General features: G+C 37.2%; 7 protein-coding genes and 2 long non-coding RNA genes across 10 annotated transcripts; 1 reads left to right on the forward strand and 8 right to left on the reverse strand.

Moving 5' to 3' along the window:
* Positions 1 to 3,697: 3,697 nt before the first annotated feature.
* On the reverse strand, positions 3,698 to 20,975 carry LOC124376524. 2 transcript variants are annotated; one of them, XM_046835650.1, is made up of 4 exons: positions 20,952 to 20,975; positions 5,813 to 6,125; positions 4,482 to 4,693; positions 3,698 to 4,038 (listed from the first exon to the last, which is right to left on the reverse strand). In XM_046835650.1, exons 2-4 carry the CDS (start codon positions 6,066 to 6,068, stop codon positions 3,865 to 3,867), a joined length of 642 nt encoding a protein of 213 aa, XP_046691606.1. In that variant the 5' UTR covers positions 6,069 to 6,125; positions 20,952 to 20,975; the 3' UTR covers positions 3,698 to 3,864. The 2 variants fall into 2 exon arrangements, with proteins under 2 accessions (XP_046691606.1, XP_046691604.1); XM_046835648.1 differs by lacking the exon at positions 20,952 to 20,975 and having other exon boundaries at positions 5,813 to 6,190.
* Positions 20,976 to 22,623: 1,648 nt separating this feature from the next.
* Positions 22,624 to 26,033, reverse strand: LOC124377284. The gene is made up of 2 exons (XR_006924082.1): positions 25,873 to 26,033; positions 22,624 to 23,023 (listed from the first exon to the last, which is right to left on the reverse strand). It is a non-coding gene; the product is annotated as an uncharacterized LOC124377284 (long non-coding RNA).
* Positions 26,034 to 31,462: 5,429 nt separating this feature from the next.
* LOC124376506 lies at positions 31,463 to 32,370 on the reverse strand. The gene is made up of 2 exons (XR_006923846.1): positions 32,202 to 32,370; positions 31,463 to 31,762 (listed from the first exon to the last, which is right to left on the reverse strand). It is a non-coding gene; the product is annotated as an uncharacterized LOC124376506 (long non-coding RNA).
* A 2,776-nt stretch (positions 32,371 to 35,146) lies between these two features.
* On the reverse strand, positions 35,147 to 41,368 carry ccdc25 (coiled-coil domain containing 25). The gene is made up of 9 exons (XM_046835627.1): positions 41,207 to 41,368; positions 39,414 to 39,461; positions 39,285 to 39,324; positions 38,626 to 38,677; positions 38,129 to 38,204; positions 37,549 to 37,652; positions 36,998 to 37,200; positions 36,837 to 36,882; positions 35,147 to 35,766 (listed from the first exon to the last, which is right to left on the reverse strand). Exons 1-9 carry the CDS (start codon positions 41,229 to 41,231, stop codon positions 35,737 to 35,739), a joined length of 624 nt encoding a protein of 207 aa, XP_046691583.1. The 5' UTR covers positions 41,232 to 41,368; the 3' UTR covers positions 35,147 to 35,736.
* A 1,845-nt stretch (positions 41,369 to 43,213) lies between these two features.
* esco2 (establishment of sister chromatid cohesion N-acetyltransferase 2) lies at positions 43,214 to 49,860 on the forward strand. Its single transcript, XM_046836727.1, is given in 12 exon segments — positions 43,214 to 43,342; positions 44,726 to 44,789; positions 44,901 to 45,765; positions 45,962 to 46,049; positions 46,146 to 46,182; positions 46,283 to 46,400; positions 46,403 to 46,423; positions 46,505 to 46,636; positions 46,924 to 47,013; positions 47,297 to 47,440; positions 47,809 to 47,993; positions 49,249 to 49,860. Coding segments are annotated over 11 exon segments (1,872 nt in total). The 5' UTR covers positions 43,214 to 43,342; positions 44,726 to 44,730; the 3' UTR covers positions 49,382 to 49,860.
* Positions 49,861 to 50,637: 777 nt separating this feature from the next.
* Positions 50,638 to 56,594, reverse strand: pbk (PDZ binding kinase). The gene is made up of 8 exons (XM_046836728.1): positions 56,508 to 56,594; positions 56,276 to 56,349; positions 54,725 to 54,818; positions 54,504 to 54,643; positions 54,230 to 54,399; positions 52,561 to 52,690; positions 52,301 to 52,480; positions 50,638 to 51,084 (listed from the first exon to the last, which is right to left on the reverse strand). The coding sequence occupies exons 2-8, from the start codon at positions 56,343 to 56,345 to the stop codon at positions 50,849 to 50,851; spliced, it is 1,020 nt and encodes a 339-aa protein (XP_046692684.1). The 5' UTR covers positions 56,346 to 56,349; positions 56,508 to 56,594; the 3' UTR covers positions 50,638 to 50,848.
* A 2,972-nt stretch (positions 56,595 to 59,566) lies between these two features.
* LOC124377171 (solute carrier family 35 member D3) lies at positions 59,567 to 65,110 on the reverse strand. The gene is given in 3 exon segments (XM_046836539.1): positions 59,567 to 62,236; positions 62,239 to 62,823; positions 64,323 to 65,110. Coding segments are annotated over 3 exon segments (1,248 nt in total). The 5' UTR covers positions 64,759 to 65,110; the 3' UTR covers positions 59,567 to 62,009.
* A 1,145-nt stretch (positions 65,111 to 66,255) lies between these two features.
* Positions 66,256 to 106,256, reverse strand: pex7 (peroxisomal biogenesis factor 7). The gene is made up of 10 exons (XM_046836822.1): positions 105,965 to 106,256; positions 105,097 to 105,154; positions 104,852 to 105,002; positions 104,182 to 104,259; positions 103,192 to 103,300; positions 89,188 to 89,294; positions 88,751 to 88,864; positions 86,106 to 86,161; positions 77,158 to 77,257; positions 66,256 to 67,281 (listed from the first exon to the last, which is right to left on the reverse strand). Exons 1-10 carry the CDS (start codon positions 106,068 to 106,070, stop codon positions 67,201 to 67,203), a joined length of 960 nt encoding a protein of 319 aa, XP_046692778.1. The 5' UTR covers positions 106,071 to 106,256; the 3' UTR covers positions 66,256 to 67,200.
* Positions 106,257 to 110,180: 3,924 nt separating this feature from the next.
* hey2 (hes-related family bHLH transcription factor with YRPW motif 2) lies at positions 110,181 to 116,225 on the reverse strand. Its single transcript, XM_046836968.1, has 5 exons — positions 115,988 to 116,225; positions 114,426 to 114,504; positions 114,249 to 114,332; positions 114,077 to 114,158; positions 110,181 to 112,276 (listed from the first exon to the last, which is right to left on the reverse strand). The coding sequence occupies exons 1-5, from the start codon at positions 116,068 to 116,070 to the stop codon at positions 111,735 to 111,737; spliced, it is 870 nt and encodes a 289-aa protein (XP_046692924.1). The 5' UTR covers positions 116,071 to 116,225; the 3' UTR covers positions 110,181 to 111,734.
* Positions 116,226 to 144,179: the final 27,954 nt, after the last annotated feature.

The following is a 144,179-nucleotide window of genomic DNA, read 5'->3' on the forward strand; positions in this document are numbered from 1 at the left end:
GTCCAGACTGAAAAAGTTGCTGAATAAAATAGCATCTATACAAACTACACAAAGAATGAGTAAGTCTGCATTGTTTCACAATGAATAGCAATAAAAAGGCTTCCTATCCAGCCCGGGAATGACTTCCATACTACGGAAACAAAATTGTTGCTTCTTTCTGACTTTCCCCAAAAACCACACTGAGTTCCGACTCTTATGCAACCCGCATACTGCCTCTTGCTTTAGTACTTTCCAAGTGATTTACATCAGTGGAAGAGATCAGGCGAAACTTCAGCCTTACACACAGTATAATAAAACCTGACTATTGGGGCTTGTTATGAACAATGAGGGGCCTAAATGAGTTTGTTTTGAAAAATCTCAAAGTACTACCAGCTGACAAACATGTAAAGAACGATGTTTATCTGAGTTGCACAAATGGTTCTTGCTTATGAAAAACGAGATCCAAAGTCAAATCCAAAAGCAACATTGCCAAGCAAATGTTCAGTGATTTAGTCAGAGCCAAGAGCTTCTGGATAGCAGGAAGCTATCACATGACTGAAGCTGTGCTTCCAGATTTCAACTGACAGCTAACCTGTTTCCCTCATGCCACATGCTCAGCAGGAAAGAAATTCTTGTGTTATGAACTGTAAAGTTTGAGCTGATCTAGTTCAATCAGAGTACATTTCATATGGTTAGCATGCTTTGTCTCGGGTACGATTCTGTATCCTGAACATTCAGATGGCACAGCATCATCATTTAAGAAGGACATTTTAGAACAAATTAGAGTGAGGGAAGAAACATAAATATTGTTCCAGTGAATATGACATGCCAATGGAGAAAAGCTGCTCGTCTGTGCACCAACTGGAGAAGCTTACTTAACTTCTGCTGTTTTACAGGCCTCTGGTGTGAATCGGCGGGAGGAAGTATGCTAAATAAAGTGTGGAAAGGGTACGAAATGCATTTGGAAATCATAAAATTTAGCTTTCATATGGGAAAGGAATTTTTTTTTATTGTAGCAGGTCAACACGATTAAAATGGTCAAATATTTTTATATTTCCACTGTCATCTGTGGAGCTATATTGATCTCTCATGAACCACAGATCTCCATATGTTCACCAAAAGCTTATCACAACTGCAGATGTTCAATGACTAATTGGTAAAACATTGATTATACCAAGTACAGATCATCTTAATTTGCTATCAATAGATATTTTACAGCCCTAGAGTTATTTAGAGTACATGTAAAGAATACATAAAAAAATCTTATAATTGTAAAATGGAATAAATATAACTTGCAAAATAATTTCAAATAACAACTCTTGTGAATGCAGAAGTATTCAGTCTTGCTGCTGATACCACTAAATGGCATCAGGAAGATTCTTGGAGATCCATACTAATGTCCAGTAGCTGTTTGTGTGGATGGCCTCCTCTATGCAGTGTCAGGGTTGTGCTATATTTTAATAATTGATTTTAATGATGCTTGACAGGATGTTCAAAGCTTGGGATAGTCTCAGGATGATACATTAGATCTTTGTCTCAGGCTTTTCGGCGGCATTTTGGTCTTCATGATGTTGCTACTTAAGTACAGTGTGAGACCTTGAAGGAACCAGTTTATTTATATGGAGTTCACATGATCCTTTAATTGCACACTGGTGAACTGTATTTAATTTTATTATGTGAACTCTGGTGGAGATGAGACATTTGAATGCATACAGTAGGCAATCACACCTTTTTCCATTTTAACTATAAATATTTGGTTATTCCTCTGGGGAAAACTTTAAATTTCTATATAAAAACCATAAAACAGTTTGCCTTATTAAAGATTCTAAGTATAACCCTGTCAGGAAGCCATGTATCCTTAACTATTCGGTATGGGTGTATTGTATAGTATTTACATCGTGTCTTTTTTATGTCAAACTAACCGAGTCAATGAGAGTGCTATCTAGAGCGTGTTACTCCATGTTCATAACCCTTTAACTGTTGTTTTTAATGGCATCCATTGCAATTCCTTGCTGTCTCTGTGACCCTCCACCCCCTGGTGCATGAACTGGTCAATCAGCCCCATGTGTGCACCATATTTTTCCTTGCATCACAGCAGCTCATCTCCAAAGTGGTTCTCCTCCGCCTGCATTTTATGGCCTTGTTTGCTTTTGTAGGAGTCAATGCCAGCACGAGGGAGCGTGGTTGAAGGGTACATCCATTTATATTTGTGTGGCACTCCACACCACCCACCAGCTATAGTTTCCTTACTCTTTTTAATTTTGGGTGTGTGTGTGGTCCTTACAGAGTTTTTGGCTCAAACTATATTTTAAAGTGAAGCTGTAGCTGACCGGAGTTGGTGTGTGTAGCCAGAACTATGGAGAAGTTGTTTATATTTTGTTTAAACATGAAACTAATGGACCATTATGGTTTTGTGGAGCCATACATAACCTCAATTTCCCCCCACAAAGCTCACCATATGACTGAGCATGTGGTATATTTTGGGCAAAATGTGATGCTCATAATGTATTTATTTACTAAAAAAACCTTTACATGTATATTGCTTATAATCATTTTGTGTGGTGTAACTCAACAATGATTATAATCACCAACTTTCTTGGCAGCTAACTTGTTTAAGCTATAAACCCCTAGTCAGTATTAGGTAATGCCAAGGCCATGTCATATACTTTGCAGTGACTAAATCTTCCTGTAAAAGTAAACTGGAGCAACCATCCAACTAAGTCTATAGTCAGTAAAGGTTGCAGTATCCAGGCTGGCCTTGAGCTCTATCAGTGTCGAAATGCCTCCTTCGGAAAAAGACTCCTTTCCTTTGTGACTTCCTCAGAACTCAAGTTGCTTGATGGAAATTTCATAAATCTGAGTCTCAGAGCTAAAACGTAAATAAATCAAATCCAAACCATTAACATGCGTGTTTGAATGAGTGTCCTGTGAAAAACTGAGGTCCCATCCGGTGTGAATGGTTGTAGATACACCCTGAGACTCGGACAATAAGGCTATTGAAGATGAATAAATGTTACTTTGTAAAGTCAGTGTTTATTCACTTATCTTTAGTAACCACACAATAACTCTATTGTACAGAAAAACAAAACAAATACAACATAGTCAACTGAGCCATGATTCACATCCGTGAATCAGCAGATTGTTCAAATCTTAACACAGAAACTACAGAATTTCTCAACTTCCAAATGAAAGATAACCAGCAAAGGATTTGATATAGCTTATGTCTAGAGTATGTCTGAGTAAAAGATCACAATGCAGGTTTTTACCACTACTACTATAATGGTGTTTAAAGTTTGTATGAGCATTAACTGCAGCCTTGCAGTGTGAAATCTGACCTCGGTGTGATTTTCGTTTAGCACACACACAAAACATGAATTGACATTTGGTTATACAGTTTAGCATTTTTATTGGAATGTTCTTTTTATACAATGTTATAACCAGTTTTACTGAACAAAAATAACATTTCCCTTGAAAAATTTGCAGTAATTAGATTACATGCTTGTTCTAGACTGCAGCTGAGAGAGAGAGAGAGAGAGAGAGAGTCCTTTGTCTAGGCAAAAAATTCTCTAAGAAATAATACTTCATTTTATTTTAATTGTACAGTATATGGTTTGTGAACTCTTACCAGGACATGGGTAGTAACTACATGCTGACACCTAGTGGCTTGAAAGGAAGCAATGTTTTCTACATTATTTCTCAAGAAGAGCAAAGTCACACCCACGTTTTAGCACGTTTTTATTTACAGTATGTCCAGTCAGCAAAGCAGAAATACAGGACACAAATAACAATTATTCAGAGACCATACACCATATATGTGACTGCAACTAATGTTAGACTTTTGGATACTAATACATTGTTGTTTGAGAGTGCTTATCTAAATCCTATCTAAAACTCATCTGAATCAGTACTTTCACGCCAAGAGAACATGTTGAAATGCCGCATCCATTTAAAATATAAGTAGAGATAGATTATCTTTTTTTGCAATTTGTCACGTTTTTTCAAAGCAAATACACTAGCTGAAACAATTACACCAGCAGATATAACAGCAAGCATATTTACCTGCAACAAATGAGACATTCATTAATTCAATATCTATTCATAAATATTTTATTTTATATTTTATATGAACATTTCTCAAATTTGATTAATCAGAAGCTATTGATTGATTTTCTATAACAGCATATAGCTGTTTCTATACTAATAGCTAATTCGCTGCACCCTGCAAACATGGAAATAAACTAACTAAAACATGTGTTTTCATATAAAAGGTTTTCTTGTAAAGGGAAATACAATATATTTAACATTTAAGGGGAAAAGCTCTAATGTCAGAAATTATTAAACAGTCAGGGGTATTATTGAGGTATTTGTTAAGTCCTCAGTAATAAGCTATGTGATAACAGGAGCTAGCAAACATGGATCTATAGATGGATTTAAAAAGATTTTCTGAATTAATTGTAACAATAATTACAACAAATTGTTACAACACTCAATACAATACTTACAACACGCTGAGGTTGGGAGATTTTCTGTAGGTAGTGTTCGGCTCTTTCTATTGCTTTATTATTATTTGAACATTTCAGCAGTCCTGAGTCCTCATGAAACAAGACGTCCACCATCATCATCACATTTTCGATATCCCAGCTGCTGCTGCTTGGTGCAATGTGCTCTGGGTCAAAAGTGTGGTGAAGTACAATCATAATAGTGGGCTTCTCACCTAAAAATAGTCAAATAAAAGAATTACAAGTGAATAATATACTTTCACTGTCAAAATGTCAACTGAGAATTAAAAAAATGGGTTTGGCTCATTTATATTACATTTAATTTACCCAAATTGACTTAATTATTTTTACATTTTCCAGAAACACTGGGGAAAAAAATGATTTTCGTTTGGTGTAAAATTGCTATTTATTGCTATTTGGTTAAAAGTGCCTCTCATTGTTCCTCAGTATACTAATCATCAGTATTTAATACTATTAACAATTACCTATTAGCAATTCTAATACGATCAGCTTTATCCTACAGTATGTAACAGTTAGTGGAATTATAATAATCTAACATTATGTACATTTAAAAGTGGTTATATCATAATTGTGATTTACGTCAGTTTAATCACCATTGTAAATAAATGCACTGCTTTAAATTAATTATTAATTAACAAATAATTGTGCCAAAATGTCCTCATTTACTTCATTTATAAGATAAATGGGTTATTTAACTTATATGGTGAATATGGCAATTTGATAAATGAGCTGAGGAACAAGATGAATTGAATGAAATAGAGAGGAGAATGTTGAATGATAAAAATAGAAATAAAAAAAGCACAAGGAAATAACATCAACAGCTTTCATATTACATATGAAAACATATGATCTCTTATAAAGCTATTAAAATCCTTATTATGTATCATATGTGTTCATATTACATATGAAAAAATATGAGCTCTTATAAAGCTAATAAATCCATGCAAAAACTGATCTTATCACATTGTCTCTAATTTGATTTGCACAGGATTGTTTCGTGTTTTTTTATTCTTTCTTTTGCTTGTTTTTGTTGGGTTTTGTTGGGTTTTGTGAGTGGAGAGTAAACAGGCATCTGGGCATTTGGCCATCTGGAAGTGTCTATAAAAATGACTGATAATTACACAATATACTTACGAGACAATGACTGAACCCTTTGCTACATCACTTTCTGCCTGTTTTCCAGATAAATTTGTGCATGAATGAAAAAGATTACTGACTGCACCTGCACACATTTTCAGGAATTAGACCAGATACTATAACTGCATGCTCCATGTCCTTCTGTACCACATTACAATAGTATTATTTGAACTCACGTGTAAGGCGATACAGAGCCGCGTCAATGTCGGTTCCAGCGCGCGAGACGATCGGACAGAAGACCACTTTGACATCACACTCCTCCTCATTACTTTCTACTACATTCACTTTGTTATTAATCTTCAGATGTGAAATGATTTCCCTACAGAGTTTCTCGACATTAGCGTGAGGCTCAAAATAAACTCTGGTCACAAATATGGTCTTGAAGAATGGCTTAAAAATCCGAGTTTGAAATGGCTGCAAATGAAATGCCATTGTAGTTGTATTGAGGAATAAAGTTCCCTTATTAAACACGTTATAGAAACGCTAGATGTCCTTTAAAGATCTCCTGTAACCCTGTCCTGCGCAAAACCGACGTCTATTTTCGCTTTTCTCTTTCGTTCAGGCTTAAAAGTGAAAGTGAAGATCTGATTGGTTGTTACAGCGAATGCGGAAAAAATACTCTTTTCTGATTGGCTGATTTATAATGTATTATTATATATATTGTATTTATTGTTTTATTATTCTTACAGTCTCCTAAAGAATTTTGTACAATAAAAAAACGTGAACTTGTCTCTGGGGTGTCCAGTGTACCTCTAGTATGAATCTTTCTGCCTTAGAAATACAAACCCGTTTCCAAAAAAGTTGGGACACTGTACAAATTGTGAATAAAAACAGAATGCAATGATTTGGAAGTCTCAAATTTCAATATTTTATTCAGAATACAACACAGATGACATATCAAATGTTTAAACTGAGAAAATGTATCATTTTAGGGGAAAAATAAGTTGATTTTAAATTTCATGGCATCAACACATCTCAAAAAAGTTGGGACAAGGCCACTTCTGAGAGACACTGCCACTCTGAGAGTTTTTTTTTAATACCCAATCATGCCAATGTGTTCAACTGACCTAATAAGTTGCAAATTGGTCCTCCAGCTGTTCCTTATATGTACATTTAACTTTTCCAGCCCTTTATTGCTACCTGTCCCAACTTTTTTGGATTGTGTAGCTCTCATGAAATCAAAATGAGCCAATATTTGGCATGATATTTCAAAATGTCTCATTTTCAACATTTGATATGTTATCTATATTCTATTGTGAAAAAAATATACGTAAATGAGATTTGTAAATTATTGCATTCCTTTTTTTTTCACAATTTGTACAGTGTCCCAACTTTTTTGGAATCGGGTTTTTAATTTTATATACAGAAATGGTGTTTGCATTGGGAATTATAGCAATTTAAAGGAAATGATTTATAAACAGTCATTGTCTTTGTGGATTCAAAACCCATCCCAATAATACTGGGTGTGAAGCAGAACCCTACAATGATACACAACATGCACTCTCTAGAACACAATACATGTTCTCTTGGAGTTACTGCCTCAGAAACAAAGAATGGCAGTGTGGACAATTTATACCTGAGAGTGTACCTTGAAGTGAGGTTGTACTTTGTCTTAGAGACATGAAATCAAACCACAATCCATATTTGACTTGGATCATGTAAAGTAGAACTAGACAACAATTTATCACAGTGGTTAAGATGTTGGACGGTGATGAATTTAAATCCCAGGAACCATTACGAAGCCACTGCTGCGTTCTTTGAGAAAGAACCTGAACCCTCGACTGCTCAGTTGTATAGGGCAAATAATTGTAAGTCACTCTGGATAAGGGCATCTGCCAAATGCTGTATATTCACTGCAGGGGGAACTTTAACCTGTAACATGAACATAATGAACAATATTACCCGAAATAAATGAGAAAATGTTATTCATAAGCTCACATACAAGTAATTGTTAACAATTGTTTTAAAATACTGACATAGTCAACTGGGAATGCAAACCTATTCAAATGAGTGATATTGCTCTAAATTTCCTATATCTGGTATGCATCTTATGCAAATATTACAAATGAGAAGAGACAATATAGCTTTGATTGACCACTGACTATTTTCTTTTTAGCCATTTATCACTTTGAATTTTACACTTTCAATCTTACAGCGTAACAGTAAAATGTGTACCGATGTTTAAAACATTGATTTCTTCCATCCAGGTTGCTGATGTTCTAGATATATTAACATATCAAAGGAATTAGAGCAATGAAACAAACAAAATATGCAAAATGCAGGTATATGATGTCTGACAAAAGATTTCAGGAAAGTAGACACAGATTTTGGTGTCTTGTAGGTTACAATATAAAGTACATTTGCATAATATTTATGTCATTTGATAACATTTGACCCATGATACAATACAGATCTTAAAAAAAAGGAATATTAGCCTGTATTAACTTCCCAGATAACATTGACCCAATTCTGAAATTGTGAAATAAAGTCACTCGAATCAACCAGGGGCGTAGATTACGCGGGGGATGCGGGGGACATGTCCCCCTCACTTTTTATAAAAAGTAAATTCGTCCCCCTCACTTTTTTAGTGGAGAGTTGTGTTCACGACATGTTGAGGTTTTAATGGAGCAATGCATATTAAAGCAGAGTGATTTAAAATTCAAAGAGACAAGATAGTCTATACATGACGTTCACATATCCATGGCAATCAGTCACTCACTTGTCACGCGCCCTAGTACTGTAGCTTTTTATACACAAAAACCGCTTCACTCCTTTTTTACAAAAAAGTCTCTTGTTGAATAATTAGCAAGTTTTAAAGGTTTTAAAGGATTATAAGAAAAAATAGCTGCTTGGACAAACTTTCACTTTTTTCTGTGTATTTTCCTTAAAATCTTTTATAACGTTTTTTGTTTTAACAAATGTGTTATCAAAACCCTTCAAATAAGAATAAAGATAATGTTGAAGTGAGATTTGACAGCATGTTTAACTCTGTGTCACGGTATGTACACGGAGAGACGAGGACGACGAATAGTAACATTAAAGATGTAATTTTAATAATAAGGAGCGGGTAAATCACACATACATACAACGTAGTAAAGACGATAACCGACAAAGAGTGAAGACAGTGGTGATGAGTATAAATAGAGTCCCGGTGAACAGACAGGTGAAGACATGGTGGATGATGGGTAATGTAGTCCGGTGAATGAAGGTAGATGACAGGGGAGAGGTTACAGTATGCTGATAGGAACGATCTTTATTTTATGGGGTGCTCTTTCATTATTGCACTAATTTGACATTTTTATGTGTTGTCAAGAATGACCCTAGGTTTGTCAGGGCAGATTCAGTATGTTACACAAGAAACTTTAAAGGTGAGAACAGATGTGGCTTTTAACACCTGGCTGCTATTGCAGGTTTTTTTTTTTTTTTACATTTTATAATGTATAATCTATTTATACACAAGTGTTTGTAGGATTATTTATGGGCCAATCATAAAAAAATTTATTAGTAAAATATAGAAAAAAATATGTAACACATTAGTATGATGAACAACTGCACATTGGCTGTTTATTAGTAGGCTACTTAGAAAGCACATATTAATTCTTTATTCTTTATGACCATGTTCTGCATCCTATAATCCTACCTAATACCTAAACTTAACTACAACGACTACCTTAAAAGCTAATAAGCAGTAAATTAAGAGTTTGAGGCGAATGTCAAAGTTAATAGTGAATACGTGTTCCCCATACTAAAGTGTTAATAAACAATTCAGGATACAAAAAGATGGGAAGAACGTCGCAGAAACACTTTTGGCAGTTTTAAGTAGCTTTATATTCAATTTCAATTCAATTCATTTTTTTTGTATAGCGCTTTTAACAATGAACATTGTTTTAAAGCAGCTTTACACAGATAATCTGGTGATTAAAAGTAAATATGTTCTTTGTAAGTAAGTTTGTCCCTAATGAGCAACTGTGGCAAGGAAAAACTCCCCAAGATGGCATAAGGAAGAAACCTTGAGAGGAACCAGACTCAAGAGGGAACCCATCCTCATCTGGGTTGCATCAAATGTCCATTTGAAGCAGATATACGATGTTGCGGGGTACAGTGATGATGATCAGAAGCGAACTGTATTCCTGAGTCAGTGTAGGAGACTGTGATTTGATTGGGAGCCAGTGTAGACTGATTAAAACAGGGGTGATGTGGTCATATATTCTAGATCTAATGAGGACTCTTGCTGCTGCATTCTGAACTAACTGAAGCTTATTTATGCACCCTATTTTCACACCCAGACAGTAAAGCTTTACAGTAGTCTAATCTAGAAGTAACAAAAGCATGAACTAGTATTTCTGCATCCTGTAACGACATCATATTTCTAATTTTAGCAACATTTCTAAGATGAAAGAAGGCGATCCTGGTGATATTATTCACGTGAGCCTCAAAGGAAAGACTCGGGTCAATAATCACACCAAGGTCTTTGACAGCCGTAAATGCTGAAACAGAAACACCATCCAGAGATGCTACGTAATCAGAAAGTTTATTTCTAGCCGCATATGGTCCTAGTTAAAGTACTTCCGTCTTATCTGAGTTAAGTTAAGTTATAGCTGAAGAAAGTTATCAAGCATCCACTGTCTAATGTCCTTTACACACTTCTCAACATTGTTAAGCTGATCTCTCTCATCAGGCTTTGCTGAAATATACAGCTGTGTATCATCAGCATAGCAATGGAAGCGAATCCCATGTTTATGAATAATTTCACCAAGAGGCAGCATATATAAAGAGAAAAGCAGAGGGCCTAAGACAGATCCTTGAGGAACACCAAACTTTACCTCAGAGAGTGTGGAGAACTCACCATTTACATCAACAAACTGATAGCGATCAGTCAAATAAGACCTGAGCCAAGAGAGAGCTGTTCCCTTTAATCCAACAACGTTCTCAAGTCTAGCAAATAGTATAGTGTGATCAATGGTGTCAAAAGCTGAACTAAGGCCGAGCAAAACAAGTAAGGAGACAAAACCCTGATCAGAGGCCAATAACAGGTCATTTACCACCTTAACTAGTGCCGTCTCTGTGCTATGATGAGGCCGAAATCCTGACTGATACATTTTAAAAATGTTATTCATAAGTAGGTGTGAGCAAAACTGCTGTGCTACAACCTTTTCTAAAATTTTGGATATAAAGGAGAGATATGATATTGGTCTTTAGTTGGACAGCTGACATGGGTCAAGGTCAGGTTTCTTAATAAGGGGTGGATAACTGACAGTTTGAAGGATTTTGGTACATAACCAGTCCTAATGGAAGAGTTTATTATTTTTAAAACAGGTTCAATTACCTCTGGAGTTATCTGTTTAAAGAAAATTGTAGGCAAGGGATCGAGAATGCAGGTTGATGATTTTGTTGAGGAAATTAATGAAATTAAGTCATTCTCATGAATAGGAGTGAAGCTTTGTAGTTGATTGTCTGCTATAATTACGCTGCTGTCTACAGGGTTACTTGTAAAATAATTTGGATTTATATTAACGTCTGGATTTCTTGCCTGATGTTTCAATTTTATTATTAAAAATTTCATGAGATCATTACTACCTAATGATGGTTTGCATGTGAGTGCAGTGCTTTTATTCCCTGTTAATTTTGCTACCGTGCTGAATAAAAGTCTAGGATTATGCTTGTTATTTTCTATGAGGGTGGAGAAATACAGTATGCTGATTTAGCAGCACTAAGAGATTTTCTATAATTTAGGAGGCTCTCCTTCCATGCTATTTGAAATACTGTTAATTTTGTTTGACGCCATTTACGTTCTAATTTTCAAGTGGTCTGTTTTAAGGTGTGTGTATGATCATTATACCACTGTGCTAATTTTTTTGCCCTGATCATTTTGGTCTTAAGGGGAGCTACATCATCTAGAGTATAACATAACGTTGATTCTAGGTATTCAGTGGCCCAGTCGAGCTCTGCGGGGTCAGATGGAGATCTATCTAATATCGTAATTTCTGGATTATTGATAAAACGTGCTGCTGTAGCTGACATGAAAGTACGCTTAACACGGTAACGTGGTGAGGTAGTAATGCAATGACTGAGGCAGATTTTAAAAGAGATGAGATAATGGTCTGGAATAGCTTCAGACTGTGGAATTATGACTAAATTTTTTATTTTTAATCCAAATGTTAACAACAAATCGAGAGTGTGTCCACCACTATGAGTGGGTCTGATAACATTCTGATCAATTCCAACTGACTCTAGAATGGATACAACTGCTGCTCTTAAGGAGTCTCCCTGATTATCAAAATGAATATTAAAGTCACCAATAATTAATGCTTTGATATGTTTTATATTCTGAGATATATGTTAGCTTTAACACTGTGTAAAAAGCTACTACTTTTAAACAAACCAGCAAGGAAGATTAAAAGAAGTGACACTAAATGTTTATTTCATCTCATTGTATAATTGATATCGGGTCTTGACATGTTTGTCAGTTGAGTTCAATACATATTTTCTTTCAATAGTTTGTTTTGAATTACTTGTTTTATTCCTGAAACATGGACTGTAGAATAGAACAAAATGAAGTATTAATTACTTGTGCAAGTATCCATTACTGTGTGCCATGTACTGTGCATACACACAATACAATTTGAAATATGTATTTTGTGTATGCACAGTACATGGCACACAGTAATGGATACTTGCACATTCAAATAATACTTCATTTTACATTAAGGTACAACTATAAATTTTAGGGGTAAATAAGGTACAAAGATCTCCTTTTAAGGGTACTGCCCCAGTGGCAAGCTGTTGTATTCTATTTTTGAGTAGTATAGATTGATAAAAAAAAAATACTTAAATGTGTATACATTTAGGTGCATGCATAAGGAACATGTGGGCAAAAAATTAAGGGGTCTGAATGCTTTCTGAATGCACTGTAGCACATTCCATTTAAGTATGCTTTATTATGGCAAGAAATCAATAAATCCTGATTTTCTGATCTCCAACAGAAAAATGGCACAATACTTCACAGATATGTAAGTATTATAGCACCAAACTAAAAGAAATGTAAAATATACCCCACACACACACAGACACAGACACACACACACACACACACACACACAGACACACACACCTTTATACACACACACACACACACACACACACACACACACACACAGGCAGGTTACAGACGACATCTGCATGTTTTGCAAACACACGTACACGCCTTTACACTGGGACCAACAACATGGTCCCAATTTACCTCTGCATGTCCTTCCATGATTACATATCATATTGTACATTTATAATACACTATATATACAATATATTTAAACTTATTTATATTATATATGCACACAATTCATAACTTTTTTTTGTCCTTTTTGTCCTTATGTCCTAGAATTTCATTGTATGGTGCAGTGGTTCTCAAAATGTTGGGTGTGCGCCTCTAGTGCACGATGAACTGCAGGATCAATATTTTTAGTGTGTTCTTTATTAATCTCCATTTATTATTATCTGTTATAAAAAAAAAATTCAAACAAGCACACTGGGTCATTAATGCAAGTAAATTAAAGCATCAGTTAGGGTACCCAAAAACTACACTATAATTTGTTGTTGTTGTTGTTTTTTTAAACTTGATGCCATTTGATGTTAATGATTTAGAACTTGATATTTCAATAAATTAGACATTGAACCAAATATTTCATTAGTATTTTAGGGGGTGGTGGAGGACAGGTGGGGCTTAAAAATCCACCACCTTTAAAGTGTGCAAATGGGGAACAATGTGTAACCGACTGTTTCCTGTATATAAGACAAACTCTGGATTTACACATACAAGTTAGAAGAAATAACATTCATGTTGGAATTTCATTGTGAATGAGGCAAAGTCTAAAAGTGCAGTCATTTTCGTCTAGGACTTATTTAGAGTATGTTTTTCTACATTACGACTAATAGCAACAAAGCAAATGTATTATATATATATATATATATATATATATATATATATATATATATATATATATATATATATATATACGGGTGTGACCGTTGAAATGGCTGAGTATTGAGAAAATCGAGACTCGTCACAACACGTTAGTCTGTCAATGTTCGCAGGGTAGTTAGCTCTCCGAAGGCTTCGCCTTAACGTGTGAAGCCTTTAGTTAGCTTAACGCTACTAAGTCCCTACCGTGAAATGTTATACTCGGCAAGTCAGAAAAGGAATAGCACGCCTCGACGCGGTGACTTTACCGGGTTTTTTTGATCACGCCCACTCCCATAGTGAAACACTAAGCGAAGCAAGAAAAAGAACTTTAAGTTTCTATATAAAAAACATAAAACAGTTTGCCTTATTAAAGATTCTAAGTAGAACCCTGTCAGGAAGCCATGTATCCTTAACTATTCAGTATGGATGAATTGTATAGTATTTATATTGTGTCTTATTTATGTTAAACTAACCGAGTCAATAAGAGTGCTATCTAGAGCGTGTTACTCCATGTTCATAACCCTTTAACTGTTGTTTTTCATGCCATCCATTGCAATTCCTTGCTGTCTCTCTGACCCTCCACCCCCCTGGTGCATGAACTGGTCAATGAGCCCCATGTGTGCACCATATTTTTCCTTGCATCACAGCAGCTCATCTTCAAAGTCGTTCTCCTCCGCCTGCATTTTATGCACTTGTTTGCTTTTGTAGGAGTCAATGCCAGCACGAGGGAGCGTGGTTGAAGGGTACATTCATTTATATTTGTGTGGCACTCCACACCACTCTGCAGCTATAGTCTTTTTACTCATTTTAGGTTTGTGTGTGTTTGTGTGTGTGTGTGTGTGTGTGTGTGTGTGTATAGTTCTTACAGAATTTTTGGCTCAAGCAATATTTTAAGTGAAGCTATAGCTGAGTTGGTGTGTCTAGCCAGATGTCAGGGATTCCCTTGCCACGCCCACTCCACGGCTCTCTCTTAGCTGCTCCCTGTTCCCTCCTGTTTTTAGCTTCAGACCAAGGCTTCATCTCGTTGTTGGTTTTACTAGATCTTAGTGCTGCATTCGACACTATAGACCATGATCTCCTCCTAGATCGCTTACAAAATTACATCGGCATTCAGGGACAGGCATTAAGCTGGTTTAAATCCTACCTGTCCGATCGTTACCATTTCGTAGATTTAAATGGAGAGTTATCCAGGCTAATGCAAGTAAATTATGGCGTGCAGCAAGGTTCAGTTCTAGGACCCCTGCTCTTCACAATATACATGCTTCCGTTAGGAAATATTATTAGAAGGCATGGAATTAGCTTCCATTGTTATGCTAATGATACTCAGCTATATATATCATCTAAACCAGGCGATACAGCTCAATTAACTCGAATAACTGAGTGTGTTAAGGAAATAAGAGATAGGATGACCCATAACTTTCTACTTTTAAATTCTGATAAGACTGAGATTTTGCTCATCGCCCAAAACTAGTATACAGACGCTCCAGCATCTCAACCTGCATTTAGACGGATGTTCTGTAACCACTAGTTCAACGGTAAAAGACCTGGGAGTTATTTTAGACAGCGACTTGTCTTTCAAAAACCATATCAACCAAGTTACAAAAACAGCCTTCTTTCACCTTAGAAATATTTCTAAGTTAAGAAACATGTCTATATCCGATGCAGAGAAGCTCGTCCATGCGTTCATGACCTCCAGAATAGACTACTGTAATGCATTACTAGGTGGATGTCCTGCGTCATTAATAAACAAGCTTCAGTTAGTCCAGAATGCAGCAGCCAGAGTTCTTACAAGGTCAAGAAAATATGATCACATAACCCCAATCCTATCGTCCCTACATTGGCTTCCGGTTAAGTTTTGAATAGACTACAAAATATTACTTCTCAATTATAAAGCACTAAATGGTTTGGCTCCCATGTATCTATCCAGTCTTTTAACACGCTACAATCCGCCATGCTCCCTGAGATCTCAAAACTCTGGGCTTCTAGTTGTTCGTAGAATAGCAAAGTCCACTAAAGGTGGTAGAACATTTTCACATTTAGCTCCTAAACTCTGGAATAGTCTTCCTGACAGTGTTCGGGGCTCAGACACACTCTCCCAGTTTAAGTGTAGATTAAAAACATATCTTTTTAGCAAAGCCTACACATAACACACATCACATATCATACCCTTGTGCTCCAGAACATCTGATCACATGCACATTATCAACTTGTGCTGTGAATATCATGAACAGCAGCTACGCTAATTCCTCTCCACTGCTTCTCTCTCTTTACCCATCCCGAGACACCCTGAGCTTTAGCCAGCTCCAGTCACCTCCCACCTCGTGATGATTACGGACCTTTGAAGAAGTAGATGCCGAACTCGCAAACATCCCGAACCATCTAGAGACGTTCCAGTGCCATTTGGATACCGCTACATGTGTGGAGTTTTGACATTGGACCTCCTGGAGTGTTTAAAGGCTCTGGCATGGAGAAGCTGATGCTGGATCTGTGGTGATCACAAATGCTGAGCTCATAAAACTCGGAGCTACTAACCATATAGACTGTATAAGACTGCAGAAAGAACATCACTTATAATCTTATACTCCAGTAATCCTGTTAGTTCCCACTCTCCAGTGTTCTGTATTGTTGAAAGATTTATGATCAAACTTTTGATGTCACCCAGATGAGGATGGGTTCCCCTTTTGAGTCTGGTTCCTCTCAAGGTTTCTTCCTCATAACATCTAAGAGAGTTTTTCCTTGCCACAGTCGCCATGGCTGCTCATCAGGGACAAATTCACACCATTCACCATCACTGTTGATTTGTGTAAAGCTGCTTTGAGACAATGTCTGTTGTGAAAAGCGCTATACAAATAAACCTGACTTGACTTGACTTGACTTGCTCCCAGTGCTGATTGCCGACACCTGTTCCGCATTACATGGATCCCCTTTATAAGCCCATGCTCCGCCACCACTCACTGTCGAATCTCTTAGATGGCTATAGTGACTTACTGGATTCCTGACCGCCAGCATTTCCCGCTGGTTCATGCTCCTGGCTCCTTGTTTGAGGATTATACGCGGTACAGATTATGCCCGCTTTACGGATTATATTCTGGATCCTACCCGCTTTACGGATTATACCCATATTACCTTTATTGATCATACCCGTATTACTTCCTATACCTGCATTACGGATATTACCTGTATTATGGACTATACCGGCGTTACGGTTCGTGATTCTCCCAGACTTGTGTTTGTGTTCATACTTTAAATAATAACTATGATTGAGTTATTTCTGCTTCCTACTCGTGGTCACTACCCTGACACCAGAACGATAAAGAACTTGTTTATATTTTTTTTCAACATGAAACTAATGGACCATTATGGTTTAGTGGAGCCATAATGGTCCATTAGTTTCATGTTGAAAAAAATGGACCATTATGGTGGAGCCATACATAACCTCAATTTCCCCACACAAAGCTCACCATATGACTCAGTTTGTAGCATATTTTGCGCAACATTTGATGCTCATCATGTATTTATTTACTATAAAAACTAAACACTTAAAAAACCTTTATATTTATATTGCTTATAATAATTTTTTGTGGTGTAACCCAACAATGATTATAATCACCAACTTTCTTGGCAGCTAACTTGTTTAAGCTATAAACCCCTAGTCAGTATTAGGTAATGCCAAGGCCAAGTCATATGCTTTGCAATGAGTAAATCTTCCTATAAATGTAAACTGGAGCAACCATCCAGCTAAGTCTATAGTCAGTAAAGGTTGTAGTATCCAGGCTGGCCTTGAGCTCAATGCAGGTTTTTTACACTACTACTATAATGGTGTTTAAAGTTTGTTCTAGCATTAACTGCAGCCTTTCAGTGTGAAATCTAACCTCGATGTGATTTTCATTTATCAAAGCTAAATACTCCGCACAACAAAACATGAATTGACATTTGGTTATACAGTTTAGTATTTTTAATGGAATGTTCTTTTTATACAATGTTAGAACTAGGTTCATTAATCAAAAATAAAATTTCCTAAAATTTGGAGTAATTTGAATACATGCTTGTTCTAGACTGCAGCTATGAGAGCTATGAGAGAGGAAGAGAGAGAGAGAGAGAGAGAGAGAGAGAGAGAGAGAGAGAGAGAGAGAGAGAGAGTGAGTGAGTGAGTGAGTGAGTGAGTGTGTGTCCATTGTCTAGGCAAAATATTCTCTAAGAAATAATATTTTAGTTTATTTTAATTATACAGTATATGGTTTGTGAACTCTTACCAGGACATGGGTAGTAACTACATGCTGACACCTAGTGGCTTGAAAGGAAGCAATGTTTTCTTTATTAGTTCTCAAGAAGAGCAAAGTCACACCCACGTTTTTAGCATTTTATTTACAGTATTTCCAGTCAGCAAAGCAGAAATACAGCACACAAATAACAATTATCCAGAGACAATACACCATATATGTGACTGCAACTAATGTTAGGCATTTGGATACTAATACATTGTTGTTTAAGAGTGCTTATCTAAATCCTATCTAAAACTCATCTGAATCAGAATTTTTAGACAAAAAGAAAATGATGGAAGGCAGCATCGTCCAAGAAAATAAACCCAAGGAAACAACAAATAGACCAGCACGTATTACTGGATTTACCTGCAACAAATGAAATGTTCATTAATTCAATATACATTCATAAATATTTTATTTTCAAATTTGTATTATTTCATAGGAACATTTCTCAAATTTGATTAATCAGAAGCTATTGATTGATTTTCTATAACAGCATATAGCTGCTATAACAGTTTCTATACTAATAGCTAATTCGCTGCACCCTGCAAACATGGAAATAAACTAATTAAAATATTGTTTTGTAACTTGACATCTAAAACATGTGTTTGTTCATATAATAAGTTTTCTTGTAAAGGGAAATACAATATATTTAACATTTGAGGGAAAAGCTCTAATGTCAGAAATGTTGAAACAGTATTATTGAGGTATTTATTAAGTCCTCAGTAATAAGCGATGTGATAACAGGAGCTAGCAAACATGGATCTATAGATGGATTTAAAAAGATTTTCTGAATTAATTGTAACAATAATTACAAAAACATTAATACTTACAACACGCTGAGGGTTGAAGAATTTCTGTAGGAAGTTTTTGGCTCTTTCTATTGCTTTATTATTATTTGAACATTTCAGCAGTCCTGAGTCCTCATAAAACAAGACGTCCACCATCATCATCACATTTTCGATATCCCTGCTGCTGCTGCTTGGTGCAATGTGCTCTGGGTCAAAAGTGTGGTGAAGTACAATCATAATAGTGGGCTTCTCATCTAAAAATAGCCAAATAAAAGAATTACAAGTCAATAATATACTTTCACTGTCAAATTTTTGACTGAGAATTAAAAAAGAATTGGGCTCGGCTCATTTATATTAAATTTAATTTACCCAAATTGACTTAATTATTTTTACATTTTACAGAAGCACTGGGAAAAAAGTTAATACTATTAACAATTACCTATTAGCAATTTTAGTACAATCAGTGTTATTCTACAGTATGTAACAGTTAGTGAAATTATAATAATCTAACATTATGTACATTTAAAAGTGGTTATATAATCGTGACTGACTGAAAGGTGTAACTTCAAAGTGTGAAACACACAGATACTTTCAGGTCAGTTAAATCACCATTGTAAATAAATGCACTGGTTTAAATTAATTATTAATTAACAGATAATTCTGCCAAAATTTCCTGATTTACTTTATTTATGAGATAAATAGGTCATTTAACTTATATGGTGAATGTGGCAATTTGATAAATGAGCTAAGGAACAAGGTGAATTTGATGAAATAGAGAGGAGAATGTTGAATGATAAAAATGGAAATAAAAAAAAGGCACAAGGAAATAACACCAACAGCTTTCATATTACATATGACATGCTTTCTCTTATAAAGCTATCAAAATCCATGCAAAAAATTATCTTATCACATTGTGTCTAATATGATTTGCACAGGATTGGTTCATGTTTTTTTATTCTTGCTTTTGCTTGTTTTTGTTGGGTTTTGTGGGTGGAGAGTAAACAGGCATCTGGGCATTTGGCCATCTGGGAGTGTCTATAAAAATGACTGATAATTACACAATATATATATATATGAGACAATGACTGAACCCTTTGCTACATCACTTTCTGCCTATTTTACAGATAAATTTGTGCATGAAAGAAAAAGATTACTGACTGCACCTGCACACATTTTCAGGAATTAGACCAGATGCTATAACTGCATGCTCCATGTCCTTCTGTACCACATTACAATAGTATTATTTGAACTCACGTGTAAGGCGTGACAGAGCCACGTCAATGTCGGTTCCAGCGCGCGAGACGATCGGACAGAAGACCACTTTGACATCACACTCCTCCTCATTACTTTCTACTACTTTCACTTTGTTATTAATCTTTAGATGTGAAATGATTTCACTACGGAGTTTCTTGACATAAGCGTGAGGCTCAAAATAAACTCTGGTCACAAATATGGTCTTGAAGAATGGGTTAAAATCCCAACTTTTAAATCGCTTCCAATACAATGCCATTGTAGTTGTGTTGAAGAATAAAGTTCCCTTATTAAACACGTTATAGAAACGCTAGATGTCCTTATTATATCTCCTGTAACCCTGTCCTGCGCAAAACCAGCGTCTACTTTCGCTTTTCAGTTTCGTTCAGGCTTAAAAGTGAAAGTGAAGATCTGATTGGTTTTAACAACGAATGCGGAAAAATACTCCTCTCTGATTGGCTGGTGTATAATGTATTATTATATATATTGTGTTTACTGTTTTATTATTCTTACAGTCTCCTAAAGAATTTTGTACAATTAAAAAACTTGGCCTTGTCTATGGGGTGTCCAGTGTACCTCTAGTATGCATCTTTCTGCCTATTTTACAGATAAATTTGTGCATGAAAGAAAAAGATTACTGACTGCACCTGCACACATTTTCAGGAATTAGACCAGATGCTATAACTGCATGCTCCATGTCCTTCTGTACCACATTACAATAGTATTATTTGAACTCACGTGTAAGGCGTGACAGAGCCACGTCAATGTCGGTTCCAGCGCGCGAGACGATCGGACAGAAGACCACTTTGACATCACACTCCTCCTCATTACTTTCTACTACTTTCACTTTGTTATTAATCTTTAGATGTGAAATGATTTCACTACGGAGTTTCTTGACATAAGCGTGAGGCTCAAAATAAACTCTGGTCACAAATATGGTCTTGAAGAATGGGTTAAAATCCCAAGTGATAAATCGCTGCCAATACAATGCCATTGTAGTTGTGTTGAAGAATAAAGTTCCCTTATTAAACACGTTATAGAAACGCTAGATGTCCTTATTATAGCTCCTTGAACCCTGTCCTGCGCAAAACCAGCGTCTACTTTCGCTTTTCTCTTTCGTTCAGGCTTAAAAGTGAAAGTGAAGATCTGATTGGTTTTAACGAATGCGGAAAAATACTCCTTTCTGATTGGCTGGTGTATAATGTATTATTTAGATATATTGTGTTTACTGTTTTATTATTCTTACAGTCTCCTAAAGAATTTTGTACAATTAAAAAACTTGGCCTTGTCTATGGGGTGTCCAGTGTACCTCTAGTATGCATCTTTCTGCCTTAGAAATAATTTTATATACAAAAAGTAGCATTTGCATTGGGTTTTAATGCCATTTAAAGCTATTCAATCTCAGGAAATTAGTTATAACCAGTCATTGTCTTTGTGGATTCAGAGCCCATCCCAAGAATACTGGGTGTGAAGCAGGACCCTACAATGATACACAACATGCACCTTCCCATGGAGAGGAAACTCTCTATAACACAATACATGTTTTCTTGGAGTTACTGCCTCAGAAACAAGGAATGGCAGTGTGGCTCCTTTATACCTGAAAGTGTACCTTGAAGTGAGGTTGTACTTTTTCTTAGAAACATGAAATCGAAGCACAATCCCTATTTGGATCATGTAACTAGACAACAATTTATCACAGTGGTTAAGATGTTGGACATCTGCTCATAAGGTGATGAATTAAAATCCCGGGAACCATTACAATGCCACTGCTGCGTTCTTTGAGAACGAACCTGAACCCTCAACTGGTCAGTTGTATAGGGTAAATAATTATAAGTCACTCTGGATGAGGGCGTCTGCCAAATGCTGTATATTCACTGCAGGGGGAACTTTAACCTGTAACATGAACATAATGAACAATATTACCAGAAATAAATCAGAAAACGTTATTCATAAGCTCACATACAAGGAAATGCTAACAATTGTTGTAAAAATACTGACATAGTCAACTGGGAATGCAAACCTATTCAAATGAGTGCTCTAAATTTCCTATATCTGGATATGCATCTTATGCAAATATAACACATCACAAGAGAAAATATAGCTCTGATTGACCACTGACTCTTTTCTTTTTAGCCATTAATCACTTTCAATCTTACAGCGTAACAGTAAAATGTGTACCAATGTTTAAAACATTGATTTCTTCCATCCAGGTTGCTGATGTTCTATATATATTAATATATCAAAGGAATTTGAGCAATGAAACAAAATATGCAAAATGCAGGTATATGATGTCTGACAACAGTTTTCAGGAATGTAGACACAGATTTTGGCGTCTTGTAGGTTACAATATAAAGTACATTTTCATAAAATTGATGTCATTTGATAGCATTTGACCCACGATAAAATACAGATCTTAAAAAAATATATATAATAATAGCCTGTATTAACTTCCCAGATAAAATTGACCCAATTCTGACGTAATGTAAAAATATTACAGCATCTGTGAAATAAAATCCCTAGAATCAACCATGAGCCTGTAAAAGGTTTATTGGTATTGTTAATGTATTGTTTTGCATCCATTAGACATTAAACAGGAAATGAACCAGGGCTAGAATACACTGCCATGCATCACACAATCATTATGCTTGCATTAGCATCTGGCTCTCATCATTGAAAAAATAAAGAAGAATTGCACCGAGATGTACAACAATGAATCTACACAATCAGTGAAAAAAACAGCATCCAAACCCTGATCTGTAAAAATCTGGAAAGAAAACATGTCACTGCTGCATTATCAGTTAGGGAATAATTACACCATGCGATTCCAATCCTCCAAAGCACAATATCAAATTTTGTACAGGAGAAAATCCTGTCATATGAGTTGTTGCTTTTTCCTTGTCTGTTATATATTTTTTTAAAGAAGCCATTGGTGAATTTGCTCCATGATTTTATTTGGCACATGTTTATATTTAAGATGCACAACAAGCAAGTTCTTCCATTACAGTGCACACTGTGGCACATTGTTCCTCTGCGCATGCGCATAGGTTACAGATGTCTGGCCTGCTTCACAGATCGTTTTCCTTTTTCCTCCAGTTACATAAAATCGTCAGAATCGTTACCACCCTGAAAAAAAAATTTATAGTAAAGTTTAAAGATGCACACAAGTGTGTGTACATTTGCACATATATGTTTGCACAAATCAGATTTTTGAGTAGTATATATTGATAAGAAAAAATACTTAAAGGTGTTTACATTTAGGTGCATGCATAAGGAACATGTGGGCAAACAATTACAGTTGTGTTCAAAATTATTCAACCCCCACTGAAATTGATTGTTTTGGTCGGTTTGACATTGATTATGATCATTCAGTCATCCTGCTTACAATTAAATCAAAGAGGCACGTGTAGGTCAGACAAATATAACATACCATTTATAATGAAATAACCACAAATGTCTTTTCTGAGCTCACATCATTATCAGTTTTATTCAACCCCCAAGTGACATTCAATCTTAGTACTTAGTACAACATCCTTTTACAGTTATAACAGCTTTTAAACGTGAAGCATAGCTTGACACAAGTGTCTTGCAGCGATCTACGGGTATCTTCGCCCATTCATCATGGGCAAAAGCCTCCAGTTCAGTCACATTCTTAGGCTTGCGCACTGCAACTGCTTTCTTTAAGTCCCACCAGAGGTTCTCAATCGGATTTAAGTCTGGTGACTGCGATGGCCACTTCAGAATCTTCCAGCCTTTAATCTGCAACCATGCTCTAGTGGACTTGGAGGTATGCTTGGGATCATTGTCCTGTTGAAAGGTCCAACGTCTTCCAAGCCTCAGGTTTGTGACGGACTGCATCACATTGTCATCCAATATCTCCTGGTACTGAAGAGAATTCATGGTACCTTGCACACGCTGAAGCTTCCCAGTACCTGCAGAAGCAAAACAGCCCCAAAGCATGATTGACCCCCCGCCATGCTTCACAGTAGGCAAGGTGTTCTTTTCTTCATAGGCCTTGTTCTTCCTCCTCCAAACATAGCGTTGATCCATGGGCCCAAACAGTTCTAATTTTGTTTCATCAGTCCACAGAACACTATCCCAAAACTTCTGTGGTTTGTCCACATGACTTTTGGCATACTGCAGTCGACTCTTCTTATTCTTTGGGGACAGCAAGGGGGTGCGCCTGGGAGTTCTGGCATGGAGGCCTTCATTACGCAGGGTGCGCCGTATTGTCTGAGCAGAAACTTCAGTACCCACATCTGACAAATCTTTTCTCAGTTACTCAGCAGTCACACGGGGACTTTTCTCCACTCTACGCTTCAGGTAGCGCACAGCAGTCGAAGTCAGCATCTTCTTTCTGCCACGACCAGGTAGCGTTTCAACAGTGCCCTTTGCCTTGAATTTGCAAATGATGCTTCCTATGGTGTCTCTTGGTATGTTTAACATCTTTGCAATCTTCTTATAGCCATTGCCCTTCCTGTGAAGATTAATCACCTGTTCTCTTGTCTTCCTGGACCATTCTCTTGACCTCACCATGTTTGTAACCACACCAGTAAATGTCTAGAAGGAGCTGAGTATCACAGTCATTTTAAAGCTGCCTAATTGGTGCTTATTAGGCTTTATTGCTGCTCCCTGATATCCACAGGTGTTTTTAATACCTGATTGAAAACACTTCATTGAACCTCTGTTCTTCAGAGTGGTAGTCTTTAAGGGGTTGAATAATTATGTCAATGAAGAATTCACAAAAGAAACATTTACTACTGTATTACAAAACTAATTGATGTCATTTTAGTTGCATATGGTTCTTAAGAAGTCCTTGTAGGATTTCATTCTGAATACAATTACAAATGTACACTAAATTCCCTAAAACCATTTACAGCATTGGGGGTTGAATAATTTTGAACACAACTGTAAGGGGTCTGAATGCTTTCTGAACGCACTGTAGCACATTTCATTAAAGTATTCTTTATTATGGCAAGAAATCAATAAACCCTGATTTTCTGATCTCCAGTAGAAGAAATGGCACAATACTTCACAGATATGTAAGTCTTATAGCACCAAACTAAAAGAATTGTAAAACATACCACACACACACACACACACACACACACACACACACACACACACACACACACACACACAGGCAGGTTACAGACGACATCTGCATGTTTTGCAAACACACGTAGACGCCTTTACAACCAACAACATGGTCCCAATCTACCTCTGCATGTCCTTCCATGATTACATATCATATTGTACATTTATAATACACTATATATACACTATATTTAAACTTATTTATATTATATATCGGACACTTCATAACTTTTTTTTGTCCTTTATGTCTACAATTTCATTGTATGGTGCAGTGGTTCTTAAAATGTTGGTTGTGCGCCTCTAGTGGAGAATAAAGACATGACAGGTGGGGCAGGATGAACTGCAGGATTTCAATATTTTTGTGTTCTTTATTAATCTCCATTTATTATTTTCTGTTATAAATCAAAATATAAATATGCACATTGGGTCAAGTAAATTAAATTTAGTGTCCCCGACAACTACACTATAATTTGTTGTTGTTTTTTTTTAACTTGATGCCATTTGATATTATTGATTTAGAACTTGATATTTAAATAAATTAGACGTTTAACCAAGTATTTCATTACTATTTGTGGGGGTGATGAAGGACAGGTGCGGAAATCCACCCCCTTTAAAGTGTGGTAATGGGGAATATTAATCATGTAACCGAATGTTTCCTGTATATAAGACAAACTCCGGAATTACACATTTATGTTGGAATTTCATTGTGAATGAGGCAAAGTTTTAAAGTGCAGTCATTTTGGTCTAGGACTTATTTAGAGTATGTTTTTCTACATCACGACTAATAGCAACGAAGCTATTTTTATAAATATATAACAATACAGATAGATTAGAACAAAAAGGGGTGCAAACAGGAAAGAAGAAAATGAAGGTTCTACCTCGTTTGTGGTCATTTTCTCGCTCTTCATAAGTGATGAATAATTCCTGTAAAAGACACGCATTTAATCTGCACGCTTAATTATGCAGAAATAAAATGAAACAATGATGTCATTTCTATTAGCTTTTAGTTTCACGATTTACTGAATGTTACTGGAGCGGAGCGGTGCCCTCGGCAGAACACTGGAGAACCTCTGCCTCTAGTGGAGAATAAAGACATGACAGGTGGGGCACGATGAACTGCAGAATTTTAATATTGTTTTCTGTGTGTTCTTTATTAATCTCCATTTATTATTTTCTGTTATAAATAAAAATTCAAACAAGCACTTTGGGTCATTAATGCAAGTAAATTAAAGCATCTACACTATAATTTGTTTTGGTTTTTTTTACTTGATGCCATTTGATGTTATGGATTTAGAACTTAATATTTCAATAAATTAGACATTGAACCAAATATTTTATTAATATTGTCGGGGGTGATGGAGGACATGTGGTGCTTAAAAATCAACCCCCTCTAAAGTTTGGGAATGGTGAATAATAACCGTGTAACTGACTGTTTGTGGAAATGGTATGAAATACATTTGGAAATCATAAAAATTTAGCTTTCATATGGCAAAGGATTTTTTTTTGTAGCATGTCAACACAGTTGACACACATCCGCTGCATTCACAACGGCTTCCCCTTGTGAGGTGCAGCCCAAGACACAAACAGCTGGTCATTCCTCCTGAAGCCTGCCGTTCTCCTGACATACGTATGGAGAGCCTGCACTGGGCATAAGGAATCAATCTCTCCTCCTCCCTAGAAGAGAACAGAGGAGGGTGAAAAGCTGAAAGTTCTGTAATGGGACATCTATAAGAAGAATCTAACACTTTAGGTACAAATGCCAGGTTAGGGCGAAAGGAAACTTTCCTGAGCCCAGGGGCAAACTGTAAACAGGATGGACTGACAGACAGGGCTTGCAGCTCGCTCACACGCTTAGCTGTCACCAGAGCTACAAGCATTGCGCAGAGCTCTGAGAGACAAGCAGGGAGAGAAGAGAGAGAAATTTCAGCTTCGTGCCATCCACCAGCTCGAAAGGGTGTTGATAAAGAGCCTCCAAGACCATAGACAGATCCCACTGAGGCACCATCTGCCTAGACACCAGCTTCTTATCTTTCATACAACGACTAATTAAGGGGTGCCGACCTGCAGGTTTGTTACCAATCCCGACATAACACGCAGAAATAGCCGCCAGATATACTTTTAAAGTAGAAAAAGCTTTGACTTTATCCAGCAAATCCTGGAGAAAACACAATATGTCTCCCACAGAACACTGAAAAAAGACAATGTGACAATGGCCACACCACTTCTCAACGACTTGCCATTTATTGTCGTAAAATGTGCGAGTAGATAAGGCTCTGGCACTCTGAATAGTGTGTATAACTGATGGTGGTAAACCTGCCACATTCAAGTTCCACCTCTCACGAGCCTGGCCCAAAGAGCTATCCTGTCTGGGAGGATAAATCTCCCCCCTCGCCTGGGACAGGAGGTCCCCCTGTCGAGGGAGTGGCCAATGCTGATCTGACAGCAGCTGAACTATATTGGAGTCCCAGCGTGAAGCTATGAGAACCAGTAACAAGCCCAGTTCCCTGAACCTGGCTAGGGTGGTGGAAATCAAGCTTAGTGGAGGGAATTCATATAGAAGGACATTTGGCCATGGGTGGGCTAAAGCGTCCACACCCAACAGTGCATCTTTGTCCCTTAGAGTGTCCCATAAAGAGGACACTGAGCGTTTTCTCACTAAGCGAAGAGATCTACGGCAGCTCAGCCCTAACTGCTTCAACACTTGGGTGTGCAGTTTCCATTCCCCGTACAGGGGGTTTTCCTTGGACAACAAATCCGCACCCCTGTTCCATATGCCTGGAACATAAGTCGCTCTGAAAGGCACGCAAAAACCCCAGTGTAAACAACTTTGGTCATGCGTTGATGACGTCACAACCATCACCGCGCTGGGCTCCGCAGTAAGAGCGAGCACGCCCTCCAGCGGTGATACTAGGGGGGTGCTTGGTGATACTGAACAGTTTCCCTTGTTCCTCGAACCCGAGGAGAACTTAGGGAGCAAGCCCTTACGGAACTCAGAACCGCGCTGTGTTCCCTTCTCATTTTCTTTGCAGGTGGAGAAAGGAGGATAGGGGAACATACGCATGGCAGGTTGCACCCTTAGGGTGGGGCGGACGGTTTCTAGCTGCCATGGCCACAAATGAATGCTTCACCCATGGTCCCGAGCCGTCCAATCTTTGAATCGCGAGGCGTCCAATCTTTGAATCGCGCCTCGTGCAGAGCGCAGCATCAGATCATTTACCACACAAATCTTGTCCCAGAGTGCCGGGTTCGGTACTCCCGTGTCGAGCTGTCCCCCCATCTCCTCCAAAACCTATGCCTGGTACGCAAACAGTAAAATCACCGCGTTTAGTGAGCAAACTGACTGTGCCACGTATATGTACATTCTCTGATGGATAAACGCCGTCAGCCTTTCCATTTTGCCTGACAGCAAAATTTAAAAGGAGGTAAAAATAGAGCGCTGATTCGGATGGAGGTGGTAGGCCACCAAAGACTCTACCGCTTGGGGTCTGGTAAACCCCAGCTCTCCCGTCCCTTGAATCTCCAGCTTAGAACACCCTTTCACGGGAAGCTTGAATTGAAGGGGCTAGACCAATAGTGAGACATCTCTTCATGCAAGCCGGCACGGCGGGCAGGAGCTGTCTAGCTGCAGGTTGAGCAAGCGGCAGCCTTTTCCCATCATAAAGGTCTCTTTTAGCTCCCTCCACGTCCTGGCCCACAGTCCAAGCTAGGCCTAGCTTAGCCGCGGTTCGCTTGCATACCTCATGCAGGTTACCGTTCGCCTGCAAGGCTGAGTCCCCTTCGCTCTGGGGTCTTGACCGGCAATTCGGCCTCCATCAAGTCCGCCCATCTCGTGGTAGCTCGTAGCTTTGTGGCAGCACCGGACAGTCATGGGTCTTGTTGGTTAGCCACCAGCACTCTCAGCCGTCTCTCCGAAACTTTCACCGGCATTGACCGCATTGAACGCATGCTTGCGGGTTCGCAAGCTATGTTTAAACATGCTTCAGGCCCATGCACACGATGCACATACGATCCTGTATGACTAGTCTCGCGTTCAGTGGCGGAATCAATGACGGCCCGCACGATGAACAGTTTAGCAAAAACCAGCCAGGAATGATATTATAAGGGGTGGACCTGAGGAATAAAGGTGTGGTGGAGCCTGATCGCCGGTCGACCTGTCTGTCAAGACAGAAGTGGTGTCATAGGAACTTCCGTAGTTGGTCATGCCCTAAGCGATTCCCATAGTAAAACACTGAGCGAAGTTAGAGAAGGAACTTTAAGTTTCTATAAAAAAAAACATATAACAGGTTGCCATATTTAAAAAAATCTAAGTATAACCCTGTCAGGAAGTCATGTATTCTTAACTATTCAGTATGGGTGTATTGTATAGTATTTACATTGAGTCTTATTTATGTTAAACTAACCGAGTCAATGAGAATGCTATCTAAAGCGTGTTACTCTATGTTCATAACCCTTTAACTGTTGTTTTTAATGGCATCCAATGCAATTCCTTGCTGTCTATCTGACTCTCCACCCCCTGGTGCATGAACTGGTCAATCAGCCCCATGTGTGCACCATATTTTTCCTTTTATCACAGCAGCTCATCTCCAAAGTCGTTCTCCTCCGCCTGCATTTTATGGCCTTGTTTGCTTTTGTAGGAGTCAATGCCAGCATGAGGGAGCGTGGTTGAAGGGTACATCCATTTATATTTGTGTGGCACTCCACACCACCCACCAACTATAGTCTTCTTACTAATGTTAAGTTTGTGTGTGTGTGTGTGTGTGTGTGTGTGTGTGTGTGTGTGTGTGTGGTCCTTAGCTGTTGGTGTGTGTAGCCAGATGTCAGGGATTCCCCTGCCACACCCCTCCGTAGCTCTCTTTCAGCTGCTCCCGGTGCTAATTGCCGACACCTGTTCCGCATTACCTGGTACCCCTTTATAAGCCCATGCTCCGACACCACTCGCTGTCGGATCTCTTAGATGGCTATAGTGACTTACCAGATTCCTTATCGCCAGCATTCACCGCTGGTTCATGCTCCTGGCTCCGTGTTTATACTCACGGTCTGGATTATACTCTCTTTACGGATTATCCCCTATACCTGCATTACGGATACTACCTGTATTAGGAACTATACCGGGGTTACGGTTTGTAATTCTTCCAGACTCATGTTAGTTTTCATACTTTAAATTAAGACTATGATTGAGTTGCTTCTGCTTCCTACTCTTGGTCAAAACCCTGACACCAGAACTATGGAGAACTTGTTTATATTTTTTTTAAGCATGAAACTAATGGACCATTGTGGGTTAGTGGAGCCATACATAACCTCAATTTCCCCCCACAAAGCGCACCATATGACTGAGCATGTGGTATATTTTGGGCAAAGTTTTATGCTCATAATGTATTTATTTACTATAAAATCTAAACACTTAAAAAAACCTTTACATGTATATTGCTTATAATAATTTTGTGTGGTGTAACTCAACAATAATTATAATCACCAACTTTCCTGGCAGCTTACTTGTTTAAGCTATAAACTCCTAGTCAGTATTAGGTAATGCCAAGGCCATGTCATATGCTTTGCAATGACTAAATCTTTTCTGTAAAAGTAAACTGGAGCAACCATTCAGCTAAGTCTATGGTCTGTAAAAGTTGCAGTATCCAGGCTGGCCTTGAGCTCTATCAGTGTCAAAATGCCTCCTTTGAAAAAAGACTCCTTTCTTTTGTGACTGCATTAGAAGTCAAGTTGCTTGATGGAAATTTCATAAATGTGAGTCTCAGCACTAAAACATACACTTAGCTTAGACACACTCTCCCATTTTAAGTGCAAATTAAAAACGTATCTTTTTAGCAAAGCCTACATATAACACACATCACATATCATAAACCTGTGCTCCAGAATATCTGATCACATGCACATTATCAACTTGTGCTGTTAATATCATGAACAGCAGCTACGCTAATTCCTCTCCACTGCTTCTCTTTCTCTCCCCATCCTAGCTCCAGTCACGTCCCACCTCATGAAGATTATGGACCTTTAAAGAAATAGATGCGGCCCCCGTAAACTTCCCGTACCACCCAGAGATGTACCAGTCCCCAGCTGGATCCCACGTCATGTGTGGAGTTTTGACATTGGACCTCCTGGAGTGTTTAAAAGCTTTATAATCAAACTCTTGATGTCCCCCAAATGAGGATGGGTTCCTCTTTTGAGTCTGGTTCCTCTCAAGGTTTCTTCCTCATAACATCTAAGGGAGTTTTTCCTTGCCACAGTCGCCATGGCTGCTCATCAGGGATAAACGCACAACATTAACCTTGACTGTTGATTTCTGTAAAGCTGTTTTGAGACAATGTCTGTTGTGAAAAGCGCTATAGAAATAAACTTGACTTGACTTGACTTACCAGGGCATGGGCAATACGAAAGTACATGCTGACACCTAGTGCCTTGAAAAGAAGCCATGTTTTCTACATTATTTCTCAAGAAAAGCAAAGTCACACCCACGTTTTTAGCATTTTATTTACAGTATGTACAGTCAGCAAAGCAGAAATACAGGACACAAATAACAATGATCCAGAGACCATACACCATATATGTGACTGCAACTAATGTAAGGCTTTTGGATACTAATACATTGTTGTTTGAGAGCGCTTATCTAAATCTTATCTAAAACTCATCTGAATCAGTACTTTCCAGTATATGCCATATAGGATCATGTGGAAATGCATCCCAAGGAAAAAAGCGGTAGATGAACATTACACCAGCTGTAACAATTAGACCAGCACATATCCGCTTCCTTACCTGCAACAAATGTTCATTAATTCAATATGCATTCATAAATATTTTATCTTATATTTCATAGGAATGTTTCTCAAATTTGATTAATCAGAAGCTATTGATTGATTTTCTATAGCAGCATATAGCTGATATAACAGTTTCTATACTAATAGCTAATTCGCTGCACCCTGCAGACCTAGAAATAAACAAAAATATTGTTTTGCATTTTGACAATCTAAAACAGATGTTTGTTCATATAATGAGTTTTCCTGTAAAGAGAAATACAATATATTTGACATTTGAGGGAAAAGCTCTAATGTCAGAAATTTGTTGATTTATTAAATTTATTGAGTCTTCAGTAATAAGCTATGTGATAACAGGAGCTAGAAAACATGGATCTATAGATGGATTTAAAAAAAATCTGAATTAATTGTAACAATAATTACAACAAATTGATACTTACAACACGGTGAGGTTTAGAGAATTTCTGTAGGTAGTTTTTGGCACTTTCTATGGCTTTCTTATTCTTCGAAGAATTCAGCAGTCCTGAATTCTCATGAAACAAGACGTCCACCATCATCACATTTTTTATATCCCAGCTGCTGCTGCTTGGTGCAATGTGCTCTGGGTCAAATGTGGTGAAGTACAATCATAATAGTGGGCTTCTCATCTAAAAATAGTAAAATAAAAGAATTTCAAGTGAATAATATACTTTCACCGTCAAATTTTCAAACTAATTGGATTAGAAAAATAAAGAAATATTTAAACAATTGGGCTTGGCTCAATTATATTAGATTTAATTTACCCAAATTGACTTAATTATTTTAACATTTTACAAAAGCACTGAAAAAAATGTTTTTGCTTGAATTCAGGTCAGTTTAATCACTTTTGTAAATAAATGCACTGCTTTAAATTAATTATTAATTAACAGATAATTCTGCCAAAATGTCCTCATTTACTTTTTTCATGGAATAAATAGGTCATTTAACTTATATGGTGAATGTGGCAATTTGATGAATGCGCTGAGGAGCAAGGTGAATTTGATGAAATAGAGAGGAGAATGTTGAATGATAAAAATTGAAATAAAAAAGGCACAAGGAAATAACATATCACATATGACTCGCTTTCTCTTATAAAGCTATTAAAATCCATGCAAAAAATGGTCTTATCACATTGTCTCTAATTTGATTTGCACAGGATTGGTTCATGGTTTTTTTTATTCTTTCTTTTACATGTTTTTGTTGTTTTGTTTTGTTGGGTTTTGTGGGGGTTTGGGGATGGGTAAAGAGTAAACAGGCATCTGGGCATTTGGCTATCTGGGAGTGTCTATAAAAATGACTGACAATTACATAATATATATATATATATATATATATATATATATATATATATATATATATATATATATATATATATATATATATATATGAGATAATCACTGAAACCTTTGCTATAATTCTTTCTGCCTATTTTCCAAATAAATTTGTGCATGAAAGAAACAGATAAACGACTGCACCTGCACACGAATCCATTTTCAGGAATTAGACCAGATGCTATAACTGCATGCTCCATGTCCTTCTGTACCACATTACAATAGTATTATTTGAACTCACGTGTAAGGCGTGACAGAGCTGCTTCAATGTCGGTTCCAGCGCGCGAGACGATCGGACAGAAGACCACTTTGACATCACAATCCTTCTCATTACTTTCTACTACTTTCACTTTGTTATTAATCTTTAGATGTGAAATGATTTCACTACGGAGTTTCTTGACATTTGCATGAGGCTCAAAATAAACTCTGGTCACAAATATGGTCTTGAAGAATGGGTTAGAATCCCAACTTTTAAATCGCTTCCAATACAATGCCATTGTAGTTGTGTTGAAGAATAAAGTTCCCTTATTAAACACGTTATAGAAACGCTAGATGTCCTTATTATATCTCCTGTAACCCTGTCCTGCGCAAAACCAGCGTCTACTTTCGCTTTTCAGTTTCGTTCAGGCTTAAAAGTGAAAGTGAAGATCTGATTGGTTTTAACAACGAATGCGGAAAAATACTCCTCTCTGATTGGCTGGTGTATAATGTATTATTATATATATTGTGTTTACTGTTTTATTATTCTTACAGTCTCCTAAAGAATTGTGTACAATAAAAAAAACTTGGCCTTGTCTATGGGGTGTCCAGTGTACCTCTAGTATGCATCTTTCTGCCTTAGAAATAATTTTATATACAAAAAGTAGCATTTGCATTGGGTTTTAATGCCATTTAAAGCTATTCAATCTCAGGAAATTAGTTATAACCAGTCATTGTCTTTGTGGATTCAGAGCCCATCCCAAGAATACTGGGTGTGAAGCAGGACCCTACAATGATACACAACATGCACCTTCCCATGGAGAGGAAACTCTCTATAACACAATACATGTTTTCTTGGAGTTACTGCCTCAGAAACAAGGAATGGCAGTGTGGCTCCTTTATACCTGAAAGTGTACCTTGAAGTGAGGTTGTACTTTTTCTTAGAAACATGAAATCGAAGCACAATCCCTATTTGGATCATGTAACTAGACAACAATTTATCACAGTGGTTAAGATGTTGGACATCTGCTCATAAGGTGATGAATTAAAATCCCGGGAACCATTACAATGCCACTGCTGCGTTCTTTGAGAACGAACCTGAACCCTCAACTGGTCAGTTGTATAGGGTAAATAATTATAAGTCACTCTGGATGAGGGCGTCTGCCAAATGCTGTATATTCACTGCAGGGGGATCTTTAACCTGTAACATGAACATAATGAACAATATTACCAGAAATAAATCAGAAAACGTTATTCATAAGCTCACATACAAGGAAATGCTAACAATTGTTGTAAAAATACTGACCGTCAACTGGGAATGCAAACCTATTCAAATGAGTGCTCTAAATTTCCTATATCTGGATATGCATCTTATGCAAATATAACACATCACAAGAGAAAATATAGCTCTGATTGACCACTGACTCTTTTCTTTTTAGCCATTAATCACTTTAAATCTTACAGCGTAACAGTAAAATGTGTACCAATGTTTAAAACATTGATTTCTTCCATCCAGGTTGCTGATGTTCTAGATATATTAATATATCAAAGGAATTTGAGCAATGAAACAAACAAAATATGCAAAATGCAGGTATATGATGTCTGACAACAGATTTCAGGAACGTAGACACAGATTTTAGGGTCTTGTAGGTTACAATATAAAGTACATTTTCATAAATTGATGTCATTTGATAGCATTTGACCCACGATAAAATACAGATCATTAAAAAATATATGTAATAATAGCCTGTATTAACTTCCCAGATAAAATTGACCCAATTCTGACGTAATGTAAAAATATTACAGCATCTGTGAAATAAAATCCCTAGAATCAACCATGAGCCTGTAAAAGGTTTATTGGTATTGTTAATGAATTGTTTTGCATCCATTAGACATTAAACAGGAAATGAGCCAGGGCTAGAATACACTGCCATGCATCACACAATCATTATGCTTGCATTAGCATCTGGCTCTCATCACTGAAAAAAGAAAAATAAAGAAAAATTGCGCCGAGATGTACAACAATGAATCTACACAATCAGTGAAAAAAACAGCATCCAAACCCTGATCTGTAAAAATCTGGAAAGAAAACATGTCACTGCTGCATTATCAGGGAATAATTACACCATGCGATTCCAATCCTCCAAAGCACAATATCAAATTTTGTACAGGAGAAAATCAACAGAAATGCTTCATCAACAGCCCTGTCATATCAGTTGTTGCTTTTTCCTTGTCTGTTATATATTTTTTTAAAGAAGCCATTGGTGAATTTGCTCCATGATTTTATTTGGCACATGTTTATGTTTAAGATGCACAACAAGCAAGTTCTTCCATTACAGTGCACACTGTGGCACATTGTTCCTCTGCGCATGCGCATGGTTTACAGATGTCTGGCCTGCTTCGCAGATTGTTTTCCTTTTTCCTCCAGTTACATAAAATCGTCAGAATCGTTACCATCCTAAAAAAAAAATGAATAGTAAAGTTTAAAGATTTTGCACACAAGTGTGTGTGTACATTTGCACATATATGTTTGCACAAATCAGATTTTTGAGTAGTATAGATTAATAAGAAAAAATACTTAAAGGTGTTTACATTTGGGTGCATGCATCAGGAACATGTGGGCAAAAAATTAAGGGGTCTGAATGCTTTCTGAACGCACTGTAGCACATTTCATTAAAGTATGCTTTATTATGACAAGAAATCAATAAACCCTGATTTTCTGATCTCCAACAGAAAAAATGCACAATACTTCACAGATATGTAAGTATTATATCACCAAACTAAAAGAAATGTAAAACATACCACAAACACACACACACACACACACACACACACACACACACACACACACACAGGCAGGTTACAGACGACATCTGCATGTTTTGCAAACACACGTATACGCCTTTAATCTGGGACCAACAACATGGTCCCAATCTACCTCTGCATGTCCTTCCATGATTACAGATCATATTGTACATTTATAATACACTATATATACAATATATTTAAACTTATTTATATTATATATGCACACACTTTTTTTTGTCCTTTATGTCTACAATTTCATTGTATGGTGCAGTGGTTCTCAAAATGTTGGTTGTGCGCCTCTAGTGGAGAATAAAGACATGACAGGTGGGGAAGGATGAACTGCAGGATTTCAATATTTTTGTGTGTTCTTTATTAATCTCCATTTATTATTTTCTGTTATAAATAAGAATTCAAATATGCACATTGGGGCAAGTAAATTAAATTTAGTGTCCCTGACAACTACACTATAATTTGTTGTTTTGTTTTAACTTGATGCCATTTGATGTTATTGATTTAGAACTTGATATTTCAATAAATTAGACATTGAACAGAAGTATTTCATTACTATTTGTGTCATTTTGGTCTAGGACTTATTTAGAGTATGTTTTTCTACATCACGACTAATAGCAATGAAGCTAATTTTTATAAAAATATATAACAATACAGATAGATTAGAACAAAAAGGGGTGCAAACAGGAAAAAAAAAAATGAAGGTTCTACCTCGTTTGTGGTCATTTTCTCGCTCTTCATAAGTGATGAATAATTCCTGTAAAAGACACGCATTTAATCTGCACGCTTAATTATGCAGAAATAAAATGAAACAATGTCATTTCTATAAGCTTTTAGTTTTACGATTTACTGAATGTTGATCCGTGTGTTACCTCAACTCCTCCTGCTCCTTTTTTCTCTTCACTTCTTCCTTTTCTTTTTTCTTAATCTCCTGAATCTGAGCCTTCTTCTCGTTCCGGTCCTCTCTTTCTCGGGACTCTTTCTCAGCTGCCAGATCGGGGTATTTCTCCTCCTTCGTCTTCTCCAACCGATTGACGATTTCGTTGATTTTCTTTTCTACAGACACGGTTCTTACCTGTCGATGGCACAACAGTCATAAATAAATAATGATGCTCATACATCATTAAATGTTTTGATCAGATCTATAGTACACTGGAAGTATTCTGGGTTAAACGTGAGTTTTAGAACAATGATAACACGCAGTCTGAAAAACCCTACTGTCTCTTACACGAAACTTCAACACAAAGACATCACTGAAGAACTATATATAAAGGCATTTTCCAAAAAAAAACTAAAGAATAAATTCCCTTCTTTGTTTTGACTGATGCAACTATACAGTTCAGTGTATGAAAAATAATTTATTACAGAATGGCATCTCTTGGCTGATCAGCTAAACTTGTTCATCGTGTTCTACAACGTGTACCTCTTTCTGGCGATGGAAGCCAATCTGGCCCACGTCCATGTCTCCGGTTTTCTTCAGGTTGCCCCACGGCGTGTAAACGATGTTGACGTTGTTCATTTTACAGCCTGTCAGTGGCAAATCAGTTATGTGTTAGTCCCAGACAAAATACTTACAAAAACAATGGAATCAATTTATTCCCAATTTATAAGCCACATGAAATGTGGTATGAAAATCCAGTTCGTTAAATTCTGTCTTACGAGAAAATTTTCATACTCAGAAAAGTGAACCTTGACCTGTATAAGAGATGATTTATCGGGGAAATCTGGCGAGAAATTGTAAATCACTCTGGGCTACGTAATCATTTGTTTCAAAACAAAACAGTAACATACTTCAAAATATATGAATAATGAATTGGTAGGTTTGTTGGTGCTTTTTATTTATTTTAACACATTTAATGATAATAATGTAACAGTGATATTTGAACTAATTAGTTGAACTGGAATACGTTATTTCGATGCAAATTAATGGCGTTCTAGTGGATATGCGATATACGGCAACAATTAATCTGTACAAAAAAAAAAACATTCCAATACGATTTTACCTTGAATGCTGTTGTTCTTTACGAGTTGCGCACAGTCGATCAGGACCTCTTTGGGTATGTCGTCTATCGTCTTTCCCTTTACACACACACACAAAATAAAAATTACATTATAATTTATCTTCTTTCCGCTGCTTAGGAGTCGCCACAGTGGATCATCCGTCTCCATACCTCCCTGTCCTCTACATCTGCCTCTTTCACACCAACTACCTGCATGTCTCCCTCACCACATCCATAAACCTCCTCCTTGGCCTTCTCTTTTCCTCCTTCCTGGTGGCTCCATCCTCAGCATTCTCCTACTGATATACCCCATGTCCCTTCTCTGCACATGTCTCCCTCACCTTGTCTCCAAAACATGCACTGTCCCTCTAATAAACTTGTTTCTAATCTGTCCATCCTCATCACTACTAATGAACATCTCAGTATCTTCAGCTCTGCTACCTCCAGCTCACTATAATTATAATCAATAGAAGAACTATTAAATAATCAGGGCAATGTACCTTGGGCAATCTCAGGTATACGTGTGCAGAGGACAGTTTATCCACGTGAAACCTGAAACACAAAGGTTTGTAACACACAGATTATAGTATTTTACACTTATCACCATCGAATGTGACAAACTTATGCGCAAGCTTGATCTTAGTTAGTGCCAAATCCAAGATTATGCATGCAATGAGTTAGGATTAGGTTTAAACAAATAGGAACACACAATAGTAACACTTTTTTATTGTTAAAGGGCGGTTTCAAATAGGCACAAACAATTTTCTCCATATACCTCTAACAAACTTGGAGACACGAATAGAAAATTTAAGATTTACGTTCATAGCATTTGGCCGATGCCCTTATCCAGAGAGACTTAAAATGATCTCCTCTATACAACTAAGCAATTCTGGGTTAAGGGCCATGCTCAAGGGCCTACTAGATTGGTGGGGCTGGGATTAAAACTCATGATCTTCCAATCTGAAGTCTTAACAACTAGACTACCACTTCCCCCACCATTAAAAATACACTGGTGAAGTCAACTTTCTATTTCATTCAGATCATAGGTTTTCTTCCAGATGGTCATAAATAAGAAAGTCTTTGCATGAAACATTAATTCTGTGTATGAGCTCATCTTCGTGTTGCAGGTTTTAGTCTCTCTGCACCACGGCTCGCTTACCAAATGTCCTCAGGCCATCCGTATTTTATGAGGTCCTCGTCTGTTAAGGAAAGGAAATCGGTGTCATTAACGTGCAACCATCCGAAAAGAATAGCGCAAAAGTCGTTGTGTGTGAGAACAAGCACTTACTTTCATATTTGTCTTTCCCCATGTAGATGGTGTAGGGCGGCGTGACTGCTGTAATCGAGATTAAAAAAAAAAAAAAGTTCAGAATCTGCCATAAAGTCAGTTTTCATTCAACAGTCTAATGTTCACTATACCAAACTCACACCACCACAGCTCCAGTGAAACCTTAATGTTTTGGTAATGGTAGATTAGGTCTATCTATCTCTCTATCTTTGAAGGAAAATGTTTTGTACTGATTGACAATTCAAGCATCCTAAATGGACACACACACACACACACACACACACACACACACACACACACAAGGTTTAGATGACATGCCTTCTGACTGGGTTATGAGTTTGTTTATGTGTCTTCAACTGCCCATGCACACAGTATTTTAGAAGTCAAGTCAAAAGGCATGTGAGGGAATCTAGAGAGAGTCTAAGCACATAATTCAACTAGAATCAAAGGAGAAACACTGATATTTCCCCAATAGGTGCCGGTCCCAAGCTCGGATAAATGGGGAGGGTTGCGTTAGGAAGGGCATCCAGCGTAAAAACATGTGCCTAATCAAACATGCGGAGGATCCGCTGTGGCGACCCCTAACGGGAGAAGCCGAAAGAAAGTTTTTTAGATGATAAATTGTTATAGAAATATTTATAATCGTCAAATAGGAACAGTAACAGATCTTCCTCAAACACCATGTGTTGATTATTCCTCTATACCTACACACGTGTGTGTATTTCATGTGTGTTCCATGTTGTGTGTTCTATGTTGTGTGTGTTCCATGTTGTGTGTATTTCATGTTGTGTGTATTTCATGTTGTGTGTATTTCATGTTGTGTGTTCTATGTTGTGTGTTCTATGTTGTGTGTATTTCATGTTGTGTGTATTTCATGTTGTGTGTATTTCATGTTGTGTGTATTTCATGTTGTGTGTTCTATGTTGTGTGTATTTCATGTTGTGTGTTCTATGTTGTGTATTTCATGTTGTGTGTATTTCATGTTGTGTGTTTCATGTTGTGTGTGTTCTATGTTGTGTATTTCATGTTGTGTGTATTTCATGTTGTGTGTTCTATGTTGTGTGTATTTCATGTTGTGTGTATTTCATGTTGTGTGTTCTATGCTGTGTGTGTTTCATGCGTATACCATGTTGTGTGTATTTCATGTGTGTGTACTATGTTGTGTGTATTCCGTGTGTGTGTTCTATGTTGTGTGTGTTCTATGTTGTCTGTGTGTGTGTGTGTGTGTGTGTGTGTTCCATGTGTGTGTGTGTGTGTACTTTTTTCTATGCTGTGAGTGTATTTTCATTTTTACTTGTTTATATACATGTATGTATAAACAAGCAAAAAAGATATATATTCTCTACATTAGCTTTAGTTTTCATTTAAAGAAATAAAGACAGTTAGACAGTTAGACAGATAGACAGATAGATAGATAGATAGATAGATAAAGTCGGATATATTTATCCAGACTAAAAACTTTCTAAAGCAACATTTTGTTCCTCTTGTCATTAAACATACACTTTATAATCGTAATTCTTCCTGCAGTTCACTTTACTCCATGTTTTACTCTACGTTATAACGTTATTTCTCCCTATCCATATTCCGACAAAAATCCCGCCTCCTAAACTCTGATTGGCTACCAGTTCACACCTTCGCCGATAAACATCCAATCGCAGCATAGCACCGGCTAGCACCAGCCAATCGTAGCCTGAGAGGCGGGACTTACCCGAATACGAGCGGATAAATAGCATTTTTACGGCTTTATCAGATCGCGCTAAGTTTTTTCGGTTTAGATATAAAACAGTTCTCACCGGCGCTGGTGAAGTAGAACACCATGTTTCCACACTGTTCGGATTAAAGAAAAGCCAGAGGTGAAAACAAACAGTAAATACACGCGTCCAACATTCCCCTGACAACTAGCGCGCTTCCAGGACTGACAAAACTCACACCAGAAGTGAATTAAACGTGTGACGTCATTTCCGCCACAGCACGGGTCACGTTTTATTCTTTATTTTTTTATATTACATTTTAATTTTCCCAGAATTTGAAAAATCCTCCCAAATAAATGTTGATTTTGAGCATTTGTTATTGTTTACTTTCATTGTGTAATGTTTCGTGTCAATATAATTTTATAATCATTTTTTTATTTATAATGGATTTGATTATTTTATTATAAGTAATTAATGATTAAAGTCAACTTGACTGATTTTTTTATTTATTATTTATTTTTATTTAATTTTTGAATAAAAAACAGACAAAATGTGTCAAATAATCTTAATAATAAAGATGATTACTTTTAATAAAGTCATTAGTAAATAAATTCAACTTCTATGTAACTATTATTCGATTCATTAATAATAATGAAACATAAAAGACAAAAAAACAATGATAATGAATAAAGTTAACCTCTATTTAACATATATTTTATGAATTATTACAATAAACTAATAAATACATAAAGCAGAAACATGTGTAAATGAAAAGACGAGTTAATAGACATAAACGTCTTGTTCTAAACTTTATAGTGAACAGCAATCTTTTGACATACACATATATATATATATATATATATATATATATATATATATATATACATATATATATATATATATATATTTTTTATATAGTTTGCAATTTTATTTTCCATTTTGCTTCCTTAAATAGGCCGGGATGAGCAGTATTTATGATATATGTATTAGGGTTTATAAAAATGGCTTCATATTTTTTTTAATCAAAATACTTGTGTTTTGTATTTGTATTGTTTTCAAATGCTGTTAAATACATTGTAAGAAATCTACATGATGACATCATTAAAATGCAGCCTCTGATTGGTCCCTACTCGGTAGTTTGTCCAGACTTGTTGAGATCAGAACAGAAAATGTATCCATATGGAAGAAGGTAGTGAAGGTAACAAATGTACAGGCTGCCAGCTTTCAAATAGGTGTACAATTATTAATAAATAAATATTGTACCCCAATTGAATATCATTGCATGAATGAATGTCAGACACATAATGTATTATATTTATGATTACAGTTATACAATTCATTAGATAGAAACCAGTTGCTATGAATACAGGTGCCATCAGTCTTTTTATAAATGACTTGTTTGTCATTGAGTCGGTGTTGCTGATGTAAAGTAGCCCTCTGGGACATTACACGGATTATGTAGATTAATATTTTGTCTGGTTGCATTTGTCAGGTTTATTGCACGACTGTTGCTGTTTGAAAGCTGTTGCTATCAAACATTGTTTTCTTAATCAGCCGAGTAAATGTAATGGTGAAGGGGTCGTTCAAATAGGAAATTTCACGCTCCCTTTTTTAAATTTTTTTATTATTATTTTAAAAATAAGATAAGATAAGATACAATTTATTTATCCCACAGAGTTTTCTGTTACAGCAGCCAAGAAAAATAAATGTGCAAATATATAATGTAGAGACATAGTACAAATGTATATATCATAGTGTATAAATACAAAAGAAAAAGAAACAAACAATACAGTAATTACATTTTTAAACAAACTGAACACAAATGGTGTAATTACACAGTTGTTATTTATATTAAATAACAGTAGTTTATTTTGATACATGGTGTGTATACTATAGTATATTTTGATACACTTAAAATTAATGTATTTTGTTATATTTTATTGTATCTTTGCCCAACCATATCGATGCTTATTTTTCGCTTTTTATTGAGTGTTCAGGTTTAAACCTTTACTTTGTAATATAGATATGTTTTTTTTTCAGGTATTGGCTAGTGGGACTTTTATTATGAAGATTAACTTCCGTAAACAAAGCCGGAAGTCGTATCGCGCTCTGGTGGCTTGGCGCGCGGTTCAAAAGCCACAACTGCCAGAGCGCGCGCGCAGAGACGGTGTCTGAGAGAGCGGGACCTGCAGATCCACAGGGTTTATAATAAGAGTTTATTCAGCGGAAAACCTTCGTGTAAGTGTTTAATTTTGCTAAAATCAATACTATTTCCTTCTACATTGTTTTTCCGCCGTGTTTTAGACGATTATTAGTTATTTGTTCTTTCATAGTCTGACTGGACTGGTGTCATTGGCGCGCGCGCAACATTTTCCCCACAGCTAGCTAGCTAAACAATTTTCCCTCAGAGGGAATACATACACTTTCCGTGTATAAACACATTCTTACCACTTTTATATCAATATTAACTTGTATAGACTGATATTAGTTTATGATGAGGCACAAAAAACAAAAAGAACGCGGTCAGTTTTGTTGTTGTTATTGTTGTTGTTGTGGTGGTTTGACTAACTAGCATTCAATACTAATGAGGAGAACCGTCTGCTTTATCGCTCTTTATTCTACTAAAATATGCAAATGATTAGATTAAACATCCTCCTTCAACATTTCGCGTTGATCTTCACACGTCCTCCAGGCACCATGAGATAGTTTTAGCTCTTCACACATCTCATATCAGCTTCAGTTCATCTGCAGAAGCATGCATGCTTTTGATTGGATGGACTTGTATGAGGTTTTTTGTATCATCATCTGATCTACTTTCCAAACATCTCATATGGAGATGTTTCCTCAGTCCAAACATCTCATCTTGGACAGCTTTAGTGGTATTAATGCTTATTTATCTGCAGGTTGAACTTCACTGGTGTTTCTAATGACTAACTGCTCTATGATGAGGGAATATAATAATGTTATAATCCTGTAAAGAACAAATCTAACACTCGGATTCTTATAAAGATTTGCAAATAATAAAGATGAGGCTTATATGCCAGATTTTCCTTTTGTAATTTGTTATAAACATGTAAGCAGCTGCACGCACTTCAAATTTCCAAAAGATACACAATATCAACGTTCCAGAATGTCCATACGTTATAAAAAAAATACATGTATGTGTAATGTATCGTTTAAGTGTACAGTGTGAGATCCATAAACATCTATAGAGCCTCTATTATTTATATAAAAAGCACAGAAAAGATTCCTCACATAAAAGCAGGGTTTCACAGCAGACATGTGGCATAGTGGAATCACAAAGATGTTGAGACCGTAGCAGAGATCTGTGTCTTTCTTACCACTATATACACATTACTGTCAATATCGGACGACGACGACAAAATATATTCCATACAATATACTAATAAGTCATCACTTAATTCATACAGTGTCCCAGTTTCTTCCTATAAACCAAACATCGTGTTTTGCATCTAAATACCCATAGGGTCAAATACAAACCTTGCCCTTAGAACTGATGTTTATCTTTCATATATGCAGTTTCTGGTGGAAGTATGTATTCTTCTCAATCTGTACAAACATTTAAAGTGTGTGGTGTTTGACTCGTATCATGTTTTTCAGACGTCATGAAAATGTCAGCCAGAACTTCAAAGAAGAGAAAACCGTGTTCACCGGATGCTGAAAGGTTCGTGTCCTTTTTTTTTCTTCTTTGCATACAATGTTATCCTATGCAATGTCTGGGGCGGGGGAATATTCCCCTGAATATTCCAATAAATCTGTATAATTTTCCTCTTAGTAATCCAGCGAAGAAGAAACCCGTGAGACTGGAGAGCTGCACAAAAAGAACGTCTGCTCGGCTGAAGGAGAACTGCCCATCTGTACTGAATTCCCCTGAAAGGACGCGTTCGTCTTCACTCTCTCCCAGTACACCCAGAAAGAAGTCACGCACCTTCGCGTTGGAGTCTCCTCCGAAAAGAGCATCTCCTTTAAAAGCCACGGTCGGAGCAGTGACATTTTACAGCAAGCAGAAGCCCCTTTACCTCACTCCACTGGAAAGAAAGGTGCTCAAGGAAACCAAGTCCCCTCCGACAAACCAAGACCAGCCGATCGCTCCCGTGTCATCTGGAGTAAACGACATCAAAGTCAAAAAGCCTAAAAAGAAGGAGAAAGTGAGAGCACAGAAATCCAACCTAAAGGGCTACTTTGCACCTAAACCCACAGGGGGCGCTAAAACGCATTTAAACGTGCTGGAAGTGAAGAAGCAAGCATCGATTACATTCAATAGTTTGAAAGCCAAAAACAAACCCAGGATCGTCGTCGGTGCCGCTTTTTTTGGCACCGGGAAAAAGCCAGCTTCCATGTACAAGCCTCACGTGCCAAAACCGAAGCCTAAACAAGCCATCTCTCAGAAACCTGCAGCAAAAGAGAATGCTGTTCCGGCACAGAGAGATCGCTCTCCGGTGCGCCAGGCTGTCTTTATTAACAAAACTAAACTGAATCCTCAGCTGCTTTCTCAGCATGGAGACTGTAATGCACCTGAGGGTGGAGAACACACCCCATGTCCTCAGCCCTTCAGCTCTAACAGTCGCACAGAGGTTAACAAGGACACCAGGAAAACTCATTCTCCAATAAAGTCCTTAATCTTGAATACAGATCACCAGGTGAGCCCTTATATCACTATCCTGGTTGTCATAGTGATGTTTGATCTATAAAAATAACAATGTTAGAATACAAAAAAGTCTTTATTTGTTAATTGTTTATTTTAAGAACTGTTACTGTTTAAAAGCACACACAATGCCAAGCCACAATGTTTATTTAGTTTTATTTTTAATGATTTGGGGAAATTAATCTTTCTAGGACACACCTGCCAGTCCTGGTTCAGACATTGTGATGGACATCGGTAAAATCAGCGCCGCAAATAATGACAGCTGTTCAGATAATAATGGTAAGTTCGACCTGCTTTTGACAACGTTTGTGGGGGATCACGTTTTAATTTTAAAAGTTGTATTATTAAGCACAATGTTGTATTTTGTCTTCTCAGAAACCTCAGCGGTTTACCCCATCTTCGGCTCCAGAAGGTAAATAATAAAAATGTTTTTTGAAAAGTTCTTCATTGTAGGGCTGAACACTACATATGAAAAAAAAATCTTTGTTAATATTTGGTATATTCTGTTTCAGGTCTCAGAAGAAGCCTGGTCTGACCTCACCTCTGAACAGCAGCACTCATTCTGCTGGCGCACAGGCTCTCTTGGCTAAGGAGAGAAGTTCCAGGAGGAAGAAGGAGCTGAAAAAGCAAACGATGATGATCAGCTTGTCATCGTGAGTAAAAGTGGTTAGAAGTAAATGAAAGAAGTAAAAGATTTAGCTGTGTAAGATGAAAGATCCTCTCTCTGCATACAGGACGCCGGCCAGAAGCAGTTTGGTGCCACTACGTGTAATTCATGTGGCATGCTGTACAGCGCAGACAGTCCAGAAGACAACTTTCAACACACACAGTTCCACCAGCGCTTCCTCGACACAATCAGATTTGTGGTGAGGAAACCTATGAAATATAATTGCAATGAATAATTGTTTTGCTTTAATGCTGCTTACAAGTAGGAATATGGTAGAGATATAAGCCACAATAGAAAAGAAAACTCTTCTATATCCACTGAAAATCCAATTCTAACTTTTACCGTACATTTAGAGTTAATGACCATCGGCCATGCAAAAATTGCGCAAAGAGGGTCACTCAGTGTTCCTGGCATTGAACAAATGAAGGAACACAAATGTGTAAAGATTTTGCTGCATGCTGATTTTCTTCTTCTCGTTCCATGAAGGGCTGGAAGAAGGAAAGGGTAGTGGCAGAATTCTGGGATGGCAAAATCATTCTCGTTCTTCCTGAAGACCCCAAGTACGCAACTAAAAAGGTGTGTGTTTGTTTGTACATACAGTGGTGTGGAAAAAGTGTTTGCCCCCTTCTTGATTTCTTATTTTGTTGCATGTTTGTCACACTTCAGGAAGGGGTTAAACACTTTTTCACACCACTGTGTGTATATGTATAAAAAATATATATATTTTTTTATTGCTATTATTATTTATTTATTGTTTGCTGTAGAATAGGTTTGCTGCTGGCCTGAGCAAAATATGACCAACACCATAGTGGGGTTAAATGAGTCTGTATAACCTGTGATGTCATCTGCTTCCTTTCAGGCAGAGGATGTAAGACGTATTGCAGATAGTGAGCTGGGATTTCAGCAGGTCAACCTCAGCAGCCCAAGTGCTGCCAAAACCTACCTGTTCATCAACAGTGACAAGATGGTGGTGGGCTGCCTGGTGGCCGAACCTATAAGACAGGTCTGAGGCTCATTTTCCATATGCCATATTACCACTTTTATTCATTGTAACTGCGCACAAGTATTTATAATAATAGATATATTAGATTGTGTATACTGATATTAAATATTCAATTGATCAACACACCTGATCTTATGTACTTGTATACTGAATATTTTTCGTAAAATGTGTGTACAGCATTATTGCTAATTCATTTTGGTGAGTATTTTTCCAATTACCGTAGTTGCATTTCTATCTTTTGAATGTTAGCTACAACGAACTCATTTTCTCAACAATGGCCTTTTATTCCAGCGATTCATGATTTGAAGTGAAACCGTGCATATTTGCTGTAAAGTTTTCCAACTTGTAAATCACGTTCGTGTTTGCAGGCGTTCCGTGTGCTGGAGCAGCAAGTAAAGCCAAAGGACATGATGAAGGAGGATTTTATGGAGCACCACAGAGCCTGGTGCTGCTCCACCATGCCCGAGAAGGCCATTTGTGGAGTGAGTCGAATTTGGGTGTTCAGCCTGATGAGGAGAAAGGGCATCGCAACACGTCTGCTAGACACAGTCAGGTACACACTCGTACGCTTTTATTCCTCTAGCTGATGCATGAAATCTAAACACAGGAGAATAATCGGTGTGGAATAATGTGAGACTGTTACTACCCCAAAGTTGATTGATTTTTACTTAACAGGAAGGTCCCATAGTGCTTTATTCCTCATGAAGTGAAGTAATTTGACAGCAGTAACAGAACTTTACAATAAATGCAAATTATAAAGACATGCCATTCTTTAATCTCCTGGAACATCTTCAAAACAGTTTAGATTATAGAAGACAAAAAGCTCATTGTTACTGAAAACGTAGTATTATTAAGGGGTACAACTGTAATTGAGTGTTGGTACTGGAGACTCATTTGAAATTCTAATACATCAGAAACCTTCAATCATACACTGTAAAAATAGATTTTTTCAAACCTGTTCATTAAGCTTTGAACAAGTGTTAAGTCCTGATGAGTAAAAGTTCAGATATTTATCAATAAAGATTAACTGATATTTAGTTATTAGTATTATTAGTTTTTTAAAATTGATACTGGATAGAAAAACAAACACTGCATGTAAATCAGTACTGAATCATGTAAATGTAATAAATATGAATATATCAATTCATAATTATATAAATATAATAGTGCTCAAATGGCATGTGGTGTCAGAGATTAGCCTCTAGAGGCCGCTCTGTAATGAGTGCAATGGAGGCAATCCAGAAAAACAAAATAGGTTTTTTTGTTTGTTTTTTTTTTTTAAATATAGTTCCATCAACTATCGGTACAGATTAATCGCAAAACCGATGAATCGGTCAACCTTTGATTATAACACCATGATTGTGAGCGAGATTGCTTTTATGCAGTTGCGCTGTAACCTATAGCTTTTATATAAAGTAAATTACATTTTGGACATATGCTGTTTATTTTTGCTTTATTAGTGGAAATAGATCTTGAAGCCACACTCACTTTGTAGAACATCATCTAGCTAGCTCACACTGATTTGTACATTTCCATTAAGGATGCTTGTATGCCTGAATAGTATCGCTTGCCTGCTAATGAATTTGCTAGTGTTTTATTGTTTCCTTTTACTGTTTTCTACACCTGCCTCTTTCAAACAAACTACCTGCATGTCTTCCCTCACCACATCCATAAACCTCCTCCTATTCACCTATTAATCATAAACTCAAACTCCTAAGTGTGAACAAGACAGTTCAAGATAGTTATGTGTAGATCCACCTGTGAACAATAGAGCTTTATTTTCACCTTTTACCCGTCTACTGTTTCAGAGGATCGTTCATGTATGGAAGCCCACTGACCAAAGCAGAGATCGCCTTCTCCGACCCGACTCCTGACGGCAAACTCTTTGCAACCAAGTACTGTTCAACGCCTGCGTTTCTGGTCTATAACTTCATTGGCTAATATCGTGTTTTATACTTTGTAGCCAGATATGATTTGCTGCTGTTATTTTTTTTTAATATTGTTTAACAGTTTATTTCAGTGCCCGTGTATGTTTTTTGCCAACGTGCATTTATTGGAACGGCTGGTCAGAAAAAAGAAACTGTTGAGAAGTTTGACGCAGCAGTCCAATCTGTATATGCAAGCATTTAAACATGCACACATTATCTACATTGATCACCTCCTCCATTACCAAACAAAGAAGCAAATATTCAGAGTAGTTTAATATTTTAATCTGATAAGAAAACGTTCCCGGTTAGTTTAAAAAGTGTTCACTTCAGGGCGTGTTACACAGGCGAGTTTTTTTATCACCTGTTTTTAAATATAAATTCATTTTCAATACATAAACTGATTCCTGCTCATGTTCTGAGCACAATGTGCCGTTTGATCTGCAGTCTTTATTTGTAAATATTTTAAATAAATGTTGCTGCTAAGCACGGTGATGCATGTGTTTGTACAGGGTTTCATCAGCAGGAGCAATCATGACCTTAATGTCCACTACTTCTAAATACTGACCTACTGTACACTTGTTCCTCATGGGCTCTTCTATACTTCCACATGGTGACGTGTCCCCTGTTCCAAATACCTCTACATGTCCCTTGCCTTGGGTGTGCTTTTAGAGAGGTTTCAAAACTTGGACAGATATACAGCAATCAGGCATAATATTATTACTGGTGAAGTGAATAACACCACTTTATCATGGCATCTGTTAGTGGGTGGATATAATGTATATATTAGGCTGCAAGTGAACATTTTGAAGGACTTGAGAGTGTTTGAAAATTGTGACGACTAGGTGGTCTGCAGTGGTCAGTATATATCAAAAGTGCTCCAAGGAAGAGACTGTGGTGAACTGAAAACAGGGTTACGGGCAGCCGAGACTCATTAATACATGTGGAGAGCGAACGCTGGTCCATGTGGTCCGATCCAGCAGACGAGCTCCTGTAGCTCAAACTGCTGAAGATGTTAAAGCTCAACAGGTCAGGACTGTTTTGGCAGCAAAAGGGGGACCAACACAATATTAGGCAGGTGGTCAATGTTCTACCTGATCAGTGTATTTTTGAATAGGCAAATTTTTCCCAAAGCATGTAGTACAAAAGGATCATGGAATGTCACAATGCATTGCAGCTGTTGAGGTTTTTTTTTTTTTTAAATGTCCTTATAGTTGAAAATGTATAAGTTTAAAATTTCGAAACTTAAAAAAAGCTCCCAAAGTCATGAAAAACCCTCAAACTTTATTTAATTAAACAGTTTAATATGTCAGACGAGTCTAATCTACATACACTTGTATGTGATACCTGTATAGTAACTTCTGTATAGTTCAGAGACGGGTATAGAAACAAAAACAGGAAAGAATAACACAGAAATGAGGACAGACGGAGACAGCACAGTAAGAAAAGATCACTGAAGACCCGTGGTACACGTGAGCAGATGTTAATCTATGATGATCACCTCGCTGTGTTTATCATACAGCTGGCTGTTAGACTCCAGGGCCTGAATGATATGAGCAGCTGAAGGTCTTTTGCTGGGTTCTTCCTCAGTACAGAGGCAGAAAAGCTCCACCATCCTCTGGTAGGCGCCACCCAGAGTGGCTGCATCCAGCGGGGGACGGGTTCCCAGCCTCTCATAATACGCATCCTCGTCAAAGTCGTCCTCGTCGAAGGAGTCGTCTGGAGAGAGAGAATAAAAATTGTCGATATAAGCAGCGTTTTATAATCCTGGTCCTAGTAATGAGCTCTCTGTTGAGCACCTGCACTTCAGTGACCAGGAGGCATCTGGCTGCAGAACAGTTTTTACCAGGTGGATTTTTTAATCAAAAACACAGATTGCATTTGTTTACCAGGGAAACGTCAAACTTTTCATGCTCAATGATACATTTTTTTTTTTTTTATTGTAAACCGAGACGTGTCTCTCATCATCATGCTCCATGCACAACAAAGTCTTTAAAGAGTCACGGGAGTAGAGAAGAGCTGATACAAAAGTTCTGGTAGCAATTAGAAAATTTTTATTAAAAAAAAAAAATTATATAATGAGGAATTTTTATTCCTTAGCGCGCACAGAAAATCACTACACGCATCATGACATTAACTAAAATGATCACACGACTGCCAAGTAATTTCCACAGAGGACGATGGCAGGATCTAGAAAAAGTCTTCCGGTTTCATTTTATGAGCACATCGAAACACAGTCAAACATCTGGAGAGCTTTATTGATGCTGAACATTTTTTTGTTTGAAAAAGACTATGTAGAAGGAAGGAATCCATCCATCTAATTTCCCATTTTACGATCCATCTCTATCCATTTATTTCTCTCTATATATCCATTCATCCTTCTGTTAATCTCTCTATTGATTTATTTACATCTTTATCCATCCATCCACCTATCTAATTTTCCATTTATTTATTTATATCCATCCATCTAATATTCCATTCACCCATCTATCTCGATCCATTTATTTATATCTCTACATCCATTCATCCCTCCATTCATATCTCTATCCATCTCGATTAATTTAAATCTCTAAATCCATCCATCCTTCCATCCATCTACCAGCCTATCTAATTTTCTATCCATCTCCATCAATTTATATTTCTATATCAATCCTTCCATCCGTCCATCCATTTATTTATATCTATATCCATCTGCCCACCTATCTAATTTTCCATCAATCCATCTCTCTATTTCCATTCATCCACCTAGCAAATTTTTTTATCCATCCATTTAATATCCATTGACTCATGTCCATCCATCCATCTCAATCCCTTTATTTATATTTACAGGACTGAATTAAAACATCAGTGACGTTTCACCTTTAAACAGGAACACAGGGAAAACCAGAGCGTTAAAACATTGCTGAGAGTAGATAAATAAATAAATCTATCGTACCATCATCACAGTCACCATCGCTGTCGAGTAGCTCTAGGTGAGGCACAGAGAGGGTCATCATCTCCCACAGGGTGAGTCCATATGCAAAGATATCAGCTTTGTCTGTGATTAATCCTTCCTCCAGTGCTTCTTTGGGTTTCCACGGCTCAGTACCGATGTAGCGCGCCTTCGGGTTGCTCACTACACGCGTGCGAATGAGAAACATCTCAACATCTGCTTTTCTTCAAATCATTACAGATAACCTGTGAAATAATGCTTACCCTGCATGTTTTCGTCTAGTTTGAGGGAAACACCCACGTCGCAGATTTTGATGCTCTCGAAGTCACCTTTAATGACCACGTTGCAGGATTTCATGTCTCCGTGCAGCAGCCTTTTTTCGTTGTGCAGATACTTGGGGAGAAAAAAATTTCATGTTTTGAAAGAAAATATAACAGAATGCACTATAGAACATATAATAGTGATGAGGACCAGCATTTCTCCTCCTTCATACCAGGGGGCCCAGATTATTAATCCAGACCAACACTTTTTACATCATTTCTTAATTTATTCTTTAATGAAGGGACTCAGTGTGCAATTAATGCAGAGTTTATTAACTATAAAACTTGTGCAGTTACGTGTACTTTGTACAATGACATGCAAATGTACACATCAACAAGAGTACAAAAGACCCTATTTCTGATTAGTAGCCAAGAAAAAAAACTACTAAATCTCAAACTACACTAAGAAAACAGTTAAAAGTGCTATTTAAAGCTTATTGAAAGGGATAGTTCATTAAAAATAAATTCATTCTGGCATCATTTACTTCCACTCATGTTGTTCCAAACCTGTACTTCTGTTTGAAAGAAACTAAAAGTCAACTTTGGAAAAAAATTCAGGGTTTCTGCAATATCAGGGTTAATTTTAAAGAACTTTTTGGACCATTAAGAATGAAATGTAAATATCACAACATCAAGAACACACAAATACACTTTTTTCCCTCTCAATCCAAGTATCGCTAAACTCGCACTTCCTCATAGCTGAAAAACTAAATCTGTGGTACAATCCGAGAGAGAAATCTGTAAGAGAAGTACAGATCGCAGTAAGAGAAATCTGATTGGCTGTTGCATGTTGGTCGCGTCAGGATTCGACAAGCGAAGGTAAGTACCACAACACCATGGAAACAAACCAAAAAATAAATAAATAATAAAATACTAAAGTGCTGCAGGAGCATTTAATTGACCCTGAGAAGTAGCGTCATATGGATATCTAAAATTTAAGACTTTTTTTTTTTTATAAGTATTTTATTTCAATTTTAACATTTTAGATTTTTTAAAGCATTTTATTTTTATTTTGAAATTTTAAGTTTTTTTGTTTTTACACTTTTTAAAGTATTTCAATTTTTTAATTGTATCCGTTTTTCTTTTATTAAGACCTTGCTGAGTAAATGATTTTTGGGTGAACTATCCCTCTAGAAAATAAAATTAAATAGTTACAAAATACTGAATTTAAAATCAATTCAGTGCATTAAAAAGAAAAAAAAAGTGTCTTTTCATGCTGGAGCACAATTGAATCACTGTCAAGTGCCCATTTAAACTCTTTAAAAAGTTAATCTGTTTCCCATCTTGCCTGAAAAGCCTGTTTTTCATTGTAAATTTTTCTTTTCTTTTTACTCATTTTGGAGAATGTTCTCAATATTCAAATTTGCTGACCGGCAGAAACTAGCGCCCTCTCCTGCCTGGAAGAGTAACATCCATACAGCCATACACTGACATGGTCCTGCTGATCCCTGATTTATAAAATAACCGAGAATGCCTCGGCCCAGTTGCTCCCATCCGCGATGATCGATTTATTCACGTATCATACCGCCTCAAACTTATTTTTTGATCTAAATCCAGAGATCGACTGTCTGAGTACGATGATGGAAGAATGATGTATATTTGCATTCAGTACCTGCAAACCACGAGCTACATGAAGAGCCACTTTTTCAATAACGGCAACCGGGAAGGCCTGAAAGCCCTCCTCTCTCCTCTTTTCAATCAGATCATTGAGAGACTTCTCCCCTCCGTACTCCATCGCCAAACACTTTGAGCCGTCTTTCGCCGTGGTGAACGCCCGGAAACCTGCCGTTCAAAACATGCAAACAGCAGAATCACAAACACTGATTTCCACATGTCGATTTATAAAGTTCGGTTATTCTCAAAAAAAAAAAAAAAAGTGTTTTTACCAACAATATTTGGGTGTTGCAGGTCCTTTAAGACCTTTGCCTCCTCACACAACCGTTTCTGGTAGACGTTCATCTGAGTCTTTGCACACTTGCTGTTGATCTTCTTAATGGCCCATGGTGACTGAGTCTGTTTTCCATTTCTAAAGGCAAGTTTGACAGTTTGGTGTCAGTGTTCCTGCAATCAATCACCTTTATAAATTCATCATTTTAACCAGTCACACCTGCTCATGAGGTAGACGTTCACACCCGTACCACAGCCGAGCTTCTTCATGAAGGGAGATGCTGGAATCGTTACCGGAGTTCCACATGCACTACCTGCAAGGGGGGTAAATCCATTCATAAATGCACAATTAACTGCTCGGTACACCAGCACAGTTTCTATCAATTCATAAAGCCATTAAAATGAGACATTTTCTGAATCTGATTTCAATGTTTCTGTAAAACACACAACTCTTTTGATTCAGCTAAAAAAAACAAACAGAAAAATAAAAACTATATACAGTATATAGCCTTTAAAGAAAGTGGTAGCTCAATGTGCTCCCTAATGTACATACGATGAGTAAAGTCCCTTTCTCTCTCTTTTTTCCCCCCTATGTTTTTTTCATTTAAATGAGTTAACCACTGGTCTAAATACTGAGAAGTGGTGGAGGTGTTGTGAATGCTGCTGGCCTGAGTAAAGCTCTCAACTGATTAGCTGTCAGTCAACGTGTTGTTGTATATAATACAAACTATCTGGTTTAGGAAAATTCAACAAATAAATAAACAAAAAAAAACAGAGCAGAAGTACCCAGAACTAGTAAAAGTTTAGTGGATGGGTTATGTAGAATTTGAACACATGTTTAAAACTGAGTGTGTTTTCACAAAACTGCGATTTCTTATGATACTTAAGATAATTTGGTACACAGTTTACTGATTTTACGCATATTTATCATAAAATATATATACCAATCAACTGACTATATACAATGATAGATACATAGTGATAGACAGACAGCTATATATGTATGTCAAAAACAGACGGGTGCATAGAGAGAGACAGATAGAGCAAGAGAAAGAGACAAATTTGTGATAGTAGGGTATCTGCAAGAGTGAAAGGGAAAGTTTATAGGACTGTGGTGAGACCTGCGATGTTTTATGGATTAGAGACAGTGTTATTGAGTAAAAGACAGGAGGTGGAGCTGGAGGTAGCAGAGCTGAAGATGTTGAGGTTTTCGTTGGGAGTGATGACGACGGACAGGATTAGAAATGAGTTTATTAGAGGGACAGAGCATGTAGGACGTTTTGGAGACAAGGTGAGATTGAGATGGTTTGGACATGTGCAGAGGAGGGACATGGGGTATATCGGTAGGAGAATGCTGAGGATGGAGCCACCAGGAAGGAGGAAAAAAGGAAGACCAAATAGGAGCTCCATGGATGTGGTGAAGGAAGACATGCAGGTAGTTGATTTGAAGGAGGCAGATGTAGAGGACGCTTTGGCGACCCCTAACGGAAGCAAGCGAAATAATAATAAAAAAAAAGATACAGACAGAAGAATATTTGTATTGGATGTAGTGAAAATTAAATCCCGTTATTTGATGAATATGTAATAAATTAAAACTCCATATAACTGCGTTACTAAAGCCACATTACCAGAAGATATGAAATATAATCTTTACTAAGTAATATAGACGTGTTAGCGAGCTGCAAATAACAAATCCTATTAGTATTAATAAGTAAAAAGTATGTTATAATAAAGAAGAAGATTCGGAGTTTGATGGTGGTGAGGTTTTTACCAGGACTCTTCATCTTGGCCGGTTTACACGGGGTTTTGAAGGCGTCTGGTGACTTGGTCTCGGCCTCCATTTTACTGAAATTAAACAATACACACTGTAACTGCTAAACCAACACCAACCCTGGAGAGGATGTTTACAAATATATACATTTATATATTATATAGACGTAATGTTTAATATTTAATCTTTATTTTAGTCGTTAAAATTGACAGCTAGCAACCGATAATCAAACCTGCTTTTGAAAATCCGCGCCGTCCCTCAAAAAGCCGTTTGGATTTGCTGCTCTTTCGCCCTCACCGCCCACACGCCCGTATGCAAATTACATTGATCTCATTGGCTACAAAGGTACAGCCATCTGCGTTATGATTGGCTATAATTCCAAAAATTCCAGAGTGAACTCTGAGCAAATAGGAGCTGAGAAGGCGGGGTTTACAAATCAAATCGAATGAAAAAAACGCAAAGCTACGGAAAGTACAAAGGACAAATTCTGAATTGAGTTTCGGAAAACGCTCAAAATGTATATATTTTTCTTAATATAATAACAAGGAAAGGAGAAATATACTGGTGCTCGGGATGTTATAGTCCAGCAGTTTTATATTACCTATAAATATTATTATTATTATTATTATTATTATTATTATTATTATCACTATTCATTTTAATTATTGTACATTATAAATTATAAAACATTTATTATTATTATTATCATTATTATTATCATTATTATTATTATTATTATTATTATTATTATCATCACTATTAATATTAATTATTGTATAGTATAAATAATAACACATTTATTATTATTATTATTATTGTTGTTGTTGTTGTTGTTGTTGTTGTTGTTGTTTTCCTACTAAATTAATCGTATTGCTAATTATTTCTATCATTGTTTTTTTTTAAAATGACAACACAATTAATGGACACTAGATGGAGACATATATCAGAAATGACGCTTTTTCTGGAAAACTCCAGAATGTATAATTGCCCCAGCGTTTCCCATTTCCACGTGCAGTTTACGTTTGTTTGTTTGTTTGTTTGTTTGTTTGTTTGTTTGTTTGTTTGTTTGTTTGTTTGTTATTTTAAATCATAGTATGGTTTATTTTGATTACCAGTTAAAATACCAATGATTGGTATTCCTGTGCTTACATTTAACAACAAATAATAAAAATATGGACAACATTATTTAGACATGTTTAGTCTATATATGTTTTTCCCCAGTCATCTTCCATAATTAAGCTGAAGGACCATAATTGTAAAATAATCACTGCAAAATGAAACCATGATATTTCTCCATAATCTGAATTATATTACCTGCTTTGTGTATATAGTTTATTCTGTGGTCTCACAGAGTAATGAAATCAACAGCATTTTCTATTCCAAAAATACTACACCAAAGTCAAAAACCTAACATCAAATTCATCTCCATTTCTCTACATCATCTCTGTTTTCTTCTCTATAAGACATTCTGTGTATTTAGAGTCCAGACTGTATGGAGATGCCATGAGTGAGAGCTCATTTTCCCAACCACATCTCTGAGAACTTTTAGATTGGAGTAAAATGGGACACTGTGAACTCTCTCTTTAGAGTATGTCATTACTTTATGAAGCTTCCGACGAACCAAAATCTTTTGTTACTCTGAAACCAACCTTGCATTCATTAACTTTTCATGTTCACCTACTAGGGTCTTTGTCACAATTGTTTCTACTAAATGATCCACTTATATGCCTTCAAGCCAAAAACTATAATGCATCATATGGTGCTTTTATCCGGGTCTATCTGCACCTGGTAAGACACCTGGTGAAACATGAAATGATGGTTTCAAACATCTGGTTATGCAGTGAACAGAAACCAGTGGTGGACAGTGGTGAGATCTACTTTTACTTAAGTTCACTAAATTTCAAAGTCAAATATATTTACTTAATTAGTGTTTGGCCGATTAATATTATACTATTAATAGATCGGTGTGTTAGGAGTAAATTGTACAAACTGATAACATTAAAGCCATAATGAATCACAGTACCTTGGATACTTAAGAACATTTGAAAGCAAATATTTTTGTACTTTAACTCAAGTGAAAGTTTAAAGGGACACTTTTACTGGAGTCATATTTTTCCCTGAGTGGATCTCTACTTTAACTCAAGTACATGGTTTATGTACTTCATCCATAGCTGTGGAGAAGCTGACATGCTTGTATTGGCATTTTCTCTTCCATGAAAAAAAATGGAAAAAAGGGAAACTTTGGAAGAAAAGATGTACTTTACACACAATTTCTATGTTTATCTTTTTCCTGATTTGTACAACACACTGAGGGCATTAGCAATTCCCAATACATCAGCTCAGCATGTCTAGCATGTCTCTGTTCTCCTCTCTACAGGAATTTATTTATAGTGACAACTTTAGCTTTTTTTTTCCTCATTTGGCTTTTCTAGTCACTTAGTTATACAAAGAACTTACAAGCTGTACATTATACAATCAGTCTGATCAGTGGGAAGTTACTAAAATTCTTTCCTAAACCATGTGTTCAGAGCAGTTGTTAAATCTTCTTCTTTTGGCTGCTCCTGTTATGGGTCACCACAACAGATCATCAGTCTCCATATCACTTTGCCTCTCCCTCTACATCTAATGCTCTCAAACCAACCACCTGATGTCTTCCCTCACAACATCCATATCCCTGATCCTTGGCCTTCATCGTTTTCCTCCTGTATGGTGGCTCCATCCTCAGCATTTTTCTCCTAATATACCCCATGTCCCTCTTATGCACATGACCGAATCATTTCAATCGTGCCTCTAACCTTGTCCCCCCATTAAACTAATTTCTAATCCTGTCCATCCTCACCAGTCCCGATGAAAATCGCAGCATCTTTAACTCCGCCTCCACCCCCTCCACCATGCTAAAATGATGTAAAGGATACAGATTTAGAGCTTAATTTCTAAATATGTTTAATTGAAAAAATGCATGTAATCATTTGTTCATTCATTAATCAATCCATCGCTGCATGCATTCATATATCTCAAGTATCTGCTTTATTTTGGGAAAAGAAATTCATTACTACTACTGTAGTAGCGTGTTTTTCTTGGAAATGTGAGGAAACTGGGGACCCACATGGGCAGAAAAAAGACATATCCTCATACCTATGTAGGAAACCCACATGGACAGAAGAAGGACATGTGAGTCACACAGACTATAACACTAGTAACACATAAGCACAAATCATTTCCTTGGAAAATCAGTAGAAATTATTCAGACAAAAAGGTTTCATTTTTCAATCATTTTAATGGACAAATTGATGCAATTAGTTCCACATTAACATTTACTGACTCTTCAATAACTGCCCTTAGACTTCAGTTATGAGTGCACTTTTAATAAACAGGGTTCTTGTTTTATTTTCAAAGTACCTGGGAATGTGATAATGTGTCATACATACAGTGGATTAGAGCGAGATTGAAATAACTGGAGAATTCCTCTAATCCAGAATGTTAAACACAGAGACAACACGTCTGAAATAAGGTTGGAAATAACTTTTGCCTTTCAGTGTTTGCGTTTAGATTTTTTTTTTTGACACTTTGGGTGAGTGATAAGGGGAAGTGTAACCCCTTTGCTTGCATACATTCACAAACCCTCAAAGACTCATTGTCGACTGCCCCAAAATCCCAATAAGCCAATATTATAAGGGTAAAAAGGTTAAAGAGTGAAACCATCTGTGTTTCATTAAGCGGTTAAAGAGTCTGGGAACTCCCATTCCCATTCATACAATCACCAAGACATCCCTTTAAACAGAGCACACTGGTATGAGTCAGAGATAGTAAAATAATCGCAGTGTTCAGGTGGTCGCATCCCCTCAACCCGAACCCCCCTCAACTATATAAACTGAGGTAATACATTCTCTAATGATACAGACTTCAACATAAAGGATAAAGGAATGTCTTCTTTCCCCCCGAGCAGATCTTTCATAGTGAATCCAGATTGTTTTTATGTTCAGTGACCCCTATCTCAGTCTTCTGTTTGTAATTCAGAACTATTCATCAACATCAGTGTTAGCAGGGCGAGCTGGCAGAGATCTCTGAACAATGTTTAATCATTAGAGGTGACGAGCTTTCCATATAAAATGTGTTTCAGATTATTTTTACACAACACATGCAAATAATGGCCATGGCTTCATTTTTATTCATTTTTTTCCATCACATTTTTTCAACTCGAACAGAATCCAGACCGGGAGAGTCGACACGTGCAGGAAATACAAATAAACGCTTAAAATGGACAGGAAATCAGATTCACAAATTCTGATTTGATTTCCAGAAAAATCTCAATTATTATTTGTGTAATCCTTTTTGATTTCCCGTTTTTTTTTTTTTTTTTATCTTTAACCTTAAACGTAGCCAAGACATGTTTGAGGTGTGCAGTTTGATTTAGTAGAGTTGAGATTTTATATTAATGTTCACATTCAGTATCCTCATTCAGGATTTAATGGAAATCCAGAGTCTATCGCAGGAATAACATCCTGAGTGGGACACCAGTTCATGTTCAAATCAAATTTTTACTTAAAATTTATGATTTTTGATGATTTACTTGCTAAAATTCATCTGTATTTACATTTTTAAATGTAAAATCGCAATGTAAAACTGTACACTTTCAGTTAATTGCTTTAATTCCTCCTTGACAATTTGGGATTTTGAAATGATGGCAAAATGTTATTGATGCACTGAGAAAAAAACAAAAACGATTGTAATAAGTAATCTTGCATAATTGAAAAACGTTTTTAAAATATCTAAACTATCTAAAACTATTCCAAATGGCAAAAGAGCAACTTTTGATAAACCCTAGATTTTGATAAAAACAGTAGAGTTTTGCACAGATGTTCAGTTGTTGTATGAAGTCCTTGGAAGAGAGACAGATGCAGTGACCTTTTGGCTGAAAATGGTCAAAATGGTCAGTTTTTGTATTGGTGAATTGGTGAATTAGTTTCGGTGGGATGATGGTGAAAGTGTATTACATTATTTAAACTGTCTGAAATGAAATGTATGAATATTTCACTGTTTAGAAAATGTAGAAGCTTTTTTTCCCCCTTCGTGTCGCTTTGGAAACCCTTAAAGGTTTCCTTAAAACAGTGTTTAGCTTTTTAGCCTTGTTGAAAGCTATGAATCCTTAATAATCCGGTAAAGTCTTAAAGATCAGTTAAAAAATAAACTTTTCTAAGAGCGAATAAGCAAAATATCAGTGCATCTGAATTTCAATTTAAACAGAAGTTATATGAACGAGAAAAGTGTTTTTTTGGCACAGTTTTTACACCATGGAGCTGAGTCATGCTAATCGATGACAGGATTCACTAGCTAGACGCTAGCTACTAGCATATTAATAGCAACATTTGCCAAACAAACTTTCAGACACCAAACATGTCTTGACTGAACAGTGACGCCTGTTTGAACATCTGGTGTAAAACTAGCGTAAATGTATTCTTCCTTTTTTTTTTTTATGAAACACTCCTTATATGTGAATCAGTCAACTGCCATGTAAGACACTGAGAGAACTGATCACTCATCATGAAACTTCTTAAAAACGGGCAATATATGATTTAGGCAACATACAAACAGATCATATGTGTTCTTTAAAAAAATACTAGCTCTCCATAAATCCAGGTTTAAGATAGTGAATAATAAAAGGCAACATTCCTCTTGCTCACTCGGTCAGTCTGTGAGAACGTCTTAACATAGCATGCATCTCTCTTAACCGTCATCAAGGACTCTGCACCTCCATATTGTCCAGTAAGGTGTCTTTCTTAAGGAACTTTAATGTGCGTACCGATCTCCACACGCCCACAAAATTGTCACTTAAGTTCTGGTTTCCAGGTTCGCTCTCTGGTGCCAGTGCTGATGTTTGCAACTCTATAGACTCTGCAACTTTATTATCACACACATGACCCAGGCCACTGTCCTCCAGCGGTTCCGTCAGGGAGCCGTTTGAAAACTCTCTACATCTCCGTCGGGTTTGGAAGGAGGTTCAATGTATGGTTCTCCGGGTGGTTCCTCGTCCCTCCCGGTTTTGTCCATGTCCTGGTAGTTAAGCTTCTTCTTGATCTCGAAATACTTTACTATACAGTAAGTTATGGAACCGACGGTGTTCACAACCACGCCGGCTATAAACAGGTTGGTGGGCTCGACATCGCTGAAGGCCAGCATGCCCACAGTGATAGTAGCAATGCTCTTTACTACGCCCACAAAGCTGGTGGTTACCGCCGAGTTAATGTACGTGCAGTGCAGCGTGGTAAAGTTCATGGCGCAGCCAATTGCGATGCAGACGCAGAAGATTCCCGTGATGTATGGATTACTCCAGCCCTCGTAGGTCCACATGTCGATAGCGTCCATGCTCACGAGGGAGCAGACGAGCAGCACAGGCGATGCCACCAAGGCGATAGTGTATTGAGCCGTCAGTGGGCCGTACTCGTTGTCCATGCTCGTCTTTTGGATGAGTACTAAGTAAGAGGCGTGGATAATGACCGCTAAAATGCCTGTCACGTAGCCAAAGGGGTCACCGGTGAGATCTCCCGCACCTGCACCAACCAATCAAAAAGAACACCAAATGGGTTACAGGCAGTGTTTTACACCTGATCATCACTCCTGCCATGTATATACTATAAATGGCATCGTATTTCCAATTTCTCGAATTAAACCCTGACGATCCTCATGTGCTGTCAACTATTGGGAGAAAACTTTCAAGACCCAATCAGCAGTGATGACTGGTTCACAAATGACATCAGAGCAGCTTAAGACACATTATAGATTTGCAGATAGACCTAATCGGCATCACTTAACTGTTACACAATATGCGTTTAACTGTGTGTCTTGGATTTGTCAAATGCTAACCTCGATTAAAATTGTACTACTTATAAAACTGCTAGTCAGTTCATTACTCAATCACACTCATCAAAAACTGACACCTGATCTTGATTGAGGCCTGCTTTATATCTACAATAACTGCATTGTAAAACAGTCACTCATCACTTCATCACTACGCAACTGTTACACATCTTATGTGATTCACTTCTATTCACACCCACCATGCACTCTCACACTTTATCTACATCACATCTGCCATATACTCTGTATTAATCTGTATAATCGTGTCTATAAGCTAAATTCAGGGTTCTGTTACGTTTGTATGTACTTTAGAGAGTCACCAACAGCTGCAACCAAATTCCTTGTGCGTGTCAACACCCTTGGTCAATAAACCTGATTCTGATTCGAGATGCGCTTGCTAGTTGCAGAAATGTTAGCTGAGACCGGATAAGACCCATAATACAACACATAAACAGAATGTTAGTTGTACAAAGAACTAACAAACTTACAAAAACGTATTTATCAGATCTTTTTATGTTTTAAAGATTTGTTCGGTATATTCTAAGTATTGTTTTATTCTATAGCGCTGTGTATTTCATTGTACAAATCCACAGGATCCACACACAATCAACCTGAAAAGGCTTTTTGTGGATCTTACAAGAAAATTGTCCACCAAATATTATTTATGACTGATCAGTATAACCATATAGTTCATTTATGCAATGTACTAAGTTTCATTGAGTGTCAGTGAATCTTTTTACATCATGACAATATGACTGGTACCATAAGGTTTCTAAACATGATGCTGCAGGACACTTTTTTCACCCATCTCAGAATGGGGTGTGGGGAACACAGGGGTCATGAGGGCCAACCATAGGAAATACAGCAAATTGCAAGATATAAAATATCCAGAAGGTTATTTTTTAATAGACTTTGCTATAAGTCCTGACTCAAAGAGATGAATCCAGAGCTTATGAGTCCTGAGTAAATGCTAATGTGTTGTGTCATGTAGATGATAGTTAGATGATAGGAAAAGTTTGGAGATGTTCAGGGCTGGTTGTATGCTGGAAATGCTTATTATGATGTTTTGTCACACACAAAAGTCACCATGTATAGCAAAAATATGAATAATTAAAATGATATATAATGATTATTATATATATTTTTTTACTTTGACAGTGCATGTGTGTGCGTGTGTGTGTGTGCGCGTTACCCGCCAGTGCCGCTCCACCGGTGGTGATGAGCACAGCCACGGTGACCCCGACGGACGGCGCGCCGTCGTGCAGCACGCACACGCCGATGGCGAGCGTGACGAGCGGCAGGCAGCGCTTGAACACCACGTACATGGGCAGACTGAGTCCGCGCAGCGACCACAGCGTGAGCGTGGACTGCAGCGTGGAGAGCGCGCACACGCCGGCGAACGCGCGCACCAGGCGCACGCTCGGCGCCGGGATGTCCACGGCGCCCAGGCGGCGCAGGACCTCGAGCGTGAGCGCCGCCGTGAAGCTCGTCAAAAACTGGATGAGGGTCAGGTACGTGAAGTGGTACTTGGTGATGAGGAACTTCAGCAGGATGTTCAGCGAGCCCGAGAAGACCCCATGCGCGATCGCCACCGAGATGCCCAGCAATTTGCCTTTGCACACATCCATCGTGCGCTGCTTCTTCTTCTTCTTCTTCTGGAAAGGTTTTTGGATCTTCTTTAATGTTTTATTAAAAAGAAACCCTCACTTGGGTAATTCGAGTCGCTTTATTATTATTTTTTATATCTCTACTATGATAATTGGAGTCCCTTCCCTGCCCGAGAAGATGTGAGATATTACAAAAAAGACCTGGCAAGTGAAGTTCCTCCGAAATACTGCATCAAACACCAAAGTCCAAATCTACTCATACTTACTCATCCCCCTGACACCAATCCCAGGGATTTCCTGCCGCCCTGTTATCTCATTCTACACTCTCTCCACGCACTGTTAGGGCTTAGAGGGAAAAAACTCAGTGTGTGTGTCCTCCCTCCCCTGAGCATGTATAAGTAAGTGTGTGTGTGTGTGTGTGTGTGTGTGTGTGTGTGTGGAGGTACTGAACTCAATGCGCCACACACTGCGCCTCCTGCAGCTCCACTGGGCTTCCTAACTGCAGGACATGAACTGATTAAGACTGAGACTTACACTTATACACTGCAGCCAATCTTTTAACTTTCACTTACTCATTTATATAAGGGATGCCACATCATTGAATAAAGTGCACAATGATGTGGTATGGGGAAAAAATCTAAAATTGAGGAATCAAAAAAAAAAAAAAAAAAAGAAGTACATTTATTCACAAAGAAATATATCAAATTTGTGCATAATGAATAATAAAGTGTATTTTTTTTTATAAGTGGGATTTACAAAAAAAAGGGGGATTCTGGATATACCCTGCATTTTTGTTCAACTCTATCCCTCATTTTATTACAAACATTTCCAGCAACATTATTTTTTTAATTTAGTGATTTATTTAGCGTACGCAGAGCAACAATCAGCTACGTTTAAAAACCTGTAAATAGATGACGCTGGTAATAAAATAAAGCTAAATAAAGCTAAATCTTATTCTCGTTTCTGATTGGTCAGAATATAGTGAATCATTATCAATAGGAGCATCTCTGACATTAATTGTGACTGCAAGGGAAATCCCAGGTTTATATTAGTTATTATTACTCACTGTAATACATCTCATGAAGGTTTAATTAATTAACATTTTATAGAAGGAGTCTCCAGTGTTAGAACTCTATTACACTCCACTTTGGGAAAACTGAGAGACTGGTAAGGGAATGAGTGTCAAAAAAGCTGCTATAACATAAGTGATAATGTAAATAAATAACAAGCATGTCAAGTGCTAATAATTCTTGTGGTGTAAGTAGAATAAAACACAAGATGCCATAAGAAAATGTAGCTGCTTCAAGTGAGGCCACTTCACACCACCTTGTCTGTGGTGATTTTCCTATAATGGCATCCCCCTTATTTGTTCTTTAAAAAAAATCAAGATGAACACAAGATGTTATAAGACTAACACAAGCTATGTGAGGAGGAGACATCTTTATTATATTACGCACTCTCAGTGTTTTGGAGAGGGACGATAAATAACAGCTCATTTGCAGTAAGAGAAACATTAAATGTATTTATTTATTTATTTTTATTTTCGTTAAAGACCCATAAATTTTCATCTGTTAGAAATAAACCATTTTTTACATTAAAGCCAATACATACATATGATTTATAAGTGCGTGATGGTTGAAGAAAACCTGCTAGACGCCCTGAATTTGAGCAAACAAATTAACCTCCTAATACAGGACCATCGCCCGCATTGTTGCGGTAGACAATTAATGAAAATGTGCTCTAGTCTAGGTTTCCAATGTAAAAAATTCGAGTTCTATGTGTTCTTCCTGTTAAGGGCTCATACTAACTCTGTTTTGTGAACTTCTACATGGAAACCTGTGGTAAAAACATCTTGCCAGATGTATAAACCTTTGCGATTTTCTCACATAGTGAGAAGATACGTACCACAGCGCAAACAGACATGAGCTTATCTAGCATGATTCGTACTCAGACAGAAGCTGTCAAAATCTCCGCCATGCTCCAAAATGCTATAAATTTACTTATGACTGAGGAAAAAGAAACAGTTCAAGAAAATCTGTAGGTTTTGTAAGTATGTGTAATAGAAAAATGTCCAAATTTAAAAGGTACATTAGTATAATGAATATCCACTATATTTACAAAAATTTTTTACCTATCATTGTCAATTTAATTTGGATTAATCACTTAAAAGACACTTCTGTCACAGATCAGTCATTAGCAGCCAAGACATCGTATGTGCATCACCTCAAAGAAGCCAGCTTGATCTCATCCAGCTTTGCATCAACCACCATTAACCTTCATCAAGGACTATAAAGCAAGATGTGAAGCAATTTAGTGTCTATTTGGAGGAATTTTACGCCGCCCTCAGATTTCTACACTGACTTCAAGACCAGGTTTCAGGTTCACTCTGAAAAAATTTGGCTAAGCGCTCTCCACTTCACAACTTCTCAGGAACTTTCCTCAAGTCTGTTTCACACTGTGTCTTTACGTCGAGCTGGGTTGCACAGCGGTCAGACATGGAGGGGTGTAGATTTTTACTGTCTCATCCCAGGAACAGTCCACGACCTGTAGACAAACACATAAAAAAAAAAAACAATACAAGGTTTAAGTCAGATTCAGTGGTGGACAGTAATGAAGTAAATGTGATTCGTTAGCTTTTTCTCATATCTGTAATTTACTGAGTTTCCATTGGGGGAGACTTTTACTTCAACTTCACTACTTTTCAAAGTCAAATATCTTCATTTTACTCAACTAGATTTTGAGAAATCAGTCATTTTTATTTGAGTGGATAAAAACGTAACTGGTCAAACATGTAGCAAGCCACAAATCAGGGTAGATGATCATTTTAATAAATATCAACCAGTGTTTGACTCATTAATATCATTCTATTAATAGATTGGAGTGCAAAGAGTTAACAGAGTCTTTTCACATACGAGCTGATTATGCAAAGGTCTTGTGACAAAACTTAACAGGACATTACAGCCATAGTACTTTGGATACTTAAGTACATTTGAAGGCAAAGACTTTTGTACGTAGTAACTCAAGTACATGGTTTGTGTACTTCATCCACCACTGTTCAGATTAAAAAGCTTCAAGGAACAGAAAGCTCACTGGATTAAACATACTGATCTAAACCTATATATGTAGTACTGAAACCTGACGACGTAACAAAGCAGCAATCTTCAATGAAAATGAATTTCTGGTTGTGGTTCAGGTGATAACTCCATTGCTGATGGATCTCTTCTGATTTAAGTGCAGTATGTTGATTGGAGTGATTGGTACCACAGTAATGTTCTGAAAGAAAGTGCAATATTGATCCAAGCTTTATTCTGATTGGTTGTTTGGATACTCAACATACATGATATGGCCAAAAGTTTATTTTGACCCTGTCTCCGGTTCACCACTGTTCCTTCCTTAGACCACTTTTGATAGATACTGACCACTGCAGACCAGGAACATCCCACAAGAGCTGCAGTTTTGGAGATTCTCTAACCCAAGTCATCTAGCCATCACAATTTGGCCCTTGTCAAACTCAAATTCTTACACTTGCCCATTTTTCCTGCTTCTAACATATCAACTTTGAGGAAAAAATGTTCGCTTGCTACCTAATAATATTCCACCCACTAACAGGTGCCATGATGAAGAGATAATCAGTGGTCATAATGTTTATATATACACACACACACACACACACACACACGTTTCTGCTTTGTACACAATGTTCCTGGGTTAGACTTCAGATTCACTCCAACCTGAGACTGATGAGTTATTGTAGATGAATGAAAATGAAAACATCTTATAGTAAAAAAACGTTATTTAAAAGTGTGCTACATTTTGGGCCAACATGTCCGTCACGTGAGAAAGGTTTATAAGTTCGAAGGGATACATGCAATGCTGTCCCCTTCAGTAACCCCTGGATATGCACTGCCTTTGCCAAGTCGAGCAATGCTGCACCAGCACTGACGGTATCACTCTAATGGACTAAGCCCCATCGCTGAGGACGATAAAAATTCAATCCCAGTTTTCTTTACTTCACTGCTTTAAAGGGCGCTGAGCTGTGAGTCCGAACAAAGGGCACTAGCTGACTGAAAGGCATTTGCCTCTTCTCTGAATTGCATTATAAGGATGTTTGCTCGCAATATACTCCAGGTTGGACTACACATCCAGGACAAATGCCATTTGTTCTTTTGAAGCAGCTTCAAAGAGCCAAGCATGAAGAATGAAAAATGAAGTTGAATTTGCATGGGGAAAGTGCATATGAAATGTAGTTGCGTTCACCGTTCCTTTATTCTCTTAGACAGCAATAAACAAGCAACAAAGCCTCGCAGAAAGATGAGGTTGTCCAGACAACAATATGGTGTTTGATCTCTTAAAGGGAAAAAAAAAAAAAAGACACCAGACACGTCTTGACTAATTGACTACGTTTGCGAATACACAAGTGCAGTCATCAGGGAGAACGCATGTCCTCATACGCCATATGGAGACAGTGAGAACATTTCCTCATGGTTTGATTCACAGGGTTTTATCCCAAACCAAATAATACTGTACTAAACAGTGTGTTAAAGTAGTACACCCAAATATATAATAGGTGAACCTTACGACTCTAAGTAAGAAGCAAAACGCAAGACGATCGGTCATTCTGTTATAGGAAAATATTTCAAAAAATGTTCCATGTGATGCAAGCAATCAAGAAATAGGGATTACTTCCATCACCCATTTTCCAAAAAATCCACATCCCCAAGTATTTAATTCCTCTTATTTCATTATATAAATATAATAAAATAACGTCATCCTTTATTTTAATCTATTTGCAGTTGGTCCCTGCAAGTGATTCCTTACCAGCCTCTATCCTGTCTTTCCACTGACACTAATAAAATGAGAAACAGCTTGTCTTAAAACCCCAAACTTTAAAATTCCTTGTTCCCGTTGGTATAAAGTTGCTGACCCTGGAAACACCTTCCAAAAATCATGTACATGTTTCAGATCACAGTTATCTATTATTATTTATACGGTGTGTCATTCTGGAAGCTGTTACAGAAATGATAATGGAAATAGTATAATGGGATGAGTATAATAAAATAAACCTTGTAGCCACAACAACTTAGATAGATAGATAGATAGATAGATAGATAGATAGATAGATAGATAGATAGATAGATAGATAGATAGATAGATAGATAGATAGATAGATAGATAGATAGAAAGGTCCTCATGCGCAATGGTTTCGACATTTTCAGGGGTTGAGCACGTTGAAGGTCTTCCTGATCTCTCGTCGTCTTCCAGTGATGTTCTTGAAGCGCTCATGAAGCGTGCCTGCCACTTGAAACACCTCGAGCGACTCATTGCAGCATCGCCGTATGCCAAACTTACGTCATGTAGAACGTCTCTGTGGCAGATTTGCCCGGGTTCATGCAGAACTTTGCTCTTTGTTACTCTAACTTGCTGTCCATGATGAAATCGCAGAAGTGGTAATGCACGTTATCAGAATAGCACCGTTTATATAATTAGTCTCGAAACCTTTTGATACCAAGCTTACTGAATTACTGTAGGTTGCACAATTTGCAGTTAAATGGACCTTACTGTCTACTTTATTAAATGTATTTAAACTTTGGCCATGATTTTGGGCAACACAAGTTTCCCCACACTGGGCAGAGGAACATATATAGTGAAAGCAGTAATAAAGGTAAAAGTGCTTTTCCTCATCACATGTACTTTACACCATATCAAAGTAATTTTGGGAAATTGGGATCAGAGCGCAGGGTAAGCCATGATACTGTGCCCCTAGACCACAGAGGGTTAAGGGCCTTGCTCAAGGGGCCATAAGAGTAACAGATGGGCAATACTGGGGCTTGAACCCCCAACCTTCCGATCTGTAACCCAGAGCCTGTGGAAACCTGGAGGAAAGTGTAAAGAGGACCAACAGTTTTCCAAAGGTCCTGTCCCTTTTGGTCATCCACTCCAAACCACAACCAGAGTATACGCCATTCCAAAAGAGAAAACAATGAAAAGTAATCTTTTGGCTGAACTATCGTTTTAAATAGATGGCAGTTATAGCGTACGGCCCACTCTCCGTCCGGGTTTCAGTCTTATAGAGGAAGTATGGGGGAGACATTCATTCAATTAAAGAAGCCATGAGATCTATTACTTTGTCATTTCAAAGTAATGAGAAGTAACAGAGGGCGCTATATTCCCTTTTGTCCGAATGCATCATATGCGATGGAATGACAGGGCAAGTAAAAGAGTGCAGAGGCTCGTTTCGGCATAATGCACAATGATGTAGTGAAGTAAGTGGTCTAGGACAGATGATATATGGCTCGGTCCTGTTTCACTGCTGCTGTTCTATCGTCCCCGTCTCAGAAGGGAGGGAAGCTCATTATTCGGGAGCAGGATAGGAGCTGGTGCACACTGCTGCCAGGCCCCGTGACTCATCCATTGAAAGGAGTAAAAAAAAAAAACGACTTCCCTTAATTACTTTACTACACTAGCGAGACCGGACAGAGAGAGCCAGTGCCGCAGTGAGGAGGGACAATAAGGTAATGACTCGAAACAGTGGGTGTGAACGTGTAAAGGAAAATTCCGTGCTCAGATTCGATTTAAGACGCCACACGGCATGATCCTTTTGAGAATTCACAATTCCCGTCTCTGGCTGTCTGTCTGTGATACCTGTAGCTGGGGCAGAGGGAATAATGGGATATATCCACAGTGGTCTTATCGTTTTTGAAACACATTTATGTTCCTTTTGTTTATATTGAACAAACCAGGTAAAAGGAAAAAAACATAGTCAAACGTGGAAGTTTAATGGTTTGGGGTTGTTTTAGAGAAGGGACAGTTGGAGACTTGCCAGGCGAAAGGAAAACCAACATGGCTACCATTTATAATTTACACCATGCAATTCTGTCTGGACTGCGGCTCATTGGTACCGACTTCACCATACAAGAGCAGAAATTGTTGGATGGCGTGTTATCTATCATGAAATGACCTGCCCAGTCACTGCACCTAAATCCTCTTCAACTGCTCCAAGATGAACTGGATCACAAGGTCAAAAAGAAATCTCCAACTAGTGAAGAACACCTTCAGCAAGTTTTACAAGAGGCACAGCCTCAGAGTATTTCAGCCTCAGAGAAAAGGATGCCAGGAGTGTGTAAACCTGTGATTCATCCTATGTTGGGATTTTTCAATGAAAATTAATGTTTAACATCTGAACATTTATAGATTTGTTTGGTCAGAGTAAATCTTTATCTTCTTGAGGCTGAATGAACATCCCGACAGCCACAGGAAAAAAAGCCTGGTAAGAAAAGTGGAGGTTGTTATAATAGCAAAGTGGGGACAGGTGCCTACAAACCTTTGGCCATATAGAATATATCAGGAAGTAAAAAAAAAGGTATACAGTATCTGGGAGCAGAAGGAGGAGATACTGTATTATGGTATGGGTGATAATGGTAAGGGGGTGGAAACAGACCGAGTGTAGTGGAACTGACAAGTGGGAGGCAGGAGAGTGTGACAATCAGGATGTATGCGATTGTGTGTAGGGGGATACAGCAGAGAAAACCTGTTAAGCTGTGCACTCTTGTCTGTAATGAACATCCCACTCCATTCACAGGCTTCCAGCAGCTGAACATGTGGAACATGTCTGATGTGGAACAGACAAAAAGAAAATCAACCACACACACATGCTGTATTCTTCTAAGCGTCATCCTATAATTTGGCTTGGGCTTCAAGCAGCATTTTTCTATTCTTTGTTTTCTTTTCATTGTATTATGTTTAGTGCTTCACCTTGATCTAACTTGATTTTTGTTTGTGAGCAAGATTGCACAATTCCACATATAATATCTGTGCATTATTGGTAATGCTTTGTCTCCTAAATGATTAAAAAACGAATAAACATGCATCTTATACTTGCAAACTTTTAGGGTCATTTCATATCTTTTTGTGCATTTTTGTTTTAAACATATGTAAAAGTGTGAGTTTTTGAAACCTGGCAACACAGAAAACCTTGTATTCCTCGCTACCTATTCATTAAAACTGCACATTTAAATCAATAAGCTAATTAAAAAATAAATGAAATAAAAAAAGGACTTGCAAAACCGCAGGATTCGGATGCATACACAAAACAGTTTGGGATGCATTATCTTCAGAAAAGCGTTTTCATATTTGGTTACGCCCCTAATTTATCTAATGAATGTGACCAGGAAGAAATCTGGACAATTCAGATTAGTAATAGCCAATGAAGACAAAAGATAGAGCTGAGATGTATAAAACATCAACCAGCTTTAGAAACTAGAATCTCCATTCTCCCTATAACACATCTGTATTATTAGGTTGTGCTTTCACTTCTTATCTAGGAATAACAAAACCACAACCGAAGCCAGCAAGATGGAGCATGTTACGCTTCATCTTATTTCATGCAAAGTGATAGGATTATTCAGATAATAAAGATTTTTTTTCTATGCTTATATGCTGCCATAAACCGTGCTATGTGTAATGCCAGTTGCATAAGGCTGCATTTCCAAAAAAATTGACAAAATCTGCAAAATGGTGTGTGATGTTCTGTTGGTATAAATTAATTGTATATTTGGAGTAATGCTTTTGAGATACACAGGCCAATCTTTTAATGCCAGAGCAGGATGTATTTTATTGTTAAAGCAGCATCAAGCCTGAAGCTCATGTTCAAAAAACCATTGAGTATTTGAATTTTCTTTTTTTAGCATAACTTTCTACACAGGAAAAGCATCCAATGAGCAACAGTTCTACAGGTAGAAACTACAGTAACTCTTTTAACAGCAGTCTTAACTTTACTAAAAGTCAAATATCTTACGTTTGATTTAAACACATTTTGAGAAATCAGTCGTTCCTTTTTATTTATGAGGATAAAAACTCAAACACGCAGCAATCCACCAATCAGGGTCGAGCGCATGCTCTGTTTTAAACCTGTTTTGATTACTGCTCGGTGTATCTACTTATCACCAACATACAGTTCAGTGTCGGTTCAACATTTAGAACATTTAGAGAGGAAGTATATGGAAGAGGAATAAATGATGGAAGAAACTCCAGACTCCAACTCGCCACAACACCCAACACTGTTGAAATAGTTGAAAACATGGTTATGGGCTCTTGTTCATTTGAATAGATATCGATCAGTGTTAGACTCATTAATATCTTTATAAAAGTCTTTTCACAAAACCTGAGTTGATTTAAGCAAACAGTCTTGTGACAAAAATGACAATAGCCATCGTAAATCACACTTTGGATACTTAGTACATTTGAAGGCAAATACTTTTTTAGATTTACTCAAGTGAAAAATAAAGGGAGCACTTTTATTAGAGTGATATATTACCTAGTGGATCTTCACTGTAACTCAAGAACATGGTTTGTGTTTTTTGTACGCCACTGCCAAATAGGCTACAATAACAGAAGAGTTCATCAGGTTCCTCTCCTGCCAGATAGGTACAGGAATCAGAAGCTACAGTGAGTATAGATTCACCCGAATGTTTTTCCAATCTTGACCTGACTTGAGGAATCTATGCCAAGGAGCTCTGTTGGCACATGGTGCCCCAAAACAAAAGACACCATTGTCGTTTTTTTCCATGTGTACATACATTTTCTTTATATGAACAAAATAGATCATTGTAAATAAACCTTGGAGACACTGGACCACTCTTTCAACTCTCAAGTTTCCATCTAAAGACTTTGATGCAGTGACCCACCTGAACAATACTCAAACTATTTCCATCATGTCCAAGTTTCACAGCAGGAGATGAATAAAAATGAGCCGGTAATATCGATCGTACTGAAAAGGCTTCAAAGCGGTACTGGAAGGGTGTGTGTTTGTGCAAAGTGGCGCTCTGGGCGGCTGATGAGTTGAGTTCGTGAGTGACGGTTCATTAAATGATCTGACTCCAGGCCTGTTTTTCATCATTGTGAGTGCTGGAGTCAGGCAGGGCCGTGTCCCCTGAGGCCTGGACCACACTGCTACACCAAAACACACTGTACTCTGCGATGGCTGGTACATCTATACCTGTGTGTGTGTGTGTGAGAGCAATTTTTTCCAGAATGTCACATGTATAATCACTAATTAAGCCTGGTTATTACTACACAAGCTGATTGGGATGCCGTGATGGAAACAATGATGCAGGTCTCAGAGATTAATAGCTGTTTGCTTTCAATAAACTGAGTCGGCCATGAAGACAAAAATATCGTCCACCACTGTGAAGATTAAAGTCAGTAAGAGAATGAACTGAGACGAGGTTACATATTACAAACGTATTTAACTAATATACGCCTACGTGTTTTCCGGAAAATGATTTGCAACCCATCATAAGTGCTGGAATAGAACGCTTACAGGAACAAGAGTAGGCTAGTCGAGTCATGCTGGGTATCAGAACACTGAACGCACATGGTAGAAATCACAACACTTGAAACCATTGCATAAAATAAAGTAGAAATTGAGACGCATGAGTGATGCTGGATATTCAGTTTTCCTCAACGTGACCTGTGCTGATATAAAACTAGACTCTTGAACGGTCACTTACAGTTTGTCAAAAGTCTTTTATGCTTTTCCAGAGACACATGAATGTTCCTTTAGTTTAAATGTAAGAAAGTAAAGATATACTTTGACCAAACGAATATATACAGTTGTGTTCAAAATTATTCAACCCCCACTGAAATTGATTGTTTTGGTCGGTTTGACATTGATTATGATCATTCAGTCATCCTGCTTACAATTAAATCAAAGAGGCACGTGTAGGTCAGACAAATATAACATAACATTTATAATGAAATAACCACAAATGTCTTTTCCTTTTACAGTTATAACAGCTTTTAAACGTGAAGCATAGCTTGACACAAGTGTCTTGCAGCGATCTACGGGTATCTTCGCCCATTCATCATGGGCAAAAGCCTTCAGTTCAGTCACATTCTTAGGCTTGCGCACTGCAACTGCTTTCTTTAAGTCCCACCAGAGGTTCTCAATCGGATTTAAGTCTGGTGACTGCGATGGCCACTTCAAAATGTTCCAGCCTTTAATCTGCAACCATGCTCTAGTGGACTTGGAGGTATGCTTGGGATCATGTCCTGTTGAAAGGTCCAACGTCTTCCAAGCCTCAGGTTTGTGACGGACTGCATCACATTGTCATCCAATATCTCCTGGTACTGAAGAGAATTCATGGTACCTTGCACACGCTGAAGCTTCCCAGTACCTGCAGAAGCAAAACAGCCCCAAAGCATGATTGACCCCCCGCCATGCTTCACAGTAGGCAAGGTGTTCTTTTCTTCATAGGCCTTGTTCTTCCTCCTCCAAACATAGCGTTGATCCATGGGCCCAAACAGTTCTAATTTTGTTTCATCAGTCCACAGAACACTATCCCAAAACTTCTGTGGTTTGTCCACATGACTTTTGGCATACTGCAGTCGACTCTTCTTATTCTTTGGGGACAGCAAGGTGCGCCTGGGAGTTCTGGCATGGAGGCCTTCATTACGCAGGGTGCGCCGTATTGTCTGAGCAGAAACTTCAGTACCCACATCTGACAAATCTTTTCTCAGTTCCTCAGCAGTCACACGGGACTTTTCTCCACTCTACGCTCAGGTAGCGCACAGCAGTCAAGTCAGCATCTTCTTTCTGCCACGACCAGGTAGCGTTTCAACAGTGCCCTTTGCCTTGAATTTGCGAATGATGCTTCCTATGGTGTCTCTTGGTATGTTTAACATCTTTGCAATCTTCTTATAGCCATTGCCCTTCCTGTGAAGAGTAATCACCTGTTCTCTTGTCTTCCTGGACCATTCTCTTGACCTCACCATGTTTGTAACCACACCAGTAAATGTCTAGAAGGAGCTGAGTATCACAGTCATTTTAAAGCTGCCTAATTGGTGCTTATTAGGCTTTATTGCTGCTCCCTGATATCCACAGGTGTTTTCAATACCTGATTGAAAACACTTCATTGAACCTCTGTTCTTCAGAGTGGTAGTCTTTAAGGGGTTGAATAATTATGTCAATGAAGAATTCACAAAAGAAACATTTACTACTGTATTACAAAACTAATTGATGTCATTTTAGTTGCATATGGTTCTTTAAGAAGTCCTTGTAGGATTTCATTCTGAATACAATTACAAATGTACACTAAATTCCCTAAAACCATTTACAGCATTGGGGTTGAATAATTTTGAACACAACTGTAAGTGTACAGATGTTCAACTTCATTTTCATTGAAAAAGCCAAAAGTGTTCTTCAACCAGTCGATGATTTATTTTCTGGCCTTGTGATCCATTTAGCTTTAAGTAATAATCATGGACAAAAGAAAAGAAATAAACACTTAAAATATATCAGCCTGTGTGTGATGAATCTACTGTATATAAAATACAAGTTTCACTTTTTCTATTGAATTACTCAAATAAATCCACTTTTTAATGATATTCTAATTAATTGTGATGCACCTGTATTTTGAGTACCTGGTTGGGGATGTGCAGGTTAAAGTCCAGGCCACACACGAACTCGGAGTGATGCTCCATGGTGTCGAGCAGCGGCGGAGTCCTGGAGAAATCCCAGATCCTGCAGATGGAGAAGCAATCACGCTAATTGAGCGCTCGTTTTTCTTTCTCAGCGACGAGCCGACCGGCTCAAAGCCCTGACGCAGCCCTGGCTCAACGTGCCTGCTCTCATCTATTCAGCAAATACGATTAAATCACCTCGCTGGTCCTGGCAAAACGTTAGGCGAGCATTAATACTAAGGTTGCCATAGAGCTGGAGCTAACATATTAATTATAAAGGATTTAAGACTGTGGCATGATGGTCTTTTAGAAAAAGCTGTCAGAATGAATTAAGGATAATAGATGAATGAAAGAAAGTGGTGGTGCATTGTAGGTTGTTATGCTTACAAATTACTATTGATCTGATATACAGATAATAGAGCAAAAAAAAGCTGTGTGTCAAACAAGTTGATCACAAACTGATTTAGATTCACTGCTTTTATCTTTAGGAAACCGTTTTCATGAAAATTGTTGCTTATGCAAGCCAGCATTCCAATACTGTTACTAACAGAAGTAAGTTCAAATATAAATCTTTATAACTAGCATGTGATCTTTAGTGGTGTCTGTACTAAAGTAACTTACACTTGTTTTAAGTGTCATTTGCGTTTTGGTCAATTTTTTACTTTAGCTGAGCCATTTTCTTTATTACACACAACACCTTTTTGTTGACAATGATGCCAGTGGACTTTTATCTTCCTCTTCATCTATACTCCATATAGAGCTATGTAGCAACACTTTAGGATCAATGTGATTGCTGTGAAGAGTTAAAGCCGGGATCTTGGATATAGACTGTAATTAGTGTGGACGGTTTGCTTGGATTTGCGATGAACAGTTTTCATTCCATCAGTAAACAGCTAATGAATTAGGATAGAACTATAATGAATAGACATTCAGTGTCACCCAGATGAGTATGAGTTCCCTTTTGTGTCTGGTTCATCTCAAAGTTTTTTTCAGGTAGTTTTTTCCTCATTATTTTTCAGGTAGTTTTTTCTCATTATGGAAAAAATTTGTAGGGATTCATTTATAGGGATGAACTTAAAGGAACTAGTTTATAAAGCAAATATTTTGCAATCTATCCCTATAGCTGCTTTGAGACAATTTCCATTGTTAAAAGCGCTCTACAAATCAAAGTGAATTGAACTGAAATCAGCGTTCACATTCATCCCAAAGATGTTCAGTATTGATGATATCAGAGCTCTATAGCAGCCCACTTAAGATCTTCCTCTCCAAAGCATGTTAACCAGATCTTTAAGGAGATCACTTTATGCACAGGGGCATCGCCATGCAGGAACAGGTTTGGGTTTCTGTTCAAGTAAATGCAAAATTGTATTATACCACATCAAGACTTCCTGTACAATTGAGCGTTGTGGTAAAAGTTTGGAAAAGAACCACATAAAGCAGGAAAGGTCAGGTGACCCAATACTTTTTTCAATATAGTGTATCTGGTCTGAATTTCAACAGGTCCCTTTGGGAAAAGAAATCCCATCTCACCTGAATGAAAGTACTGCATGTTTACAGTCCAAGTAATAAACTGGGGAGAATTACAACCATGCTGTCATTCAACAAAGAACAATGTCTAATCTTTGGCATAGCATTACATAATATAAAGACATGTAAAGAAAGTGTTTCCAGCATCAAGACTTTATAATGGTCAGTAGGTTTTCGCTCACTGTTGATTCTTTAGGACTGAGAGGCTGCGGTTGTTTCGGTTTTTCTCCGGATCATAAATAAATCTTTTTTTTTTTATCTTATTAATGTTAAAAGGAAAAAAAAAGGGTATGGACAGAAACTTCAAACTGTTTAAACAACATAGAATTATAGCTGAATACAGAGTGACAGCTTATTTCCAACATTTCCTAATTACATCAAGTGAAATGAATGTTTTTTTATGTGACATTAACCGATATGGTGAAAATGCTGATTTTGAAGATGAATTTGACGAGCTGGACAATATGAAATATAACAAAAAATGGCACAAGGTGTTAACACCAACTGCTCCAATATTAGTGGAAACACTGAGGCACATAAATCCCACATAAACAATTTCTGTCTCTCTTAAATCTTTTTCTTATTTAGGACAGAATTCTGGATCGAACATATATAAAATAACTAAAAAAATTGATGATTTTTATCCAATTATCACATCAGCTGTAATTTGGTCAATGCTGGCAAATGACCAGGGTACATAGCTGAGATAATCCAGGACTAGTTGTGCTTCGTCTCTGGCTGTTATTCGCCTACGTGTCCTGCATTAAAATGTTATAAAAACGTACACCTAGCTGTGGATTGACCCTGACAAAGTATGTGATAAAAGCCACAAACTTGTCACACGAACATGAATGGCAAAATAGTTTTTACTTCAAATTGTAAATAAAAAAGTTAAAAGTTGTTGTCAAATAAGATGAATGAATAGTTTCCGTATGCATTATGTTATAGGTAAATAATTATTCCCAGCTCATACTTTTGCCAAATGCAATATCAGTAGCTTAACAAAATAATCCACCAATATTACAGGGCACACTGGATCTGTTTCCTTAGTTTTCACGTTTTCCATGACAGGTGAAATTCTATTATTTGAAACTTAACCAAACAATCCTTTCTACTACACACATAAATGTACGTCACCAGCTTTGAAGAAAAAAATCAGCACATTTTCTTAATATCCATGTGTCGACAAAGACACAAGAACCAATTTCCGTTCCTCATTAACTCTTCAATAATGCAAAATTGACCCTCTGAAACCGACCCTGTGTAAACATCCCGGTTTCTATGGCTAAGCCCCAACACGGCTGCTCCTGTGGGCAGTTTATTGTGACAGGAATAGGAAGCGTTATCGCTGGTAAATATGAAGACCTCGTTCTTTTGAAAGCAGTTTTCGGCTAAGCAAACAGCACAGTGTGTGTGACAGCAGGTGCCTCTCACGCTCTTGTGCATGTCATCTTTTACAAATGAATACAGGTCGGCCCGAACGTGTTCACGTCGCATTACAGAGGAGGAACAAAAGATTTTCCTACGTGTACAAAATCTGATTTATTGCCTCAGCAAGATTACTGTGACCTACTATGCATTTTAAACTGCAATTTGGCTGTAACACGCATATGTGTTAAGTAAAACTAATAAGAATGCAGATAACAGAATCAGCTTCTTAAACTTATTACTGAAATTACAATGGAAAAGTAGCCAAAAATCAAGTAAAGGATATTACATCATACAAAATTTGCATCATTTTTACATAAGCAGTTTCATAAAACAGAAGAAATCTGCATGAAATTAAATACACGAGCAAAATATTTCAACCTGTATTTGAATCCTTGTACACAAGTCACATTTCAACTTGGATGATTGCATGATGTACATCTCTCTGAACGTGGTGAAAATGCATGCGATTTACTTTCAATACGACCAAGTTTTCATCCGTGTCCTCCTTTTATTCTTTTTTCAAGCATAAAAGATGTAAAGTTTTTGTACTTGTCACACGTAATTTACAGCACGGTGACATTTTTCCTTCACATTTCCTTGTTGATTTCTTTTTGAACTTTTGATTTTTGTCGTAACCTCATCTGTACAAACCCTTGCGAATGAACTGATACTAGAGAAACAATAATATACTAGAATAATTATGTTTAACTTATTCCCGAATTACAGCAGGAAGTACTGTCAGAGCTGCTGTTACAGATGATTCATAAACTCCTACTGACTAATTAGAATTGAGAGTTTAGCAGCAGGTGGTATAACTGAGTTTGAGAAATACACTGCCATTATTCATGAAACTATTAGGGTCCATTTACGTTGGAACCAAAAATATATATTTTTTTTATATAATCAATATTACTACTACTACTACTAATATTATTATTATTATTAAAAGAGGAAGAAGAAGAGGAAGAAAAAGACAATTATTGTGTGTTAAAATGTTACTATTATTTTGCTTAGAGTTAAACTGGTGATAAAACTGGTGCCTGAAAGTTCACAGTAAAAGAAAATGTTTTTTGTCCTCAGTCTTTGGACCTGTCTTTGGTGTATATGTAGTGTGTGTGTGTGTGTGTGTGTGTGTGTGTGTGTGTGTGTGTGTGTGCAGCTGCTTGAACAAATACAACAAAACAATAATGATCGTAGCGGAGCTGACTAGCCGGTCTGAACACTCTGAGACAAACACACTGACCTGCTCCTGAATGCCCAAGGCAACGATTACTGCACTACAGCCAAATGATGTTCCTATAAAAGGCCTGTCATTGCAATTAACGATCTGCTAGCACACAGTTGGCATCGTTTCAAAAAGAGGCATGGGCTGGGTTTCCAGGTACAGGTTAATCCCAATGACTAAATGACATCGCCAGTAAGGACTCTCCATTAGAAATGTTCTTTGTAAATCACACAGCATTAGTTTGGTCTTTAAGCTTTATGGAAAAACACCCTGACAAAAGGCACATTATTGATCTAAATTAAGAAAGAGGGACTGAATCTGCAGATATTCAGCTGAATCTTTTTTTTCATTTATCTATCCATTGAAATAATGTTTTTGAGGTGAACTTCTGACCATTGCCTTTAATTTTGCCTTCTTCTGAGGTAACAACCTCAGGAGAGATCATGAATAATTCAAGAGCAACTAGATGACTTTTATTGGGCTATTTCTCGTGGACATTAGGGCGGGTGTCTTTTCATTCTGAAATACGTACTAATGTCTGGAGAATAGAGAGTTTTCCTGGAATTTAAATAACTTGAAGCGGAAAACCGTCTGGCTGTCAACTGAAGGCCACTCGCTAAAGCTCAGGATGGTTCCACATGAACAGCCTAAAGATCCATGATGTTATTGTGGAGAACCACGAAAATAAATTCTGACTTTAATTAATATAAACAGTTTGGCACAATGACTTAGGGCTGCAATTGCCATGAAAAGTTTAGCATCGGTGAACAGCTGATAACCGCAACAAAGATGGAACTATAATGAATGGAGTCTGTTTTGAGTCTGGTTCCTCTCAAAAATGTTTCCTCATCGCATCTCAGAGAGTTTTTCCTGGTCACTGCTGCAAATGGCTTGCTCATTAAGGACAAAATGATAAGGACTGCTTTCTGGAGTAACTCTGGTGATATCTTTGAGCTAGAAATGCATCGAGGCCATCTTTCTCAGGCTGAAGACGAGTACAATTGTTTTTGGAACTGATACCAAGAATGAAATGAATGCGTAATCAACATAGTATTATTCAGTCAGATTGTATCATGGAACCACTGCTTATGTCGGATGCTGCAGTTTATTGTTAGCAATGAACTCAAAGCTCTGTTTTTTTATTTATTTATAATGTTATGTGATTTAAACTAATATTTAATGATAGGACGTCTGAACTGTTTGCTCATAGTGCAAGACCTTGGCAAGCAAATATAAATGATGTGTGTCTCAGTGCTTACACACTGTAAGTTTCTCTTCACACTTGCCTTTACTACTCCATATTTAAAAACACTTTCTACACACACAATTCATGGCAACTTAGTTGGTGTTAGTGACCATGATCACTGGCTTTGAATGCTCACTTCAAATCACACTCACACTGTTTAAATAAGATGTTCTATGGCTACAAATAGTAATAAAATGTAAAAAAAAAAAAAAAGCATTGGGTATGGATGCAGAGCCTGTAGAATCCAGACTTCTAACAGTATGTTCATCACAGTGGTCACCGTATACACACAGCGTGTGTGTGACTCAGTAATGCACGGCCATACACTATATCAGTCCGCATTGATATAACGTGCCGCATTACGTATTCTACTGCTAAAAATACTCACTGTTAAACATAAAACAAACCTGGAAAATTCTCAGCCTTGAATCCATCAACGCTGCGTTCAAAAAGCTGTTCTGAGAAACTGTTATTTCATACTGTAAATGTATTCCCACACACATATGTCAGCTGTACAAGCTACACAGAATGGGTGCAATAGCCTGAAGCCAAAAGTGCTCACAATGAGAAACCATCTGTTTTTATATAAACACTACTTTATATTTTAAATATGAAATACTCAAATATGAAATGCAACCCATTTCAAAACTATGAATTAACACGTGGAATTATACACATGACAAAAAAGTGTGAAACAACTCAAAAATATTTCATATTGTAGGTTCTTCAAAGTAGCCACCTTTTGCTTAGATTACTGCTTTGCACACTCTTGGCATTCTCTTGATGCCTACTTTGAAAAACCTACAATATGACATATTTTCAGTTCACTTTTTTGTTATGTATATAATTCCACATGTGTTAATTCATAGTTTTGATGCCTTTAGTGTGAATCTACAATTTTCATAGTCATGAAAATAAAGAAAACTCTTTGAATGAGCAGGTGTGTCCAAACTTTTGGTCTGTACTGTATATATAATATATATAAACTTTTGGTCTGTACTGTATATATATATATATATATATATATATATATATATATATATATATATATATATATATATATACATATATATATATATATATAAATAAATAAAAATTATATAATCATATAAGCAAATAAAACATAGAATTGGGGTAATTATTATGTGGATTTATATACAGTAGAATATAGTGTCACTATACAGTAGAAGATAAAAAAAAAATTTAACAGTTGGTTAATCAACATTATGTATTTTTTGGCACTTTCCTAATTATTGATTGGATGATATCGATTGCACTCAGTGGATATTTTCACAGAGCACAATTTGCAGTCTGCTTTCTATGCCATCATTAATTGTGTAACACAGTCAACTCCAAATATATTGGACAGGCAGAGCCCTACAGTGAGAACAACTGGGCTTGTAAAATAAAAATAAGATGATACACTACATGGACAAAAAATTGTGGACACCTGACCATAAGATTCATGTGCTTTATAAACATCTCATTTCACGTTTTGCTCGCATTAACCTCCACTCTTCTGGGAAGATGTCCCACTAGATTATGGAGTGTGGCTATGGAGATTTGTGTAAGATTCATTCAGCCAAATGGGTGTTTGTTGCACGACAAATTGATCTACAAACTGAGTGAATTCCAGGTTAAAAAAAATTCCATCCAAACCGACAGCGTGAAGCTCTTCAGAATCTGCACAGTATAAGGTACTATTTTGAAATGTTAATGTTACAAGTTGTTAAAACACTTTTCTCCATTGACATTGGAAAAACGTTTTTTCTTTGCAATTTATGCCACAAATATTTTAGCACTGTTTTCTATGGGGAAATGTTTAAAACATGAATTATTAATAAGTAAACAATGTGGGCATGTGTGTGTTTGTGTGTGCTGGCAAGCTTCTCTGCATAATTTCCTGTAAACCCAGAAGCCAATTTCTCACGCCACTTTGAGCTCTGCTTATGACTCGTACTACCTTCTAGGTCCAGATTATAAACATGTATTATCTAAATTAAACGATTTCTGTGGAAGATTAAATGCAAATAAAAAACCCTTTTCTTTTTAAGACTACTTTTTCACTGCATCACTGCACTCATTACATACACAATTCGTTTAAAAGAATTATCCATCTATAACATCACTGACATTCTCTGAATCTACATGTGGATCATTTGATCATTGACTTTTGTCTCTAAACTTCTATATCACTATATATTTACACTGCGCACACATGATTAGTTTTAATAGTATGGGATATCTACAGAAACACCATTTCAACTAATGTAATCAAACCAAGAACGCATTTTCAATTTACTCAATGGCAGTAACTGAGGTTTCCAACTATGTAATAATCCCAGGCCAGGCCACAATAACGATCTGTAATCAGAAAACGGTTCTGTGTGGCTGAGTAACAGTGAAACGTTATAGCAATAAAATCTCTCACTGGCTTCAGGTGTAAATATGAGTCCATGTGCATTAAGAACACATGATTGAAATAAACCGATCGAGTCCGAAATAACATTGGTATATTTTACAGCTCCATTAGACTGTAAGACCACCGACTCTTCCACCCTCGCAGAGTTTACTTCGTAATTTATCCACACACTACACACTGGGATATATCTGTGTTTAGATCAGCAAATGTCCGACTAGCAATGTAAATGTAAGAAATATGAGAAAATGTTATGTACATATGTAAATGAGATTTGCATATGCACATAACATTTTCTCCTTTTAACTAGGATTTCGATCGATTTAATTAAATTTAATTTTATTTGTATAGAGCTTTTAACAATGGACTTTGTCTCAAAGCAGCATTGCAGAAATAAAGCGGTTACAAAATGAGTATAGCATCTATAAGTCCGTTCCTTATAAAGTTTATCACCAATGAGTGAGCTAGTGCTGACCGTAGCAAGGAGAAACTCCCTGAGATGGTAAGAGGAAGAAACCCTGAGAGGAACCAGACTCCATATGGAACCCATCCTCATCTGGATTGCACTGAATGTCCATTCATTACAGTTCCATCATTGTTGAGGTGTGCTGCTCAATGATCGCTTAAATGCAAAACTAATCATGCAACCTGTGGGCCTAAGCCACTGTAAAATTAATTACAAAAAATTAATTATTAAATGTATTTTTTGCCTTAATTTTACTGTCAGGTTACATTACACATTTTTTTGTGTTATTATATTTATTGTTTACTTATATTTGTACCTAAATTACATACATATATATATATATATATATATATATATATATATATATATATATATATATATATATATATATATATATATTTTTTTTTTTAAAACAATGCATTGTAAGGTGAATATTAAATATTACATTATTTATATTAAATACCAATATATTCATTGGTTCAATGCAACAACAAATTTGAGATATATTTATAAAAAAAAAATAAATAAAAAATATCATGAGACTTTAAATAAATTGGCTTATAAATCATAGACACTGTTTTGCTATTCGCTTTACCTGACTGTGAAGTCGTAGGAGCAGGATGCCAACACGGTCTTGCAAAATGGTGAGAACTGTGAAAGTCAAAAGAGAGAATAAATAACAGCTGTATAAAAAAATACACTGCTGCATAAACAAAACATATTGCAATAAATGATATGAATTTGCATATGCACTGATTTGCTGCATCATCACTTTCTGACTATAATCAATCTGTTGCTTTTTACTATGTACCAACCCCGTCTGCACCTCCTGTCCTATCAATCAGCAGAAAAGGACCACCACAGTAAATGGACCATTCTCAACACAGACACGAACATCGCTCTGTACAGTGTATTTAACACTAAATGTTGTCCCAAAGGAGCTTTACAGAAATCTAAATGTAAATTTAAATTCTTAATGAATTGGGACAGTGGCTCTACCAGAGGTCAATGTTAGGATGTGGTAGCTCAGTGGTTAAGGCATTGTACTCTTGATCAAAAGGTCACAAGTTTAAAACCCAGCACCATAAAGCTGCCACTGCTGGTCGCTTGAGCAAGGCCCTTAACTCTCAACTGCTTAGTTTTAAGTCGCTCTGGATAAGTCTGCCAAATGCCATAAATGTAAACGTAGAGGTTATCTTTAACATTGTAAAATAAAAATAGAATAAAAAAATAAGCAAATACAAATTTATAATAATAATAAAAATAATAACAGTAAAACAAAAATTTTACAATAGAACAAAAATAAAAACTTTTTAATAATAATTTTTAATAAATGTTTTAAATAAAAGTTGAATAAAATAATTAGGCAAATAAAAATGAATAATATTAAAAATAATAACAATAAAAAAATTACAATAGAATAAAAAAATATAATAAAACAACAGTATCGATAATAAAATAATAAATTTTCTAATTTACACGAAAATGTAATAAAAAAATTACAATTGAAATAAAAGTAAAAGAATGCGACATAAAATTGACAATAAAAAAAATAAAAATAAAGAATAAAAAAAAATAAGAAGGAAAACTGAAATTTAAAAATACATTTTTTTTTAAACTCATAAAAAAAAGATAAATTAAATTAGATAAATTAGATATAAAATAAATTAGAATCAAATAAAAAGAGATCAGATTTACTGTGGAGCATAGTCATTTTTTATTTCTCGAACACCACAAATCAACTAACTGCACAATGTACTGCATGTTTCGCTTGATTTAACTGCTTATCAACACTGATGAGAGGCTTCTAATGTGGGAATCTATAGTGATTAACGGGCTGAAATAACACGCAGACAACTTCAAACTAAAATGCCTAGACAACTAGAGCGACCTATTTACTGACAGTTAGGTCATTTCCTAATCAGCCATATTATTTATTGCATTTTTATTAAAGGGGTTTTAGATCCCAGTGCACAGAGCTGTAGAAGATGATGGAAGGGGTTAAAAAAACAATATAAACTGCTATATGTTTTGAACTTTTGTGACATGGAGGCAAGTATGTTAGTATATTTATATTTATGATGGCGTTTGGTAGACACCCTTATCTAGAGAGAAATCTCTCATTTATACAACTCAGTTTATGATTAAGGGCCTTGCTTAAGGGCCCAGAACAGGCAGCTTGGTGGTGCTGAGATTGAACTCAAGACCATTCGATCAGTAGTCCAACATCTTAACCACTGAGGTGTCACTTCCTTGTCAGAAGTTATGTCAGACATTTCCTCAATCTAATATTCTAAAGTGTTGGTCTTCAACTGGGGGGTGACGGCGGTACTGCAGGGGGTCTGTTAATTAATGTTTAATTAAAAGGATTTTTTGTTGAGAAAATCAAACATGGTTAAAAACATCAACAATGAAATATTTAATTTCAAAATTATTATAATAAATACCTTAAAGTTTAGAAAAATTAAAGGTGAAGTTCATGTGAATGTATAATAGTCCACCCAGATTTTAATTGCAAAATATAAATTATAATGCACAAATCTATTAAAATATACATACAGTGATGCATGTACAACAACAGCATAGTTATAATAGTCTTAACATAATTAAAACCAGCGTGATGTAATGTTATGTTTGGCACATTTTGTATCAGGGGTCCCTGACCTGAAAAACGTTGAAGACCCCTGCTCTATAGTAACAGTTATTTTATTATAACGATGACTATGAGAAATATTGGAATTCGTTAATTGAAGATATATGTACTTGTGTGAATTTTTTGTCAGTGTGAAACTATCTACAGTTACACGCTATTATTTTACACTGAGAACAGGGACACTTTATCTTACACACACACGGTCACATCACGAGTATAACCTGTGCTTGTAAACTTTGCCAAGCCATATGCATTAATCGAGAACATTTCTCGAACACAATGTGACAGTGTTGGCATGATGGCGTGATTGAGAGTCACATTACATGCTAAGAAGGTAAAATTGAGAAATGATGCCTGGTATCACTTAGTGGAGTATGCCAGTGCCTCGGAATGACAAATCTATGAACTAAATATAGATTTAAACTATCCTGTATAGGGTAAAAATGCTGGTGTGATCATTTACCAGAGTTTCCCCTGCAACAGCCTGACCTTATTATCGTAATTAGGTTGTTTAGTGTAACTTTTTCAAAGTAAAAAATCAACAGATTCAACAGCACCACCGTATAAAACGAGTCACTTGACGTTACCTTTACTCTCCGGATGGCGTAGGAATGGCCCGCCATTTGAGTTACAGGCTGGCGGACGTTGCGCAGATCCCAAACACACACGCTGCAGTCGACGGCTCCCGTCGCCAACACATTCTGTAAGGCAAACATTTCGAGAATACAAATAGATGATGAAGTCTAGATGGTCAGAAAGAGTTTCATCAGGCATCCCAGAAGTAGTAGCGCAATCAAAGATATGCAACCTTCCTCTATCGTAAAATGTTTCTTCGCACAAAATAACAAAATAAGTTCTGAAAATTCGTAATCCGTAGGTTTGATGACTCCGTAATTAAAATGATTACTTTAAAAATTATATAAAACAATGAATTACAATGAAATTCAATTACTTAAGTAATGAATTATGAACCTAATTGATTATTCATAAGGTATTTCATGTATGTGTGTCATTTTCTTGTCACCTGATCATATTTGCACCAATCGCAGCTAAGGATCTCGGCTTTGTGTGCGGGAATTGCTAGTCGACACGAGCCGGCTTTCACGTCCCAAACTCTTAGCGTGCCATCTCCTGGAAACACAGAAAAACGAGTATTATGGAAAAAAAAAAACGTTGCTTCCAATAATTCTTGCAAAAATTATTCCACATGCAAAATATCAGTAATCTACGGGTTGACCGTTCGTGATTTGGCAGAATTCACGCATTAAACCAATCAGAACCTGAAAACTGTCTACAGACTTGGAAATGAAGTCAGCACCTATTACTGTTGTAACATGAAGCATATAAAGTGTTTACCAGGGCAAATCCATACATCGTCACCAGACATCTTTCACGCAAGTAGAAGTAAAAATCATGTTTTAATAGACTCTGGTAATAGTTGAAGTAATGACTACACTTTTTCACTCAAGTTAAAGAAGTTTGTCTTGAGTAAAAAGTAGCCATAACTCACTGGTAACTGGACCTCACATCATATTAATATATTAATACAAAAGGCTGAACATCCACCAAATAGAACACAAGCAGAGAAAAGATGATGATGATCAGGAAGGTCTCTGTTCTTAGTCATGTTTACATCATTGACTCTCTCTGTCTTATCAAGGTTAACTCCATACTTCTTGCTGCCTTCTGCCTTGAGTGTTTTTTCAGCTTCGTAAACTAGTCTACGCCTGTGGTATGTGAGAGCCAGGAAATGATACACCAGTGGTAGATTGCAAAGGCTGTGCAATGACAAGAAATAGGATGATGGGCTAAAAATGGTGCCCGATTAAAAGAAAAACTATTGATCATGTCACCAAACAGATTACAATTAAAGCCTGGTTTGAAATTTAAAAAGTACAGATATTTGTGTAAAAAAATTTAGAGTGAGAGTTAAAAGTTGAAAAATAAATAGTGAAGCAAAGTACTGATACCAGAAAAAATCTACTTATGTATTTGTACTTCATTACTTCCCACCACTGATCATCACCATCATCATCAAGGTCATTACAAGTGAATAATCTGCAATCATAAACACAAACATGGGTGTTGGTCGAAAAATCACATATGAGGAACAACTGAATTGAAGAAAACTATGACATTACAACAAAACCAAGACTCATGAATGTACAAACAAACTAAACGGGCACCAAACTGGAAACAAGCTGGCACAATCCGGAAACAAAACCGATCACACGGCAGGGGTGGAGACTCCAATAAGCTGTAATAAATGGACATTCGGTGCCACCAAGATGAGGACGGGTTTCCTTTTGAGTCTGGTTCCTCTCAAGGTTTCTTCCTCATGCCACCTCAGGGAGTTTTTCTCTTGCCACAGACAAACGTAAAATTATAAGGAACAAACGTATAGGCACTAAACCTATACATTCTTTTATAACCGCTTTATCTTTGTAAAACTGCTTTGAGACATTGTTGAGTTTGGGGAACAGAGGATCGCTGTGTACAGCTTTTTTTTTTTTTTTTTTAGATAAACTGTTCGTTTTAAATACGACAATCAGCAAATGGTGGTCCTGCCAACTTCTCTTGCGGGTTCAGGCTGTGCACTAGTGCAGTAATTGCTGTGCACATGCTAGGACAGCAAATGCAGTTCGAATCTAAATCCTAGAAATATTCCCTCTCTGACTATATTCTGCAGAAGCCTGTGAACCATGACGTTCATTTCAAGGAGCATTTAGCTATAAGTGGATGAACAGCAGAACTGCCAAGACGATGCGTCGGTGTTCCAGCTAGACACTGAATTTCAGCAAACCTCCTTCTCTCTCTCAGTGTAAAACCCTCTGTGGCCTTTATTCACGTAAAGAAAAACTCCTAAAAGGAGGGGATTGCCTCGTTAGGCTCTGTAATTTAACATTCTGTAGTCAGCAGTTAGTGAATCTCTACGTATCCGTGGAGACCTGCGACATCAGCACCATTTACAGTTCAGAGCTGAAAAACTGTTCAGAGCTGACCAGAAAAAAAAGAACATCATTCTAGCGCTATTGATTATTGTACATATGTTCCGAGTTCAAGTCTGTGCATCAATGAACTCATCAAGCATTTAAATTCACTTTGAACTTTTCCCCTGCTGACAGACCTGAATCAAGTTGACAGGTAATTATTTAGCATTTAATGGTCTGGGCAAAGAGCAGCCTCAAACGGTGTAGGGCAGGGGGTCTTCATAACTGGTCCTTAAAGGTTCTAAAATACCAGTTTGTTGTTATCATTTCACCAGTCACCATGAATGTGTACGGCTATACCAATTTCAAGAGTGAAATGTTGCCTGTGTAACTGTCAGTCCCAGTGAAGGAGGCATGGCCTCTGTACTGGTTACTCAGTGTAAGGAGATGTGGCCTGAATAGTTGCCAGCCCTAGTGAAGGAGGTGTGGCCTATCAGCCCTAGTAAAGGGGGTGTACCTGTCAGCGACAATGGGGGAGTTGTAGCTTTTCTACCAATCAGCCCTAGTGAAATAGATATGGCCAGTCAGCCATAAAGAAGGAGGTGTGGCTTGTGTACCTGTCAGCCCTAGTAAAGGAGCTGTGGCCTGTCAGACATAAAGAGGGAGGTGTGGCTTGTGTACCTCTCAGCCCTAGTGAAGGAGGTGTGGCCTGTGTAACTTCCAGTGATAAAGAGGGAGGTGGGGCTTGTGTACCTCTCAGGCCTAGTGAAGGAGGTGTGGCCTGTCAGCCATAAAGAAGGAGGTGTGGCTTGTGTACCTGTCAACCTAAGTGAAGGAGGTGTGGCCTGTGTAACTGCCAGTGATAAAGAGGGAGGTGTGGCTTGTGTACCTGTCAGGCCTAGTGAAGGAGGTGTGGCCTGTCAGCCATTAAGAAGGAGGTGTGGCTTGTGTACCTGTCAGCCTAAGTGAAGGAGGTGTGACCTGTGTAACTGCCAGTGATAAAGAGGGAGGTGTGGCTTGTGTAACTCTCAGCCCTAGTGAAGGAGGTGTGGCTTGTGTATCTGTCAGCCTCATTAAAGTAAGTGTGGTGTAGCCGATGTGCCAGACTCAGTCACAGTCAAAAAGGTTTAGATTTTGTGCCTCAGTGAAGTTCGCACCAAACTGTAAGACTTTAAAACCACTCTGATCTGATTATTTTTTTTTTGTTGCTTGAAAACATCTTGAAATATACGCTTAATTAAAAATCACTTATCCAAACATACATTTTAATGTCTCAGAGAATAAGCTAATGCAATACAAAAACCACAAAAAAACCCATACCCTTACCCAGCTTTTATCATAAATCCTTAAAGCACAGTAGTGAAGTGTCTCATAAACTTTCCATGCTTATTTGACAAGCATTTACCTTTCTGCATACTAAACAGGCTTTTGCTTTGCGCAGCTAAGCACAGAGCAAACAAAATATTATTCTCATTGACAATTTAATCTCACCGCTCGAATAAATGGCCTCAATTTACTTAACTACCACTCGAGAGCTTTTTTACGCAGACACGATAAGCAGCAGTCGATCAGAAAAGCCGCAGTGCTGAGCTCGGGCCAAATAAATGCTTGCACCAAACTAAAACTAGCGTCTATTGCGGAATATTGTGTGTCCCCAAATGGACAGATTTATTCCCGGCTTGGTGCATTTCATGGATCCTCATTAGAAGGACAGGAAACTTCTGTTCCTGGAACTGCTGCCATCCTTGTAAAGTGGATTGCCGAGAGTCCAAAAGAAACAAAGTTCGGAAGATAAAATTAGCATTTCCGGGGATGCGGCGTTCAGTTCAAACCTTTGATTTGCAGCCCGCTCTGCTCGCTGCTGACTTTAATTGCGCCTAAATGCATCTCTCTTCGAGATTGCTGGCACACCAAGCCTTCGCCTTTCAAGCTTTCATGACACGGCTGTCAGCCGAGGCTGAGGAAGTTTCGTATCTGCAGTGTGTGGCGGGGGGTTGGTGGGGGATGCAGGGCCGCTGATAAGCTTTAATCATGTGGTAGCGCTATTGTTTCTCTCCGCAGCTCTTCAAAGCAAACCTTCTCTGTAAAATGACATTATCATTCAACAGTGTGCCACATCGCTGCTCGACTACAAATCAAGGTGGAAACGCAGCACTTAAGAAGACTCGTACTTTAAAATCGGCACAAGCTTTTTCTAATAATTAACAAGGATATAATGTCGAAGAATGTTCAGTTATTATTAGGTGATATACAAATTCGCAGGATCGCAATTGTGGCTTGTGACACGTTAACATAAAAAAAAAAAATAAATAAAAAAAAACGTCTTTACGTTTATCCTTATAATTCAGTCCCTTAGTGAGAAACCCTGAGAGAAACCAGACTTAAATATGAACCCATCCTCATTGTTCACTGATGGAGACTTGAGTAGAAAACAGGTTGCGTTCTCTTCAATTGGAGGCCACTCTGTGCAGCTAGGGATGGTTTCTCCTCAACGCCTTGGGTGGTTCCATGAAATTTAGGAGTAAGAACGGGAGCTTTGAGAATGGGTTTCGACTGTAGTTAATGTCAACAGACTCAGGACTACAGTTTGCTTCTGATCACCATCACTGCACACCTCAACATCATATATCTGCCCTAAATGGACATTCGGTGCAACCCAGATGAGGATGTGGTTCCTTCTTAAGTCTGGTTCCTCTCAAGGTTTCTTCCTTATGCCATCCCAGGGGGTTTTTCCTCACCACAGTCGCCACCGGCTCAATCATCAGGGACAGACTTACACTTATAAAGAACATATTCATTTTTATCACCACATTTTCTGTGTAAAGCTGCTTTGAGACAATGGTAATTGTTAAAAGCGCTAAACAAATAAAAATGAATTGAACTGAATTGAGTTTGTGGTCAATTATGCTCTAAAAAACGTAGAATCTCCGAGCTATTGGAATGTTCTAACTTTTAAAACATATACATTATTATTATTATTATTGCATATTTAAAAAAAATCTTACAGCACTAGAGCTATTGAGGGTTAAAAACCAATAATATTCTCTTGACTGACAGTTCATCTGATCAAGCAGCAAGAAAATAAGCAATATACGTATATCCCAGCTAGGTTGAGTCCATGATACACTAAAATTTCAAATACAGAGGTTTTGTATATGTGTGGTTTGGCATATTGCAGCCAATCATTAAACTCAAAGTAGTGGGAGGAGAACAATATTCAAACAAAATATTAGCATTTACTATCAAAAATAAAAACATCTCAATAGTTATTCAGAGCTCAAAGAATATGTTAAATTATGTATCAACACGATACGTACAGACGTTTGTAGACACCTGACCATATTTAGTCTTCGTGCGCTATGTTGAGGAGGTTTTACTAAAAATCAACATACATTTGCATAAAGCATCTATATTTGTCCATGCGCATGTTGATTAGAGTATTAAAAACTTGAAAAGTATTCATTTGAGGTACATTTAGAACAGATAAAAATGTGTGATTAAGTTGTGATTAATCGCGAGTTATCTCGGGACAAACGTGCAATTAATCGCGATTAAATATTCAAATCAATTGCCAGTCCTGGTATATACGCTATATGGACAAAAGTTTGTGGACACCTGATCATAAGATTGGTATGTGCTTTTTAAACATCTACATAAAGCACCAGTTTGCTGTTATAATAACCGCCACTCTTCTGGGAAGATGTTTCACTAGATTTTGCAGTGTGCTTGTGGAAATTTGTGCTCATTCAGCACACTTGGATGTTAGTGAAGTCAGGTACTGATGTAGGTGAGGCGAGGCGAGGCAAGGTGGCCTAGGGTGCGGTCAGCGGTCCGACCCATTTACAGTAAATCATATCTTCATACAAAGTCATGCCAGTTTGGGTCAAAGTTCAAGCAAAGGGAACTTTTTTTGCTATCACATCCCAAGACATCCTATACAAATGGTGACTTCATCTTTGTGGTAAAAGATTGGGAAAGACGCACATATAGCTGGAAAAAGCAGGGATGCCAAAACTATTGTTCATATTCTGCGTTTCAACAATGAATTTTTGTATTCTGTGTATTGTGTATCTGTCCCCCACTGGTTGCAATTTATGTGGCGAGGACATTTACTTTAGTCCTGAGCTCTTTGTTCCGTTATGTAGCTTTACGTTGTGCCGATGTAGCTCTATGTTGTTTAATGTAGCACCAGGGTTCTGGAGGAACGGTGTCTCATTTCGATATGTGCCGCGTCAGCTATATATGGTAGAAACGACAATAAAAGCTTCTTGACTTTAGGTTATAATGTAATTGAACCACAATCCCATATGACTAGACCCAGACAACACAATGTAAAGCCATACTTTATAAATATTGAGTATTGAATGCAAACATTCAGCTTTATCACTTTGACGAGAGAAACTCATTCTGGGCCACATTCCTGAAATCGGAGGTGTGAACCTCCAGCCTGAAGTGCTCTTTTATCTTTGAGTAAAGAACAGAAAGTAATTTCATGGTAGTGTGAATGAGGAGGGGCTCACATTTAACGCACGTGAGTGCTTGCTCGATGTACCAGGAAACCAGTTTAATGCATATTAATGGGTAACATTGGTTTCAAACTTTGGTTGGTTGAACATGTGGAGTATGTTGCTAGTCATCTGTGATTACTCATTTAAGGGTTTAATTTATCTACTTTGCTAAGTACTCCTGCCCAGTTAAAATCCAGATGTTGCTATAGCAACATCAAATCCAAGAAACACTACTCATGTATGTGAAATAGTTAGAATAACACTTTTATCCGAGTGTTTTCTTTCTTTTTTTCACTGATGATGATGGACATACAAACAATTCTAAAAGATTGTTATAAAATTAAGCTCGATATGTAAAAAAAAAAAGAGACTTGGTACATGTGGTTATAGGAAGCTTATTATACAAGATTAAACACTGAGTGGCCTAATGACATGGTGTTATTGTTTTGTATTCATCATACAGTGAGGAAAATAAGTATTTGAACACCCTGCTATTTTGCAAGTTGTCCCACTTAGAAATCATGGAGGGGTCTGAAATTGTCATCGTAGGTGCATGTCCACTGTGAGAGACATAATCTAAAAAAAAAAAAATCCAGAAATCACAATATATGATTTTTAAACTATTTATTTGTATGATACAGCTGCAAATAAGTATTTGAACACCTGAGAAAGTCAATGTTAATATTTGGTACAGTAGCCTTTGTTTGCAATTACAGAGGTCAAACGTTTCCTGTAGTTTTTCACCAGGTTTGCACACACTGCAGGAGGGATTTTGGCCCACCTCCACACAGATCTTCTCTAGATCAGTCAGGTTTCTGGCCTGTCGCTGAGAAACACAGAGTTTGAGCTCCTCCAAAGATTCTCTATTGGGTTTAGGTCTGAGACTGGCTAGGCCATGCCAGAACCTTGATATGCTTCTTACAGAGCCACCCTTGGTTATCCTGGCTGTGTGCTTGGTCATTGTCATGTTGGAAGACCCATCTTCAATGCTCTAACTGAGGGAAGGAGGTTGTTCCCCAAAATCTCGCAATACATGGCCCCGGTCATCCTCTCCTTAATACAGTGCAGTCGCCTGTCCCATGTGCAGAAAAACACCCCAAAGCATGATGCTACCACCCCCATGCTTCACAGTAGGGATGGTGTTCTTGGGATGGTACTCATCATTCTTCTTCCTCCAAACACGTTTAGTGGAATTATGACCCAAAAGTTCTATTTTGGTCTCATCTGACCACATGACTTTCTCCCATGACCTCTGGATCATCCAAATGGTCATTGGCAAACTTAAGACATGCCTGGACATGTGCTGGTTTAAGCAGGGAAACCTTCGTGCCATGCATGATTTCAAACCATGACGCCTTAGTGTATTACCAACAGTAACCTTGGAAACGGTGGTCCCAGCTCTTTTCAGGTCATTGACCAGCTCCTCCAGTGTAGTTCTGGGCTGATTTCTCACCTTCCTTAGGATCATTGAGACCCCACGAGGTGAGATCTTGCATGGAGCCCCACTCCGAGGGAGATTGACAGTCATGTTTAGCTTCTTCCATTTTCTAATGATTGCTCCAACAGTGGACCTTTTTTCACCAAGCTGCTTGGCAATTTCCCTGTAGCCCTTTCCAGCCTTGTGGAGGTGTACAATTTTGTCTCTAGTGTCTTTGGAAAGCTCTTTGGTCTTGGCCACGTTAGTAGTTGGATTGTTACTGATTGTATGGGGTGGACAGGTGTCTTTATGCAGCTAACGACCTCAAACAGGTGCATCTAATTTAGGATAATAAATGTAGTGGAGGTGGACATTTTAAAGGCAGACTAACAGGTCTTTGAGGGTCAGAATTCTAGCTGATAGACAGGTGTTCAAATACTTATTTGCAGCTGTATCATACAAATAAATAGTTTCAAAATCATATATTGTGATTTCTGGATTTTTTTTTTTTTAGATTATGTCTCTCACAGTGGACATGCAACTACGATGACAATTTCAGACCCCTCCATGATTTCTAAGTGGGAGAACTTGCAAAATAGCAGGGTGTTCAAATACTTATTTTCCCCACTGTACTACATCCTAATGATAAAATTACTTATACCTCATAATTGTATTGATCTTTCTGAAAGATAGAACAAAAATAAATCATGCATGTTCCTCACACAAATGATGCACCGACCAATTCTTATAATTAATCATTTACCCAGTATAAAGAGACACATTAATCCAACATAGCACAACCTGAAACCCAGCTGAAGCACTACACCACACGAGCATAGAGCAGCATAGAGTGTGCTTTGTTTTTTTTATGACGGGCTTTACAGCATGTTTGTAACCTTTATAAAACGCTGCATCAGCAGAAGCGCAAACGCTTTTTCCGTGTGATCAAATTCAGCGTCGTTTCAGCATCGGGGCTCTGGGCATTGATTTCCAGACATCTCTCATTTCACATGTGTTTATGGCTCTGGCGCTCCTATTTTAATAAGAAAGAAAAGAGCTTTCCATCATTGTGTCAGAGTGTAGCATTGTGGCTAAATTTCAAAACTCTGGACGATTAAAAAAAGAGCAGAAGCAAAAACGTGTGCCTTGATGTAATCACTTTGAACCTTATTAGTGACTGCACATTAAAGTGAGCTGTAAAAGCTGAATGCTGTTATTCACGTGCCCATCATAGTTAGAATATGCGTTTGAAATGCTTTTCTGCTCACCACGGCTGTAAAGAGCGGCTGTTTAACTCGCCATTGCCTTTCTGTAAGCTCTAACCATTCCTCTCTGACCTTTCTCATCAACACCTTTCAGGTGAAAATGCAAGTCAACTAACCCCAATTAATGTTTTCAAACAATTGTAGAATCTGTGCCACATATAACTCAGGTTATATAGTGCGTATATAGTTAATAGGGGTAAAATAGCGATAATATATTGCTTACTGCGTGTATATAAATAATTCACACCTAGGGTTGCAAAATTCTGGGAACGTTCCATAGGAATTACCAGGAATATATGGGAATTAATAGGAATAAACCTGAAGTTTACAAAATTGCAGGTTTGCCTGTAACAGCTAACTTAAATGTAGTTGATAAAAAGCAGTTTGCAGGATCATTTTGGTTAAAATAACCGGATTGAATGCAATTTCAGTGGAGTTTCATCGATCACATGCACACAGCACACTTACTGCAGGACTACTCAGGCCACGCCCCCTACATGCACTGGGAATTCCTCCATAACATACGACATTTCTTTTAACAAATTTATATAATTCTTGAATGTAAATTATATAAATATTACATAAAATGATGTTTAAAACTCCCTTGTGCTGTGTGTAATCACGATTAAATCAAAGTCAAAAATGTCAGTTTTAAAATATTAATGTGCATGCACATCAGCTTTTGACCAAACAAACGTTTATATTTATGTTTGTATATGATACAGTTTATATACATTTTCTCTAATTTCTAATGAATTCCCATAAATTCCCGTAAATTCCTGAGAACTTGGAATTCCCCCAAATTTCTGTAAAGTTACCTGAAATTCACCACCCCTTCGCATCACCATTCACAACCCCCAAATAAAATTTGTGAATAACTATAGTTTTATATATATAACCCAAAGGCTGTGTTTCACCATATATATATATATATATATATATATACACACACACACACACACACACACACACACACACACATATACACACACTTCATGAACACAAGAAATTGTTTTGATTTTAAAGAATGACAAATTGTTTGCAGTTATTTCCTCCTGCTCTACAGGCGTTGAGAGCTTTATTTCTGAAGCACCGATGCTCAGCAGGGTTGTGTGTTGCTTTATTTGGAACACAGCCTCTGGGTGAAACAGTGAGGTACTGAAGCGCAGGAGCTGCAGATTCTCTGTGTGAGCTGATAAGATCAGAACAGAGCAGCTGGGAGCTGAACAACTTCAGCACACGATGACAGAACCTTGTGATTCGCTCAAGAAGTACGTGCATGTACACACACACACACACACACACACACACACACACACACACACACACACACACACACACACACACTGCCAAGTGCTCTCCTTTTTGATAACATAAATAGTTTTTCATATTTCCCTTAAAAGAATAACCCATTTAAATAAAATAAATAAAATAAAAAAAAAGATTGGACTCACAGCACAGGTGTGTGTATAACTTGCAGCAAAATACTGACCTAAAGTTTGGAACTGCAAGAAACTGTCATCTAGGATACTCAAAAACATCTGGTGGAAAACTACTGCACTACAGTTCACAGCTGTCCCAAACAGGACAGACTGTGATTCACATTGCCATGATCATCACAGAAACAGTTCTCATCCATCTTGGTCTTCTCCTTACGCATAGTTCTTTACTGAATGTATAAAGTGTTTACACTTTACAATATATTTCTGAATAAACCATGTAGGCTGCATCAACACTTCATTTGTCGAAGCTGTTTAATATCTCACGTCACACTACAACGTTATACAAGCTATTTTTAGTAGATGAATCAAAACCTATTGGACCAAATCCCACCTTTTAACAGAACCATGTCACTGATGAGCACAATTAACTTAAACCTAATATGATAAACCCTGGTTACTCTATAAACTGACTTTGTAGGGCACCATTGAAGCCCTCTGCTGGTCAAAATATAAAACTGGTGAAAAGTTCAGTGTAGAAGTTCTCAGACGAGTGACTATTATACTTGTAACTTATTATGGATCAATGAATCTTGAAAAATATGGATGTTTTATGCAATTGAATGTTTATTATTAGTAAAACCATATTCAACATGAAATCCAAATATTATTGTAAATGTTTTGAAATAATAGTGATGTTTTAAATGACGTAAATCATCAGGTCCCCAAACGGAACTTTTGCTACGTTTCCACACGGACGGTTTCAATTGCCGGACGTGTGCACCATTGGCGGAATTTGTTGCATAATTTGAGACTTGGCGTATCAGTGAAACAATGTTTCGTGATTAAAGATAAATTTTCAAAAGAGTTTATTTTTTAATATCTACATAAAGTAAATTAATTTGTGTTGCGTTTAAGGTTTTCACCTCTTAATAAAAATAATGCTTTCTGATAATGCAAGAAAGATCGACTATATAAAAATAACCAGTAGTGTGCTGTAAAGAGTTCCTATACTTTATCAAAGATTATCTGTGTTCAAATACCTCAAGTTAAATTAAATGTGTCTGCATGAAGTGAAGTTTCGCTACAGTAGGCTCCAGAGCACCGTCACTCTAATCTGATAATGAAATTCCTTTTTATTGTATTTTTTTTATTACTGAATTTAATAGTTTTTGGTGATTTGTCTGCTGCAGCTCAATTAGATTACTGTAATGCACTTCTGCATGAATGCCAACGTGTCCATTAAGAAATTCCAGAAGCCCAGGACCTAATAAAAGATGGAAAGTTCAAACACACTAGCTCTATCCTAGGTATATAGGATAATATTACACATATATACAGTGTGTAAAAAATTAATCGCAAAAATCGCAAGAGTAAGGATTTCAGGCTCGAGGCCAAATTGTGACGTCTAGACGACTGGGTCAGGCATCTCCAAAACTGTAGATCTTGTGGGCTGTTACTTCGTCTGCAGTGATTAGTATCTATCACAAGTGTTCCAAGAAAGGAACAGTGATGAACCGAAAACAGGGTCATGGGGTCCGAGGCTCAGTAATACACGTGGGGAGCGAAGGCTGGCTCGTGTGGTCCGATCCAACAGACAGAAGAAGTTAATGCTGTTGATGATCAGGACAGTTTTGGCAGTAAAATGGGGACCAACACAATATTAGGTAGGTGGTCATAATGTTATGGCTGATCGGTGTAGACATTTGCACAGCACTGTATTTCAGTGCAATCCATTCCAATACTTTTGCTCAGACTGAAAATTGGGTGGTTACTTCCAAGTGAAAACAGAACAAGATGCAGTTATCAGGGAGTGAAAGCTAAATTCTGATTTATCGTCTCACAAGTAACTTCTGATCCAAATCCCAAATGCCTTCAGTGTATGGCAAAAACATGTTTAAATAATAAATTAAATAAATAAATAAAAACCTGCTCTGGCTGTCCCAATACTTTTGCACGGTAATGTTTTCCTGCGAGATTAAAAACAACGAGAGAGAGAGAGAGAGAGAGAGAGAGAGAGAGAGAGAGAGAGAGAGAGAGAGAGAAACAAAGAAATGGTGTGTGTGTGTGTTTGTGTGTGTGTGTGTGTGTGTGTGTGTGTGATGGGGGGGCTGCTCAGTGTACTGTATCTTCTATTTTATTTCTACTATGCATTTTTTTTCAGTATTTTCTTTTAGTATCTTTTGTTAGTGCTCAGACCATCTTCAAGAAATTATGCATTAAGAATCCTGATTCATTATACTACACATTTACATCTTTATTATTCCTTGTAATCACAGGCTCTGATCCTAAAAAATCTAGATCTCCCTATCATATTCAATAGCAGCTCCTGGGGCCTATAAACACCAACATCTGTCCTAATCAGACTAATACCATCCAAATGCCTACAAGCTCTTGTGTCACTGACTGCCTATGGTTTAAATGATACAGATTCAAGTTTTTATTACTTGCATATTGCCATTAACATTGGCAAACCATTAACTTATAATGCCTCTAAAATAAAACTCGAAGATTGGATAGAAAAAAATTAATTGAGTTCATTCTCCCTCATGCTGAGTCTTTACTTCAACCAAACTCTGACTCTATATATTTATTGGTGTTTTACAACATGCATGCATCTCCAGCAGTATTTGTGTTTGTAAATGAACAAGGGGTTGTTTGTTATATCGGCATTTATACAATGCCATTTTGCTGCTCCTTTTTTTACATTGTACTGTGCTATGCTATTTCTTTAAGTAAGTACTATTTGGGTACCCAGAGCTATAAAGAGTACCTAAAAATCATACCTGATTAAAAGTATAAATACTTTACTGCAAAACTACACAATAACAAGTTAAAAGTCACTAATTTCAATATAGTTTTTGATTTGAAAAGTATCAAGCGTAGGCTCAAAGACGCACAAATCCTTAACACCAAGAACACATGTTAGTGAAAAGATAAAAATGGCTGATTTGTGAGGTTTTATTTCCAAAATACAAATCAAACTCTCCACATCAGAACTGCATTAACCAACAACACAACAGACTGTTCAGCATGTCGGACTGGAAATGAAGATCAAAGAAGTCGCCAAATAAAAAGCAATCTTTCAAAAAGGGATTTTCAATTAACAAATAACATTACAGTATCATGTCACATAGAAGAAGAACCATTAATATTCAATGGGCAAATTTAATTACAGAAAATGATTTTAGATAAAGTCAAACCAAATACCCAGAGCTGACTGACTGATTGCAAAATGTAATTGGTAACGCTGATAATCCATTCAAATGTAATGGAGTAAAAAGTGCAAATAGTGAATCACAAAATGTAGTTAAGTAGAGACTAAAGGTTGCTTATATCTTTTATACTCAGTAACTAGAAAGCAGCCAAAAAAGTACTTAAGTACAGTAAGGAAGTACATTTACACAAATACTTGACACCACTGTTGGAGAAAGTGCAAAAAATTTAACAATGCCAAAACAGCACTTACCTGAAGTTGAAGCGAAGCAGGCTGGGATGTGTGGAGACCAGATGGTGCTGTATACAACTCCCTCATGACCCTGAAGTGTGCACAAGGACTGAGGACACTCTGGGTCCCACTGTTAGACAGACAGACAGACAGACAGATGGACAGACGGACAGACGGACGGACATTTCACTGTGATATATTTCACAGCATACAAAACATTGAACCTTTTCAATTGGGCTAAAGTGTAACAATAATTAATACTACTTGCTGTCATAATAACTTCCACTCTTCAGGGTAGATGTTCCACTAGATTTTGCAGGGTGCTTATAGATTTGTGTCTAATTTATATCGTGTGTTCAGTAGGTTTGAGGTCAGAGCTCTAAAGCACACACTGAAGATGTTCCACTTTAGCCCATATACAGTATATTCTCATGAAGCTCACATTGTGTGCAGGAGCATCTTCTAGTTTAAGTGAATGAGAATTTTACATGCGTGGAGTGGTAAGAGTTGGGAAGAACCACACATGACTAGAAGAGTCAAGTGTCCCAATACTTTTGTTAAAGTAAAAAACCCTGGTGAAGAAACTTCACTTTCACCCAGACAACGTTCGACAACCTGAAAACATACGAGGTCATGTTTTATTTAAAGCGGCAGCCGATGGCTTGTGTGTTTATTTGTGAGTTGTCTACATTTCCTAGATTTACGTTTTAATATTTAGATTTACTAAAATGTTAAAATGTAACTAAGTAATATGTCTAAGTACAAAGATAAATATTTATATTTAAATGTTTCCTTAAGAAATGACTAGACCTGGACCAAACACTCACACTTCACATTTGCGTTTTATCTACACATATTTTTGTACATTCAATGCTGATCTTTAATAAAGCTCTCTTTCAGCGTTGCATGAGGATCTGAGAGTGAGCAGGTATTGTGTTCTACAGATGTAACTGATTGGTGATGTATGTCAAATATTCCAACTTCAGGTCAGGACTTGTGCAGCTTTCTCACCACTTTGGCTGTGTGATCCCAGGATCCTGATACTACCAGGTTCTCGCTCCGTGTCTGGCTCCAATCTACTGCATACACCTGCAGCACGCACACACACACACACACACACACACACACACACACACACACACACACACACACAATGTAATAAAGCAAAGGATTCAAATTGTACAGCACATCAGCAGAGCATCATTTTCATGTCATGTCATGTCAGCAAAAACATAATGGAAAATTCATTCAGTACAAAAACGATACATAGATGCTATAAGACAGCGGTCCCCAACCTTTTTTGCGGCACAGACCGGTTTAATGTCGGACAATATTTTCACGGACCGGCCTTTAAGGTGTGGCGGATAAATACAACAAAATAAAATGATACGACCATAAAAACTGGTATTTTCTAAACATAATAATAAACGTGATAAATCCGGTGAGAATCCGTAAATTTTCCAAAATAAAACAGTTCAGAAACAGATAATAAATAAAACGCAAATAATGTACGTTATGTATTCTTTGTGTGTGGCCCAGTACCAATTACAATTGCAATAGTGAAATGAAATAATTTTTTTTTTCTTTTATGCCCCCCAAAAAAACTCATTGAATCGTTTGACATGCAGTTTCTATGCAGTGTGTACCGCACATCTCAAATCCTATACATGAGGCATTTCACCTCTTGAGTATGCTCCTTCAGCACTCTGATAGGACCTTGTGGGTTGGCGGTGTCCCAAATCTGCAGCGAGCCATCACCGGCTCCGGTCACCAGCACATGCTCATTGTTCTCGCTCCACGTCACGTCAAAAAGCCCATCGTTCCAGTCGAAGCTTTGCGTTAAAGTAAAAACACACAGAACAGGGTTAAAGGCACTGTATCAAACTATGAATAAACAGAAACGGAAAAACTTTGCATGGAATATACCTTCTAATGAGCACAATATCCGACTCCCTCTGCTCCAGGACTAGCAGCGCTCCACATCCTGAAACATCCAGCAACATTTTAGTACTTGAAATAACATTTCAGCATACATACTGATTTCTATGATCAACACAAAACATCGTCCTTGATTTATTGTTGGTTTTTATTCTACATGATTCAGTTTAGAGAATAAAAAGAACATTGGTGAGGGAAAGAGCATTTACAGCTGCTATAATGTCGAGTGAACTTTTACAGTCATTAGAACCGTATGGCATTCACAACATTCCTTTTGGACCAAATTGCTACATGAAAGAGCAAGTCAAGTTTATTTCTACAGCGCTTTTCACAACAGACATTGTCTCAAAGCAGCTTTACAGAAATCAACAGTGAAGGTGAACGATGTGTGTTTATCCCTGATGATCAGCTGTGGTGACTGTGACCAGGAAAAACTACCTTAGATGTTATGAGGAAGAAACCTTGAGAGGAACCAGACTCAAAAGAGGAACCCATCCTTATTTGGGTGACATTAAGAGTGTGATTATAGTCTTTAAACAATACAGAACACTGGAGAGTGAGAACTAACATGAGCACAGGAGTGTGTGATTATCAGTAATGTTCTTATACAGTTATTTGTGTTTATAAACCTAGGAGCTACTGAGCAACTCATAAAATAGCTCAACATTTGAGATCATTGATGATCATTACAAAGAGCTATTCAAGTGCAAAGTAAGAGATGTTCACATATACTGTGATTTTAATTGACAATGCAATTAGAAACTATTAATTGTTGTGTCAATGGACGTAGTAAAGTCTGATCTATTTTCCTCTGAAAGAGCTGGGCGTTGGTAGCTTGAAGCTGTACTTTAAATACCTGCTATGCCGAAATACTGAGCTGTTGCACAGGCCAGTGAGTTGGGAAGAAACGGGGACATTTCCACCGCATAACCGTGCCGAGCTGGATATCGGAACCACTTCATCTTCCCACTGTTTCACAAAGAACATGCAGAAAACCGCTGATTTATAATATCCACTGCAGGATATCCACCTAATACAACACGTACTGCAGGATATTATTATTTCACGGTATGTGTATGTTAAAACAGCCACCGCTTCACGTTTTTCTACTACTTCCGTGTTTTGGTTCTGGGGGAAGACAAATACCGCGTACCTTCTACACATGCGCACTATGTAGACTATAAGGCAATGGTTTTATAACGCGTTAGGTAGTGCACTATCTAGTTAAAAAGGAGTGAATTGGGATTAAACCCAAGTGTCCAGCGCTGATTGGTGAATTCGTTTATTCGGGACGTTTATTGACTGAGGAGTTTATAAAGCGGCTTTGTGTGTCAGATGAACAAAACAAGCGAACATTAATTAATTATATATGGATTTTCAAATATGTTTATATAAACATAAAAAAAATATATAGCATATCATCATTGCAAATCGCCAAGAGTAAATTAATTACTCAATTAACCAGTTCCCGGATGTTACACTTGGTTATATAACATTTATATATAAATAAATAACAGTTGCTATATAAGTTGAAAAAGGGCCACAGCACTGACTTGTTGGTTTAAGCTGTTAAATAAGTGCCAATTTTATTATTATTATTTTGGTGTATTCAGTTGTAGTATATAGTTTCTCCACTGTGTGGCGCCATTGTTCCTATAATATTCCACGTGTTCCTTTTTGAAATAAAACTTATGGCAAAAACCCATTCAAAAAGTTCAAAAAGTTTCAAAAAGTATCAAAAAGTTTCGAGTGTGCTAAAAATGTGCTAATGGTGCTATTCTGATCACGTGCGTTACCACGTCTGCGATCTAATCACATCTAATCGCAAGTTAGAACAGAGAGCGAATGTGAAATTCTGCGTGAAACCAGGAAAATCGTTTGACATGCTGCAATCAGTCGTTCGAGGTGTTTTGAGTGGCGCCCGCGCTTCATGAGTGGAATAACATAGTCGGAAGACGACAGGAGATCGGGAAGACCTTCGACGTGCTCAACCCCCGAAAATGTCGAAAGCATTCGGCAACTTGTGCATGATGATCGTCGGAGAACAATCCGTATGATCTAACTTTCGCATCCACCCCATTTCCCAGAAGATAAAGGTCGGCGTTTTTACACCATCGCGGTGATCCAGTGCAAATCGCAGAAGATTAGAAAAGAAGACTTCCAGAACACATTCCAGGTGTTCCAGGAACTTTGGAAACGCTGTATTGCGATGCATGTAGACCATTTTGAAGGTGATGGTGTGTAGATAAATAAAGTGGAGTGGAGATCTTGGTACAAATGTTACCGGCAAAGTCCCAGAATGCATTGCGGATATCTGAAAGTTGATCAGTTGAGAATTTCTACGAGAAGATGAGTATGATGGTATTTGATAGAGATATTAACATGAAACCTATGAATGCTGATCATCTTAGTGACATGCAAAGGCTGGACAGACTGAAGGAATAAAGCTCTGCTGCATTAAAAACACTGAAAAAAAAAATACTCTGAGGGATTTTCTCACCCCAGTGTTTTCAGAGGTGTGCGATGTGAAGATCACGTGTCTCTCTGATATATGACGGCCTCTTCAAAGCTGCGAGCCTGAGAAGCAGCGTTCTAAAGCGAGATAAGCGGTGGATTTACGGCCCCACTCCGTTCCCATGTGCGTCTGCGGTCTGCAGCCGCCGTCTGCCCTAATCCCTATTCACTTGGAAATGCTGATACTTGTCCCTTTTAGGAATGTAAGGACAGAGTTTAATGGCGTGACAGTGATTTACTCGTGTAAAACTGTCCAGTGGAAAGGGAGTGGATTAGAGGGGCACAGAGAGCCATTTTGGGAAGGAGTGACCTCTCTTGTTCTCAGTTAACGCTTTGAAGGCTGCGAGTTTTGAAGTCGGAGGTTCACACACACACACCAAAAATTGGCTGCGGTCTGCAAGTGCGTCAGCTTGAAGTTCACTCTTGGTTTCTTGTTTTCATCTAAGAGAAGGTTGTAGGCATTGTAATGCCTCCTTACAGAAAATATCACATATTTCAATACATGAAAAGTTTATTTATGGCATTTGACAGATGCTCCTATCGAGAGCGACTCACAATTATCACATTTGTATACCTGAGCAGTTGAGGGTCAAGACCCATCATTGGCAGCTTAGCAGTGCTATGATTTTATCCACTTTTTATACTAAGATTTGATCCATTTTTATCCACTTTATACAGTGATTTATCTCAGCTGTGGAAAACATGTGAAGCTGCCTTTTAGCACATGCCAAATATGATTTCAAACTGCATTTTGCGAATTCAATCAAACCCACGTGAACTTGTGAAAAATATGTGCCTGTGTGCCTGAGCATGAAAAATAAAAAGAGATGTAGATAGATTTTTGGAAACACCTAGTGCTTTATGGTTTTTGAGAGACACATGCATGTTATATTTGTTCATATTTAAACTAGACAGTTAAAAATTTAAAAATCCTCCTTTAGCAAAACAGCTTTACATTTTCTTAGCTTCTTGTTCAGAGGGACATGGGGTATATAGGTAGGAGAATGCTGAGGATGGAGCCGCCAGGAAGCAGGAAAAGAGGAAGACCAAGGAGGAGATGTATGGATGTGGTGAAGAAAGACATGCAGGTGGTTGGTTTGAAAGAGGCAGATGTAGCGGACAGAGGGGTGTGAGGACGGATGATCCGCTGTGGCGACCCCTAATGGGAGAAGCCGAAAGAAGAAAAAGACAGTTAATTTCTCCAAACATTCAGCTACTTTGCCGAGTTGCTCTTGTGAAACTTGCTGAAGGTGTTCTTCAGTAGATTTCTTTTTGACCATGTGATCCGGTTCATCCCAGAGCAGTTCAATAGGATTTAGGTGATGTAAATGGGCAGGTTATTTAATAAAATATATCTTTTTATGAAATTGAAGTTATGTTGGTTCAATTTTCCTTTGACCTGGAATAAATCTCCAACTTTCCCTGCTCCAAAACAACCCCACACTTGGACTCATCTGTCCACAGCACTTCACAGTCTAATTCTGGTTTCCTGTTCCTTTTATCTTTCCATTTACCCTCTTGCAGAGTTACCACAGATTTGACTTTGATTTCTTCTCACTCTGTGCCGCAGGAGACGGTTTCTCATTAACGGCCTAGGGATCCATTAAATTACAGAATGAGAACAGGAACTTTTTGGATTTGGACTGTAGTTAATGTCAACAGTCTGCTACACTGTTTCTGAACTACATTTTGCATACAATGACCATCACTGCACACCTCAACATCGTGTATCTGTAATAAATGGACATTCGGTGCCACCCAGATGTGGTTCCCTCTTAAGTCTGGTTCCTCTCAAGGTTTCTTCCTTATGCCATCTCGGGGAGTTTTTCTTTACCACAGTCCCTCAAAAATACACTTATAAAGAACATATACATTTTTATCACCACATTATCTGTGTAAAGCTGCTTTGAGACAATCTTAAAAGTGCTAAATAAGTAAAACAGCAATTTGCCAATGATTACTTGAGGAATATGATTATTTTGTATCAATTTATTAAGGAGTTGTAGTTATAAAGTCTGCAAAACGAGTGACTTTATTTCACTCTAAATTGACAAGACAAAAAATTCACAGCTTGTTATGTTAGAAAGGAACTTGTGAAAGTGTTCGGAAAACATAAAACTGTTGCTATGAAGGTCTGACCCTGGAGACTCCTACCACAATAAACGCTAAATATTAACACAATTTTTCTTCTTCTTTAATTTGTTACATCTAATATTAGAAAATCATCAGCGTATGATCAACACGAATTGATCCTTTAACAAGAACGTGTTGTTTCTTGTATTAACTTGTTATTGTGTTCACTCAGTCTGAACTGCACAAAAGCAGGAAAGTGTTTCACTTCAGAGAAAAACTCGACATTCCAAAGTGCCACACAGAGCTTCATCTGTTTGTTCTGCCTTTTGATGGTTTCTTCTCTTCTTTTTTAATGCGTTACTATAAAACCACACTGAAGCCCTTTATTTCTTTCGCCAAATAGTTTCTGGAACTCGGGTTGCGTTTCAACAAACAAGTCTGTCCTCCGGTTTGTGGGTGAAAGAAAGGATGAGGACGAGGGCAAATAAAAAGGATTGAATTTTAATCGGTGACATCTGCTTTTTTTTTTTTTTCATTTTTGCATAGAAAAAAAAAAACGGTTACATATTAAGAGAGCAGGATGGGGATAAAAAAAAAAAAAAAAAGACATACAGTAGTGTGGTTTACTGGCAAATGCCACATACAACACCAACAAACAGTGAGAGCTGTAGCGCCAAAAATATGTTGGAGAGAATCCCGTCTCTCTCTTTTTAGGCAGTAGTGACCGAAGTGCATCATCATAACAGTATACAGCTCCAGTATAAACTCTAGTTACACTCTTAGACATGTACATATTTACAGACTGAGTGGTTAATTCCTCACACACACTCTCATTCACACCTCCATTGTTCTGTGATTATCTGAAAAAACCTTTGGCTTACTGTTGTTTTTCTTACAAACAATGTAAAATAATGTTTTGATGCTCGTTCTGATGAATAAAGTCACAGGAAATCTGGGTTTGTTGGATTTACGGGCACAATGCCTCCTCAGATATAAAGTGGGCGGAGTTTGTTCAGACTAGATGTTGTACTATAAACAATCACGTGGCTGATCATGATTGCACCTCCCACACAGATCCGTACATGCAATCCACGTTATGAAATCTATTATAGATATTTTGCATAATATTAATATAAATAGAGAAACTCAGAGCTGAAAACATGCCTAAACGAAAGAAATGATAATTAACCTCATTAAATTGCTTTAAAAGTGAATTTTTGTACTCATGATGATTATGTGTGTAATACAGAACTGTACCTTCCATATTTATTATCTCAGTGATTAAGGTTCTGGTCACTGATCAGAACATTGGGGGATTGAGCCCCAAGAATCACCAAGCTGCTACTCTTGGGCCCTTGAGCAAGGCCCTTAACCCTCTGATCTGTATCTGTGCTGTATCATAGCTAAACCTGCGTTTTGAGCCCAGCTTCCTAACATCACTGGGATTGGCAAAGAAAGAATTTCGCTGTACATGTGATAAGTAAACGTGTACGCTATATTGGCGCATTTCATCCAACCTTTCCTGCCTGTTTACACCAAATATATATCATTTTCAATATTCTGCACTGTTTCCTGGGACTTTATACACAGACATGATATTTCAGTCGGATAGTTGTACATCAGCAGTCAAAGTGACTGAAAGGTTGTGAGTTCAAATCCCACAAGAACCGCAACTAAGATCTTATTTGCTCATTTGAAATAAAGTGTATTTCATTCACGCTATTGCGCAGAACGGCATTATCCCTTTATGTGACATTTGTATGGAAAAAAAAAAGTAAGAAACAAAAAAAGAACTTTTTTCTCCAGTGGGAAATGTCAGGGTGAAGATAAGAAAAGAAAAAAAAACAGCGATCGGCCCATTTCACTGAAAATACAAATCGATCATCCATATGTGTGATGCATACAGAACAGAACGATCCGCATCCGTGTTTCCTTCTTGCGTACGGTTTACTTCAGTGAGAGACGCCCAGCCAGGCACTTGTCGAAATTGATTGTGGCTATTAAAAAAGAGCAGCGTTTACAGTTCGTAGTCTCGGCACTTAGAAGGCTCCCACTTCAGTTCCCCACGGCCGATATGGTTTAGCAGAACTGGAGCCGGAGCTGCTCTGCTGTGACGTTGATGATGTGGATGAGCTGGAAATGGAAGGGCTGATAGTCGCCGATGATGTCATGCCAGGAGCGAAGAGCGGGAATCCGGCTGGGAACGACAGAGGGAACGTTGCCGAGAGCGAGAGAAGGGACGTGGAGAGCGGCGGTGCTATGCTGCCGGCGTGGGAGAAGGAGGAGCGATGTGGCTCTGAAGAGGAAGACGAGGAGGAATGCGACGGTACGGCGTGCGCTAGAAAGGCTGCGGGTAGCGGGTGCAGAGGGTGAAGCGGGTGTAGGGCCTGAGGGTGGTGTGTGATTGACGAGGTGACGAGCTGAGAGGCACAGCTGCTGAGGTGTGATACGAGACGAACACGCAGAGGGTCACTCGAGTCCAGTCCTTCTACTGAGCTCAGGTAGCGAGCCACTTCAGTCAGACACTCGCGGAAACCGATGCTCATGAAGTCCATGGCCAGGGAATGAAAATCGAAATAACCTGTCGAAAAAAAGAGAGAAAACGTGGTTAAACTTTCACTCTGACAGTAACGTGATTACATCGGGTTTAAATTTCAGTTAAATGCTGAATATATCCATGTTTGTGACAAATAAAAATCTTGAAATCTTTATCTTTATCAGTTTTTATAGATTTTTCAAATCGGTTGTGGATTCCTTGCACCGGTTCTGGACAACTTCTGTAATCTTTCTCTGTATTTATCAGTATTATTAAACTCTAAAATGAATCACCTTCCATACTGGTAAACCCCTGAGTCATCAGTTTCTGTCCATAAAGCAACACCATGATCAAATCCACACCAGGATGCAAGACATTTATGGTTTTTTTTGTTTTGTTTATTTTTGTTTAAAAATGTATTCTTCAGAGTTCTAACCTTTGGTATTTAGATTTTCTTTAATCGCCAGATTAAAGATTCAAGATTTCCTATTATAATTAATTTCTTTAAGAATTGAGCTTATTAAATTATAGGAGTAGAAATAAAAAGAGAAAATTGGATGAGGAATTAACACCTTTAAAATATATATATTTATTAGATCTTTATTTCACTCTGTTACTGTGAATATGTCTTAATATCAATCCTACATATTTTACTTAAATAATTATTCTTAGGTAAACTATATGACTACATCTTTAAATAACTGCACTCACAGCATTTGGCAGACACTCTTATAAAGAGTGACTCACACACTGATCATTGAGTTTTAAGGGCCTTTGCTCAAGGGCCCAGCAGTGGCAGCTTGACCGTGTTGAAATATCAACTCACAACCTTCTGATCAGAAGTCCAACACCTTATTCTACTGAGCTACCACTTCCCTAGTTGGACACCTGATTTCCAGCTATGTGTAAATGTTCTCCAAACTGTTTCCACAAAGTTGGATGCACACAATTGTATATGTCTGGATGTAGTGGCATACAATTTTCCCTTCAATTGAGTTGGAGTGGAAGATCTTGAGTTGCCCGCAATAGAGCTCTTATAGAACCTTAGTGAACAACTTTAACCCTACTAACCCCCTTGTGTCTGAATAATCTCAAATCTCCATGAGCACTCTCCAACATCTAGTGGAACATCTTTTCAGAAGAGCGGAGGTTATATTGGCTGTTATATTATAACAGCAAATGGGAACTAAAAATGAAATGTGATGTTTAGAAAAGCACATATTATGGTCAGTGTGTCCACATACTTTTGTGCCATATAGTGTATATCAGATATTAAATAATTAAATCACTAGATTTTTATCAGTGGGCTGATTTATTCTTTATTTAATTTAAAACGTAAATTTTTTGAAAATATGATAGAATCATTAAATAAAATGATTATCATTACTATGGCATAACACACGGGTTAAATGCTAAACGCCTCCACAAATGGCTCTTCAGTTAGTTGAAAATGAAGCCGCAGCTCATGCATGGAGATGAACCCCTGTGCGCTGAACACTCTGACTGTTTGTGTGTTTGTTTTGTCTCCCCAGTGAAGCGGGTTTACACTTGCTGTAAAGCACAAACACACCCCCAGCGGTGGGGTTCGTGAATACGTCCTGCTTGCCTCCCACTGGTTTATCAAAGCAAACACAAGCCCGGGGTCAAGTGATGCTTTTGTCCTGCCTGCGCTTTCCCACGGGCTCAATCCTGCCATTAGCGTCAACTTCCACTCCTTTAATCTGAGCCGAAAAGGAGACGAGCGCTCATGTTTCAAAACACACACACACACACACACACACACACACACAGACAGAGAGAGAGAGAGAGAAAAGAGTGAGACAGAAAAAAAGAAGGGAAGTTTACCTTTTCCACCTGTAGCCTGAAGCATCTTTAGATGATCTACAGTCATCTGCAAAATTTCAGCCTTCTCTAATTTAGCAGAGCCCTAAAAATAAATAAATAAATAAATAAATAAATGCGATTTTTCTTTCGACATGAAACACACATCACATCTAATCACTACGTTTACACTCACCTGCTTCTCGAAAGCAGTAGGCACCAGGCGACGCAACTCCGACAAACTGTTATTGATCCGGTCTCTCCGTCGCTTCTCGATGATCTGCAATAATAAATCAGCGGTTTATTGTAAACATTTTACTTTTTCTGTATATTTCTTTCCTTCGAACGTTCATGCCGATGCTGTGTTGCTCACCCCTCTGCGTTTTTTCCGGGCCATGACCTGCGAGGTGGTGGTGGGCGAAGCACATCTCAGAAAAGAGCTGCTGCTTTGGCTGTAATGAGAGACATGGAAATGGTTTCGAGTGACAATCATATCGCTGTTTTTGAATATCAGCATCCTGAAACGTTTAATGTTCACGAGTGCAAATTTTTTTAATTCTACGATGTTCTTGTATATTATGCAAGGCAGCTCCTGAACCCAATTCTATTAGGTATCATTGATCATCAAAAGTGTAATGAAATCCAGAGTAACTTTATAAGTTACTAAAGCAGGTTTATTTGTCACATGTACATTACAGGACAGTGACATTTTTTTATCTCATATTCCAGGAAATTAGGAATTAGGAAGCTGGGGGTCAAAGCCCTTGGAGCACAGAGGGTTAAAGGGCCTTGCTCAAAGTCCCAAGAGTGATGATAATGGGGCTTGAACCCCCAACCTTCCGATCAGTAACCACTGAACTACCATCTCTTCCTAAACACAGCACAATAGAACTAACATTTATAGTGTTAAATTACATTTACGTTTTATATTAACACATTTACATCACACTGCATTTCATTGGCTCTACACTTGTACTCTGCACAATGACAATAAAGCTTCATTTAATTTACATTAGTTCAGCCTTACAGTGTTACATTATCACCCGTAGTGTTCATCTACAAGTGTTTAACCTTCGAATTAATTCTCAGGTTGTGAAAACCTACAGTTGAATTGACCCTTGATTCCGAACAGCACTTACAATATTAATTTAATTCGCACAGCATTAATTCGACTCTGGTTTAAAAGTGTTGACACCCTTATGTTATGATTCGAGGTCGAGAATGTCAAACGATATTTCTTCTAAATACTATAGACACTTTTAGCATTATATATTTTGTATAGTATAAATTTTAATGTAAAATGCCACAATAAAATACCATTTACGATCAATGTATTATGATGCATAATGTGTTTCATAAAGCATTTCACTGCATGCCGTACTCTGTGTATATGTGTATGTGACAAATTAAATTAGATTCGATTTGATTGATTTGATTTGACACTTTGATGCCTTTAGAATTGCATTTTAATTTGAATAATTACAAGATACTTGCAAGAAAATGTATCTTTTGAATAGCAAATTGCTATTATTTTTAGCATGATATATTTTCTATAGTATAAATTGCAATGTAAAATGCCACAATAAAATACACTGCTAAATGTTTACAATCAATGTATTATGATGCATAATGTGTTTCATAGAAATGCCTTAGAGAATCGGGACAATTTCCCACAATTTCCAGCCCTTGTCCACAAACATACAAAAAAAATTCCTAACTTTTTTTTTATAAGCAGAGGAATAGAGGAATGATGTCATGTAAAGGATTGTGTAAACTGTTGCACAATAATACTCTTCCAAAAATCTTGTATATGAAGCTATGCAAAAGTATATGAAAAGTATATATATATACTTTTGCATATTTTTTTTTGCATAGTTTATCATTCAAGATTTATATATATTTAAAGTATACTTTGTATATAAATACTGTACTTACGCGGGGTAATTATTCTCACTGCCCACGTCAATGGTCTCGTCCATGTCACTGTCGGACGTGGTGTCCTCGCAGGGACGCTTCATGTCGGCGCGAGCCTTCGGTCTTCCAAGTGCGGATTCGAAGCGCGAGCGTTGTGCGCACAGCTGGTTTCGTGGCGCGCGCGCGCCTCTTTCTCAATTCTTCTCCCTGTTTCTCTCTCTCTCTCTCTCGCTCTCGCGCGCGCCTCCGGGGTTCTTTTTCCCACGGAGCGCTCGAGCCTCGGGGCGCTTTCCTGACACGCCCACATCCCTTACTGGACACGCCCACTACCCCGCTTTTAGGACACGCCCACATCATAAGAGCAGCAGAAGGACAAAGAGTCAAGTATCAAGATTCAGGATACCCTGATGGACACCAAGCCGTGTTCCAAGGCCCTGTCTCTGCTATACATCAGCAATAAACTAAACAGAACGTGCAAGAAATGGGCATTAATACCAGTGATGAGTCGTGCATTTCACACCTTGGTCTTCGGTGGTGTCTCTGATTCTGTCCACCTCACCCCATCAATATTATTTAGAAATCTCATGCAGTGAGATGCAGGCATTATTTAAGCAATAAACCCAATAAACAACCACAGAAATCGTCTCTATTAGAAGCATCAATATCAACTTTAGAAACTCCTGGTTTTCTGTGCATATTCGTGCACTTTTTTTTTCATGCATTACAGTTTCCTATGGGATTTGAAATGAAGGCACATTGTGTGTTTTTGTGCAAGTTCTACAGGAAAGAAAACACAAAAGTATAAATGGTTCATTATGCCCTTTCCTTACGATGTCCAAAAAACAGCTATTTAATCCACAGACATCTCCACAATTTATACATTTCATTTTACGATATCAATCAACGATCGCGAAGCTTTTCGTTATATGAAATAAATGAAATGGAAATATGAATGTGGCTGAGAAAATTGCTCTAAAATGTAATTAAATGTGTAACACATGCATCTCTTTATTCATAATTGCTATTTTGCACACATTGATGTTAAAACAATTCAGTGTTACATGCACAGATTTATTATTCATTCTAAATAAATTCATTCTTCTGTACTGGTCAGTGCTGCAGTGGTATTGTGTTTACCTTTTTTTTTTTGCAATGCATTTTGCACACGCATAATCTTTTTTTGGAGGAAAATTTGTGGAGGAACAACAAGCCTTTTCATTTGATGTCTGAGAACTTTTGCAAAAATGCATTGAAAATGCCTCATTATTACCATCCAGTGCACCACATTATACAGCTACAATACACACTTAAATAACTACTTTTAAGAATCAATCATTTAAGAAAAGGTTTTCACAATTGGCAATTGAAACTCAATGTGAAAAATGTGCATCAGTATAGAATAATAATTAAAAAATAAAAATAAATTCTTTATGCTAGTTTTAGTTAAAATACCCCATATTGTCATTCTTCCCAGGCAGAGCAAAGTCACTTTTATTTAAATGTAAAAGTAAAAAAAAAAAAAGAAACTTTCTTAGTTTTAGTAATTCTGGGTAAAACTTTATACATAAAATGCAGTATTGAAGTACTAGAGATGTGAAATTGATCAAAATATGAAATACTTATCACAATCAAGCCTTCTACATAGGATTAAAATAAACATCAGTTGAAAAACAAAACAAGTCTGGCATAATCCCTCTTTTTTTGTTCTTTAGTGAATAAATGAACAAACAATGCTCACAAATTAACACACGTACCCACAGAAGCACATACTGGAGACTCCAGCTCAATAAGCGGTTTCCTGGGTTAACAGGACATTGTCTGGGGGCACACACACTCCCTCCTTTCTCCACACACACACACACACACACACACACACACACACACACACACACACACACACACACACTCTTCTGTCATGTGCTTTCGTCCTGGTGGAGTGTAACACACTCGCCCAGGCATCCTGCCAGTGTAACAGGCTCTGTTCCCACAGCTCGGTGCAACACTGAAACCCAATCACCATGTGAGAGAAGTCACAGCGAGGGCCGTCAGGGGCCGCCGGGATCTCGCTGCCAGCCGTGAGGCGCCCGCTCGCCACCGTATTCTCCGCACTGTTTGTGTTTGCTCTATGCCCAATTGAACCAACATGACATAAAACCAGGGAAATGCCCAGCTACCATTGTGAACTGGGGCAGCATTTGACCTTTCTCACGTTAATTTTTCACAGCTTAGTGGTTTGGATTGTTTCAGAGAAAGTACATAATTGTATACAAAAGGGATAGGCAACGTATTTCATTTTCACTTGGACAAAAACATCTCTTTATACGACAATTTTCGGTATATATAAGTACGGCAAAATTAACACGATTAAAACAACTTTTTAGAAGAAATAAAACTCTTCAAACAAGTTCGCCAGTACACGCTTTCGCTTCGGTTTTAGATGACAAAAGCACATTCGAACGCATATCACTGATTCTTTACAAAGAGAAACGAAATTGTCATTATTGCTATAAAATGAACCAACCATTTTTTCCATTACGAGACAAAAACACAGCCGACATAGAGAACACTGGGCATGTGAAGTGTGCAGTGTGACAGTTATAGGATTTGTCTGCAAAAGCAAGTTTTCAACACAAAAAGGTCTCCAACGGATTTGGCTGCCACAGCCCCCTCAATCAGCTGCCTGGTCTGAAAAGAATGATGTTTCAGCTAAACAGGCTCCAGCAAGTACCATGGACAATAATTCTGCCATGCTCCATACAGTAACTGCCAGGGGTCCACTATTTATGCCCAGATTTACACTTGGCATTTCAGAATAGAGAGACTATTATTTAGTAATTCAGTTGCCTGGAAAGGTGTTTTGTTTATGCTTTGGCTACCGTATGGTCCGAAACAAAAACTCTGAAGATGCATGATGGAATAAAACAATATGGATGCTGGAAATCTATCTTATATACAGTACATTTATATATGGTAGCTAGCAATCCTTTCTAGTAATGTAAATGGATGAATAAAACACAACAGGGTGTGGTGATTTAGGAAGAAAAATCATTGATGGGTTATTGGGATGTTTTTCACAATGTACATTATTTTTCTATAACAGATAATACTATCCTGAATTTTTTTATTCTTCTTATTAAACAGTATTTCAATTTTTTTTTTTTAAACACGCTATACATGTATTTATACTACAAATGTAATGCTGGGAATTATCTGTCATTCACTCTGTCTTGAAGCTACACAGTGTAAAATCCTCTTTTGACTTTCCCGTGGTGGAAAACACTGGCACTGAAAAAGTACTTTAGAGAAATTGCCTAGCAGAAAAGTTCTCCATGTCAGCAATGTTCTGATTTTTATTCGGCTAAGTTCATGTACAGCGTTCATTTATTGTATTGTATTGTATTGTAAAAGAATAAAAAAAGAAATAATTTTTTTTGTTTATTTGTTTATATTATATATTTATTTCAAGCGGAACACAAAAAGGTTAATTTATTATTATTTTTTTTTATTAACAATAACAGCATTCCATTTTTTTTATAAATATTGGGATAATAATAATAATAATAATAATAATAATAATAATAATAATAACCTTTTGCCACTTTTTTTTTATATCTCAATGAATGCAGACTCACTGGAGTGCTTATTACTTCTTGCTTCTTTCCGTTCTGTCATCACTGTGACCAGGTGAAGCTTTATACTGAGATTTTATGGGTCCGGCTTGACCCCATGCCCCTGGCTCTCTGCCCGTCATCCTGTCAGCAGCCTCTCATAGCACAGCTCTTTTCCAGGTGTGTGTGAACTCACCAGCTAATTAAAGCAGCTTTACGCACCCCGGAGTTTCCCTCATTTTCCCTTGCTGATGGAGGTGTCCCACGGTAAGTCTATTTATTTATTTATTTTACGACGTATGAGGCTATGAATTAAGCACAGTGATGCTACAGAACTTGTAGTATTAAATTGTAATGTGAGAGGACTTTAATGGACTTGAGTCCATTTTGTTTGAAACAGTTTTCAGCCCTCAATACTTGCTGTACATTAAAGTTAGATTTGGAGGTTTATTTTAAATAGGAAAAACTACACTAACATCAATAATAATAATAATAATAATAATAATAATAATAATAATAATAATAATAAATTATAATAAATAAAATCCGGTCTGAAAACAAGAGAAGTGAACCACCGGCATCCACAGGCAGTGTCTCAACTCCCAGTTCATGTTTTATGGAGAGAATAATTTGTTGTTAACTGCATTTTTATTTTTTTTTCCAGAAGTTCTAGCTTTAGCTAAGAATAACTGGCAATACGTTTAATGCTTGCAATTTACAAAATTTATATTTATGGCATATAGCAGACGCCGTCATCCAGAGTGACTTACAACCGAACAGAGGAAGATTAAGGGCCTTGCTCAAGGGCCCAGCAGTGGCAGCTTGGTGATATTTGAACCTGTAACCTTCTGATCCCAAGTCCAATGCCTTAACCACTGAGCTACCACCTTCTCCTGCAGTCTAGATCAGGACCAAAATGTCTTATGGCTGCATTAAAGTGAGCAATGGTGGTCAAAGTATGGTAATAATCCAAAACAAACAAACAAAAAAACCCTTTCACAGCCATCTGTAGTCATCTGAAGTACGGGAGCAATATTGGTCATTGTACAGTATGTGAATGAGAAAGCTGGCATACTCTGTCTCGCCTGTCAGTCACAGTGACACTAGCTGATCATGGGCATCTGTGAACTTGTGTATGCAGGAGAGGGCAAATGGCACCTTCCTCCTTAAGAGCACACATGAGAGCATGAAAAGGACAAGCCCACTATTAAATCTGGCTCCTCTCCAGCCTTCTTCTTCCAGATGTCCTCTCAGGGCAGTTTTCCTTTGCACTGTCTCTGGGATCTATATCTACATCCTGATTTCTTTAAGCTGTGACAATGTCTATTGTTAAAGACTCTGTACAAATAAAGAATGAAATGAATACTAATTAATGAATTGCAGTGCTTGTTTTTTTCTTTTATCTGCCTTTTGTCACTCCATCCTGGTCCCCTAAAAATAATAACATATTAGTGGAAGGACATGAGTGTGCAGCAAAGATTAAACCCCCAGCAGAGAATACACTGCTGTGCACTTTGGGAATAATTAGAGCATGATTCAGAGTGGCTCCGGCCTTACAAGACGGCTCAGCATGAAGGTTCATTCTCTGCGCTTGTGTGTGTGTGTGTGTGTGTGTGTGTGTGTGTGTGTGTGTGTGTGTCTTTTCTTTTCCCAGGAAGGAGGAAGGATTCCTTTCATCCCGTACATAGTTGCCGTGTGCAGGCGACCGACTCGGCCCCAGTGCCTAGTGAGAGACGCCTGGCCCTGGTGTGCCACGCTATCAGCCGTTCCCAAGGCTGGCCAGTCTGGGAAAAGCTGTGTGGATAAGTTCCAAAATCAGCATTACATGCATTATTGTTTTTTTGTCCTCTCCGCGTCCAGAGCACACAATGAAAACAACAGCAGCGGCCACGGTCTCGAGCCCTCCCTTCTAACACAAGGCTGCCCTCAGTCACTCGCAAAGTGGCCTTTGCTTCTACAAAATTAACTGCTTCGTGGCAACCGAGTGTTGCCCAGACACCAGTTTCCTCTGCCTATGGTCTGCAATGTGTGTTTAAAAAGCAACAATAAATTTATAACTGTTTATTATCTTACAATAAAATCATTGAAGAGTTAAAAGGGTTTTTAAGGTTCCATTTAGCCCCTGTAACTCGTAAAAGTAAAACTTAGGGTTTTTAATAAAATAGAACTAACCAAAATGTGTTTAACTAGCATTCGTACTAAAGGAATAAACAAATTAAAGTCATCCTGTACATTGACTGGCAATTATTTTTAACTAAAAGTTTACATTCAATCTACCTATAATCGCAGTAACAGGCTTTACCTTGAATATGACTTGGCCAGTTACTGTCACAATATCATTTAAAATAATGATAAAACATTGGAAATATATACAATGTTTCTTCCATGATCTTCAGAATATTCATTGTGTAATGTGTGACTTAAGAAATACAGTACATTTTAGATATTTCATAGAGGTGAATGTGTTCTGCTAACAGGACCATTTTCTATAATGTGAGCATCAGCCTTTACATGAATTCACAGATGACATTATTTTAATAAAATTTTAAGGTAAAATGTAGATACAGAGGGCTGCAGCAGGCAAAAACGCTATGGTTCAGCTAACTGTTAAATATCGTAGCAGTTAGCGTATCAGTTTTGCACCAAAAAATTAGCAATAGCGTATCAAAGTCATGATTTTTTACACAATGTGAATGTATAATATTTAGATATACAGAAATGTACACTGTGGACGGTCATCCTGAACTCATTTAGCAAATGTCGACCCTTTTGATTGCTTCCAATAGCACAAGCTCATAGTGTGACATCATCCAAGGAAGTAATTGTTTCCATCGGCATATGAGCATGCACAAAAAGAGTTTTCCTTACACTCGCTGAAACAACAGCCTCTCTTGAAACAAACAGACTCAGGTTTTTCTTATTGTTGTCCAGGAGCTCAGAGACCAAACGGTTTTCCATTTTTTTGTTTTTCCAGTAAGCAGGAGCCTCACAATAGCTTGGGCCACCAGATTCAGCACCTCTTGACTCCCGGGACGTATTATAGGCCCTTTATTAGTGTTTGAGGTCACACAGAGACAAGCGAGTGCATCCTATATCAGGAAGCGCCGTCCGTCTCAGGAGTGAAATATTTGGCGTTGAGTGGGAGCGGTGGTCGCGAGTCGGATATCCTGGCGAGCGAGAACATGGCAGACGGGCTCCAGGCGTCGCACGGCTCACCACTGCACAGAATGGCTTAGAATAATAGGGCCCTTCCTGCCATTCTCAGCTTTGCCGTAAGATTACGGTCCAGCTAATCTCATCCGCTGCTGCATGGCTGCAAAGTGTTTTTGAAATATTTTTTTTTTGGAGAAATACCGAACAGTGCATAATGCTACATTAATATGGATGTGTGCTTTCAATGCAAGGTTTACAGATCATACTCATAGACTAAATAACCAAATAAAAAAGAGATTTACATACAAGACAGGTGTCCTTTTCTATTTCCTGTTCCTAGGACCTAAGCTTCCTGTCAGGATACATAAGCTTACGGAAGCCTTGGATTTCCATTCTATGCATACAGCGCTCATTGTTCAAGCACACCCCCAAATCCCCCCTCCCAATAATACACACATTGTATGTGGTGTGCGGCCACCAGCCGAGCTCACATGCTTTCTTTCAAAGCTGTTTAAAAGTTGTTGATGAGTCTATTTTCCTCTTATTTTTTATCCATAATAATCAAGTTCCTTTTTTTTCCAGATCAGAGATGTGAAATCATGCTGTTTTAATAGAATGCTAACAAACACAATTTAAAGCAAAGTTAGTAAATCCACAACCCTGCCCCCTCACACCCACCTCAACCACTTGTACAATATCAAATTGTATTGTAGGACAATAAACATAAACCATGTAAAAAACAATAAACTAAGCAACAAAAGGTTAGAACTATTAGTTTAGCATCAAGTAAAGTCAAGTTTATTTCTATAGCGCTTTTCACAACATCAGGTAAGTTCACTCTGTACAATTGTGGTGAGCAGAAAAGCATTTTTCAGAATGCACAACAGGTCAAAACTTGAGGTGGATGGGATAAAACAGAAGACCACATCGTGTTTTACTATTACTATCAGTTAAAGTTTAAGTAGAGATACACAAGGCAAAATATAACTTCTGTAAAAGTAAAAATGCTCCCCTCAAACTTTCACTTGAGTCAAAATACAAAAGTATTTGCCTTCAAATGTACTTAAATAGACCTTAATCAACTCAATTTATGTTAAAAGACTGTAATGTTACTCTTAACACACCAATATATTAATAGAATGATATTAATTAGTCAATAAAATTACCATGAGCCTGAAACTTTCTTTCCAACTACTTAAAAAAAATCGTAAAGATAAGGCCACTGGTGTTGTGGCAAGTTAGAGTCTGCTAAAAAGTTTAAATGTTCTGCTTGCTGTTGAACTGACGCTGAACTGTATGTTGGTGATAAGTAAATGCCACCAAATGGCAATCAAAACAAGTTCAAAACAGAGTGTGCGCTCGACCCTGATTGGTGGCTTGCTTGAGCAACTGATTTCACAAAATGTAGTTGAGTAAAAAGATATTTGATTTTGAAGTGTATTGAATTTAATGTCTCTCCAAATGGAAATACTTCAGTAAAGTACAAAACCTACTTAAGTACAGTAACGAGTATCTTTGTGACTGTCCACTGCTTTTATATAAGTAGTCCAGCTTTTTTAGTTGGCAATATTGTTACTCTTTTACCAATGCAACTCATCACATTAAATGCTATGCTAACCATGTGCTAACATTCAACAGCTACAATGGTAAAGCAAGACAATGCATAATGTCACAAATCAAAAGTCATCTCAAACTAGTTACATGAATATGACAATGAGGTTGATATTCTTCATTGGTCTTTTCAATTTGAATTCAGTAATGCCCCTTTGGGATAGGGTTCAAACAGGAGATGTATGAAAAAATGCAAAAACATGCACCCGCAAAATTTGGCTTGAATTGCATTATGTAACCATGTCAACATGGACTCAAAAGAAATGTTTCCTTTATGTTCGTTGGTTTTCCCACCACATTAACTCACACCGTTGTCACAATAATATCAAAGCTGTAGTCCCACCCCTCCTCTTCATTCATTGGAGAAAAATCATGTTGTAATTGAAATATAAAAAAAAAAAATTAGCATGTACATAGAAACCTTTTACATCTATATTTATTAATAATAATAATAATAATAATAATAATAATAATAATAATAAAACTAAATGTGTTTTAATTCATTTGAAATGAAGGACATGAGAAATGAAGGTAATGAGATACAGTTGGCCCAACATTAAGCTAGAGGATATAAGATTTCCTTATATATTTTATAGATTTTTAATATTAGCTTTTGTAGCTTCTGTGCAAAACTAATACTTTGGCCAGTCGACTATATATGGGATAAGCAGAAGCTGGATTAGTGTCTGTCTGCTCTCGCGCCTCCACACTACAGCTGCTCTGGACACCCATGGCTAGAAGTAAACGTGTTAAAGTCATTATCAGCCAAGAGGGAGGAAGTCATTGGACGCACATAAAGTGCCCTGGATACAGTCTGGGAAAGATATGTGCACGTGTGCACGTGGCACTGGTCAACGCAACCAACAGCCATGTCTCATCTCCTCTGCAAAGGACATCAAACTAAATGAGGGTTTAGAAGCTGTCGACATCTGTGCTCCACATTACTCAGAAACACCCAAACTAAATAAACATGACACTTTTACCTAAGATAAACCAGGAGCAGATCTTCTGTAGCTACTAATCTGAGATATACAGTGGTGTGAAAAAGTGTTTGCCTCATTCCTGATTTTTTTTTTTTCATGTTTGTCACACTTTAATGTTTCAGATCATCAAACTAATTTAAATGTTAGTAAAAGATAACACAAGTGAACACAACATGCAGTTTGTATTATTGAGGGAAAACAAAATCCACTGGTCCACTCATCTATGCAGAATTGTTGTAATTCAGCCACCTTGGAGGGTTTTCGAGCATGAACCATCTTTTTAACGTCATGCCACAACAAGGTCATTTTGACTGGGAGAGAGAGTATTCACTGTGATTCTATCTCTACCATTTATAAATAATCTATGTGCTGGGATTCTTTTGTATACCTAAGTGACTAAGTGAGAATATTTAATACTGCCTCTATCATTTCATATCCTACACCCACACCACCACATTATGATAGTTTTGTTAAAGCCTGTGTTCATTTACTTTCTTTCACTTTCAGTAATCCTTTTCAGGGTGGCAGTGGATCCACTGTCTATCCCAAGAACAGTGGGTGTGAGACAGGTATACATTATGGATGGAATGCCAAATCCATTGCAAAATGCTATGAAGCTTTGTTGCACTTTAGTGTGGGCAGTTCGATACCTGGAGAACCTAAAGGACACCAATGTGGACATGGGGAGATGTGAAAAACTCCATATTGAATGCAAGTCAAGCTCAGGAACCAACCCAGGACACGTGACATGACAATGCTGCCCACTCTTCAACCCTGCACTGCATATCGAAGAAAAATTTATTGCATCTACATTTTGAAAATAATTGTAAAGAAATTTAAAATTCAGTTCTTGACACAGATTTGAATATAGGAAAAATACCTTCTAAAGTAAATCTTAACATTTTAAACAAAATATTTAATTAACTAAACTACAAATGTGGCAATCAGGATAATGTGGTAAGAATTTCCAAATGTGTGATTCATGCTGGGTATTGTAATGCTAAGAAATGTATTTAACAAAAGATAACAATATAAAATCTTGGTACAGAACACGTGATACAGATTGCTAAATATTTCTAACAAAATATGTTTATGTAAACTTCCTCTTCAATGAACGTGTGTTCTATAACCTGAGTACAAGGTGAAGTATATTTCCAAAATATCGGCACGTGCACATTTGACCGTGCCCAAACATCCTTTGATGAAAAACATGGCTCGTGGCCTCCAGACAACAGCATCCCAGTCTTAGGAGCTCTCCTTGGGTGAGGCCTTCACATTATTTCATCTGCCCAGGAAACTTCCAGTTATCAGAGCAAGACTCAGCAGCGCCATAACACTGATATGGTAAACCGTTGATAAACAACACTGGGTGGTGTTGTAAAGAGCTCAACTGTGTTGTTCTAGGGAACATAATGAAGGTTAGATGTAGGGAGTCAATGTTTTCATCACAAGTCCAGTTTAGTAGTTTAGGTATATTTAGAAATAAATTTCCCTTATTTTTTAAACAGTTAAAATGAAAATAAATACTTGAATACTGAATACAAGAATACTTTATTTCAAAAAACATACTTCAAAAACTTTGATACAAAAATTGTACTTTATGTACTAAAGATTATGAAATAATCTCAGACTTTTTTAGCAATTTTACCTCAACTTTATCTTTGAAACATCATAAAAAACTTTCGGTCAGTAGGTTGGTTGTATACAAGATTTTTTCTTATCTCTGTTAATGCATGTACCTACATTATATTTTTTCTCGACTGAATCTCATTTAGCTGACACAAACAAAAAATTTACCTCAGAAACCTGTTTTCAAGACCTGCAGCAAAGACACTTTACTTGAACATCTATACTTCATAAACATTAGCGGGGCCATTAATAAAACAAAAATTCGTCAATTTAGCCGAAATAATGTGAGGTCATAAGATTTTTTAAGGTCAGTGTGAAAAAAGTAATTTACAATTTTATATGAATTAATTATACCAAATAAATAGGTTATATTAGTTGACAAATTGGTCCTAAAATCCTGCATTTTCCTGAAGCTACATGAAAATGCATTATCAAATACATTAGTGTTGATGTCTTTCCAGTAAGCCTTAACTTTTTGTTGTTCAGCTAGTTCAGCAGATAGTTCTTAAGAAAATGTCATATTCTTTATACATACTCACAATGATAATATTTTCATTATAATTCCAGTGCTTTTAACTGAACACATATTGGTTTGGGCTTTCAGCCTTTATCAGTGGTGTGAGCTGCTGAAAAGCACTAGCACACATACTTGACCCTCTAAAACTTCTGCCCTCCTCCTGTACTCTGAGATTCTGCAAAATCTTTAGCTGAAGGTGACGACATGGGTTCAGCTAGTGTTATCAGCCCACGAGCTGGGCACGACAGCTATGCACAGGCTCCAGATCAGTTATGTGATCAGCTATTCCTTCACAGATACAGCAGGGGAAACCTGGTAACATTCCCTGTAGCTGTGACTGTGGTGGTCCAGGTCTGGAAAATACCTGTCATCAGAAAGCTTGCGATCAGGAATCTCCACACTTTCACACCAGCAGTGAAATGGAGGGAGAGGTGTTCATGAAATCTCCCAGATCCTTCCTTCTCCACTCTCTATTCCCCTACAGTCGGCCCCCAAACACCCCCTCCTACTCCAAGGGCAGGGTCACTTAATTTGAGAGATCATCATTTGGAGATAGTTTTAAAAGCTGTTGTTTAATTTATCTCAAACTATTGTTAATATGCTTAAATTAGTAAAGCTGTACAAGAGCAACCTCAACCCTGTTCTTCTCTATGGTTTTGAATGCTAGAAGGTGGTTGATTTAAGCAGAATAAAGCATATCACCATCGGTTTCAACATTTCTGATTTCTGGCCAAAATCAGTAACAGGCTATATCAGAGGATAGACTGTCCTAGCAATGGCCATGAGATCTAGCAATGCTGTCTGAAGTGGTTGAGAATTTGATATAATTATTAAATAGGTGAGTAGAATACAGTACATTTACATTTATTACTGCATTTTAAACAAACCAAATAGGTTACATCGTTTAGACTTAATGTATATTAAATTAACATTTTGAGAAACTTTACCTCTTGAACATTACCTCACGAATTTTAGCTATGAAACATAACCCCATGTCAGAAAGTTTACTTCAGGCACTTCAATAAAATAACTTCAATAATGCTACCTCAGAACTTTTACCTCAAGAATCTTACCACAAAGTCTTTAGTTCAAAAGGCTTTTATTAGCTTAGAAACATATTTCAAGAACTTTACCTCAAAAACCTGGGCCTGGTCTAAAAGATGCTACCCAAAGGAATCAAAAAGCTTAACACGTCCCACTGCAGGCTCAGCAGGGATAAAGGGGATAAATAATTAATAAAGTAAGTATGGTAGTTGCTAATATTAGTGTGTCTCTTTTTCATAGGCAACACAAATATTAAGTTAGATACATTTTAATATTCATTTGTTTCTCTACATTTTGGCATTCTGTGCACATCCAGAGATGGCGTTTTTACCTGGAGAAAATGTGTTGTTCTTCTTAGTCTTCTTAGAATGCTCTTTTAAGTAAATACATTTGAAAATGTTCACATTGTAGTGTGGACTTGAGAAAGTCGAGATATTTTAAAACAAGTGTGTATTTTTGGCCATGTGATGCAGTCAAGTGATCCGTTCAACCAAAAACAAGCAACTTTATAATAACAACTCCAACTCTTTGTCTATTTAACCTCAAAAACACTTGGTAACATGGAAAAACTCTGTTCCCTTTAAATAAAAATCAACATCTGCAGTATTCAGAACCTTTAGCTGTCTAAAAGCATTTATAGGTAAAGGTGATTTATACTTGTCACATGCACTTTACAGCATAGTGATATTCGTCATAAACATAACCCAGAAATTTTCAGGTCTGGAGCCAGAGTGCAGGGTCAGTCATGTTACAGTACCCTGAACCACTGAGGATTAAGGGCCTTGCTCAGGGGCCCCCAAAAGTGACAGTTTGGCAATCCTGGGGCTTGAACCCCAACCATCCAATCAGTAACCCAGAATCTGGTACTTTTTTGGAGGATTGAACTTTCAGTATGTACATTACCTAATTACTTACTTAAAAAACAATTCCCTTTTGACCTAATAATCAAAGTCATTCTAGATAATAGCATCTGGCAAATATCATAAATGTAAATGTGTACTTGGCTCTTGTTTATTATATGGTATCTTGACCAGTTGTTCATTGGATAAGCTCACAGAGATGCTGTAGATGTGTACTTCAGAACTCAGCTATATTATATACCTTTTTAATACACTTAGTACTGTATTTTCTTCTCAACATCTTTATACTACAACGACTTGTAATTCCAATATCCCATTGCTTCCCAAGAAAACAAAGGTCCCATCAATGTCTTATTTATGTCATCACAGGGACTTTTTCCTCATCACATCTGGATCGCTCATTATGCATCTACAGATATACAGTACATCTGGAAAAGCTGATCTGTAAAGCTGATTTCCAACATCTACTGTCAAAAGAAAATGAAAATAGAATTTCACTGATTTAGAATAAAAGTTCTAAAAATGGTTCTATATGGAAACATTGAATCTTTGGTTAATCGCCTGATTTATTCTTTTTTTTTTTTATTTCTGGTGCTGTGTTTCTCCACAGAGCTTTCTTCAAGACACTGTTAAGTTCAGGTTAGCTGTAACACATAGAGTTTGTGAAAAAAGTGGCTTGCTTTGGCTTGCACATTATGGATCTATTTACTTCTACTTTCTGTGGTTAAACAAATATTATCATGAATATTATTGCCAAAAAATAGTGGTGTTTTGCGTGCAAATGATGTATCTGTTTATGTGCTCATGCACTGTTTTGCCTTAGTGTTCCCCTCATAAATGTGATACTGGAGCTGCGGAGCTGGCGGTCTATTGAAGAAAGTATTTTGATGATGTCAGTGAGAAAGAGGGCAGTGAATGGAGGTGGAAGTGGCAGTTCATTGTTTGACCGGGTAACAGGATAAGACCAGCGTGCTATGGAGAATAATAACATGCTAGACCTTTATTACTACCATTGACCAAACAGCTGTGGGGGGTAAGTGGGTGGCTGTCATGAAGTTTGGTGCTGCTGCATTATGGGAAATGACAGGCTGTGGCTGTTTGAGGCAGCACTCACACACTTACTCGCTCACTCAATCACTTATTTATTCATTCGCTTTCTCTCTCTCTCTCTCTCTCTCTCTCTCTCTCTCTCTCTCTCAGTCTCTCTCTGTCTCTATTTCTGGAAGTGGAGGCTCCACTAGCACAGCTGGCTGGTGCAGAGAAAGTGTGAGAATAACTAGGAGAAGTTGATATTGATATGCAGCTGGCAGACTCACTTATTATAAAAAAAATAGTTCATTACAGCTATTTACATCCACAACCACACACTCACACAAAAATGTGGTGTATATATATATATATATATATATATATATATATATATATATATATATATATATATATATATATATATATATATACACACTAGGGCTGTGAAAATGTGCGTTAACGCAAATTGTAACGGCACAAATGAACACTATTAACACTATTATACAGTATATATATATATATATATATATATATATATATATATATATATATATATATATATATATATATATATATATATAAGAAGGAGAGAGAATACTGTCATCAAAGTCTGTCAATTATTGCTTTGTCATGAATTCTTTTTATAATTGATTACTAGTTTCTATTATATACTTGCCTGTAATTATCATGTCCCTTTTCCCTTACTTTGATTCAGTTCCTACAAAAAGTCACCATGTGTGTTCACCTTTCAAACCCCTTGGGAACTCCAGTTATTTTGTTTGGACCCAACCACAGGTGTAATGGGGGAAGGGATAAAAAGGAAGTGGGTCCTCAGAACAGGGCTTAAAACAGCTATCTGCACTAAATACATGTGTTGGTATTATATGGCAATAATTAAATATTGTGATTTTTATGTTTGTACTCCAACAGAGCAACATGCTCTTTAGGCTGTTCATGTGGAACCAACCTCAATTACACTGAGTGGTCTCAAATTAAAGAGAACTCCATTTAGAGGTAGGGTATTTCTTTAATTCCTAATATTAAATAAATACAAAGATAATAAAATAAAAAACAATACTTGGTCATGTTACTGAAAAATCATTTTTACAAAGATTTTCCTATTTCATAAAAAATTATACAAGGATAAATAAAATAAATAGGAAAATAAATAAACTCTTGGCAATCAGATTTAACATCACTATATATATACATATGTATATGTACATTAAAATACATTATTTTCTAATAGATCATGCTCTCTATATACCACATATTTAATAATTGTATATACATATTTATCTTATTTCACTTTATTCTTTACTTACATTTTACTGTAGGCAACTGCAACCCAACAATTTTCCTATGGGTTTAATAAAGTATTCTGATTCTGTCTCAGATATTTTACTGCAACACTGCACTCTTTTATATGTATTACTCTTCTAATGTGTATACAGTATATTTAAAATTCTTATAAGCTTGAGGAGATGTTATTAGATTTCATTGTATATTAAAACAATTGTATTCTGTTCCATTTTGAAGAAAATCTTAGATACAAACAGCAACCTGTGCATTTTAAGATAAATTGGCAACACAAGCAGAGGAAGTGAACTCTTAACACCTTGGCGTCTGGACTCATATTTCATGTCATAAGGCAGAAGTGCAGCTGTTTTACGATTGAGCAGAGTGCTCACTTCCACACAGTCATGATCTCACATCCCGCACGACTGCTCTGTCTGTCAGAACTTCAGGGAAATCCATTACACTTATCCCACACTCTCAAGAAGTCACCTGCTCTTTCCTTATCTGCAGGGTGAACTTTATTTCAAATGATGGTGAAAATTAAAGGTGTGGAAATCAGAAGGCACCACACTGAACTTCTTTATATGCTTAGATATGTTTCAGATATAACAGCTCAGATTAAATTGAGGTTTAATCAAAGAAAACAATCTTTCCCAAATCCTTTGAAATGTTTTAGAATTAGTTATGCCTAAATGCCACTATGAACCAATGTTTCATTTACAGACTTAAACCCCACGTCAGGTGATTTTTAATGTAGAACATACAGACCAATACACAGGACATTACATATCGTACAACATTTCACAGCAAAAACACAACACAGTAACATGGTAACAGTCAGAACTGACCAGTACACAGAAGCATACACAAAAAAATGACATAGTTACACAGTAACATATGATCAACTTACCAAAGCTTTATTTCATATGTTCTTTCATATATAACTTTGTGGTGTTTAATATCATGTCAGCATGATTAACTGCTGGTATGAAAATGTCAATATTAAACTGGTAATCTTGATAATACTACATGATATTAAAGACTTTTCTTATATAAGAAATGTGGGTTAGTTTTAATGAATAATAATAATTTTTTTTTTTACACATTTACATCAATTATTGAAATCCTGGTCATAATAAAATAAAAATATACTCTTATTAATATTCACTTTTCTCCACTATATATATTTGAAAAAGCTGTTTCTTCGTGTTTCTTGCAAAGACCTGCGTTGTCCTCAGGGGTCTGTTTAGCTGAAACACATCAATCAAGTGGAAATCGTGTGTTGCTCTTAATTTGCTTTAGCATGTGTGTGTTTCCTGTCCCACTGGCTGAAGTCGCAAAAGGTCACGGCCATACATCATGCTTTGATTGGTTTGTGCTCTGCTACATGTAAACGATGTGTTCAAGTACAAGGACTGAAAGTGTTTGAGCTTTAAAGTCAGTTATAAGATGCAATTGCAATGCAATTCTAAGTATTATTATAATATGGTTTAAAAGCAATAAGCAATTAAAGCTTAACTTTTTTATTTTTTTGCTGTAGTATATAGCTTTTACATTATAGCACCCATTTGTCCCCTTTTTGCTATAATATATATATACAATAGCATATACACCAAAAATGCTATAGTAATACAGTACAGTCAAGTCATACTAGACAAGCTGGTGCCGATGACAATTAATACAAATGAGCAGTTGAAATTTAAGGAGATACTCAACAATGAACTCACATCCTACTGATAAAAAGTCCAAGGTCTCAACCACTAAGCTAACAATTCCACTTGGACTATGTATTACGCTTGCTAGCTTGGTTAAAGACTCAAAGAATCAAATTAGCCAAACAAAGTTGGTTTCATGAGGCAAACAACTCCCTTGATTAGACATAGTGTATCTTTTTATGGGACCTTTGAATTGGACTGCTTTCAGTGTCAACATATATCAGCAAAACCCAATTAATGTTGCATTCAGAACTTTTTCTAAAAAAAAGTGGTTTTGAAAACCACTGAGTGGGAAAAATAGCTAAATATCTAGCAGTACCAGTAGCTAGCTCTTTTGGCACACAGTGGTCTAGTAGCTTTTTTGGTTTAACCTAAGTATAACATTAAGGCAACTTTTAAGGCAGCAGATGGTAAAATCCACCAAAAGCACATCTTCAGATAGAAATCTTAAATCATTGCTTCCATGTATTTTCAACAAACCCTTTAGAAATTATGTCAAATCAACAAAGCCACTCACACCATGAACCATGTAAAGTGCTCCTTCTCATTTTCTAAATATGTTTATAGCAGTATTGGCATTTAGATTAGTTACAGACCTTTGGTTAAATCTATAACAGTGACTATTACTAATCAATTTGAAAAGCTACTTATTAGCATTAGAGCTATTACTGACATTAGCTAGTTAAATTGTTGCCAAGCTAATTGTTTTTGCTTGCTGTCTGTAACTATAAAAGTGCATTAGAGTACATTTTTATTAGTTTAACTTACTTTGACAAATAAGACAAGCAGAGGTGGTCATGTTTCTTTCCCCCTGTATTCAATGTTAAATATTCTGAGGTGAAAAATTGACTGGCTTAATCTTGATCTTGAGTAGCTTTAGTGTCTAGCAAGTAAAATGTTAGCTGGATAAAATAAGCTAAGTTTATACTGGGTTTACTATTTCATATTCAAGCAAAAACCCTATCAAGATCATCAAAACAATGGCATGGCTGACAGAAAAGTCAATCATTTGCATAAAGAAATGTTTTACTAGCCATGTATGTTTAAAAATGACACACTGATAATGGATGTCCGCCATAGTTCCCTCAAATTTGACCAAAATAAAGGGCTTTAGACTGCAGCTGCCTTGTGAGCAACCCAGCCTTTATCTCAGGAGTGTGCAGAAAAACATTATGATTGGGACGCAGTCTCCACAGCTGTGGTGTGAAATTCCGGGCACAGTTATGAGCCATGTTAATGCCGTCTGACCTCGAGCTGTGTTCTGTAAACAGCATGGGTCGCATGAGGTCACGTGAGGTCACACAGAGTATCCAGACAGGCCACTGAGGCCTGGATGCAGCTCTGCATGGATGCCATAGGACACGTGTGAACATCTCCTCTGCCTTTCGTGGTGTGTGTTACAGCAGCTGGAGCTTCAATTACTCTCTGGTTTGTTCTAAACCTGCCCTGCTGTGTCACACAAAGGAAACATGGTGTCACAGAGACTCTCACACACAGCATAAAGAGATAAATGGGGTAAGCAGAAACAGCTAGGTACACTATATTTCCAAAAGTATTGGGTCACCTGAACTTTCCTGCTCTATGTGGTTCTTTTCCAAACTGTTACCACAAATCTGAAGTCACTTAATTGTACAGGACGTCTTTAGATGCGCTATAATAACATTTTGCATTCACATGAACTTGCACAAAGTGAGCTCCTTGAAGATCTGGTTGACATGCTTTGGAGAGGAAGATCTTGAGTGGCCTGCTATAGAGCTCTGATCTCTACTCAACGCTGACTGCACCCCAGGTCTCCTCACCTACATCAGTACCTGCCTTTCATAACACCCTTGTGGCTGATGAACACAAATATCCATAAGCACACTCCAAAATCTAGTGGAACATCTTCCCAGAAGAGTGGAGGGAATTATAAGAGCAAATTGGGACTGAATGTGGAATGCAATGATCAAAAATCACATACCGTATTAATGACCAGATGACTCAATACTTTTGGAAATATAGTGTATATACAGTGTGGAAACATCACAAACAAGTATGTAGTCATGTAGGAGATTAAATCAGGTTTGAAAAACATCAGGCTTACTATTTAAATATATTTATGTGAAATCAAGACGTACAACTGTTTCAGAGCTTTTAAACACCTAACATAATTGTGACTGCTTTCAATGAATGGCTTGTACATCTCCAACATTTTGTAAAACCCCCTACTTATATACAAATACCAGCCTTGTGCATTTAGGGACAAATAGAAAACACAAGATGAGGAAATGGATTCTTAACACCTCAGCATCTGAACTCACATTTTTTGATATAAGGCAGATGTGCAGCTGTTTACGTTAAGGGCAGAGTGGTCATTTCCACACAGTCACAATCTCACATCCTGCACAACTGCCCTGTCTGTTAGAACTTCAGCAAGAAGTCCCCGGCTACTTCTTTATCTTCACTGTGACCTTAAATTCCACTGAGGAGACTTAATGCCGTATAGTGGGGTCTAAAAATCTTATGAAGCCCCTGACCGAGTGACGGAAAGTGAAATTATTATTATTATTATTGTTATTATTATTATTATTATTATTATTATTATTATTATTATTAATTTAGTTTTTTAATTTGTTTGTTTATTTTCAACTCAACTCAGCTTTATTGTCATTCTTCCACATACACGATGTACAAAAGAACAAAATGTTACTAAGAACCAAGGTGCATTTACAGTGAACAGTAAAACAACCCCTCTTATTTATGCATTATAATTATGATAAAAAAAATTGTATGATTTAAAATTTAGGTCTATGTGCATACTATGCACAAAATTAGTCAAATTAGCTAATATTATATGCACATTTTTTACATGCTTTTTTCTCCAAGAACATCTTTTCCAGGCTGTTAAATTTAAGGTCCTGCAGTTTTCTTTTGTTTGCTTGTTCTTTTAGAAAGTCATACTTTTCATGCAATTATCATTTGCATTCTCATTAGGATATTCTAAATTATCTTCAATGACTCATTAAAGGGCCGTTTATCACAGCCTTGACCTTAGGAGCGTAACATTGGAGACGTCTCAGGAGAAAAAGTTGCCCGGTGGGAGCGGGGGTCGACTCTCAGCGGCCACGGTGATGTTGCTGATGCTGATGCATAGAGGAGGAGGAGGGAGCCACAGTGGTGGTGTTGGTGGAGAAAATAATAGCCCCAAGGTAGAGCACGGCGGCAAACAGGAAGGGTGTGGGCAGGATCCGAGTGCAGCTGCTGCGCCAAGCGCCCGTCTGTTCCCACAGTCTTTGATGTGCGGGCACACTGCGCTCTGTGCCATGAGATAAACACCCTGGGAGCGCCACTTTGTTTGTGTTACACATAGCTCTGTAATGAGACGTAGCCGCACTGAGCCTGGGAGAAAGGCGGCCGTCGGCCGTCCGCTTTCAACGCCCGGTCAGTGAAAACTGACCTAATGCCCTGAGACGGTGAAAAACCCCCACAGAATTGTTTGGTACTTGTTTAGAATTGTTTGCTTTCACTGTGTACTCTTCACTTGGCCGTAATCTTTTCAGAACAGGCTTTATTTTACTTGTTTGAATGTATTCCTCTTCTCTTAGATCCATTCTGTTCCTCAGAGGCGCTGCGTTTTGGCTCAAATCCCTTTTGTCCTTTCACACTCTGTAAAATGTTATACTCACCTCGGGAATACTAAGTACTGAGAAAGGCTACAGTATCACACAGGCAGACATTCTTCTCAGAGCTAAATAAAGTCTCAGAGACACACTTTCTTATGGACCCACTGGGCTCTCAAGTAGCAACAGCAAGAAGCGTGTGGACGGCCCCGTGTCAGCACTTAGAGTTGGAAAAAGACTGCGTTATAGCAGACACACTAATGCCTGCAAAGCCTCCGAAATAAACCTGAGTAAAGCATGGTGCATGGAGTAGAACATCGGCTCATGGGTGACTGATGTCTCTGAAATCTGGGTCTCTGAAATTATTGTCATTGTCATTGCTATTGTTTTTGGTCCGTTATACAGTACCTCATTACATTTTGCACATTTAAACATATTTGCCGGATTTGTTAAATACCACCTTATTTTTATATAATAGATTTTCTCATATATTCTCATACTTCTTTTATTTTCTTATATTCTCCTTTTCTTAAGGGACAGTTTCTGAGCAGTCAATTAGGTTTACAAATAAAAATCTCGAAACTTAAAATCTTTTAATCGATGCTGTCATATTTGTCATTTACTTGTTAGAACAGTTGGCTTACAAAACACTAATTGACTTCTTTAATAATCAAAACATCATTGTATTCTCGCATCTGATTGGTCAAAAGGTGTTGATTAATTTTCTCCAACAGCATCTTGAAAAGATTTATATAAATGTTTTATATAAACTCATGATTATTTATTTATTAATTAATTTATATTTATTACTTCATGTTATTTATGGAAGCCCATGCATAGTGCAATGTTTGGCCACTGAGACTCTTGATAAATATGCAACATATTGGTGGATCTAAGAACAGATGTATAACTAATTAAGATGCAGCTAAAAGAGAAGAAACTTTGAAAACATGAACTGTTGAAACTAGGCATTCAGACTATAAAAAACAATGAAGCACACACTACAACAAATGCTTGATGGTAAGAGACTAGAAACTAAACAGTAAAAACTAAACTAGAAACTAACACAGGTGATAGTGATTATTGAGCCATGTGACATGCTGAGGCTAATGGGGTGTGTAGTTTGGTATCTTTTGGTGCTACCATGACAAAATGTCATGTTAAAAAAAGTGGTGCAAGTTAATATTTATGGTGATGTTTATTGATGAAGTCTCCAGTGTTTGTGCACTTTGTTAGAAACAGTCAAATAATTATGGTTTGATAAATAGTTTTTTTTTTTGTTAGTTTTTTTTTCAAGCTGTGATAATTTTATTGTTGTTGTTCTCACTTCAGGAAAAAAGAAAGGCTTATGTGAGAAAATACTTTTTATATTTTACTATCGTTTTAATAATAACAGTAGCTAACTTTTTTTTTTTGGATGTTACAAAATATGATGATAAACAGATTCAATGTGCGACATTGTTCTTTAAAAAAGTTGTTAACGAATTGCTGTGGAATAAATTGAAAGGATTAAATCACCTCCACTTGTTTGGAAACAACTTTACATGTGCCACATCACAGAAACCCCCTTCTTTTCATTATTTATCTGTAACTGCATGCACCAAGCGTGTCCGTACGCCTAACATATTGAATCTAATGACTTTGTTCTGACCCTGAAAGCAATTCTAAGAGATATATATTGAGTTCTACACAACAGTTATGCAATGCTACAAAAGGCATTGCTTGAGGAACAAAAAAAAGTGTTTCCTTAAGCAGCACATTTTCTGCTGAATATACTCTTTTACACACAGCGGACATTTCTGTCTCAGCCACACACCATTGTCATTCCAGTCCTCCGGCTTGTGACACTTTTGTGGTCTACTGGGCAGACAATGCTTTTTTTGAGCCATTGTTCATGCCTATTTATAAAGCAAGAGAGCGGTGAGAGACAAACAACCACCCAGGTCCCATAGGTACAGGCTGCGGCCAACGTTTCAAAAGACCCAGGCGTGCCAGAAACCTCTAATTAGGCTTTGGTAGATTGGGGAATAATGAAATATCACATTTGTTTTGACTACCCATCATGATTCATCATGAGATGGGAAACTAATGGCTTACTTTTAAATATAAGTTGAACACAATATATGAGGAAGTGTGTATTGGGCATCACTTATTGCCCTGGTCTTATGAAACTGCAGTGTAGATAAACATCTTTTTATGGCTTTGAATTTTTGTAATTGGGGAAAAATTTAAGGAGAGGGTCCCAATAGCTCGGGCAAACGTTTAGGTTTAGGGAAACATTGAAAGTTTAAAAAGAAATAATTTTCATTTCCAGACTGCCTTCACAAGCCTGAGATTTGTTATTACAATGAAATCAGAATTATTCATTACAAATTACCATTGCAATAGAGCTTTTGGTTAGCTGTGAGCTATTTCCATATTAAAATCCGCCGTATATAAACCTAAATCTCTAAATGGCTAGTGACGGGGCATGGCAGAAGTGTGTAATCCAGTCACGTTTAATAGAGAAAAGCTCCATTATTCGAGTTCATAGACTACATGGCTGGCATTCACAGGCACACAAAAAAATCCCAACGAGAGAGGATGGTTCATTTTTTGCTGCACAATGGCCCAAAGACGGCAGCGCGGCTCATGATTATGCAAAATCCTTTATTTTGCAATTCGGGCCTTCATTAAAGTGGCCTCACTCGTCCCATTCCAGAGCTGCAGAGTTTCAAGTCCTGTACATTCCTGAGGAGAAGGAAGGGGGTGTGGGAAAGACCTTGAGGTTGCAGCGTGTCTCTGGATCAGCTGATTTGGCTTCGTGTTCAATTCCTGGTACAGTTTGCATCTATGTAAAGGTCAAGGCCTGTGGGGAACGTTCACAAATGAAGAGAAGCGCGAGACGTGATCGGTTGCCGTCCACAGTAGATTAACTAATGTAAATGGTTCTCACTGATGTATTCGGCAATTTAAAAAAACCTTTGTATGTGAAATGAGTTTTATTTAGATGAAATGGACCACCATCATGCAAACTGTGACCAACTATAGCATTAAAGTGCTGCAGCCATTTTCTGCCTATTGAGTGAATTCAAAATGGCTGCTTGTTTGTTTTTTGGCCCTAAAAAAAGCGTGCATGTGTAAAAGAACTTAGCATAAATCTTGTACCCAGAGACCTGTCATGAGACCACTAAAGGCTTTGTGAAATCAAGGTTAATTACATTCTGTGGTTCATTTTCGAGACTCTGAAGAAATCGACATGCTAATGAGAGGCGGCGGAAACCCAAGAATAGAGGCTGAATATATTTACACATTCAAGAATGTTTCATTCTTCAGGCTGACATGTAAACCATGATTCATTACCTACAGCCTTTAATGCTCAAATGCATCTATTTCACACACGAACTGAACAACGTTGAAAGCATCTTTCTTTCAAACGCAACACCGGCTTGAGGTTTGATTAAATTCTCGGCTTTAGCACCTGCCTACACATCTGATGCAAGGTTGCAAGGAAAAATAGGAAAATAATTGCTTTTGGGTTTTGAAGTGTTACCTGTGATAATAAACAGCTACATAGTTCCCAGTAAATTATATATTACTCAATGATTAAATATTATTAAATATTTTTTTTATAATTAATTTAAGATTTTGGTGTAGACAGTCTGTTTTGAACAACAAAAAAAAGTTTTTTATTTTGTCTGCTATTTTGTCTGATCTATAAATGAGCATTCTGGTCAGGTTTAAGTATTTGTATTAATTCATCATTATTATTTTATTAATAAATAAAAAAAAATGTGTATGTTAGATTTCCCAAAAAAAAAAAAAAAAATGTCTTCTTCTTCTTGTGAGTTTTTATGGGTTCATTCCACAAACAAAAAGCAAACAGAAATAATAATCAAATTATTTACAGTTACATTTAATTTATTAATAAATGAATTCCGCTGAAGGCACATTTGCCTGCGGTGGCTTAATTGTGGTTACTGTGTTTACGGAGATTGTGGTTACAGCTCAGGTGATTAGCTTACAGTATGTCATGCTCATGTGATCCAAGCTCGAGACATATGCTCCCACCACCTGTTGAATATTTAACACTGGGAAAGGGTTCTCCGTGAAATCCCCATGGCTTCAATTCAGCTTTGTGTAGTGGTTTTTTCTTTTTTTTTTTTTGGTTGTCGGATGGCCCAAAGGCGCCACGTCCAACACAACACAATTAGAGTGGCCGGCAGCGGAGGAGTGAGATAGTGCTGATTGCAATTACGTGTTGAACTCCGTGCCTCCGTCTCTGTCAGCAGCCTCTTTTTAAAGCTTACATCCTTCTACCCTGAAGTCACTGTGGCCTGATAATCCAGGCAGGATGATATCCTGTTGGAAGTGCCTTGTGTTTCACGGCATTGTTTTTGCACATTTAGTATTTTTGCAGCTTTTACATATCTGACAGCTTGTCAGCGAATCGTGATGGTTATTCCATCTAAATTGGGTGCACTGAAAGTAGAGAACAGGATCAATTTATAAAATATCGAGAATCATCAAGAGACAAATCTTGGTTAAAACATGTTTGGACAAAAAATATTATTTACACAGATTTCCCGGTACCACAATTATAGTCGATTATCCAAGACATGTATCAAACGTTACCCAGGAGTTTTGAGGCTTAATGTTTGGCATTGTGCAAACTTTATCCCTAAATCATAACACATTAATCTCAAAAGATATTGATACAGTACGAATAAGTGCATTATTATACTAAAACCACACAACTACCACTTTATCATTATTTAATATATTTTCTCATATTTTCTTTCATTTTCTTTTATTTTCTCAAATTTTCTCTTATTTTGTTTTATAGTCCACTCAGGTTTACATTTCTCTGCAAGTTGTATTTTATATACCGTATTTCTGACAAATAAAAATATTGCACTTTGAAACTGTTGATTTTTTTTTATTTGATTGGTCAGAATTGTTGTTGTTTTATTTGGGCTGCATTTCCGACAGTAGCTCCAGATGTAGGATAAATCAGGTGCTCATACATAGTTGATATGGAGACATTTTCTCAGATTTTGGAAGCAGTCTTTATTATCAGCTCTTTGTACAGGCCATAAATAAAGTTGTAACTTTTTTCAATAGACATAAAAAACTCTCTAGGACGCTATTTAGTAGGTTTAAATTAACAAGAAAAACTACACAATTTGTCTTATTGACGTATTATGTAAATAAAAGAGAGACACTATTGAAAAGAAGAAAATAGCTTGCTTTATGAAAGTTCTATTAGGTTAATAGGTAAATAAATAATGTGTTCAATGTGCTTTTAGTTTATAAAATAAAAAATGGTTGGTGATAACAAATTGCTGTGAGTTAATAGAGAAATAAAAAACTTTGGCAGATTTCAAGAATACAAGATTTAAAGATTTTATTTGTCCCAAATATAGTTACAACTAGAATACAGAATAATACAGTGAAATGTAAACCTGAGGGGACTATGAATGAAACATTTGAGAAAATAAAATAAAATTAAAGAAGATGTAAGAAAATATATTAGATAATGATAAAGTGGTAGTTTGTAGTTACAGTATTGCAGTGAAATGTTGGCTGTTCAGAAAATTGTGCCTTAAATAAAATAAACTATAAATATAAAATAAAATAATATATATTACATTAAGATAAAGTATGGTTAAAAATTGTCTAAATGATTGAATCTGTAAAAAAAAAAAAAAAAGGATGTACAAATTGCAACAGGAATATTTACATATGAAAATGGAAAAAAATGTACGGAATGTAATGAAGAATGATGATAACAAAACCAAAAGCAGTAACACTCAAAATGTAAGGTACTTTGTGCAAATGCAAAATGACACAAGAACAAATGGAAAAGAAAACTGAGCATTAGAGACTTATGGGATAAGTGAGCTGGGCATGCTGTCAGCTTTATCATGTTGTCATTATCAGTTTTCTGGAACCACACCCTGTGATATAAGTCAGAACTGTATCATGTAAATTAATTCCAGCATACAATTCCACCTTCAAATGATTTTTTGTTGTCATTTAATTAAAATGTTATTTTTAAGACACATAAACTGTGCTAAACTGGACACAGTGGCTACTTTAATGGAAACTATTTCCTCATTTTCCTAAACCAATCAACCTATGGGCTATATACAAGTCAATGTGAAGCATTATCACAAAGCATTATCACCTTCAAACTTTGCTGCTTTTCAACCATTCGTACTATGATGCTTTCATTGATCACACACACACACACACACACACACACACACACACACACACACACACACACAAACACACACCTGACATACGATCAGAATTAAAAAGTAAGTAGTTGCAGGGACAGACATGCTCTGCTGGCTTTAACATAATACTCAGGTTTGGATTACATTGAAAAGAATAGCATGAGTAACGATCGTGGCCGTCTGAATGAGAGACAAGAGCTATACAATACACAGGTCGGGATTAGGAGTGTGAAAGCTGCTCTCATTTACAAGCCATCAAAAACAGGCTGGATCAAATCAATGTATTTTTTTGATCAAACCCTACCAGAGAATATTGGTTATAAAACATACCCTTTAAAAAAAAGCTTTTAATTTAAATATTAAAGTACACTGTATGGACACAAGGTTGTGGACACCTGACCATAAGATTCATACGTGCTTTTTGAACATCCCGTTCCACATTTAGTCCTCATTTTCTGTTACAGTAACCTCCACTCTTCTGGGAAGATGTTCAACTAGATTTTGTGGAGATTTGTGTTCATTCATTCATTATGGTGTTAGAAAAGTCCGGTACTGATGGAGATTTAAGAGGGTTGGGGTGCAATCAGCATTCCAATTCATCTCAAAGGTGTTCAATAGGGTTGAGGTCAGAGTAATGTAAAGTATATCTTCGTCGAGCTCATTTTATGCACAGAGTGGTCAAGGTGTTTGACTTTGGACTGGAAGGTTGTGAATTAAAATCCATACCTCTCAAGTGCTCATATATTGTATAAAACAAAAAAATTATATAATTGTTAGTGGCTCTGGATAAGCGCATCTGCCAAATGCCATAAATGTTTGGGTTTTTTGTTTCAGGTGAAAAGATAATTGAATGCTATTAAATCCAAAGACACCTTGTACCATTGTGTGCCTCCGACAGTTTGGGGAATAACAACATATGGCTGAAAAAGGCAGATGTCCCAA

Source organism: Silurus meridionalis, chromosome 23, assembly GCF_014805685.1.
Source record: "Silurus meridionalis isolate SWU-2019-XX chromosome 23, ASM1480568v1, whole genome shotgun sequence".
Classification (NCBI taxonomy): domain Eukaryota; kingdom Metazoa; phylum Chordata; class Actinopteri; order Siluriformes; family Siluridae; genus Silurus; species Silurus meridionalis.

Coding starts and splice junctions, on each gene's coding strand:
- LOC124376524 (XM_046835650.1), bottom strand. CDS start 6,068: ATGGCATTTCATTTGCAGCCATTTCAAACTCGGATTTTTAAGCCATTC. Junction 4,694..5,812: donor GGCTCTGTATCGCCTTACAC/GTGAGTTCAAAT, acceptor GACTATTTTTAG/GTGAGAAGCCCACTATTATG. Junction 4,039..4,481: donor TCTCCCAACCTCAGCGTGTT/GTAAGTATTGTA, acceptor CATTTGTTGCAG/GTAAATATGCTTGCTGTTAT.
- ccdc25 (XM_046835627.1), bottom strand. CDS start 41,231: ATGGTGTTCTACTTCACCAGCGCCG. Junction 37,201..37,548: donor GCTTCCATCGCCAGAAAGAG/GTACACGTTGTA, acceptor TGCCATCGACAG/GTAAGAACCGTGTCTGTAGA. Junction 36,883..36,997: donor AAGGAGCAGGAGGAGTTGAG/GTAACACACGGA, acceptor TGTCTTTTACAG/GAATTATTCATCACTTATGA.
- pbk (XM_046836728.1), bottom strand. CDS start 56,345: ATGGAGGCCGAGACCAAGTCACCAGACGCCTTCAAAACCCCGTGTAAA. Junction 54,400..54,503: donor GCAACACCCAAATATTGTTG/GTAAAAACACTT, acceptor TTTGAACGGCAG/GTTTCCGGGCGTTCACCACG. Junction 52,691..54,229: donor ATGTAGCTCGTGGTTTGCAG/GTACTGAATGCA, acceptor TTTCTCCCCAAG/TATCTGCACAACGAAAAAAG.
- pex7 (XM_046836822.1), bottom strand. CDS start 106,070: ATGAAGTGGTTCCGATATCCAGCTCGGCACGGTTATGCGGTGGAAATG. Junction 88,865..89,187: donor ATTGGTGCAAATATGATCAG/GTGACAAGAAAA, acceptor TTTGCCTTACAG/AATGTGTTGGCGACGGGAGC. Junction 67,282..77,157: donor ACCTGCACATCCCCAACCAG/GTACTCAAAATA, acceptor GTTTGTCTACAG/GTCGTGGACTGTTCCTGGGA.
- hey2 (XM_046836968.1), bottom strand. CDS start 116,070: ATGAAGCGTCCCTGCGAGGACACCACGTCCGACAGTGACATGGACGAG. Junction 114,505..115,987: donor AGTGAGAATAATTACCCCGC/GTAAGTACAGTA, acceptor CTCTCATTACAG/CCAAAGCAGCAGCTCTTTTC. Junction 112,277..114,076: donor TCAGGCTACAGGTGGAAAAG/GTAAACTTCCCT, acceptor TTTTTTCGACAG/GTTATTTCGATTTTCATTCC.